This window comes from Mustela putorius, unplaced genomic scaffold, assembly GCF_011764305.1.
Source record: "Mustela putorius furo isolate JIRA1106 unplaced genomic scaffold, ASM1176430v1.1 tig00000174_pilon_pilon_pilon, whole genome shotgun sequence".
Lineage (NCBI taxonomy): Eukaryota > Metazoa > Chordata > Mammalia > Carnivora > Mustelidae > Mustela > Mustela putorius.
The window spans coordinates 17,734,300-17,876,373 of NW_025421304.1; the positions used below are offsets into that span (position 1 = coordinate 17,734,300).

Consider the following 142,074-nt stretch of genomic DNA (forward strand, 5'->3'; position numbering starts at 1 on the left):
ACAGAGTCGAGTCAGAACAGGCAGATATGTCCCAATGGCTGGCACTCAGAATTCCAGAAGCTGCTAGAAATAAGTCATCTCATCTACATACCTACAAGGGCTCCTGCTTTCTGGTCATGATGAAATAAGGTAAGGCCCATGTTTGTTTCTCTAAGGTTTAGGGTCTTAAATGGCATTGGATGGAGGGAGTAGGAGGAGAAGGAATAAGGAAAAACTCCACAATGAGTGCTGAGCGCTGAGTGACACCCCTGGCAGATGTAGTTTATAATCTTTACTTAGTCACACAACATTAAGAAACGGTCAGTTCCAAGGGGGCTTTCCTCCCTCCACCCCCCAAAATGCTCCACAGCGCAGTACAACCACACAGTGCGCTCAGCTAGAAGAGAAGGGTTAAATGATGTCTGTCCCATAACTGCCCTTGCTTCTCTGTGCCATCAGGAAGGGAAACAAAGAAAACAAGAAAGCAACAGGATCCATACACTTTGCACACCAGCGGGTGGCTGTCTTCCCAGGCATTTCTGAGGGAACCTCAGCAGAGCCGCGGCCCCCGTCCCACCACCGCGGCAAGGGAAGAGGCAGCAAGACAGGGCCGCGCACCTGCACTGGAGTAGAAAGAGAAACCAAACACAAGTTGGGCCACAGTGGATTCTGGCACATTTTTAGATGAGGTTTAAAATGTCACGGTGTGCACAGGAAGCGGGCAAAGGAGTTCTGAGGGAAGGGATGCCCGGAGGTGGAACAAACCGACCGGTCTACTCGGGCAGGAGCTTTGGGAGGGACAGAGGAGCTACGGGGCCTCTAGGAAGGTGTTGGTTCGGAAGATGGAGGAGACGATCTTGCCGGTGGCGTTGATTGTGCCTTCGCTGTCTGAGCTGGATTCGGAGTCGCTGCTCCCAGAGTAGGCGCCCAAGCCTGGGAGGATGCCGATGCAGACTGCAGCGGAGGGGCAGTGGATGGAAGGGGCGCTCAGGGACGTGCTGCCAAGAGACATGCAGGACGGGGCTTCTGCAAGACAGGAGGAAGGGCCGTGACTTCACCTGCTTTCCCAGAGCTGACCAAGAACTTGCCACTGTGCCCCAGGCTTTACCGTGAAGCCCCAACCACCCTATGCAGTCAGCACCACCGGCACCCGCGTCTGACAGCTGTTCCTTTTTCACCATTGACAAAACTGACACCATGCTCAGAGAATGTTTTAAGACCGTGCAGAATGTGACCAAATAGCTAGGGTTCTTCTTGCCCCGGGAAACCCAGAACCTTGGCAGTACCTGAGAGATGGAAAACCTCAATCTAGAAAACATGGGGACTTGAGGATGAGATGAAAACTTAAGGACTCTACTCCACCCCTGTCATTGCCTCTACATGTTTGCAGCTTTAGTGAGTCTCTACAACAACCTGATATATAGGGATCCCCCATTTTACTGATGAGGGGGGTCAAAGGACTAGGCCAAGGTTAAAGGCCACTGAGAGTAAAAAATGTTAAACCAAACCTGACTCAAAAAATTGGGATGCCTAGGTGGCTCAGCCGGTTCAGCATCCAATTCTTTGTTTTGGCTCAGGTCGTGAGATGGAGCCCCACATTAGGCTCCAAGCTGGGCATGGAGCCTGCTTAGGATCCTCTCTCTCCCTATGCCTCTCAACACCCAACCCCCACCAACTCACACATGCGTGCTCTCCTTCTCTTAAAAATAATATTAATAATAATGTACTAAAACAATACCAGAGCTCACCATGGAGTAAGGGTTGGAGTTCAAACCTTACTATCTCAGGCTGACAAGCATATACCTTTCTAGGCTTTTGCCTTAACAAGCCCCTAAGGAACACTTCATGTAAATGTGAAAAGGACACGTGGCTCCAAAGTACATGAAGTCAGGAGTAAGTCACAAAAATACCACTGAGAGGCAAAAAGAGATCTCCGGTGGCCAATACACGGAGTTCAGGAGCTCACTGTATTCACTTGTCTTACAGGAAGTTCTAATAGGGGAAAAGATGCTGCTGAAGAAAAGCAGCAGCGAAACACGGAGACACAGAAAAGTGAAATGACAGCTGACACCGCTTGTAGAGATGGTGGTAACGAGACGACAGGAAAGCAGAGGCAGAGTGGCAACAAATACATGAAAGCAGATTTCTTTGGGATACAAAGAATTCTTCCAAAACCAACCAACCAACCAACCAACCAATCAACCGCTGAATAGAAAAGGGGACAGGGGTGCCTGGGTGAACTGAGTGTCTAACTCGTGATTTTGGCTCAAGTCATGATCTTGGGATCATGGGATTGAGCCCTGCGCTGGGCCCCACACTCAGCAGTCCTCTGCTTGAGGCCTCTCCCTCTCCCTCGGGCCATCCCCACTTTGCTCACTTGTGCTCTAAAACAAACATAAATCTTTAAAAATAAGTGGAGAGAACTCATGAACAGTTCACAGGAAAAGAAAAAATGGCATTTAAACTTGGGAGAATGGGGGAACCTGGGTGGCTCAGTGGGTGAAGCATCTGCCTTCAGCTCAGGTCATGATCCCACAGTTCCAGGATCAAGCCCCACATCGGGCTCCCCGCTGAGCGGGGAGCCTGTTTCTCCACTGGACCTTCCCCACTCTTGTGCTTTCTCTCAAGATAAATAAATAAAATCTTTAAAAATTAAAAAAAATAAATAAAATGAACTTGGGAGAATAAACAATCTATAAGGAGGGAAGTTATGGGCAACAGGCATCTTCATGTGTTGCTCAGAAATGCAGGGCAGTGTCCTTCGAAATTAAACTATGTTCATATAAAACCATTCCCTCCAGCACTGTTAATAGCAGGAACCAAAAGATTCATTATGACCGGGGGTAGGGGGCACCTGGGTGGCTCAGTGGGTTAAGCCTCTGCCTTCGGCTCAGGTCATGATCTCAGGGTCCTGGGATCGAGCCCCACATTGGGCTCCCTGCTCAACAAGGAGCCTGCTTCCCCCTCTCTCTCTGCCTGCCTCTCTGCCTACTTGTGATCTCTCTGTCAAATAAATGAATAAAATCTTAAAAAAAAAAGACCAGTGTAAGGGACTATGATTCAGCCATAAAGAAGAGTAATGCCTCTGCGTACTGGTATGGAATGGTCTCCAAGACACCATGCTATATGAAAGAGGTAAGGCTATGTGTAAGCTACAGTCTGTGGGGAGAGGGAATGCCCACAGACACGCATGTTAACATCAGAAACAATACATGTAAGACTCTAACAGTGACTGCCCGGGGAGATCAGCTGAGTGGTTAGATAATAGGGGAGACTTAACTTTTACTCCACATACTTTTGCCCCTTTTGAATTTTCTATTATGTGTGTATACTACCTATATAGATAATTTTTTAGAAAAGCAAACGCAAAAGTTCAAAGAACATCATCATCTACTTAAATTAGGGAGGAAGAGTCCCACATTATCTGTCTAAGCCCAAGGGCAGCTCTGTATTACAGCCAGGCTGTAGAAGAAGGTAAAGTCTAATGATAAGAAGGCCTGCTGGTCTGTATTCTCTATCTGTAAGCCTGAAGGCAAGGGCTTTTTCTTTACCACTCTGTCCCTTGGGCACACAGCATGGGGCCTGGCACAGAGCAAGTCAGCATTTACAATGCATTGAAGACATTTTACAGAAGTTCACTGCAAATAGCTAAATTTGGGGGTGGTGGTGGTGAAAATTTGGGACACAACATCAAATTGCACACCATTCACTACTTGAACATCCATTATATTATTTTCATATACTCAGTGACACTTTCATTCTGTTAGAAATATTTGGTTAAGGGGCACCTGGGTGGCTCAGTCCTTAAGTCTCTGCCTTCAGCTCAGGTCATAATCCCAGGGGCCTGGGATCCAGGCCTGTGTCAAGGGGAAGCCTACTTCTCCATCTCCCACTATCCCTGCTTGTGTTCCCTCTCTCGCTGTGTCTCTGTCAAATAAATAAATACAATCTTAAATAAATAAAATAATTTTTTAAAAAAAGAAGAGAAAAAAAATATTTGGTTAAGGGGCACCTGGGTGGCTCAGTCAGTTTAGGGTCCACTGTCAGCTCAGATGACCCCAGGGTCCTAGGATCAAGCCCCAAGTCAGACTCCCAGGACAGTGGAAAGCCTGCCTGCCTCTTCCTCTCCTCTCCACTTGTGCTCACTCTCTGTCACTATCTCTCAAATAAATAAATAAATGAACAAATAAATAAAACCTTAAAAAAAAAAAACCCAAAAAACAAAACAAAACAAAACAAAAAAAAAACTATTTGGTCAAAATAAAACCAACTGAATCCACAACCTGGGTCACCTGGTTGGCTCAGCATTAAGCGTCTGCCTTAGACTCAGGTCATGATCTCAGGGTTTTGGGATCGAGCCCCGATCAGACTCTCTGCTCAGCAGGGAGCCTGCTTTTCCCTCTCATTATCCCTCTCTGCTCTCCTTCTCTAAGATTTTGAAAAAATCTTTTTTAAAAAAGCTGCTATCTTATAAAGTATGAATCAGTTACCCAGAAAAGTAATTTATGCGAAGCTGTTAAGTGAGATGTCATTTTATTAAGTATTTCAAGGGTGAATTGAATTTTAGTCTCTAGCTTAGATACAAAAGGAAGATTAAGTTCAGAGTATCTGTGCAAGTCTAGAGGTAGCCTAATGGAAGGATGAAAGTCAGCCACAGGAATGAAACCAAGGAGGGGTGCCTGGGTAGCTCAGTCAGTTAAGCATCTGACTCTTGGTTTCAGCTCAGGTCATGAGACCTGTCATAAGACTGCCTGAGAGTCTCTCTCTCCCTCTCCACCCCGCCCCCACCCTGCCAAATGAATAAAGAGAGAGAGAGAAAGAAGAGAGAAGAGAAAAAGAAAAACGAAACGAAACCCAAGGGATCTGGACCATGGTGGCATCAGCAGAGTTTCAGCAAAAAGACCAAATCCCTCGATTATCTAGGTTTCAAGAAAGAAAAGAGACTGCAATTCTGACAAATTTCATTCCAAAAATAGTTACACTGTCCAAAGAGAACAAAATGGTGCCCTCTGATCTCACCCATTTGGTGAAGTTTCCTGCCAACTTCTGCATTTGCAGGACCACGCTGTCATACCAAATTAACACCGAAAATTACTAACAGAGAATGTTTTTGGGATTCAAACAGATGCGTGACTTGACAGCCAATGGGGCCAATTGTGCATTCATTCACGGGCTCTGTTTGGAGCTGAAGCCCAGAGCCTCCAGTGGGGAAGCCTGAATCTCCATTAGTGTCACAGAGCTATCTTCTGGGAGAACCAAAGGAATAAAGCCTTCTGCCATGGACAAGACTCTCAAGCAAGCTTTCAGGGAATGTTCTTCCTGTGGGGCCTCGGTGTCTATCAGAAGAGGGTATTTCATGCCCAGCTGTAAGCATGCCGCTGTGAGAATGGAGTGGGGGAGGACAAAGGGATTAAGAAAGGTGGCTCTGAAACATGGTGTCTACCCAAGATAGTTTAAAAAAGCCACACAAGTTTTCCTTTTCTACTGACTGATGCGAATAGTTCCTATAAGGGAATAAGCACCAGATACAGGGCTACTAATTAACCAGTTGAAGTACGTTCAAGATTTCTGTAAAGTCTTATATACCTATGTGCATACAGACACAATATACACGTAATCCTATTTAAGCAGCCAATTTAGCAAGTTTCCTATATATTGAAAAGATACCAGTGAAATGGAGCTCCCATATGGCTGATGAGAATGTAAACTGACATAACTTCTTTGCAGGGCGGGTTGCAATATTTATCTGAATTACAAATGTATATCTTCTCCGTCCCAATAATTCTTTTAAGTACTTATGCTAATATATCATGAATGTGATGAATGATGCATGTACAAAGTTATTTAATGAAACCTCAAACCAGAGAAAAAATGGAAACAATCTAAATGTTCATCATAAAAAAAACAGGATAGGGGCTCCTGGGGGGCTCAGTCTGTTAAGCGTCTGATTCTTGATTTCGGCTCAGGTCATGATCTCAGGGTTGTGAGATCGATCCCTGCACTGGGTTCTGTGCTCAGTGGGGAGTCTGCTTGAATTCTCTCTCTCCCTCTGTCCCTTTCCCAACTTATGTACACAAGCTCTCGCTCTCTCTAAAATAAACAAATCTTTAAAAAAAAAATAAAAAGGATAAATACACTACGGTGCAGTCATATAATGGAATACTATACAGTCTTATAAAAAGAATGAAGCTCTTTGTGTAGAGATATGTAATGATCCCCAAGGTACAAGTGAATTAAGCAATGAACAGAAGAGTGTGTTAATTAAAATACTAACAATGATGACAGGAAGTACAAACCAACATATGAAGTATTCTGGCCAAAATACCAACTTGAATTAATTGAGCTCTAGATCTGGTTACCATTCTACAGGAAAAAGAGGAACAAAGGAACACTGTGGAGATGCGATCACCAAAATCTAGAGTATGGGAAACTGCACAGGACAAAGACCCAGTTTCTTCACAAAAACAAAGGAAACAAAAAAACAAAAAAGGAACAACTTCTTATAGGTCAAATGAGACTCAGAAGATGTAATAGCCTATTGTAAAATGCCACATGATGGCAATATTCTAATAGTGACCTAAAGACTTATAGATTTAAGCAATCCCTAACAAAATCCCAACTGCCTTTTTTATTGAAATGGACAAGTTGATCCCCAAATTCATGTGGAAATGCAAGAGACCTCAAATAACAAAAAACGATCTTGAAAGAGAACAAAGTTGGAGGACTCACACTTCCCAATTTCAGAACTTCCTAGAGGCTATAGTGATCAAGACTGTGTGGTAATGGCATAAAGAAGGACACATAGATCAATTGAAGAAAGGAGTCCAGAAATAAACCCATATATGTTAGTTAACTGATTTTCAGCAAAAATGCCATGACAATTCAGTCTGGTAAAAACAGCCTTTTCGGGCGCCTGGGTGGCTCAGTGGGTTAAGCCGCTGCCTTCGGCTCAGGTCATGATCTCAGGGTTCTGGGATCGAGTCTAGCATCGGGCTCTCTGCTCAGCAGGGAGCCTGCTTCCTCCTCTCTCTCTCTCTCTGCCTGCCTCTCTGCCTACTTGTGATGTCTCTCTGTCAAATAAAAAACAACACAACAACAAAAAAAAACCCAGCCTTTTCAACAAATGGTGCAGACCAACTGGATATACATACAGAATGAAAATGCATCCCTACTTCAAACCATAAACAAAAAAATAATGCAAAATGAATCAAAGACCAAAATGTAAGAGCTAAAACCGTAAAACTTTTATAAGAAAACACAGGTGTAAGTTTATAAGAAAACACAGGTGTAACTTTTCAAGACCATGGATTAGGCAATAGTTTCTTAGACAGGACACCTAAAGCATAAGCAAACTAAATGAAAAATAGCTAATTTATATGTCCTCAAAATCTAAAAATTATATGTTTCAAAGGACTCAATCAAGAAAACGAAAACACAAAAAAGAAAAGAAAAAAGGAAAAAAGAAAAAGAAAATGAAAATACAACCCACAGTAAGGAAGACAGTATTTGTAAATCACTTATCTGACAAATGTCTAGTATCCAGAATACATAAAGAATTCTTACAGCTCAACATTAAAAACCCAAGTAACCCAATTTATTTTTTTAATTTTTATTTTTTAAAGATTTTATTTATTTATTTGACAGACAGAGATCACAAGTAGGTGGAGAGGGAGGCAGAGAGAGAGTAAACAGCAGGTTCCCTGCCGAGCAAAGCGCCCGATGTAGGGCTCGATCCCAGGACCCTGAGATCATGACCGGAACCAAAGGCAGAGGCTTAACTCACTGAACCATCCACATGCCTGACAAGTAACCCAATTTAAAACAGGCTCAGGATTTGAGTAAATACTTCTCCAAAGAAGATATACAAATGACCAATAAGTACATAATGCCATCATCATTAGGGAAATGGAATATCGCGCTTCACACCCACAAAATTGAACAGAATAAAAAAAAGACAGTAACAGGTTGATAAGGATGTAAAGGGACGCCTGGATGGCTAAGGGTTTGGGGGTCTGCCTTTAGCTTGGGTCCTAATCTCAGGGTCCTGGGATCAAGCCCCACCCACATCAGGCTTCCTGCTCAGCAGGGAGTCTGCTTCTCCTCTCCCTCTGCCCCCAACCCCCACTGCGCTCTCCCTTTCTCTCTTGTGCTCGCTTTCAAATAAATCAGTTTTTTGTTTTTGTTTTTTAAAAAAGGATGTAAATTGGGGCGCCTGGGTGCCTCAGTGGGTTAAGCCACTGCCTTCGGCTCAGGTCCTGGGATGGAGTCCTGCATCGGGCTCTCTGCTCAGCAGGGAGCCTGCTTCCCTCTCTCTCTCTCTGCCTGCCTCTCCGTCTACTTGTGATTTCTCTCTGTCAAATAAATAAATAAAATCTTTAAAAAATAAAAATAAAAAAATAAAAAAGGATGTAAATAAAGAAACTGGAACCTTGGGTGCCTAGGTGGCTCAGTGGGTTAAAGCCTCTCCCTTTGGCTCAGGTCATGATCCTGGAGTCCTGGGATCTAGCCCCGCCATCGGGCTCTCTGCTCAGCAGGGAGCCTGCTTCCTCCTCTCTCTCTGCCTGCCTCTCTGCCTACTTGTGATCTCTGTCTATCAAATAAATAAATAAAATCTTTAAAAAAAAAAAAAAGAAAAGAAACTGGAACCTTTATATATTGCTGATAGAATGTAAAAATGGTACAGCTGCTTGAGAAAACAGTTTGGCAATTCCTCAGAAAGTCAACCATATAAACACGGAGTTACCATATGACCTAGAAATGCCATTTCTTGGTATACGCCCAAGAGAACTGAAAATAGTTGCTCACACAAAAATTTGTACATGAACGTTCATAGCAGCATCATTTAGAATAGCCAAAAAGTGTAAACAACCCAAATGCCCATGAACTGATGACTAGACAAACAAAATGCAGCATACCATACAACGGAAGATTATTCAGCTTCTATAAAAAGCACGGATACATGTTACAACATGGATGACCTTTGTACAGTGAAAGGAAGCTAAATTCCAAACACCATACACTACATCATTTCATTTACATGAAATGTCCAGAAAGGACAAATCCAGAGAAAAGTAGAAGAGTGGCTGACAGTGGCTGGGGAGAGGGAAGAATGGGAAGTAACTGTTAAAGGCATGGGGCTTCTTTTTGGGGTGATGAAAATGTTTTGGAATTAAATAGTGATGATGAATACACATTCTTGTGAACATACTAAAAACCACTGCATCCTTTAAAAGAATGAATTTTATGGTGTACCTCAATATTTTAAATTTTTAATTTTAAAAGAATATATTTATAATTGCTTGTATATACATAAAATAGCTCTGGATATATACATAAGAAATACTGTTTCCCTCTCAGAAAGAACTGCATGGAAAAGGATACAGAATGTTGAAGGGGGACTAAGCCACCCAGGTGCCCCTCAATGTCCTTTTTAAAAGCAAATTCTAGAGGTGCCTGGCTGGCTCAGTTAAGCCTCTGACTCTTGATTTCAGTTCAGGGAATGATCTCAGGGTTTGAGATCAAGCCCCAAGTTGGGCACCACACCCAGACTGTCTCTCTGCTCCCTGCTTAAGATTGTCTCTCTCCCTCTCCCTCTGCCTCTCCTATTCTCTCTCGCTCTTTAAAAAAAAAAAAAAAAAAAAAAAAGTAAATTCTAAGAGCAAAAAGTTATCAGCAACAGCTCACCATTACTAATGTCAGAAGATTTTTTTTTTTCTGCATTTTAAAAAGTTTTTACTTAAATTCCAGTTACAGGGCACCTGGGTGGCTCAGTGGGTTAAAGCCTCTGCCTTCAGCTCAGGTCAGGATCCCAGGGGCCTGGGATCGAGCCCCACATCAGACTCTCTGCTGAGCAGAGAGTCTGCCTCCTCCTCTCTCTGCCTGCCTCTCTACCTACTTGTGATCTTTGTCAAATAAATAAATAAATAAATAAATAAAATCTTTAAAAATAAATAAATTGCAGTTACTTGGCCAATACATTATTTTTAAATATCCATTATTTTTTCAGAGAGAAATAAATGTAAGCCCCATTTTAGACATGACCCACTGAATTTAGCATACCATCTCAATCCCACAGAGGGTCACAGAACTAAAAACACTCCTGAACTTCTCATCCCTGATCCAGCCTTCAGGAACACTCACCTTCACTTACAACTCTGTGCCACTTAATACAGTGCCAGATTTGATTGCATACAAGTAACCACCCATGAAAGTGTACTTCTGTGAGACTGTATTAGGCTATTAGCCTCAATCCAATCCAAGATGAGCAAAAGCCAGGCATTCTACCTCTCATTGGTAGCCAACCAGGTGAAATCAAGAAACCTGACATTTGGAGGAGACTGAGAGAAACCCTTTGTAAGCAGGAATGATATGACCAGGGCTTTGTCTGTGGAAGCACTTCTGGGGGATCACTATTGTCATTTATCAATTCCACTGGTTTCTAACATATTAATCAGCAAGACAGCTAACATACCCGTGGGTGTAAATCCTGCTTGGTAGAAAAAAGCTTGTTTAGATCCTTCACAGATACAATGCAGCCCAGCCCTGTACTATGGTTCACGTGTATTATGAATAAATAGTGAAATGGAAGCTGCCACCTACCTTGACTCTTGTCATCTGGGTCAGGGTCCGATTTCAGTCTTTTCACACTGTTGCCACTCTCTGAGCTGTAACAAAAAATATGGTAATTTGAGCTATGTCCAATCTTGGGGATTAAAACTTCAGGAATCAGGAGCTCCAACAACCATTTATATGGGTCTCAGGTAGCCTCAAAGGGGTGGTCTGAAATGAAAAGTCTTCATTTCAGGTTCTTAATCTCCTTCCAGTTACATTATTGTTATAAAAACAACTTAAACCCCTGGCCAATTCAAGGAGTGGAGCATTGTATCTTCAAGCATCACCTAAACTTCAGATTCTTTGTTGTCCTTATCATTCATCTTGGTTAGAACCACAGATGGACTGCGGGAGTATGTGGACACACTCACAAAAGACAAAAATTTAGTTAAGTTCCTAAAGATTAACGGAAATCTCTCCTTAGTGACATGCTAGAGAATCTGAAAGTCACTCAAAAGATCTTCACTGAATGTTGAAAGAATGTACTTCTCCTGCTGTGTAGCATAGAAAAGGCATAATCATACTTCCAGCTCCACCATTACGGCTAATATTGAGGGCAGTCAAAAAAAGAAAAAAAAGAATGCACTTCAACTAGGAAGAAATGATCTCAGAAAGAAGGCTGTAATCACAGAAGGAAGGGTTAGTGAACAAAGAAACCGGCAAATACAATCTAATTTGTGTGTTAAACATGACCATACTAAGTCCTGGGCAGCAGTAGTAGCATGTGAGAAAGACGTGATTATAGCTCCAAGTTCTAAGGTCCACGTATAATTTTGTAGGAAAGTAAGATAGCTATTTAACTTTAGGTTTTGCGAAGTATTCCTGGTAAGCTGCAAGTTTAGGCACCAAAAACAGAACACAAAACCTTGAAAGAAAACGAACAAAACGTTTTAAAATTTGTAATTTTTTATAAAAAACAGTAAGAGGAAAAAATATTTTTAAGGTAAAATGACAACATTAAGATAGCAGAAACTATAAAAGAAAATGCTAAAAAATCCAAGCCTACCTATTAAAAAAGATCAACATCCTCAATTTAAAACCAGCTATTTGTAAGACACACCAAAAAATTTAACAAAAATAAAACAAAAACTTGAGACCCAGAAAGACTGAAAACAAAAGAAGAGGAACAGAGTTACCAAAGCAAATACTAACCCAAAGAAGGCTGAGCTATCTATTATAATTTTAGGGAAAAAGAATTTAAGAGCAAAAACATTATAAGACATAAAGTAGGTCAGTTTATAATCAAACGTATTTTAATTCACTATGAAGAAATAACAATTCTGAACATGTATGCTCCTAATTAAAGAGCTTAAAATATATATTCAACAGAATTCTGAAGAAAAATCAAGAAAACATCACTATAATGAGAGATTTCAAAATACTCAAGAACTGAGAAAGCAAGCAGACAAAGATGTAAAAACACAGAAGATTTAAACAATACAATTAACAAGCTTCTTTGGTTTTACCTACATGAAAACTAGAACAATTGCAAAACACAGATTCTTCTCAAGCTCACTTAGAACATTTACAAAAATTAACCTCAGGAATGGGTCACAAAGGGAGTTTAAAGCAATTTAAAAATCAGTACATATAAATCACAATGCAAGTAAGGCAGAAATCAGCAACAAAAGACAAGTATTACGTATCACAGACTCTAAAACACCACTGCTATAAGGTGTTAAAATGTGGGGGTAGGGAGGGGGAGTGCCTGGGTGGCTCAGTGGGTTAAGCCTCTCTCTGGCTCATGATCTCAGGGTCCTGGGATCAAACACAGCATCAGGCTCTCTGCTCAGCAGGGAGCCTGCTTCTCCTCTCTCTCTGCCTGCCTCTCTGCCTACTTGTGATCTCTCTCTGTCAAATAAATAAATAAATAAATATTTAAAAAAATGTGTGTGGGGGGAAGGTTCATCTTAGAACCTATGAAATATAGTTAGGTTACCCCAATATGTTTGGAAACTTTAAAAAACTGTTTCTAATTTAGGAGTCAAAGAAGAAACCATAATGGATATTTAAAAATACTTAGCTGGAAATACAAAATTGTGTACAATAAAAGCTGAGGAATAATTAGTTTTAGGTGCCTATAATTGAAAAGACAAGCTGAAAATTAATTAGCTAGGTACCTGACACTCATTTGTAACAGAAATTATAAGAGAATAAACTTGAGGGAAGTAAAGAATATCCCAAAGAAGTTAGGAGAAATTAAGAAACTAGCCAAAATATGAATAAAATAATCCATCAATATCTGGGATGAAAAAGGGAACAATTATAAAGCTGCAATCAGAAAAAAAATACTAACTTTAGCGAATGCATGTGAAACAAGACAAAATGGACAAACTCCCAGAAAATATAACTAAATAAAACTGACTCAAAAAAACCATGAAGATGGTCCCAGGGTCCTGAGATCAAGCCCCGCATTGGGCTCTCTGCTCAGCAGGGAGCCTGCTTCCTCCTCTCTCTCTGCCTGCCTCTCTGCCTACTTGTGATCTCTGTCTGTCAAATAAATTAATAAATAATCTCTAAAAAACAAAAAAAACAAAAAACAAACATGAAGAAACCTAAATAGCCCTATAATCCCAAATCTTAAAAAGCAGGGACCAAATTGATTATATAGAGGAGTTCTACCAAATTTTCACAAAACAGAACATTACCATCTTACACAAACTCCTCCAGAGAACAGAAAAAGACAGAACACTCCCTAAATCCTTCTATGAAGCTACTTTTAATCTTCATATGAAAATCAGAAAAAGTAGAGGGGGGAGGGAAGAGACCAAGTCTCACTTATGAACACAGACGAAACAACCTATACAAAATATTAGCAAACCAAACCCAGTGGAGTTAAAAATAATTATAATACAGCACAACATAGATTATAGTTAATAAGACTGTAATAATGTTTGGTAACTACACTTATAGAGAACCCTGAGTAATGCACAGAATTGCTGAATCATTACGTTATACATCTGAAACTAATAATGCTGTATGTTAATCATAATTCATTTTAAAAAATTATTTTATTTTATTTTATTTTTTTAAAGATTGTATTTATTTGACAGATCACAAGTAGGCAGAGAGACAGGCAGGGAGAGAGAAAGGAGGAAGCAGGCTCCCCACGGAGAAGAGAGCCCAATGCAGGGCCCAATCCCAGGACCCCGGGATCACCACCCGAGCCGAAAGCAGAGGCGCCCGGCCCCCTGCCAAAAATTTCAAAATAACACATCATAGCCAAGCTAGTTTTTTGGGTTTTTTTGTTGTTTTTTTAAGATTTTATTTATTTATTTGACAGAGATCACAAGTAGGCAGAGAGGCAGGCCAGAGAGAGTAAAAGGGAAGCAGGCTCCCTGCTGAGCAGAGCACCCAATGTGGGCCTCAATCCCAGGACCCTGAGATCATGACCTGAGCCGAAGGCAGAGCCTTAACACACTGAGCCACCTAGGCACCACAGCCAAGCTAGTTTTATCACAGGAATACAAGATAGAAAAATCCTTAAATTTTTCACCATAACAGAGTAAAAAAAAAAAAAGCCACAAAATCAAAAGCAGAAAAAAATTGACAAAATGTAACAATTTGTGGCTACAAAAAACCTTATCAAACTAAGAACATAATTTCCTTAAACTACTAAAAGATATCTGATCAGCATCTGAAGTTCATTTTTCAACCTATGATATGACAATGTGTAATAAAGCCTTCATGAGCTAAATAAATAAATAAATAAAAATAAAAGAGATCTGAAAAAACAAAAACAATAACAACTATTCTTAATGGTAAGAAGTTATAAATGTTCTGTCTAAAACAAGAATGTGCACAGTAATTGTTTCTAACATTTTACTGGCGGTAATTGCTTGGTGCACTAAGATACGGGAAAAAAAAAAGAAAAGAAAAGAAAAGAAATCAGGGGTTCCTGGGTGGCTCAATCAGTTAAGCATCTGCCTTTGGCTCAGGTCATGATCCAGGGTCCTGGGCCCACATTAGGTTCCCCGCTCAGTGGGGAGTCTGCTGCTCCCTCTCCTACTTCCTCTGTGCTCTATCAAATAAATAAATAAATAAATTCTTTAAAAGAAAAAAAGGAAGTTAAAAGGTATAAGAGAATAAAGCTGTCATTATTCACAGATAGTGACTCTCTACATAGAAATTTCAAAGCAATCCACTGATAAAAGTTAGTAAGAGTTATTAGAGTGTTACTGCTCAGGTTAGTAAGAGCTATGTAGCTAGATGTAAATATTCCAAAATCAACTGCACTTTTATAAACCAGCAGAAAAATAAAATCTAAAACATCTAGGAATAAATCTAACAAAAGATATATACAACCTTTTGGAAAAAAATCTGTTAAGACTTGTATCAAGTGACATTAAAGAAACAAATAAATGTAGATATATGCCATGTGTAGAAAGACATCCATAAAGATCTGTTCTCTCCATAAATTCATCAACCCATTTAGTAAGATCCCAATAAACATAAGAGACCTTAATCTAAAATTTAATCTAAATCTAAAATTTTAACATATCAAAATCTAAAATGTATATGGAAGAACAAAGTGGTCAACAGTAGACAATACACCTCCAAGAAAAACGTAAGAGGACTTGTCCTACCAGATACCAAGATTTTTTTGTAATAAAAACTACAATAATTACAGAGTGGTACTGGTCCAACAGACCCAAGGGACAGAAAACAAGGAACACCCATACAAACCCAAGGATTTAAGATAGAGGTGACACTGAAGGTCACTGGGGAAAGGTAGAAATATTTAGTAAATGTTGCTAGAAAATTAGCTTCTGGGGCCCTGGGTGGCTCAGGTGGTTAAACATCTGACTCCTGATCTTAGCTCAGGTCTTGATCTCAGGGTCGTGAGTTTAAGACCCACGTTGGGCTCCATGCTGGCAGTGGAGCCTACTTAAAAAACAAAACAAAAACAAAAAACTGACCACCTTAAAATCAAATATATTGACAACCTTAAAATTAACTAATGAAAGTAAAAAGAAAAGATATAAATGGTGAGAAAAATACAAATAATCCAGTAGAAAAATGGCAAAATATATGAACAGACTTTCCACATAATAGGACATATGAATGGTAAATCAACATACAAAATATGTCAGCTACATTTGTTACCAGGAAATGCAAATTAGGACCACAAGGAGACAGTACTTTACAAAATCACTATATATTGCTGTATCTGTGCTGTCCAGTAGGGCAGCAATTAGCCACATACTAATTCCAATGGGTATTTAACACCTGAAATGTGACTAGTGTGGCAAAGAACCTGATTTTAAATTAGAACTAATTAAATTAGTTCTAATTAATTTGAATTTAGATAGCCACAGGTGGCCAAGGACTATCATACTGGACAGCAGAGCTCTGGAGAAACATTTCCACATACATAACAAAGCATGCCCTGGACCTTTCAACACCATCTGTCATGGTTCAAACATACATCCACAAGAGAAAAGACACATTTTGGTATCTCATATAAAGCACAATCATACAACAAGGAAAATGAATGAATTACAGCTATATATATGTGAACAAACACACAAAATTGTTTCAATCACAGAAACAACTGGAGTGAAAACCAAATTCATAGATCATATACAGAATGAAATCATTTTTATAAAGTTCAAAACCAAGCAAGCCATTATACTGTTTAGGGATATCTATATAGGTAGCTGAAACCAAACCAAACACCACCCCCCCACACACACACCCCAAAACTACTAAAAGTAAAGACATGCAGAACGACCAAGCAGATCTGGAAACATGGGGTGAGGAAGGCAGGGTAGGAAAAGGGAGCACAGAGGTTGGCTCAATCAGCTGATCATGTCCCAGGCACACACCGCCATCAGACTTTCTTTTACAAGCACCAGAATCATCCATGCGATTTGAAAGATTAGACTCCAAGAGCTCACTTCAAACTTAATGAACCAGAGTTAGTGAGAGGCCTAGAATTCACATTAACAAACTCCTGGGTGATTCTAATAAACCCAAGCCTGGGTAGATGAGGAAATGCTGCCCCAGGAGACTCATTTAGCATCTTGCCACACAAAACAACAATAAATGATGATCTAATAAAAGGTGAGCTAAGGACTAAGTAAGGGAGGCAGTCCTAATAGCAAGGTCTGCTAAGAGCAAGACACTGCTGAGAAGTATCTAAGTGCCCACTTTGGAGAAGTCCAGTAAAACGACCCAGGACCAAATGCCGAAATACACTGGACCAGGCATGAAAGCTTCTGTCAACTTAAAAGGAAGAGTGGCACCTGGGTGGCTCCGTCAGTTATGCATCTACCTTGATTTCGGCTTGGGTCATGGTCTCAGGGTTGAGAGATGGAGCCCTGCAATGGGCTCCCCGCAGGGTGTGGAGCCTGCTTAACGTTCTCTCCCTCCCTGCCTCTCCCTCTGCCTGCCCCTCCCATGAAAAACTTGAAAGGAATAAATCATGGCTCAGGTAACTGGCCCTTTTCAGATTATTGCTACTCCTCCCCTGCACTGCTAAACCATGACAACATTTTTATACAGAAGTAATGTTCCTAGGAACATCTGCAGCAGACGGATGGGGCGCCAAACCACAACAGTGCATCAACACACTTCCCTGAAAACATGTGGCTAGCTGCCATATTGATTTTCCTAATAGACTGCACTAACAAGTAACATTATTTCATCCATGGTATTGTAGGTCAAATTGAAACAACCAGATTTCATTACTTTGGAGCCATTTCAAGATTTAGCAGGGAGGAGCAAAACTAAAACAGAACTTACAAAACCTCTTAGGCCATGCCACCACCCCACATCAATCAGCAAGGAGCCCAGTCAGGTCTGTGCCACAGTCACAGCTTCCATGGTCTCACAGGCCACAGTGCCTTTGTAGCTGCTATTCCCACTGCCCAGGATGTTCTCCTCCTTGTCTGCCTGTCAAAGCCCTAGTCATCTACCTGGTCAACATCCCCCTCAAACACCCTCCCCAACTTGAGCTCACAGGCCCTCCCCAGGGAGCTGTGGGTTTCCTCCTCCCTGCTCCCATGACACCCTACCCAAATCCCTTCACACAACTCGCTATCTCATTTGCCTAGAAACAGATGCTCAAACATTGAAGTCCACCTCTCCTATTACTTTGTGACCTTGGACAAAGGTTTTTAACAGTTAAACCTATACTATGTAGACTTATGGAAAGAGTTAAGATCATTAACACAATGGAAAGCACTTAACACAATGCCTGCCACATGACAGGTGCCCAATGAAGAGTAGCTATTGCCCTGCTGAATGAACAATCAGAGAGACAAGGTTCCAAGAATACAGAACATACCAAATCTGGGGGGGAGAGAGCGGTAGGGCTACCAAAGAAAAGTCACCAAGACTGCCGCTTAGGTAACCGTTTGTTCCGGCTACCATTGTAAGTGGCATTTCAGAGTACACAGTCAGAGGGAGACTGAAGTGGTGTGAGTGCTGGCTGACCTCTTATGTTTCACAGCTCCTGCCAACAGCTTGGCCTGGGAGAACTTGTTCTTGGTTTCTATGGGTTTCACAGCCACTTTCTTCTCCACCTCCTTCTTGTTTTCTGGAGAAATTCCAACTTTGTTGAGATTACTGTGTTAGAGGTTAAGGGTCAAACTAAACAAAAAGAACTATAGCAGGACAATGGTAAGTCAAGGAGAGACACATAATCCACTAGCTCTTCCTGTCTGCCATGTAATGTTTACTCTGTTTATATCAAAACAATACTCTTTCCTCTTTATTCTGCCCATCATATCCAGCTGATTCGAAGAGAAATGAAGGTAATCATGGAGAAAGAAGGCAAATCAAGCCAAATCTATTACAGAAAAGCAACCTTTTCCCCGTTGATTCTCAGTGAAAATCTGAATTACAGTCAGAAAACCTCCCCCCAAACAGGGCCACAGTTTGCTGGGGTAAACAAAGATCTTAAGAAATACAAAAGCCACAGAAAAAAATGTGGCTTCCCTGAAAATTTTTAAGTATTTGCTTTTTTTGCTCAAGGGTAAAATAAAATCTTGCAGAATGTCCTATGACCATCAGTGGCGTTCAATCTTGGATACCACAAAGACAGATTGCTCTGATGGTACAAGATAACATTAGAAGCACCTTAAGGCTCATTAAAAAAGAGTCCCTCCCCTGTCCCAAATCTATTGAATGAGAACCTCCAGAGGCCCAGGAAATGATTTTAAACCTCTCTTCAAGGTGATCTTTTTATTTTTTTAAATTTAATTTATTTATTTGACAGACAGAGATCACAAGTAGGCAGAGAGGCAGGCAGAGAGAGAGAGAGAGACGGAAGCAGGCTCCCCACTGAGTGGAGAGCCCGATGCAGGGCTTGATCCCAGGACCCCGAGATCATGACCTGAGCTAAAAGCAAAGGCTTAACCCGCTGAGCCACCCAGGCACCCCTCTCTTCAAGGTGATCTTAATGAGAAACCCCAGTGCATATACAACACATGAACCAAAAAGTTTTTATAAGTTCAACGAGGGGAACCTGGGGGGCTTGGTCGGTTAAGGATCTGCCTTTGGCTCAGGTCATGATCCTGGGGTCCTGGGATCAAGCCCTACATCAAGTTGCCTCATCTTCTGACTACTCTTCCGTGAGCCTGCTTCTCCCTCTTCCCCTCCCCCTGTTCATGCTTTCTCTGGAGTTCACTTGCACCTTGAGAGTCTCTCTCCCTCTCCCTCTGCCCCTCCTGTATGCGGTCACATGTGCACTCTCTCTCCTTCTCTAAAATAAATGAACACATCTTTAAAAAAAAATAAAGTATAACCAGCTCACTTGTAACTTCACTGCTTACAGGCATGCGACCGATCTCTGTGTGTCAAGGTCTGTCACTTTCTTCTGTTCTCTCCACCAGCCCTTCCCCTCCTTCCATTTCATATTCTCACAATCCATTAGGCAAGAATTTTAAGTGTTAGATGTGGTGCAATTCTTTAAGAGGTAGCAGTGCCTTACTGGTACAATAGTGACATCTAGTGACCAAGAAATCTAAGAAGGAGGTATTATCAGTCCGAGCAGGTGGGCAGAGAGGTATACGGTCTTTGAACACTAAGAAAACTAGGTACCAGAAATCAGGAAATTCTCATTCTGATCACTCTTCAGGCACTAACTCTGCTCTTACAAGCACCAGTTACCTTAAATATTTGCAGTATTCATGGGGATTATGCAAAATGCTCAGTACTATTCTGTGTTTTTGAAACCAGGTTTCAAAGTCAACATGGAAGCTGGTAATATGTTAGCATTATACGTTTGGTTTTCTAGAATAAAAATGAAAGAATCACATTTCGTCCTTCTAATACCAATTGACAAAAAACACCAGCATGCAGATTTTTACCTGCAACTCCATCGGTAAGGGATAAACTCTTACAGAATTCTTAATATTGAAAAGTAAAACAAAAATGGAAAAAATTAACAACAAAACACATGCATTTTTATAATAGTAGGACACAAGCAGAAACCAGCACTTCACTTTTTATTCTTTTAAAGTGGGGGAAAAAAAGCCTCTAACTTTTCTTTTTGGGGGACATGGGGGGGTAAAATTATTACTTTTGATCCATAGCCAAAGCATAAGCCATTTTTAAGCTTAAAGTTCTTCTCCCCCTAAAATGCTTTAAAAACACAAACACCCCTCAAAAATATCAAAGAATTCATTAGATGAGGCACTTTTTAAAATTACATAGTTCTTAACATATATAATAATTGCTAAATGCTGGTTTAACCTAAAGCAAACAAGAGTTCTGTTGTTTTTACGGCACAAACCACAGCTTCTCTGCCTTTACAAGTATCACATCATAAAATGTGTCATATTATAACAATCGAACCAGCTCCTGATTTAGAGCTTCAAAAAACAAACGGCTAACCATTCAGTTCCATCTCCTCCAACTCGACATGTCTCTGGCTACCTGCAAGCTAGGATGCCTGCTTTATGTATCAGTGGGTTAGAATGCTGTTCAGTTCTAGACAGTCAGAACTTACCAAGTTTCCAAGAAAATCCAACACCTCTGGGGCCTCCCCAATGTTGTGCTGTAAAGTCAGCAGGGCAGGAAAGCTTCTCCCACCTTACTGCTGCCCTACTTACTCCTCCCTTTGAGCTGAAAACTAAGGGGCCCTGCACCTTCACACCAAACCAACACTGCTCCCCAGAACGCTGCTTTGGGAGATGCAGCTTATTTGCTAGGCTGCTGAATTAAGCACATAAAAGAAGACATTATTCTAGTGATTGGTATAATTAACGTATTTCCTGAGGGGGAAAAAGTCTGGTGCCTGACACAATTCAATCCATCTTTCTGCCCCCTCTACAAACATCGATGCACACTATTATTCTGGAGTCACCAGGGAGGATAGGAGGGGAGGGGAGCTCCAGAAGAGTCAGCCTCAATCCAGCAGCTGGGATTGAGGTGTGACTTCCCGATCTTCAGTGCCATGCCGAATTCCACTAGGAACTCTGGGACTGGAAGACATGTCTTTTGCTACCAGTTCACAGCAGGTTTTGGGGCACCCATGCTGCCCCCTTATCTCAGCCACTGTCAGTCACCTTGATTTAAACCAAATCCCTGAGAATCAGCCCACACCTTCTCCTACATAGCTCTTTTTCTTTTTTTTTAAGATTTTATTTATTTATTTGACAGACCGAGATCACAAGGAGGCAGAGGCAGAGAGAGAGAGAGAGGAGGAAACAGGCTCCCTGCTAAGCAGAGAGTCCGATGCAGGGCTCGATCCCAGGACCCTGGGATCACAACTTGAGCTGAATGCAGAGGCTTGACCCACTGAGCCACCCAGGAGCCCCTCCTACATAACTCTTTAATGGGACATACTACATGCTCCCTGAAAAAAAAAACAAAAAACAAAAAACAAAAAACAAAAACAAAAACAAAAAAAAAAAACAACTAGCACATACAAGCAGCTGTATCATTCATTTTAGAGGTAAAGCCTATTCAATCACACTAGTGAGGTTATTCAACATACAAGCTTGAAATAGTCAAATAATCCTTCTCATAGGAAAAAAGCTGTGGTGGCTTCACTAACCTCTCCTAAGAGTCATTCATTAATTTGTTCACATATACAATAAGAACCTACATGCCAGGCATTAAGGAAATCAGTGATGACCAGTCACTATTTTTATGCATCTTACATTTTAGTGGTAAAAAGGCAAACAAACCAGTAAGCAAATTGAGATTTTCAGATAGTGAAAATTACTATTAAAAGGTGACATCAGGGGTGCCTGGGTGGCTCAATGGGTTAAGCCTCTGCCTTCGGCTCAGGTCATAATCTCAGGGTCGGGGGATTGGGCCCCGCATCGGGCTCTCTGCTCAGTGGGGAGGGTGCCTGCTTCCCCCTCTCCCTCTACCTGCCTCTCTACTTGTGATCTCTCTCTCTCTGTGTCAAATAAATAAATAAGATCTTAAATAAATAAATAAATAAAAGGTGACATCATACACAGTGACATGGTTCAGTGAAATGTTATATGGGGTACCTAGGGAAGGTCTCTGGAAGGAAGGAGATGTGAGTTGACACTCAAGTGCTACAAAATGCCAGCCTTATAAAATCTGAAGGCAGAGCATTCCAGACCAAAAAACAAATACAAAGGCCCTGAAATGAAATCACAAAGCTCAGTGTGACAGAGACATAAAGAAGACCAAAAGGCTAGAGTCTAGTGACTATGAAAGAGTGAGTACAAAACACAACAGGAAGGAGGTCTGGCCTAAACTGTGCAAGGCCTGGTTAAGTCTAACTTAAGTCTAAATATCACAGGAAGCCACTAGTGTCTCAAACAGGAAAGTGACATAATTCCACATATGTTTTCAAATGTTCCTTTTGACTGCTGTCTGCAGAATGGATTGTTGCAGGCGAGAGCAGAAGCAGAGACTAATCTGGTGGTCACAGTGGTCCCAAGCAGCACGGAGGGAGCTGAACTGCACAGATCTGGAGTACATTTTGGAAGTAGTTTTTGGCCCAGGCACGTGGGGGCATAGGAGTGCTGTTACTGAGATCGGAAAGAGCAGAAAAAGAAGAGATGCGGGGGCAAGGGCAGTGTGATGAGTCAGGGGGTGTGGCACACAGAATTGAGAATTCAGACTCGGCCAAGTTCTAGATGGGATGCCTATTTAATGCAAGCGGAGGAGAAAAAGGCAATACTGAGCCAAACTGAAGTCATCTTTGTTGTTTTCTCTACCCTTCTGTGGGGACAGACCAGGCTACACTTCTAGGGAAGGTCCTAATATGGACACAGGAGAGTTGCTAAACATTTCCTTTTAAAACTCAGAAGCCAATTTTTCCCCTGGATGAGTTTTCTGCATTGCCCATCTGTTTCAGAGTCTAATCCCTCAAGGCAAAAATACCCGGGTACTGACTATTAGGATTTAGGCCTTTAGTTAATCCTAAAGGATCTAGACTTTTGAATACAACAGACTCTCACATGCAACATAACCCCATAAATCACTTCCGGTAATTCAATCAGAGGGACACCAGTGTTGAAAGGGAATGCAGGGGTCACTGGACAGAAAAACCTTATTTTCACTCAATTTGTGAAGAAACTCAAATCCAGGGGCACCTGAGTGGCTCAGTGGGTTAAAGCCTCTGCCTTCAGCTCAGGTCATGATCCCAGGGTCCTGGGATAGAGCCCTGCATCAGGCTCTCTGCTCGGCGGGGAGCCTGCTTCCTCCTCTCTCTCTCTGCCTGCCTCTCTGCCTACTTGTGATCTCTGTCAAATAAATAAATAATTTAAAAATTTTTAAAAAAGAAGAAACTCAAATCCATAGACGTTGATGAGAAGAAGGGACACCGTACAGATTTCTCAAAGCACAAAGGATATTCTGTATTCCTTTAGTTCTTTCAGTTCTTCTTCTCTCCGTTGCTTTTCCAGGAGCTCCTGCTGCCGGGAAACCTCATCAAGGAAGTTAGTCTCATCTTCATCTAAGCCTCTTACCATGTTTTCTGAGGAAATAACCAAATAAGGAACACTTAGCAAGCTAAGGGGAAAACAGTCAAATAAAAAAAAAAAAAAGGAGAAAGAAAAATCTTTTTTTTTTTTTTTAAATAAACAGCTGATCTTTTAGAGGATTAGAAGAAAGAATGTGTAAACACCTCGGCTTCTGGAGAGGTAACATGGCATAAAATCAAGGCATTTCTCCCATTACTAGACATTAGCACAGAATTAAAATGGGTATCTTGAGCTCTAAACAAAAATGCTCAATGTGGTCTAGAAGGCAGAAGGTTGTCGCTTTTCCACCAAATGAACGTCTAGAGACTAGACAATCAAGCCAGTTCCATGGCTAGTTGGAAAAAGTGTCGCATGAGGCAAAAGGCATCGAAGAGGCCCTGCAGAGTGTCGGACTGTTTTCAGAAGCTTACTGAATTTGAACTGCTCCTCATACTCCTGCTGCTTCCTGTCTTTCTGTTCCTGCAGCCTTTCATAGAGAGACCGAGGGTCATAAACCTCCTCTGGACATTCTGAAAGGAAGGGAGGGGGGAGAAGGGAGGGGGAAGAAAAAGCACATACTTTAGAATTTTTCACATTATTTTGGAATCACAAAGGATTTTAAAGATCAAGTCTCTGCACGATCTGAGGGCAAGGATAACACAAAAATAGTACAAAGCCCATGGCTTCCCTTGGGAGCTCGGAGAGGGGCCAGCAGTTCTAAGACAACTACCAATGTCAATAGGGCTCACCGCCTGAGACACATTAACTGGATGGGGGGGGCAGGCCCACCCTACAAACTAGCCACATTCTTAGTCACTCAGATCCTATATCCACTTGTATAGACAGAAGGGACTAGCAGAATCTTCTGGAAGGCAGCAAGTGGAGTGGACAGTGAGCACCCTGGTTCTGCTTGTGGCCACAGAGGCCTTATGTAGGTTCCTGCACGCCTCTGAGCCTCAGACCCCCTTACTCCAAAGTTAGGACATAAGTACCTACTCTGCAGGGCTATTAGGAAGATTAGAGATCTTTATGTTGAATGCTGGACTATAAGCCCATATACCTTCTGGATCTTCAGGTTTTCGAACTTTCTCCCATTCTTCTTGCCTCCTTTTCCGCCGTTCATCTAGTTCTGCCTCCGACACAAACCTCTTTTTGATAACAAGATTACCATCATCCCCTCCATCCATAATGGAGCAATAGGTCTACAAAAAACAAATGAAACACTTTAAGTGAGAACTGCAATTAAAATTCTAAAGAGAGGGGCGCCTGGGTGGCTCAGTGGGTTAAAGCCTCGGTCTTCGGCTCAGGTCATGATCCCAGGATCCTGGGATCGAGCCCCACATCAGGCTCTCTGTTCAGCAGGGAGCCTGCTTCCCCCTCTTTCTCTTTGCCTGCCTCTCTGTCTACTTGTGAACTCTCTCTGTCAAATAAATAAGTAAGATCTTTAAAAAGAAAAAATTCTAAAGAGAAACAAGGAGCTTTAACTCTGTCTCACCTTGCAACAGACTACCTCAAAATTCCCTTCAACTTTGAAGAAATCTTCTAGTCGTTTAATTTCTAGATCATTGGTGAAGCACATGATTACATTTTTCTTAATGTATCAGGCAGTTTTATTAACCTTTATGTTATTTATGAAGTCAGCAAGAGGACCTGGAATGATTCTTATCATGTGCTGTTCCATAGTAAGTCCAACACTGCAAATACTTCTTGGTCCCTCTCTAGAAAAATTGGCCTCCCAGGCATCCTATCTTTTTCTTAGATCTCACTTCCTTTATTTCTGTGACTTCTGACATTGTTCCTTCTTGAAATTCCTGTTTCAGGAACATTCCACTATCTCCATTTGCATGTTATTGTTTCCAAATGGATTCAGAATGGAAAAACTCAGGTATTCAAGGAGCCCTGGAGATGAAGTCTAGTCTGTATAGCAGGGAAGGGATATGCCTAAAGGCACACAAAACCCCAATTGGAGAGAGTGAAACTAGAGCCCAGACCTCCCAACTTCAGATTCAGTGTCCTCTGCACCAGCCTACACTGAGTCCTCCATCTCTTTCCTGACCTTCCTTTCTGTGAGCTACAAATCTATGCCATTAAATAGTCTATCTTCAGGGCGCCTGGGTGGCTCAGTGGGTTATGCCTCTGCCTTCAGCTTGGGTCATGGTCTCAGGGTCCTGGGATCGAGCCCCACATTGGGCTCTATGCTCAGCGGGGAGCCTGCTCCCCCCACCCCGTCCCTCTGCCTGCCTATCTACTTGTGATCTCTCTGTCAAATAAATAAAAAAACCTTTAAAAAAAAATCCAGTCTATCTCCAGTCCTTCTCTTTTCTCACTCCCACCATGACCTCAGCCACTTTATGCATATCTTGATGCACAAGATTCCCAAATCCCAAATCTAGATACTTCCACCTAAACCTCTCTTCAGAAAGAAGGGAGAAGGAAATAGTAATAGAGTGTGAATTACTCCTTTTGAGCCTTTCTGCTTTTCTTTGCTAATTTCTTTCCTTTTGAAGAAATGTGGAATTCACTCTCTACTCAGACATATTATTCATAGCATTACACCCTAACAAGGAAACAAGTACTCTGCACAGCTCAATGTCCATTCCAAGATGACCCCTAGTAACAAAAATAAGTCTCCACTGGGGCACTTTGGTGACTCAGTTGGTTAAGCTTCTGACTCTGATTTTGGCTCAGGTCATGATCTCAGGGTTGTGAGATCAAGCTCTGAGCTGGGCTCTGCACTTAGCACAGAGTCTGCTTAAGATTATCTCCCCTCCTCTCTCTCCCCTTCCCCTCACCAAAAAAAAAAAAAAAAAAAAAAAAAGTCTACTGACAGCACAAAAATAAAGTAGCTGCCATTTTACTGAGTCTCTTATCATGCACTAAACACATTTTTATGCATAGTATCTCATTATGCTCCCACTGATCTGTGAGAAATATTATCTCTTTACAGGTGAAGAAATGGGAGCCCAGAGAAGTTAAGTCACTCTTCTAAGGTAATAAAAGGTGGTAAATGGTAGAGCTGAGAACAAAATCCAGGTATGACATAAAAAAGTCATACTCTTATCCACTTCACTAGTCCCCTCCCCAGAAACCTGGGAACCTGGCTGAAAAGAAGGACATGTCAATTTCAGCTTTCTTCATATACCAAATTTCAGGCTGAAAATGTTCATGTAGACATTTTTTTTTTTAAGATTTTATTTTTTTAACAGAGAGATTACAAGTAGGCAGAGAGGGGAGGAAGAAGGCTCCTTGCCGAGCAGAGAGCCCAATGTGGGGCTCGATCCCAGGACCCTGAGATCATGACCTGAGCCGAAGGCAGAGGCTTAACCCACTGAGCCACCCAGGTGCCCCTCATGTAGACATTTTAATAAAGGTGAAAATGGAAGCTGAGAAAACAAACCCAAACGTTCTGAACAAGACAACAGTTTTAGCCTAAATCCCACTGCAGCTAAAGTTTAGTTCAATGTAACAACCCTGAGAGAGAATTTTGAAATTTACTACAAACAAAACCAAATTCATTGGCAGAAGCTATTGTTTCCACCTAAAGTCCACAACCTGGATACTCTGATTTAGCCTCATTCAATGTCTCCAGCCAGAGGCCTGTTACAGAAACAATTATTCTGTCTCTGCTAACCATGCCAAAAAAATCCCTCAATTTCTGTAGAATAACCTCTTATGAAACAAGAGCCAATGCATTCTCAAGTGTCTTAAATTGGGACTCTCATGAATGGGAGAGACACACTGGACTCTCGATGTCCCCCTTTCTTATTGTCTGTTGGCTATAGCTCTCCCCCCTCACCCTAAATTGACTATCTGTTTCTTCCCCCCACCCTTGTTTCCTGGTAATTCAGAGAGGGTCAGGTCCTTATGTTCCACCTAATATGATTTTCCATCCAACATATGAATCTACCACACATCCCCAGATTTTCATCCAACTCATATTCTAAAACTTCGGAACAGGGACCAATGCACTGGCTCCCAGCCAGCTAACACCCTAAGTAGATCAGACCAGTAGAACATTTCATCCTTAAATCAAATTGAAATGTGTCTCCCTATAAATTCCACACATAGGTTCTATCCACTGGGACTACAGAAAAGGAGCCAAATCCTTTCCTCAACCCAAAAATGCTTTAACTGTTTGAAGACAACTCCCACGTTCCTCCTAATCTGCCACTTTTCTAAGCCAAACATCCCTAGTTCTCTTAATCTTATGAAATAGAGAAAAAGAATAGTGTCTCAAAGCAGTGAACTTATCAGAGTGTACAGGATTTAAACCTGGGAAATAAATATTAGGAAATGACAATGCCCTGGCATTCCTATTAAATCATCTCTTCATTTTCATTGTACATTTTAATAAATGAAAAAATACATGTATGTTAATACTGAAAAAAGTGTTTTAGCAGGCCAAAATGAAGAAAACCTAGAATCTCATGTGCTTCCATCTATATAAGAATGCAGACTGATTTATTCTTATAACTCAAAATTAAGAAAATAAAATCATTAATTTTTACGGCCTGCTGAATTTTCTGGAAAATGAAGAACCTACCTCCACTTAACTTTAACAAAGATCCCTGAAACTCAAGGGACAAAGCCTTCAAGATACACATGCAGAGGGTTTGAATTTGAAATATAAACTCTAGAGAAATAACCATCTTCCCAACACTTATCAATTTTGGGAAAAGATAAACATATAGGATTCCAAGAAATTATTATTCTCTTTCTCACCAATCTTTTTCTCCTACATGTTAGAATTCAACTTCTACCCAAAGAATTGAGTCTGTGCTATTAACTATTAACCATCTTTCACACCACAGGGACAAAACCAGGAATCGGAGATGGTTACTGAAAATGTAAACATAGAAGCACACTGAAAAGAGGAAACTGAAAGACAGGGGCTCTAGAATTTGACAGAGAAACTACTGCTCTCAAAGGGAGGCCTTCCTGAAAACACAAAGTCAAAATAATGAACACTTAGGAAAGTCTGCTCTTTACAGCTAGTATTATAATCCTTATATTCCTTTGATCTCAAAATAAAACAAGCTAGAAGGCCAACCTAATTATAATGAATTTCTGTGAGTTTAAAAGGGGCAAGACTAGGGGCATCTGGGTGACTCAGTGGGTTAAGCCTCTGCCTTCAGCTCAGGTCATGATCTCAGGGTCCTGGGATGGAGCCCTGCACTGGGCTCTTGGCTCAGCAGGGAGCCCACTTCCCATTCTCTCTCTGCCTATTTGTGATCTCTCTCTCTGTCAAATAAATAAATAAAATCTTTAAATAAAAAAATAGATTAAAAATAAAAGGGGCAACGTTAGAATTCACACTGGTCAATCCTCTCTTTCTAGAATTTACACGTCTTCCACAGGTCCTCATTCCCTGGTGCTTCAACCATCATTCCTCCTTGCCTTCACTGTCACCAGTGGCACTCCTGGCTATCTGATCATCTTTCTGTGTTAGGAGAGGTCAGAGACCGGGACAGAAATGTTCATGAACAAGGGGTCACACTCCTGAGTATTCTCGCTAATGTCCAGGATATTCCTTCTCCAGAAATATTCAGATTTTCTCAGAAGTCAAAAGGTCACTGTCAAATACACACAGCCAAGAAGCACACTTCACTCCACACACCTTTCCCTACGACCTAATCCAGTCCCCCTAGTGTGTAACGAGTACGTTCTGGGATGGTCTCCTTACACAAGGCAGCACAGGTAGTGATAAATACTACACTCTGAAATCCGGAGGCCTGGGTCCTGCCAATTACAAGCTGTATACCCTGTATGCCCTGGCAAGTCACTTAGGTCCTTAGAGTCTTGGTTCTCTCATCCACAGGTTGCACTCCCCAGTGGGGATTAAAACAGTCCAGCACAACAGAGAGCTTTGGGGAGGATAAACAAGGTAATTCACGCAAAGCACTTAGCACAGTGTTTGACACATGCTTTCAAAAGGTTTTGAAAGGTTGGCCATTACTAGGAAATACTAAAGCTAAGCCCTGGACTGGTTACGGAGTGAGAGAAATACCAAGGAGTGGAGAGCAAATGCATCAGTGATATAAACACAGGGATTAGATACATAATACGTAAGCAAAGGGATCACACCAAACAGAGAAATTAGGAAAAATTTACATGTATATATAATTGGGTAATTCTGTATTTTCCCTTTAGCATGGTTCTCTATTTTACTGTTTTATTAATAGTTCAATTTAAATAAACTGGACATTGTGCTGAATGCTGAACTCTGTGTCCAGCACTGTGCCAGATCCTATGTGGTGCAGAGAGGAAATCAACTTCAAAAGAGTTAGTACTCTTGAACTAGTTACCACGAGATAACAGTACACATAATGAATTGCCAAAGTGAATGGTACAGGTACGGGGCAATGATGAAGGGTATAAATATGGATCAATCCCGTTTCCCAGGCTGAAAACCCAGACATGAACCTAGACTCCTCCTCCCTTCAATTCACTACATCTCCCCAGTCACCAAGTTCTGCTGTTTCCACCTCATAATGACCTCTTTTTAATCATCCTCTAAGAGAAGAATTCTTGCTAATCTCTTCTTTTCAGGGCCTCATCCAGCAAGGGCTACTACAACACCCTTCCATCAGCCTCCCTGTTTCTCCTTTCGCCCCTACTCAAGCAATCTGTTAACTTGCCACCCATTATGTTCTGTCATTTGTGACTGTTCCAGCGGCCCTTTGTATCCACAGTGCTTATTAGCACAGTGTCTGGCATATATTAGGCAGATAATAAATACTTATTGAATAAACCAACCATAAAGGGAATCTGAAGAATTCAAGCAGGGAAGAATGATCTCACGTGAGTATTCCGAGGTATCGTCCAATGTAAGTTATAGAAAATGGTAGACGTTACATAAGCATTTGCTCAAGCTTCTATGTCCCATAGGGAATTCTATTAAAACATGACAAAATTTTATAGCTGGAAAGACAGGACCAAAAATTAAATCGCTTTCCTGTATTATACAGTTGATGTCTTCTTCAAGAATAACTCACTACTTTCCTTTAATTTCTACTGACTAAAAAATGCTCTGTTACACTGACAAATATCTCCCACACAAAGCATTTTTGAGTTCAATTTTCATTGGTTGTTTATTCTGCAAGAGGGAGGTGATAACTACCTGTAGCTCATTTACCTCATTCTGGAAGGAGGCAAAAACTGGAAATGAAATTGTTTATTTCTAATTCCAAGTGCCTAGCTAAAATTTTCACAAGTCTCTTATTTTTCCCCTTCATTTGCTAGGACAATTAAAAACACAAAGCCCAGAGGTCTGGGATGAAGATTCATGTAGGAACAAAGAGGACTTACATTGGGAATATTCATTTTGTTCAGTGTGTTTAATTGTAAAAAGAATACATGTGCCTGGGTGGCTTAGTCAGTTAAGTGTCTGCATTTGGCTCAAGTCATGATCTCAGGGTCCTGGGATCGAGTCCCACATCGGGCTCCCTGCTCACTGAGGAAGCCTGTTTCTCCCTCTCCCTCTGCTGCTCCCCCTGCTTGTGCAGTCAAATAAGTATTTAAAAAAAAAAAAAGAATACATGTTGTCAACCTTCCTCTACTCATATAGCTTTTTTATTTCCAAGGTAATTCAAGTCTAATTACCAGACTAAACATTACATTATTTTTAAAAAGGATTATCTAACTTCTCCAAATAGAGAACTCATGGAAAACCAAAACCATACCAAAATCACTTTGTCCAAACTTAAAAGTTTCAAACCGACACAAATAAAGAACATAGTTTTCAAATTTGCTTGACATCCAAAAAAAAAAAAAAAAAAAAACCAAAGTTCTTATATTTCAAGCCAAAGTAACTGTTAAACACTGCAGTCTTGGGCACCTGGGTGGCTCAGTGGGTTGGGCCACTGCCTTCGGCTCAGGTCATGATCTCAGGGTCCTGGGATCGAGTCCCACATCGGGCTCTCTGCTCAGCGGGGAGCCTGCTTCCTCCTCTCTCTCTCTCTGCCTGCCTCTCTGCCTACTTGTGATCTCTGTCAAATAAATAAATAAATAAAAATCTTAAAAAAAAAAAAAAAAAAAACACTGCAGTCTTGTGTTTGTACTGGAGACTGTGGTATTTAATTTCCAGATTGGTGGGACAAAACGGGCTCAGTGTCTTACACAGCATGCTATACAAGACAGAAAGCTTACATTGCTACCCCCAAAGTAACGGTTATTGCTGACTTGAAAAATTATTCCTTTTACCTAGTGCCATTATACAAGTTAATGAGATCTGGCTTCCTACGGAACTGAATTCTGTGATGATAGACTACTTAAGTGTTTACATCACTGGCCACTACCCCCTCCAAATTCTAACATTAGACAGACAGTAGTATAAAAATACACCAGAGGGGATCGGATTTCTGTGTTATGGTGTTGTAAGGCATCTCTCTGGGTAGCAAAACAATAGGCCAATCTACTTTCCTTTTATCAGCAAATATACTTAAGTATTGCCCTTCCAACATTTTTACCATGATGTTTAAGTCACATGGGACTTCAAAATGCAGGACAGCAAGAGGAATTTGCCATCTGGCAAACTCAACTCTATTCCAAATAGATAGCTTTCTGCTGGAAGTCACTTCTACCAGGCCAAAGTAATTCAGATCAAGAGGGCTTTCTCTATACATTTTAAAACTTCAGAGCGTGACAACTACTAACAGGGAACACTACTAGCATTTATTACTTGACAAAGGAATCCTCAGTCTAACACTAAGGCTTATTTAACATACTCCAGCAGCAAAGGAGACTAAAAGAATCTAAACATCTGCGTAGAGCATATGCGATTTCAGTCATATTTAAAAATGTTTATTATAAAGAGCAATCTGTAGTAATCTTCTGGTTGTCCAGGCATCTAAAAAAACACACACAATAAAAAAATTTTTTTTAAATAAATTTATATATACAATGAGCTTTCCATAGCACAAGAACAGTCTCACCATACATGCAATTACCCTGAATTTATCTATATGCACTGGAAGAAAAAGAGAACATAAAATACCAATCCCCTTAGCTGATCCTCAGTTCTCCAGTCCACGTAACCCTCTTAGTTAGTGTATAAGCACTTCCTTCATTATGTACAATTCTATTAGTTTTTTGTTTTGTTTTGTTTACACACTATGACTCCTAAACGCAAACCAGCTACTTCACCTGAGACTTAAAGAAAAACAGCATCTGTTTCAAAGTTGGAGGAAAAACCTGGCCATGCTGGAATTTTGCTGTGCGGGTATACCTATATCCAATATGATGCCTCCCAAAAAAATTTTCGAAAGTAGCTCTGATTATACACTATTTTACTGGCTAGGCTGGCTTTGGAACATAAACCACACTAAATTACTCCCCCCACACCTCCAACTGCCACTAGCTTTTGTCTAACTCCTAAGACCAAATATAAGGGGAAAAAGGCTTTTCATTACAAAAGCCATACAAGGCCAACTAACTCATTCAATTGTATTGTTGAGGTCAATCTTGACAGGTGACCTATCACATACAAGAAGCACAGAGTGCGAGGTACTCAGCTGGTACTCTACTTTTTAGCAAATGAGGAACTTACATTCAGAAAAAGAGATAAGGTTGGCATGTAAGCAATTTGGGGAAAAGAATGAGGTTAAATGCTATAAGAGAATAGACAGAAGCTAAGCACTGAGGAGTTCACAGAAGGAAGACTAAAAAAAAGAACCAGGGAAGCTTAACGTTGACAGTAGCTCGGACACTGCATAGGGAACAGTGGTAAAAATTTTAGGTATACAGAGAAAAATGATCTTTAACTCAAGATTCCCTGAAATCACAAATTTCAGATTCCAAAAATCAAAATGAAATGGGGCTGGGGCATGTGGGCAGCTCAGTCAGTTAAGCGTGGGACTCCTGATTTAGACTCAGGTGGTGATCTCAGGGTTCTGGGATCTAGCCCTGCAGGCTCTGCACTGGGCCTGGGGCCTACTTAAGATTCTCTCTCTCTGGGGTGCCTGGGTGGCTCAGTGGGTTAAAGCCTCTGCCTTCGGCTCAGGTCATGATCTCAGGGTCCTGGGACTGAGCCCCACATTGGGCTCTTTGCTCAACATGGAGCCTGCTTCCCCCTCTCTCTCTGCCTGCCACTCTGCCTACTTGTGATCTCTCTTTCTGTCAAATAAACAAAATATCTTAAAAAGGTGGGGGACTTTCATTTCCAGAAACAGCGGGCTAGGTAGTTGAGACCAATCCTCTACCTCTATGATAAAAGCAAAATCTGGAAGAAATTTTTAAATAATTCTTAAACACAGAGATTAACCAGATAGTAAAAAATATGGCCAAAACCCAAGAAAAGGTGATACCAGAAATTAAGCCCAATATTCAAACTGGTTTTCATACTAAGGATTTCTCTGACAATGACTTTGAAAACTGCTGTTTTGAGGCCCTTATGAAGCAACAGAAACAAAAGTCAAAGCCAGGAGTTCACAAAAGGTGCAGAGTCTGCACCCTTCTCCATCTTACCCAATACCCCAAAGAACTAAACCATAAAAGTAAAGGTGAAATGGGAAGAAAAAAAGCAGGAATAATGAGCAAAAGAAATAAACCCAAAGGGAATTCACACAGTGGAACTGGCACACATAGATTATAAAACAACGCTTACTGTGTTTAAAGAATAAAAACCAGGCCTCAAAATTAACAGCAGTGAAATAAGAAACTGTAAAATAGTGGCATGGCACATTTGAAAAAGGACCAAATAGAACCTCAGAAACCAAAAAACGCACTAACTGAAGTTAAGATTTCAGTGTAATAACAGATTAGAAATAAACTGAGATTTAATGAAGAAGAAGTTATCCAGGATGTAAGTATGGAAAAATTAAAAGGGAGTAAGAAACACAGACATTAGGGGGGCCTCGGTGGCTCAGTGGGTTAAAGCCTCTGTCTTTGGCTCATGATCCCAGAGTCCTAGGATGGAGTCCCACATCTGGCTCTCTGCTCAGCAGGGAGCCAGCTTCACCCCCTTCCCTCTCTGCCTGCCTCTCTGCCTACTTGTGATCTCTTTTAGATAAATAAAATCTTAAAAAAAAAAAAAAAAGAAACACAGACATTAGAGTGAAAGGCTCTGTGTTAAATCAGCAAAGGCGATATATAATGAGGCATAAGCAATATATGAATATAAACTCGCCAAGAATTTTACAGGACTAATGAAAAGACACTAATTCGCTCATTCAAGGTCTGATAAACGCCAAATCCAACAAAAACACATCCACAGTTGCATCATGAAAATGCAGAAAACCAAAAACCAAAAACACATTCTACAAATAACGAGTGAAACTGACCATATTTAAGAACTGAAGACAAAGCATTTTCAGAAAGTGATCAATAGTGAGCAGACTAAGTTTTTTAATTCTGCTGCCCCAGAGGCATAATTACAATATGGTGGAGCCTATGGCGGAACCACACACTACAGCTATGTGGTTTTCAATATCTGAGGCAACAGCTTAACTCTACCAAACATCAAGATTCTTAGAAGGAGAAAGGAAGACTGCTAGCCAGGTGAATGGTCTTGACACAGCTCCTCCTGGTTGTAAGGAATTAAGGCAACACCACTTCAGCTGAGAAAAATAATTGGCCGGCCTTTGCTTGCAGACCCCTAAAAACTGTCAACAGCTCCTCTTGTGCTCTATTTAAAAGACTGTAAAAGCTGTCTTTATTTCAGTTCAATTCCTTGTATCAAAAAGGAGTATAAACCCTGATTCGAGGATTTCAGAAGCAGTGCCCTCCAAATCATTTTATGGGGTTCCTGTCAGCACATCAACAAGCCAAAGAGCTGAAGAATAAACAAACCTTACCTCTCAGCTGGTACACAAGAGGTCATTGGGAATTCTGACCACCAGGCCCGCACTTGGCTTCCCCCGGCCCAACTCCAGACCTACTCAGTCAGACTGTCTGGGGGCAGGGTCGGAGAATCTGCATTTAAACGGGCCGCTGAAAATCTTGTTTTCTACTAGATTAAGAACCACTGCTCTGAACGAGTCGGTCTCCACATTTACACCTGTGTGCACAGACATTCACGTGGGCAAACAACTCTCAAACAAGATCCCTCAACCCTCGGTCTTAGTTTCCTAAGTTTTCTTTTGCAAAACGAGTATGCTGGCTTGTTATCTATTAGAAGAAAATGCACTGAGCACAGCAAATGGTACACCGTACATAGTAAGTGTGTTTCCCATCCTACACTTGAGTTCTGTGATTCAAAGATTTCCAGTCACTCCCACATCGCCTGAGTCGCCTGGAGCCCTCCCAAGACCCCTGCGAGAGAGCCCGCTCCTCCCTTGGAGCCTGGGTGTTCCCAGCTAGCAGAAACGGTGGAGGAGAGCCGACAAGAGGCCCGAAGTCCCCAGACCGCTAGAAAGGGTCGGGATGCTTCCCCACACGACTGGGGACGCCCTCCCGCGGGCTCCCTCGGCTCCACTTAGGCGGACCCCAGCAAGCCCCTGGCCCCAGTGACTCAGAGCACTTAGGCGAGTGCGCAGACTGAGAACCGGCTTCACCCTAAACCTCACATTAAACGTAGCCCCCCTCTCCTCAGCGAAGAAGCTGGAGCCCAGGTCTCTCTGCCAAGCTAGGTAGGGCCCAGGCCACACTCACCTACCAGCGTGCGGGAGGCGAGACCCCCTCACCTCGGCGACGCCCACCCCTAAGCCACTGCTAAGACCGCTCGCTCTTTAGGACAAAAAAAGAGAGAGAGAGAAAGAAAAGAAGAAAAGAAAGAAAATAGCCTTTGCTTTTGTATTCCTTTTGACCCTTCAGGGCTTCCTCTTCCTCACCGCCACAACAAAATTCCGCCCCGCTTCCGGCGGCGTAACCCAATCCGCATCCCTCTTCCTCCCCGGGAGACAGATGGAAATCCGGTGTCCCGAAAGCTAGCCCGAGAGACTTGATTGGGCCATTCGCACCTCAGCAAGGGGATTGGCCGGCTCACGCTTGAGGGGCGGGTCGCCCCGTGTGGTCACGTGGTATCCTCCCTGAAAGATGACTGGCTGTCAGCGAGAGGGCTTGCCACCGAGGAAGGGGCGTTTCCTAGGGGACTGAGGGAGGGCAGGGGCGGTGCGAAGCGGGGGTGGGCCCCAGCGCGTAATGGCAGCGCCGTGGCCTCGCGTCCATCTTTACCGCTCTCTCGGACCTGTCACAAAGGAGTCGCGCGCCGCGGCCGCCCCCTCCCTCGGGTGGGCCCTGGAGCTGGATAAGTCATTGCCGTAGCCCGGCCGCGCTGCTCTTGGGAAACCACTGAGGACACGGAACCGGGGGGAGTCGGAGACCTGGGAACGTCCGTGAGGGAGGGGAACAGACACCCTGGTCTGCGGCGGGGAGACCCGACTGGTGCCGGAGGAGACTCCAGGAAGGGGCCCGGGAGGGAGCGGCGTTGGGCAGAGCCCAGGAAGCAGCCCGGAGGTTCTCTGCTGAGGCCCGTTGCTGAAGGCGCTTGAAGAGGTACCTGGAAGAGGGTGTTCCCCCCCTTTAGGGGGTGCGTGATCGGCGGAGGTTTTTGGGGGTCGCCCTTCCGAGGAGGCCGCGGCTAAAGGGGCCCAGGTGAGAGGCAGGTAGCTCTCGGGAGGTTCCTGATATTTAGGGGTTTTCCTCGGGAGTGTCCTGGACGGAAGGGGTAACTGGAGGAGGCGTTGGGAGGGTTTTCTTTTGTGGAGTTTAAGGTTTAGGTGGCTCGGGTTGGAGTCGGACCTTCCCCTGGGAGACAGAAATGCCTTGGGGTCGAGAGATCCCTTAGAGAAAAGGACTAGGAGTTGGGAGCCAGAGCTAGCGGATTCTTTTACTCCGGAGGCCCGATGTGAAAAATGGGTAAGGGCCCTAGGGAGAGGTTGCTGAGCGGTTCTGGAAAGCAGAGACCACCATCTGTAGGAAAGCCCGGGTGTGGAGTAGAGAGGGAAGCGGTAACGGCAAGGGTTTTCCTCTCTGGAGACCGACCTGTGTCTCAAACACAGGATTAAGCTGTTTCTGGGTGTAGTGCAGGTGGGTGGGTGGGGGAGTCTATCCCAGCATCAGTTCTTGCGTGACTCTAGAGGAGGCTTTTGTTCTACCTGGTGCCTCGGTTTCCCTGTCTCTGGGGAGGGAGAGGGGGGCAGAGATGGTACACTGAGACTGTCCAGTTCTATCCTATAGAGCTGTCTGAATGAAGCTGCTCCCTCTGGAGTGTTGTACTTTGAACTTTAAAAGGTTGGAAGTGTCTGTGACTGAATAGAGTCCCGCAGTTGTCCAGGCCCCTCACCTACCACGTATACGTTCATAGACGAGTATCTTAATCTCTTGGGTCTCTTCTGTAAAATAATAGCGCAGTGTGTGAAGATACTTTCCAAACTACAAGCTGTGCGAAAGTAAAGTACTGTGATTCTACCACCAGAAGGATTGAGGAATAAAAGTGAAAGCACTGTCTAAAGTGTAAAGCAGTATGTAGATGTAAGGGATTAGCATTAATACAATTGTTGATCACCTAGGGTGCTGGGAGCCATATTGTACTGAAAAACCTCAAGGTTCCAGGCTTTCTAGGTCATATTATGGTCTAAACCCCTGGTTTCAGCCCCTGCTTAGATGGGAGTGGAGGGATTTCCGGTTTTTACTTCCAGAGTTTTAATTTACTTTGAACTTCCGATGGTGCTGGCAAGAGGTAGCACTATAATGTAATCTTTTCCTCCAGAAAGTTTTTCTCTGACGGCTGAAATTTGATCTCAATATTATAAACTACTTCCCCTTTTTCCGTGTATGTATGTGTGTGTGTGTGTGTGTGTAGCTTTTGGGTGTCTACATGTAGTGAGTATTATGACCTTTGGCTGTTAAATGTAGTGAATATCATGCTTCCTCTCTCAGTTGTGATTTTGTAGATGAGACCTTTTTTGAATATTATGCCTTTCTGTGCTCTGTGCTGGCTTCAAAATATGGGTTATGAGCATGTTAGATAATTGCTTTTAAAACTCTCCTACATGGCGGTTCGCTATTTCTCACCATATATAGAATTTGCATTTCCTGGAATGACATCTTTCTTTGTAGCTCCCCCTATGAGGTTATAAGATAATTGTGGCCAAGTATGACATTTTCCTAATGTTTGGTTAGTGGCATTTGTTAGAGCTGGTTTTCCAAATGTTGGGTAATTGGTGATTTTTGAAGTTTGGTTTCTTTGCTTTTCTTTTTTTAACAAAAAGCTGGCTTGCATGTCCTGTTTTTCTAATTTTATATTCCATGGGTCTTTAAAAAAAAAAAAAAGTGCACTCTGGTGATTTTATGAGCTTTCTGATTTCTCAGGATATATGCGTAATACCTGCGTCCTGCTTTTACTGTTTTTTAGAACCCTTCATTATTTCTGTACTCTATGATTATTTTTAAGTTATTGATTAGGAAGTGTTCCAGCATACTCTCTGTGGACTTTTTTCTGATTTGTCAACAAGATGACTTTTCCCTTAGTAAGTTGGCCAAAAATCAAGGAGAAATAAGAGCTTAGCATTGTGTGTAAAACTTTGTTATTCAGTAGTGAATTGGGAAAAACAACAGCTCTGAAGTATGTTTTGGCAAGAGAATAACAAATTGTTGTGTGTTCCTGAAGTGCATTTCCAATACTCTGTTTCTACTCATGAGCCTAAGTCAGCCTATCAAGAATTAGAAAAATAGAGGCGCCTGGGTGGCTCAGTGGGTCAGAGCCTCTGTCTTCAGCTTGGGTCATGATCTCAGGGTCCTCGGATGGAGCCACATCGGGCTCCCCACCCCCTCACCCTCCCCACCCCCTCACCCTCTCCACCCCCCCACCCCCCCCCCGCCTGTCTCTCTGCCTACTTGTGATCTCTCTGTCAAATAAATAAATAAAATCTTAAAAAAAAAAAAGAATTAGAAAAATAGGGGCGCCTGGGTGACTCAGTTGATAAGCATCTGCATTCAGCTCAGGTCATGATCCCTGGGTCCTGGGATGGAGACCCACATTGGGTTCCCTGCTCAGCGGGAAGCCTGCTTCTCCCTCTCCCACTCCCCTTCTTATATTCATTCTTTCTCTCTTCTCTCTCTCTCTCTCTCTCTCTCTCGCTGTGTCTCTCTCTGCCAAATGCATAAATAAAATTTTTAAAAAAAGAATTAGAAAAATAATGGGAAGTAATTTTTTTTAATTAAGTGAGAAGTCACTTTGCATCCTTTAAAATACAACTCACCTTGATACTCTATCTATACTTTGAGGAATTATTAGGAATTCTTATGGATGGTAATGACTATTGCTACTTTAAATAGGAAGTTTTCTGCTTTGTTGTGGTCAGAGCCTTGTAAAGTAGATATGAGAGTCACAGGGCTGAAAATGTAAATGGCAAATCATTAGGCACCACAGATGGGAACCACAATGGAACCAGCAATCTATTTCAAAGAGTTACTTGAGGGTAGTAAACTATCAGTTGAGCTTCTCTTCAAATATTTGGCATTTTTGCATTTACCATTGAGTTTGGATAGCTTTTTCCTTGTGTACAATTTAGAAAACTGAAAAACAAGAGGAAGTCAGGAAGTAGTGCTAAAACTTGGGCCCCAATTATTAGAAGAAGACTTGTACAATTTTAGGAGTGCAGAAAGAATGAATATTTTCCCTTTGGTTTATCTATTCAATAAGTCATCTTTTCAAAAGCTTTTGAAGGGCGCCTGGGTGGCTCAGTGGGTTAAGCCTCTGCCTTTGGCTCAGGTTGTGATCTCAGGGTCCTGGGATCAAGCCCTGCATTGGGCTCTCTGCTCAGTAGGGAACCTTCTCCCCCACCCCCTGCCCCCCACCTGCCTCTCTGCCTCCTTGTGACTCACTCTCTATCAAGTAAATAGATAGAATCTTAAAAAAAAAAAAAAAAAAAAAAAAAAAAAAACTTTTGAAATAAGATTAGGAAAAAGGTTACATATTGTGAAATTTTTCTTTGTCCATTTTTTTTTGCTAGTTAAATATGTAAAAGCATATTTTTTTTTAAAGATTTTATTTATTTATTTGACAGAGAGAAATCACAAGTAGATAGAGAGGCAGGCAGAGAGAGAGAGAGAGGGAAGCAGGCTCCCTGCTGAGCAGAGAGCCCGATGCGGGACTCGATCCCAGGACCTTGAGATCATGACCTGAGCCGAAGGCAGCGGCTTAACCCACTGAGCCACCCAGGCGCCCTGTAAAAGCATATTTAACTGTAGATAACTGTATATAACTGTGTGATATATATAAGGCTAAAGGAAGCAATCATTTTATAAATGGTGGTTGGCTGTTAGAGAATATTCTCCTTTCTCCCTTACTGAGCTTTTGAAAATGGAGAATGCATTTGAAAAAGCAAAGAACAGATGCACTCCTTAAGTTTGTTAATGAATGAACGTTGCATGGAACTTTCTTGTTGCTTGAAATGATAGTTTCCAGGCATAATTTCATGTGTCTTACATCAAATAGAAGGTTTGAAACACCTTACTTGGCATGTTTAGTATTACCTCAGTTTAATGTTTCAATGTTAGTTTTTTCTTACCCCTTCCACCTCCTGAAGAGTTAAGTTTCCTCTCCTGGGCTCCTTCATGCAGTCACTCTCCAAGTATGGCTGCTTCCACTCCACCCTTCTTTGTGAGAAGTACCGCTCCTTTCTTCAGTTCTTCTTGCTTCATAGTTATTCATACTTATGTATGCCTAAGGGCTACTTATTAATAACCTACCAAGTGAATTATTAAGAATTACTAAAACATGGTATTCATAAACTAAAACTAGTAGAACATTAGAGCTTACTGTTGTCTCCCAGAGTCTATCCCGGGAAACTTGACATCAGAGCAGAGCTGCTTACATGTCCCGTGCAGAATGGGGGTTCCTGCCATATTCAGGAAGGGTGCTTATTTGGGAATCATCCTCAGTATTGTCTCAAATGAATCTTGGTTTTCCACTGTGCTTCCTTCCCCCCCCACCCCCTTGAGAGTACTATGAGCTTCATTTTTATCAATTTACGGGCTTTTGGTTAACCTTTTACTGTGTGGTTGAGAATATTCACACCAACAATGTTTTGCCTTGTAATTTAATGTATACCTAAATGTGTAGCAACACAAGTATAAATCTTCCATTCCCCTTTTGCTAATGCTGGTATATACAGTCACCTAAAAACTTGCTTATGAGAGATACTTGAAAGTCACTAAGTTCCTTTTCCACAGGAAAAAATGGTGGAGGGAGAGGTCTCCACCTCACGGACCTGACTCTTTATCCATAGGCTTCCATGGCAGGTACTGTAGTATGGATCAGGCGCTCAGTGTTGCTGTGTTGCTGTCCTTCGTTCTTTTGCCAAGAGCATGAGGGACTTCCTTTCATCTTTGCGTGGTGCCTGCATATAAGTATTGGATTTATATTTATTGTATGACGTCTGAGTTTTTCAAAGTGATAACTCCTTTGGAAACCCTCGGTTTTTACAGATTTTAGAATAAATTCACTTAAAATACTTATTGACTACTGTTAGTTTCTACTAAATATCCAGTTGAGTGTGCGATTGAATGACTTCAGATACTGTTTTAAATAGATCTCTTTAAGGAAAGTGTTGCTATCCATGCTGTCATCACATTTTGTTTTAACAGCAAAGAGTTCTCTGTAATAGTAAAGTCCTCTGATTTGCGTATCATGAATGTGTTTGAATTAACAGATCTTTATGATTTCCTGTTATCTGGCCTCCTGTGGGGGGAGGAGGATGTCAAATAGTATGGAGTACTGCATTTGTTTTTCTCCTCTGTACTGATCACTGGGACTTACCTCATTTGTTCCATAATATTACCTTTCTGGGTTCAAGGCAAATTTTTTTCTTTTTTTTTAAGATTTTTACTTATTTATTTGATAGAGAGAGCTCACAAGTAGACAGAGAGGGAGGAAGAGAGAAAGGGGGAAAAGCAGGCTCCCCAATGAGCAGAGAGCCCGATGTGGGGCTCAATCCCAGGACCCTGGGATCATAATCTGAGCCTAAGGCAGAGGCTTAACCCACTGAGCCACCCAGGTGCCCCTCAAGGCAAATTTTTCAGTCTTTCAGATCAGGCAAGTATCATTTAGTTTTCCTTTTTTGCTTTTATTTGCTTCTGCGAATTCCTTACTTTATCCCAGCCCTAAATTTTATTTCTTGTTACATTTTTCAAATGCTAAAAGGATTTGTCTTTTCTCCTTTGTGCTGTTTCAGGTCAGGGCTGTATTCTATAATTTGTTCTGCGAAAAAATCTCACTTGACCACAGATACTAGTGCTACCAAGTTAAAAAGCTCTTAACATTTTAGGAGAAGCTTTTTCAAGATAATCCTTCTGTACCAGATCAGCCATAAAAGTTAACTACTTCCCCCCTTCAAAGATGTACTTTCTCTTCTTTTAAGATTTATTTATTTGAGAGAAAGAGCAAGAGGCAGCACAAGTTATGGAGGTAGACAGAGGGAGAAGCAGGCTTCCTGCTGGGCAGGGAGCCCGATCCCAGAACCCTGGGATCAGGACCTAAGCTGAAGGCAGATGTGTAACCAACCAATCGAGCTACCCAGGTGCCCCCAAAGACATACTTTTTCTTTTCTTTTTTTTTTTTTTTAAAGATTTTATTTACTTATTTGACAGAGATCACAAGTAGGCAGAGAGGCAGGCAGAGAGAGAGGGGGCAGGGAGCCTGATTCGGGTCTCGATCCCAGGACCCTGAGATCATGACCTGAGCTGAAAGCAGAGGCTTTAACCCACTGAGCCACCCAGGCGCCCCAAGACATACTTTCTTAAACTAACCTCTGTGTATAGCAGAAGGATCAGAATCACCCAGTCCTTGTGAAAGTTAGTTAAAATCCCAGGGATAACAGGACCCTGTCTGGCTTAAACCTCAAGTGGCAGTGCCACTGCAGACAGTTTTTGCACACCTAGGTGACATGTAAAAATATCTTATTATCAGAATTGCTTTTCTTTTTGGAGGAAAAGTGAAGTTACAACCAAATATTTCACAATCTTCCCCTCTCACCACCGCCCCCCCCCACCCAGCCAGAGCAGATCAGATGCCTTAGAGTCTAGAGACAAAAACACCCTTGTTAAAGTGTCTTCAGGTGGTTTCTGTTTCAACTTGCAAGTATACTCTTGACATATAAGACACTTTTCTTATCCACTTATTGTACCACCAAATAATCTTGATCTCCTAGGTTTTCCCCATTTATTTTTATTTTTATTTTTTAAATATTTTATTTACTTATTTGACAGAGAGAGAACGATCACAAGTAGGCAGAGAGGCAGGCAAAGAGAGAGGGGGAAGCAGGCTCCTGCTGAGCAGAGAGCCCGATGCAGGGCTTGATCCCAGGCCCTGAGATCATGACCTGAGTCAAAGGCAGAGGCTTAACCCACTGAGCCACCCAAGTGCCCCTGTTTTTATTTTTTTAAGATTTTATTTATTTATTTGACAGACAGAGAGTGCACAAGCAGGAGAAGCAAGATCCCCGAAGACCAGGAGGAGCCTGATGTGGGACTCAATCCCAGGACCTTGGGATTATGACCTGAACTGAAGGCAGTCACTTAACCAACTAAGCCACCCAGGCGCCCAGTTTTCCCCCCATTTAAACACAATCTTCAGTAAAAAAAAAAAATTATGGTGCTTGGGATGTCCTGTAGAATATTTTAAAAGCAAATATATTTATGGGTATATTTACCTTGATAGGGTTTGAATTACATAGGTGTATGCTTTGGACAAAATTTGGCACATATGGGGCGCCTGGGTGGCTCAGTGGGTTAAAGCCTCTGCCTTCTGCTCAGGTCATGGTCTCAGGGTCCTGGGATCGAGTCCCGCATCGGGCTCTCTGCTCAGCAGGGGGCCTGCTTCCTCCTCTCTCTCTGCCTGCCTCTCTGTGATCTCTCTCTCTGTCAAATAAATAAATAAAATCTTAAAAAAAAGAAATTGGTACATATATGCTTAAGACTTGTATATTTCATTATGTGTACATTTTAACTTCTAAAAACATATTGAAGTCCAGTTGGTGATATGCATGCTGAATGATTTAGGGGGTAGTATACTGATGCCTATAATTTGTTTCAAAATGCATCAAAACCAATTAGCTGGACTGATGACAGATAGAGATGGGTAGGTATGTAATAAAGCAACTGTAATAAAATATTGTTAGAATGTAGATGGTGGGTATATAGATGTTCACTGTGAAATCCAGCTTTCTCTATATTGGAAATTGTTCATAATAAAATGTTGAGGGGGCACTAAATATGACACTGGAAGCTATCACTTGTAATACATTCACTGCCTTAGGATAAAATCCAAAACATTTTCTAAGGAAAGAAAACCATTAAAATTTCCAGTATATTACATGTTGTTACTGTTCATCCTGAAGGATTTAGTCTTTGGGAATTGGGGAGTGGACTGGAAAAAATTATGGCATCCTGTAACACTGTTTTGGAATGATGAGGCAAAGATGACAGCAGTAGTAATTTCATGCCCAAAGTTTGGTTTTTCTTCTTATGGCCGTTCATTTAACCAGCTTCTCCTTTCTTGGCAGCATAATCCTGAAGTCTTATTTTCAGAGAAAAGAAAGTTTTCTTAATGCCACTGAGCTGTATTATGATTGAATGCAAGCAAATATTTGAAGAGGTGAATCACTGGTTCCTGGACCATTGTGAGACAGGGTTAGAACAGTTGGCCAGATGTCTCTGTGGTGAGCTGTTTACGATGGTAGAGGTCTATGTGTTGACTACCAGACCTCACCACTTCAACACTAAACTTACTGAGCAGCTCACTTTGATTTTTTTTCCTTTCAAAGCAGCTTTAAAGTAGATAAAATGTAAAAACTGAACAAATCATAAGTGATATAGAAGTGGAAAAAATAGCCTTCGCTTTCTTTTGTAAAAGGAAATGCTTGATTATAATTACGCTCTTGCAGCAAAATGGCTATGAACAGTATAATGATTTACAAAGCATTATCATTTAGATGGGAAAAAGTGTCTAAGCTGTGGCTTCCAGCAGTATCATTATAATCAGTTGATGATTGCTACAGCCACAGATCTAATCGTCATGTCTATTTAAATTATGTGACTAGCTTTTTTTCCCCCCCTCAAAATTGAGACTCGACCAGTCTAATGCTAAGTAGTCTTAAAGTTATGGGGAAGTATACAGGTATTTGAGATGTTTTGCCTTTACATAAGCTCTGTTCTTACTCATTTTCCATTCTGCCTGTCAGCAGTTGAATGACATTACCCATAAGCAGAATACCCATAAGCAAGTTATGATACTTCATAGGGTGGATCTGGTGGGAAACATAGGGAGCTGTCTTACTCACCATGTTGATACATACTGTATATAATCTTTAATGGATGTAACTGTATTCTGATGGTTTCTTTGGCTGCCCTCTCCAAAAGGCTATGTGCGAAGATAGGCTTAGTCCATTTTTCTGGAAAGGGAGATTAACTTCTTTGACCCCAGATGAATCACTCTGTAGTGTTTCAGTTTGTCCCTTCATTCCATCCGTATGTCCTGCCTGTTGTGACAGGTTCTGTGTTAGATACTGTAACACAATGATTTCCAGACCTGGCCACCGTCAGAATCAATTGGAGAATTTTAAGAGAACACGTTTGGCCACATCCTAGAAATTTTGATTCTGGTGATTTGGAGTGGACCCAGGAATTTGCATTTTAAGAAGTACCTTAGCGGGCTCCTGGGTGGCTCAGTGGGTTAAGCCGCTGCCTTCGGCTCAGGTCATGATCTCGGGGTCCTGGGATCGAGTCCCGCATCGGGCTCTCTGCTCGGCAGGGAGCCTGCTTCCCTCTCTCTCTCTCTCTCTGCCTGTCTCTCCATCTACTTGTGATTTCTCTCTGTCAAATAAATAAATAAAAATAAAATCTTTAAAAAAAAAAAAAAAAAAAGAAGTACCTTAGCAATTCTAATGCCCACCGCCTTTGGGATGATTAAGTTACAATGCCTCCCAAGTTTCTTTGTCTACAAGTATAGATACGTAAAAATTATTTTAGTATAGAGTAGATGAGAACTATAAAAGATAATTTCTTTAATTATCTTAGTGTTCTTAAATCAGGTCTTATTTTGGAGTCCCCACATCCCAGATTATTTAGTTACTCATTTTATAATGACATCTTGCATTTTTGGATCCACTGCATTAGGCTCTGTGCCACATGTATGACATGCTCTATTACATTTAATCCTCACTATAGTACTATGTAAGAACTATTATTATCTCCGTGTTTTAAAGTATGTCAATAGCCAGGGTAATTAGACTACATAGCTGTATTACAGGGCTGGGACCTGAGCCCAGTCTGTCTGACTGCAAAGACCATGCCCTGTGCTGGAGCTGGCCTCTGGCGTCCTATAGAAGATCTGTAGGCTCATACTGTCTTCAAACAATGGCCCTTGGGAAGAGGACCACATAATGCTTTTTGGAAGGAGATAAAACAAAGCTGTGTGAAGTATAATTGTTTAGTTTCATTACCCAGTCTTTTGCCTAAAGTATTCACAGTTTGTTCCCTGAGAAAAATACCACAAGTGACAAAGATTTCCAGATGAAAAGCTATACATTCTTGAACGCTGAATAAATCTAAAGGATCATATGCTTTGTTCACTAATGTCCCTAGCCTTTAGCTGTAATCCTTAAAATTCTCTGTATGTGGGGCGCCTGGGTGGCTCAGTCAATTAAATGTCTACCTTTGGCTTAGGTCATGATCCCAGGGTACTGGGATGGAGCCCCACATGGGGCTCTCTGCTCAAATGGGGAGCCTGCTTCTCCCTCTGCCTTTGCCTGCTTCTCTGTCTGCTTGTGCTCTCTATTTCTCTCTCTCTCTGTTAAAAAATAAATAAATAAATAAAATCTAAAAACAAAAAAACTAAGAATTCAATGGTAAAGAATCCTGATTTATATATAAATTATCAGAATAATAAAAAAGTGTTTTAATATTTTCTGTATGTTCATTTCAGGAGATTTTTTAAAGATGCCAGCTCTCATTTTTTTCTTGCATGTTTCATAGACTTTCCTTTGAAGTGCCTCACAGCTCCTCCCACCTAATTAACCTCTTCCTTACACCTGGTCTTTACAGTTAGTCCTTAAAAGAGAAAGTCTTTGGTTTTAAAATATTTGAAAACTTAATTTTTTTTTTACTTCATTTCCTCTAATGGCAAATTTTGTAATTGGCATCATCTTCTGGTTCATTTAGGGAAAATGACTCTTGGAAGAAACTGACCTGAACTACACTTGAATTCAATATGAAAATAGAAAAAAAAAAAAACCTGAATTCTTGTCATCTTCCTCCAAATTTAGTCAGATTTTTTATTTATTTATTTATTTATTTTTTTTAAAGATTTTATTTTATTAATTTGACAGAGAGAAATCACAAGTAGATGGAGAGGCAGCCAGAGAGAGAGAGAGGGAAGCAGGCTCTCTGCTGAGCAGAGAGCCCGATGCGGGACTCGATCCCAGGACTCCGAGATCATGACCTGAGCCGAAGGCAGCAGCTTAACCCACTGAGCCACCCAGGTGCCCCAGTCAGATTTTTAAAAATAGCTGTAGGTATTGATATTTTCCATGTACTTTGGAACTGTATTAAAAGGAAATCTGCATAGATTATTCTTTATCCAGTTAGCAAAAAAATTTTGGATGAAATGATGTTTAAGACTGAGATTCAACAAACTTTTTAACCCATTGCTTTTCTCACAGGCATTCCCCAGATTTCTTGTTAATCTAAATAGCTTCACAAGCATTGGTATTAAGCTGTAAGGATCCTCTGTTTTCTTTGCTCTAACACTTTGTTTTCTGGGACTTAATCTCACCTTGACATTCTCAAATCATTATCAATTTTTTCTAATACCTGATTGGTCTCCCTTCCTTAGTGTGTCCCCATTTAATGTGTCTGGCTGGACTGACACTGCTATTTGCTTGTCATGCCTGTCCCAGCTTCCATACTGAGCATGTGGAAAGGCTCAGAAGCTTTAGAGAAGCCAGTGAAATTTCCTCTGCTCTAGTAACCTTGACACCATGGAGCAGTTTAGGGTTAGAAAGCACTTGGCCAGGAGACGAAGCATCCCCAGAGTTCCTTTGTATTGAATCCTGGACCACTCCCAAAGTACTAGTTGGTTTAGACACAGATTTTTATGGCATAGTAAGAAACTCTTGGCCAGGAGACGAAGCATCCCCAGAGTTCCTTTGTATTGAATCCTGGACCACTCCCAAAGTACTAGTTGGTTTAGACACAGATTTTTATGGCATAGTAAGAAACTATGACAATCCAGCATGGATTTTGATACAGTCTTAATTGGAATGAGGAGTAGTTTTAAAAATTCTCGTGTAGAAAGAGGTGTTGGTAAGGAGAAAAAAGCAAACCACAGAACAATGGTCATGGCATTGTCCTAGTTAAGTTTTAAAAAAAGTTTTGTGAGTATATAATAATAGGTATGAAAACAGACACATGAAGCTTTTAGCAGGGGTTACCTCTGGGAAAGAGAATGGCCTATGAAGAAAGCCTTTCTTCTCAGCAGCTTTCACTTTTCTATAGACTGTATGCAGCATTTGGGTCTTAAAAATAAGCGTGCATCCATTTTTTGTTTTAAAAAGTTAACAGATAAAGTTTTAGTAAATACTTGGGCATTTCAAGGAAGTGCACTAGGGGCATATCAGCTGGGCAGACCTGCGAGAAAACCTTGGATTCTTTACCCCCTGTCCTCTGAATTGTTTGAACAGTATCCTCTGAAAATTGTGTGAGAAGGACGTTAGGTTTTGGTCTTTTTCAGAAAGAAGCATAATGTATAAGATCAACTGAAATTTATACCAGGGACCCTGTCCTTTAAGCACTGAAATCTCTTGGTTATCTGCCATCTGGGGGAATTGTCTCCCATGGTCCCTGCAGTAATGGGACTGCTTTCCGGTTTAGAATGTGGACACATACTCCAGTAAACATACTCCAGTTACATCCTCTTAAGTATAATCTCCAAATTTTAAAGACAGCCTGACTGTTTGGGGGGAAAAGAACACCAATGGTATTATATGGTTAGGCCGTTGCTGTCTTGGTAATCTGGAGGGAGATAATGTCTGTTGCCTCTCTTCTCACTTCCCATCCCCCTCGCGCCCTTCCTTTTCTTGTCCCTCCCCTCTCTATACAAATTAGATTATTATATGTATGTGTAAAGACGTTCTATCACCATCTGTCTCCTTTGCTTCGGTTTTCCTCCATGAGCAGTAATTAAACTGCACAGATATTTAGAAGAATTTGCTACAAATCTGTCCCCATAATGGAAGTAACTTCTCTGGCCTCCAATTCCATTGAATTACACATTTTACTTATATCTGCCCCTGAGTGGGTACTCAATATATGCAATTTTAATTATAAATAACCAAATGTAGAGAGTCTGGTCTCCAATAATCTAGTCTCTATTCCTCATGTGTCCATTTGTGCCCTTATGGGCCCTGTCTCCAGGTCTTGGTGTGATTACTTTCTGTTACCAAGCCCACCCTGTCCATTTTCTTCTTCCAGATTCTCCTTTCTAAACCTAACCAGATTTTCTCGGTTTAATGAAGAGCAGCTTCTATCATTAGGTTTTCTGTTGATGAACATACTGTATGGGATGAGACTGGCCATCCATTAATTCCTGGAAGACAGGGGCTGTGCCTTGTCCTTTGTTCTCCCAGTGCCTCCATGGTGGGGGCACAAGGTGCTTAGTCAGTATTTTTAAACAAAGAGAACTGGTGCATCCTTCTTTGTAACTTTGTATCAGACATGTCCTACAACAGACTGATCATTGTGAAAATGTAACCTCTCCCCAGTCTTGCTAATATAACAGAAAAACTTTGTAACTGCTTGTGTAAATTCTGTAAATTCTCAAGAGTCCCTCCAAATGGGAAATCTGTGCAGTTTGGTGACTGCATTCAAGAGAAACACTCTGCCTTTTATTCTTCTGGATATTGAGAGGGTGCTATATCATTTGTATCATAAGTTTGTAAGCAACAAACATCTGTAATTTGATAGTCTGCTTGAAACATCTAACTTTTCTCCTACATTTAAATTTAAAAAGTTCATTTTTCAGAATCCACAGAAGGAGCCCTTGAAACTCATTCTTCTAATGTATTTCTGTATGGGTAGAACCAAACACACGGTTTTTTTGTTTTGTTTTGTTTTTAAGATTTTATTTATTCGTTTGAGATCACAAGTAGGCATGCAGAGAGAGGGGAAGTAGCAGGCTCCCTGCTGAGCAGAGAGCCCTCTTCGGGGCTCGATCGAGATCATGATCATGATCTAAGCCGAAGACAGAGGCTTAACACACTGAGCCACCCAGGTGCTCCTCACACATACGGGTTTTTAAAAAAAAATGGTAACTCCTGTTTACATGGGAATGGTTTAGCAATCAACTTTATAATGATAAAAAGGAATTTTTAATTGTTGATTTTCTTATGCAAAGGTACCTCTTTGTGTTGGAAACCTATAATAACCAAAGATGGTTTGTCATTGTAATCCTAATGCCTACAAAATCAAACTAAGAAAGTTTTGAGTAATCAAATGAACTTGGATTCATTTTTCCTTCCCTTTCTTTTAGAACTGCCACTGGATGACCCAGATTCCCTGTAACTGATAATGCTGAAGATCAGTTCTGCAACTTTCTTCCACATTGAGTTGTTAAAAACAAATAGAATGCAAGTTCCTCGACTCCAGATTATGAAAACAGTACTTGGAAAACTGAAAACTATCTAAATGATTGTCTTTGGTTGGGCCGTGTTCTTAGTGAGCAGAAGCCTTGGCCAGGGTCTGCTGTTGACTCTTGAGGAGCACATAGCCCACTTCCTGGGGACTAGAGGTGCCACTGCTACCATGGGTAATTCCTGTATCTGCCGAGATGACAGCGGAGCAGAAGACAGTGTAGACACCCAGCAGCAGCAGGCCGAGAACAGTGCAGTACCCACTGCTGACACGAGGAGCCAACCCCGGGATCCTGTTCGGCCACCAAGGAGGGGCCGAGGACCCCATGAGCCAAGGAGAAAGAAACAAAATGTAGATGGGCTAGTGCTGGACACACTAGCAGTCATACGGACTCTTGTAGATAAGTAAGTATCTGACTCCCTAGTCACCCCTCTGCAATGAAAAATGTTCTACAGGAACCATAACTTTGGGGTTCTTCCTTTCATTAGAATATATTCACCAAGCCATGAGCTTACAAGGCAAGGGAGAATATTTTATTTCTCCTCCAGTGGCAGAGTAAATTATAAGGCTTGATGTTTTTACTTGCTACATCTACTACTATCTGGAAATGTCTAAACATTTCAATAGCAGAGAACACTAATTAAAGCTACGATCTTCATTAGGGCATGTAGTAAACACGGAGTGAGTTTGTGTTGCAAGCTGCAGTAGGAACTCGTTTCACGGAGACCAACTCTTACCTTGCTTGCCTGTCTACACCACTGACCACAGAGTCAAGATGAGTTATTTTTCCAAGAGCATAGCTGCATGCACTTTCTGTTGGCAATGTAAGGACGGGGTCAAGGAGAGTATCCTCCTCCCTTTTTGTATCCCTCATTTGGCCATCTTAGATCCATTTGGGAGGCTTGTAAATTGAAACTGCAGGGCGCACCTGTACCTTTTTTATTTCTCCCCTGCTTTGTCTAACTCTACTTGTGAAATCCCAGATTGAATAACAGTGAAATGGGAGAACATGGTTCAAGTTGAAAAAATATTTTGACTTAACCATAGTTCAGTAGTTAGGAGCAAAAGTTTTAGAACCACAATGGACCAAGTTTCAGGTTTTGGCTGAGCTCTTGAACTAGCTACATGACACTGGGAGAGTTACTTCTCTAAGCCTCAGATTCCTCATCTATAAGACATAAGAAAATCTTTCTTACAGAGATTATCACGAGATAATATATATAAAGAATCTAGCGTGGTGCCTTGTACATTCTAGTTGCTTAATAGATGATCATTTGTGGGTTTTCTTTTCTTTTCTTTTTTTTTTAAATTTTTTTCCTTTTTTAAAGATTTTATTCATTTATTTGACAGACAGAAATCACAAGTAGGCAGAGAGAGAGGAGGAAGCAGGCTCCCCACTGAGCAGAGAGCCCGATGCGGGGCTTGATCCCAGAACCCTGGGATCATGACCTGAGCCGAAGGCAGAGGCTTTAACCCACTGAGCCACCCAGGCGCCCCAATGTGGGTTTTCCTTTTAAGTTAGATGTGGGTTCTTTTTGCTTTAGCCTCTCTTAATTTAACTATCTAACTATTTGATCATCACATTTATCAAAATCCAGTTTTAATTCCTCAAAATTAGAGCATTAAGCAAGGTATACCTGTGCATATTTTTCTGAGGTGCTTTTTTTCCCTCATAGAAATAAATTTGTTTTGCGTATTTTTCTATCTGCTGTAGAACATGCTAGGGAAAGGTGGCTCTTACAAATATTCTCCATAACCAGTTCAGAAAGGCCTCCCTAAGTTTATTAAACCAGCCTTTGCAGTACTTCTGGTATCCCAACTAATTTAATGTTCATATTTTTGTAGAAAATATTTATTGAATATAAATCTATGCCATTTTTCACCCCTCAACCCCAGGCAAGGGGCTAGAAGCTGTTATTTAAAGTTTCTTCATGGTGACATTTAAAACATACCATAAAATTATAATGAGAAGTTGCCCTTCCCGAATAAGGAAGTAAACCATGAGCAGTGTTCTTTAAGCTCATTAAAAAAACAGGTACAGAATACTTTGCCATATTTTTTAAAAGAGTGATTAAGAGTGTGTGGGAGCAAGGTAGGAGCTCTGTCTCCAAGATCTTAGAAAATATTATAGATTATAAGTGGAACTTGTTGATGAAGTACATGAAGTGAGCAGTATACATAATTTGAGGAATAGGGTCACTTTTCTCTTAAACCTGCATGTACCGAATTATCACTATGACTCTTCTGAGAATGGACAAATAGGGCAGATGAGCAGCAAGTGTGACGGGACCTGTTAGAGACTCTAATGGCAAAACAGGCTTCAGACAGTTACAAACCTAGTCACCGTAGCTTCCTTTTGAGAAGCTACTGAAGGAGACGAATTTCATAACCTATAAAGTTGATAAGGCTGTTAAAGCTAACCGTGAACGATAGGATAGATGGACTTAGTACAAGTTTACATAAAACGATGTATGTAGATGTCGCAGTTAGAGAGCGATGGGCCTTCATCATTCTCCTCTTTCTGCTTATTACTTAGGAAGGGGTGACGTTGCTCCGAGAGGAGAGCAGTTTCTAAAGCTGTAATGAGACAGTTGCTGTAGGAAACACACTTTAAATACATTCATTTTAAAATCATTTTGAAGTTCTATTATTTGCACTTTTTTGGTAGAGACTTCATATTGAGGTCATATGACCTCAGATTGTCATATGGTTTGGAACTATACAGAGTCCTGATGGAATTTTTTTCTCAGTGTGTGTGTGTGTGTGTGTGTGCACATGTGTGTGCACGCGCGCGTGCTGCCTCCCTCTCCGTCACACTGTCTTTCTGCCTATCTTCTCTTCCCATCACTTTCATTGTCATCCCCATCCACCTTCAGGCTATGACTGAACCTAAAATTGGTGGTTCCGAGTTCCCACGTCACTGTGAGAAGCCCACGCCTTCCTTGGGCTGCATGGCTTTCTTTGCCTTATCTGTCACTGGAGACTCGGGGCTTGTTATCAGTTGTAGCTCATATGATCATTCATAACTTATGCAACTTTGTTCACTGAGTGGGGAACCCTGTCCAAGCTTCACAGGTGGGGTTTTGGTCCCCATTGCCTACCATGCAGGCTTGTGGCTCCTGGTCACCTCTGTCTAGTTTCAAGACAGTGAGCCACAGTGTCCTACGACTTTAGCTCCGCCCTCCCACCAGGAATTTCTGCTCCAGTTCTGTTCCAAGAAGAACTTTATCTTTTTTTTTTTTAATGTAAGGTTGTGGGTGTCCTTTAAGTGCATCTGTGTAGAATTGAGGTCCTTATAGTCTTTATTGGTCACTGACTCTGTCATAATTTTATTATTTTTTCCTTTTCCCCTAACCCTATTGTCTCCTTTGCCCCCCACTATCCAAATATCAGTGGGAAACCATTCTCGTGAATTTAAGGTATGTTCTTCCAATTTGCCTGCCATATATTTATGTCTGTACAGGAAGTTTATATTAGTGTCTTGTGTGTGATTTTAAAAACTTACCTAAGTGAGGTACCTGAGTGGCTCAGTTGGTTTAGTGTCTGCCTTTGGCTCAGGTCATGATCCCAGGGTCCTGGGATAGAGCCCCGCACGATCCCTGCTCAGCGGAGAGCCTGCTTCTCCCTCTCCCTCTGCCACTCCCCCTGCTTGTGCTCTCTCTCTCTCTCTTTCTGTGTCAAATAAATATGTTAAAGAACAACAACAACAAAAAAAGCCCATAAGTGATACAGTTGTATAAATCTTGTTTTTAACTTCTCTTAACATTATGTTTGAGACCTGTGTTACTGTGTGTAAAGCTACAGCTGCTTCTGACTCCTGCAGAGTATTCCTTTGTATGCTTGAAAGTACTATTTTGTTATCCTGTAATCTGGTGATGGTCACTTTGACTAATTACAAATTTTTGTTCCTACAAATGTGGCACTGCTGCAAATAACCTCATATGCATCTATAACCTGTGTAAGAGTTTGTCTAGTATTGTTGGGTACATTTAATTTCATTATTGCCAGATTGCTCTCCAGAAATACTTGTAAGCAGTCAGTTATACCATTTAAGACAAATCTTTTAAATGCGAATTTTCCCTTAGTTATGGAAAGGTACAGGATATGTCAAATAAGCAGTACCTAATGAATACCTGAAATGAACTTAATAATTCCCATATCACAAGATTTTTCTGAGGATTAAATGATTGAAGACAATAGTTTTTGCAGTTTTCTTCGTAGTAAAACAGAGAGCCACGGTATGTAAGTAAATGTGAATGTATTCCCTGAGTAATTAGATTTACCATTATTTGATGGAAAGTATTTTGTTCATTATTGAAGCTCCCCTAATGCACCTCCTTAAGATTCCTGGGATCACAGATTGAAACCCCACTGAATTAAGGTATATAATGCCATTTTAGAGCAATGTCTAGAATTTTTTTTAAAGACTTAATTACGGGAAACCTGGGTGGCTCAGTCAGTTAAGCACATCTGCCTTCAGCTCAGGTCATGATCCCAGGGTCCTGGGATCAAGTCCTGCATCTGGCTCCTTGCTCAGCCAGGAGCCTGCTTCTTCCTCTGCATGCATTTCCCCCTGCTTGTGCACTTTGCACATGCACCCTATCTCTTTTTTAAATCTTTTTTTAAAAAAATAAGGAATTTTTTACTTGAGAGAGAGAGCATGGGACAAGCCTGAGCGGGGCAAGGTACAGAGGAGAGGGAGAAGCAGACTCCCTGCTCAACCAAGAGCCCCAGCGTGGGGCTGGATCCCAGGACCATGAGATCATGAACTGAGCCGAAGGCAGATGCTTAACCAACTAAGCCACCCAGGTGCCTCCAGTGTCTAGAATATTAAATAGCTCCTTGCTTAAGTTTGGTTTCTTTTTCTTCTAACACCCATTTTATGAAGTTCAAACAAATAGTGATATTTCCCAGAAGAACACTTAAACATGAAGATGTTTATGTAGGTCCTTGCTTCCATAAATCCTCTGTTGAGATTATAATCTCCCTTCCTGGTGTTTTTTTGAGGTAAGTTGGAGGGAGATGATGTTGACCTCATTGGCACTGAGCCTCTAAAGGAAAGCTGAAAGCAAGTATCTGGCCTCCAGTTTTAGTCCTGTGCTTTTACTTCAGGCCAGTGGTGGTCCTTTCCTAAGCCCTCCCACTCATTTGAATTGTGGGCCATCACAGAGGGTCGTTAGAAATGAGCTCATGTTATGCGTGTTGTATAAAGAGTGGAGCTGAAGCAGTCTCTTCTGTCCCTCCCCATATGCATTTCTTCTTTCTCTCTCCACTCCCACACTTTCAGTTGGAATTTTTATTTGGAATTGTTATTTCTTAGTTCTTCACTTTTGATATCTTGACTATTTGTTTTTCAGTGATCAGGAACCTCCCTATTCAATGATCACATTGCACGAAATGGCAGAAACAGGTATTCTTTTCTTAAAGTTTTCTTAAAATACTTTCTAATGAGTTAATGACTATGAAAAAATGTGGCCACTTTTTTTTTTTTTTTAAATAAGACTCCAAAAGTACTTAACACACATGATCATGAAAAAAAGCCATTAGTGTATGGAAATTTTCCTGTACAGGGGTAATAATTAATAGCCACTGTATACTGCATCCTGAATATATAACTATACTTCTCAGTATTGGTTTTATTTCACCAAAATTATTAAAAGAAAAATTTGGGGGGATCTGATAGATCTTTGACCATAGCCCTTCCAGAATGGGGAGAACATTTTTTGTCTCTCAATTTCCTAAGTGTCATCTGAAATTAGAGCCAACTGCTTCGGATACTTAATCTCCTCAGTAAATGCCTATGTTATAAATAAGGTGCTGAAACTATTTTAGTTATAATTTGAGAACCCAGGACCATACCTTTAGTTTTGTCCAAACGAAGATTCCTCCAAATCACCAGGCTCCTATAAGTTAAGAATCTATGACTCTACCATGATGACTACAATTAATGACGATGTCCATGCCAGTGTTAGCTGCTTAAAAGCCAGAATTGTTTCTGTTTTGTTGTGAAGTCACTTTGTGTTATAAGTTCTGTATTTTCACGTTTTTAAAATAGTCGCTCCATTCATAGAATCTTCTTGATTTGCTCTTAGATGAAGGATGGTTGGATGTTGTCCAGTCTTTAATCAGAGTTATTCCATTGGAAGATCCACTGGGACCAGCTGTTATAACATTGTTACTAGATGAATGTCCATTGCCCACTAAAGTGAGTCAATACTTGGCTTTTATGAAACTGTCACCTATGCTTAAACACAGGATGAACATCCACAAAGACTTTTGACATAATGTGTTTCCTCTTTATACATTTGGGGTCTATTTCATTCAGTATCAACTTTATTATGTAAACTTGCCTTTTATTACTAATGAAGTGCTACATCCTCTTTCTGTCAATAATTTACTATAAAGCTTTAGTTTAAAATATTAAAAATGAAAGCATTTATATCTGAAATGGCAATCTGTATTTGAAATTAAAAGAGAACGTTCATAAAAGAGAACGTTGCTGAGCTGATTATTTTCTTACCCCCTGCTAAACAGTTTTCTCATTACAAAAGGTTTTCTTTAATGTTTCCTATTAAGAGAAAAAAAACTGTTACACTGAAAGTACTTGTGAGTCTTAAACATATTAAAGACTGGCATAACCTTGATTTTCCCTTATATAGAACAAAAGTATCAAACTTTCATTATCTTAGTCCATATGTTCTATGGACTCCGTTTTTTCAAATTTTGGATGCTGGTATCTTTCATTTGTTTAAGCCTCAGACATTTAGGCACAGCATGGAAAACATTACAGACAGAAGAGAAAAGCCTTTGGCCTAGTCCCTAAGCTTATAATGGGTTTCTTTTATAATTTGCATCAAAAACTCTGGTGAGATTTGCTCTTGCTTGATTTAAAAAAAAAAAAAAATTGTACGTCACTTTTTACTTCAACATTACTAAGGCCCAGTTGTTATCAGTCATTTTGGCATTTGGGTGAATTTAGTCTGTTTAATGATTCAAGAGTATATAATGTATTTTTGATACAACTGGTACATTTTGAATGAAGGGAAATCTTAACAATTCATGTAAGAAAACTTCCAGGTTGATCAAATAACATTTCCCATCAATAATGACATCATTGGGTGGATTATATCATTTCTTTATGTTCCTTCTGAGTTAATTCAATAGCTGGCAAGGTAGCTTTCATCTCAAATTATTCCCTTGGGGGAAAAAAGCCTAAGTAATCTATTTATGACATCCACTTGTACATTTTTGTTTTTAGGATGCACTCCAGAAATTGACTGAAATTCTCAATTTAAATGGAGAAGTAGCTTGCCAGGACTCGGGTCATCCTGCCAAACACAGGAACACATCTGCAGTCCTAGGCTGCTTGGCTGAGAAACTAGCAGGTAACTCTGGGAACCTCTACCAGGAAAGATCTTCACTTGTTTGACATAAAGGAGAAGACTGCACTGCAGGTGTTTAAGCAAACCTGTTGTACCAGAAAGGAAGGTCTTTGTCCCAACCACCACCACCAAAAAATACATAAGTAAATAAAAATTTAGGGACAGAACTTACTGGGAAAAAATTACTCAAAGGCCAAAGAGATGAGTGCAATATAATTTAGCTTTGAGGATTTTCAGAGGGACACTTAAAAGAACAAGTTTTATTTATGTGCTTTAAAATTAGGAATAAAAGGCTAAATTCAGTAAAATAAAGATTATGTAGTTATATATTTATGCATATAATAGATAAGATACATGTATTTACTTTATAAAGTTCAGCCAGATAGTGGAGACATACTAAGTTGGGGAAGAGGAATAAGAACATTAAATTGGAGCAGTTCCTGAGAAGAGAAGCAGATACTTAACTTGCTTATGGACGTGACCCACTTTAGGCAAGTTAATATCCAAATACAGGTGAATACCTCAGCTAGTTCATCACGTATCGTGAAAGAAACAACGGATTCAGGGTGTTTGGGTGGCTCAGTTGTTAAGTGTCTGCGTTCAATTCAGGTCATGATCCCAGGGTCCTGGGATCAAGCCCCACATCAGGCTCCCTGCTCAATGGGAAACCTGCTTCTCCCTCTCCCACTCACCCTCCTTGTGTCCCCTCTCTCACTGTCTCTCTCTGTCAAATAAATAAGTAAAATCTTTAAAAGAAAAAAAAAAAAGGAAAGAAAGAAACAACGAATTCAAAATCAGGACATCTGGATGCTGGCTCTGGTTCTTCCACGTGTACCCCAAGTGCACTGGAATGAGTCACTTCACCGTGGGTTCAGTTGCTTAGCTGTGAAATGGGAACACTGCTATTCCCTGCCTCAGAGCAGGAGGCTTAAATAAGACCATGTGCATGACAGTAGCTGTCAAACAGTTCACAAATCAATTTTATTGTTATAATTACTGATAAAAAAGAATATGGCCCATTTCATTATATCTCATGTTTGTTGTGTTGTCTAGGTCCTGCAAGTATAGGCTTACTTAGCCCGGGAATACTGGAATATTTGCTACAGTGTCTGGTAAGTAAGGTATCAAAGCCAGTTTTTCTCAGTCATCTACAACTGTGCATTTTTCTAAAATTGGCAGTTTAACCACTGGCACAGAGAATGGAGTTGGTTATAAATTTTATTTGCAGGTGTTTCTTGAGTGTTTATCTATTCCCTCCTATTAAAAAGGAAAAAAGAAAAAAGAAAAGAAAAAATGAGGGTGGGATAGGAATTCATTACAAGCAAAAGCAGCCAAACTGGTCTGGTTTTAAATTTAGTCATAAGATAGCTACTATGACTGGCTTTTGTGTGTGTCCTTAGAGTTTGCCAAATGGTAGTAGGGACCTCCACAGTGGAAACAAAATTACATGGCATTCCCAGCCAGGAAACTGTCAGGTCAGATTGCCAGTGTCTATAAATCTCTACTCCTTCCCTCCCTCCCTGGCTACCGCTCTTCTAACTGTTGCCATAGAGTATTTGATCTATTGTCTGTGAAGCTCGTGGTTTGCTGAGGTGGTGCTGTCAGATCGCTCACACGGGCCGACTGCAGACTTGACTGGTCTGTATTTGTAAAAATTACTTTTGTAGGCCTAGTGAGCACTGGCCTTCTTCAACATCTGAAAGACCTTATTTCTCAGTACCTGTATGATATGTACTTAAAACACACACCATTATGCTAAGCAAGCACTGTGGGGATACAAAATTAGTATAACAGTCCTCTGCTCTCAAGAATCTTCCTGATTGACTGAGGGAACAAAACTGCCCTACCCAGACAAACCACTTAGCCTCCATTTTATGACAGGATGTGGTTAAGGGCAAAATCGTGTCCTTCAGACTAAGTACCATAAGAGTTCTGAGAGGGTGACGGAGAGGGGCGGAAGATAGGGATGGTGAGAGCTGAGAGAGCTGTGAGAAACAGGCTTCCTCATGAACTTGGGCCATCAGCGGGATCACATCATAGGTCAGGATTAGTCCCTGCACCCCAGAGGGGAAAATGGGTTTCTTGACTAAAGGCATCAACAGCAGAAGCCCAGAGATAGGAATGGCCCTGCTCCTGGCATATTACATAGAATTGTTTGATCAGGAGACAGTGTTCAGAGACAGGAGGATGGGCCTGGACAGCTTCGTGGGGAGGACTTGGGGCCTGCAAAACCAGACAGAGGGATTGAAAAGTGGGTATGGCAAGAAGCAGAGTGCTGAACAGGCTTTACTGTGGGGCAGACTGGTGGTTATATGAGCTTTGCAGAACCTTTGAGCCCCAGGGAAGTGAGTAGGAATCATCGCATGTTCTGAGTTCCTTTGCTCCTAACGGAGCTGTGGGAAAGGATGGCTGCAAGAAGGTGTGATGTTAAGCAGGAAGACCTTTCTTTAAAGGGGAACACCTGTGATGGGAAGTTAACTGTAACTGGAAGAGCGCTCTCCCACCCACCATCAGCATTTGTGCAGTTCCTTTCAGAGAACAGACTGAAAACTAAGCCATTAGTTGTTCCTTTCATTTATCATTTTGGAGCTTGGGGTAACCCTTGAAGGGCTCTGAATAAAAGTCATTCTTAGCTACAATTCTCGGTTTCTGTTTGCTTGCTTAAATGAATGTAAGAATGAACATAGTCTTATTTCGCAAAGCCCTAATACAAGTGTTACTAAGTAGAATAACATAGTACTTTTAACAAAATACTTTTGAAATCTGCATATCTATCAATGGACCCAGTGATTTCCAAAAAATAATAGGAGATTTTATGAGACTCCATCTTGGTTTCTCATTACTAACAGTATTAGCAAACAGACAACTGAAGACATAGAAGAGTAAAAGTTTTCTGACTGCTCCCAACAAATCTAGCACATACTGGGTACAAAGGAAATTGCTAACTTGCCACCTCTGCAGGGGAATGATGTTTTTGCTTTTTGTTTTTTATCTTTTATTGTCTTTCAGAAGTTACAGTCCCACCCCACAGTCATGCTTTTTGCACTTATCGCACTGGAAAAGTTTGCACAGACAAGTAGGTATAGTGACTTATTGCACTAATGATCTTCTGTATCGGTTGTTAAAAATCTTATTTTTCTTACTTACTGGATGAGCATATACGCTCTGAGCCTCATCAGACATGTACCTGTTCTGTTTTTATGTGGATAGATGCCTCACGGCCAGTAAAATGGAACAGGGACAGAAGCCAAGAGTCTTCTCACCCAAGAATCAACACTTGTGACCATGGTTACTCACTTTTTATAGCTAAAAAGTTAGTGATGAGATTGCTACTTCCCAGAAAATAGTTGAGGCTCTTGGACTATGTCATTATTCTAGTTTCCACGTTTTCTGATGGCCTTTCCTCACTCCTTCCTACCCCTTACCTGCCCCGCAAATCCTCCTATTCTTTCAGGGTTGATTCAAGTTGTCTTGTCTTCCCCAACAGGTGAAAATAAATTGACTATCTCTGAATCCAGTATTAGTGACCGACTCGTCACCTTGGAGTCCTGGGCTGATGATCCTGATTATCTGAAGCGTCAAGTCGGTTTCTGTGCCCAGTGGAGCTTAGACAATCTCTGTAAGTAGGCGTTGTCCTTTGTTAAAATTCCTGCTTCCATGTCCAAACCCATTCTTTATACAGGATCACTGTTCTTCATTTTGTAACAGTGAGTGTGACACTTTCCTTGAAAAGGCTGATATTGTCGGTTGGCCATATTGTAGCAGGAAAGTATTCTAGGGACCCTCCAGATGAAAATTATATGGCATAGTTCTAATTTCAGCGCTCTCCTGTTCAGAAACTTTTACTGGTACCGCACTTCCTGGTGTATCCGGGCCGTTAATCAGATGGCAGTGTCCAGTCAGCTCTTCCCTTTACAGACTGTCTCCTCACTCTCTTGCAAGTAGGCCCCAGTCATCCTGACCTCGCTAGGCCTTTCCCTCACTTGGAGTTCCCTCTCTTTACTCTTCTCCCTGTCCTGATACGGCTCTTCAAAACTCAAGACACATCTTTCCTACACCAAGAGGGCTGCTCCTGGCTTTTCTTTATCTCCTCAAGGGCTGCTAGAACTAAAACTATCCTGCTACTAAATCCTCACCACCCACCCCCCAGCGCAGTTAGCACATGTGCTAAGGCATGGCCGGATGTGTGTACCCTTCCTCCTGCCACAATGTTGTGGAGAGTTGCTTTGTGCTCAGCCTGTATGGTTCCCATGACAGAATCATTCCAGAAAAGTAGAAAGTACATTTTGTTACATGCACAATAACAAATACAGGGAATAGAAGCAGAAACCTGGCAGTGCCGTCGTAGCTTGTCCCAGCTTTTGCTTGATTGATCCTCATACGGTCGTACAGCAGAAAGGCAAGGTTTGAAGTCTCCCTACCTGTCCTGCCATTTCTGGGCACCTCCACTTCATAGCTGGAATGGCAGCCCACGATGACACTAGGTTTTTCCCACAAGAGCCTGCCTTAGAAACATGACCACTTTTTCTTTTGCAGTTTTAAAAGACAGTAGGCAGCTGACCTATGAGAAAGTGGACTTGAATAGCATTAGGGCCATGCTGAACAGCAACGATGTCAGCGAGTACCTGAAGATCTCGCCTCACGGCTTGGAGGTAAAGCTTTCATGGATGGAACATGCAGGGGAAAGAGCTTGTTCTCATTTTCACACCCTGCTTCTGAACAAAGAGCCATTTCTTGCAGAATAGATGGAAGTTTTATGTCATATTCCAAGAGTGGGTAGAGGTGGAAGTGGCAGGGAGAGGGTGTCTGAGGTGTTATTTAACTCCTTAATATCCCACTTGGTGCCATACACATAGTAAGCACTATTAATATTTGACAATTTGAATTTTTTTTGTAGTTTCAAGTTTTTACTTAAATTCTAGTCCACATACAGTACAATATTAATTTCAGGTATAGAATTTAGTGATTCATCACTAACACACAACACTGGTGCTCATCACAACCCATTTAATACAGTCTCTCCCCACCCCCCACCTCCCCTCTGGCAACCCTCAGTGTGTTCCCTATAGACAATTTGATTTAAGTATGTCTGTTTTCAATCTCTGCCTCTTTATTCAGCTAAAGGTGCAGAGACTAGTGTTTCTAAAAGAGGCCCTTCCTTTTTGAATACCTGCATTACCAGTTATATTCTGGCTAGCGCTTCCCTTCCTCCTGTATGTTGGAAATGCTGCCGTTTTGGTGGTGCAGGTTGATGAAAGCTGCTTATGTACAGGAAGGTGGCACCATCAGGCACAAGACGCGTCAAGATTAAAGAGCCGTTTGAAGAGTGGCTGCAGACAGCTCTTTGATCTTAAGTTATTGCCAAATGCCTGCCGTAGTTTTCTGCTTTCAGTTATTTTTAGGTACCCCATCTTATACCCTTCAGTGTCTTCCCCTCTCTGCATCCTAACAAGTGCAGGCTTAGGCCATGTTGATGCAATCATAAAAGATTCTATCGGAAGGGTACTTCAAAAAGTAGCCCTCGTTAATGCTTACTACAGCCATCTTTGAGGCCTTCCAGCCCTGTTAGAACTCCCTAGATGTAAAGCTACAAAAGAGATATGTGTGCTTCATTCTGTTTTGCACTTTGTGTCACTGAGGATGCACAGAGAAAGAAACGAGTGTCCACCAGAAGCTTTAATAAGGAAAAGACATTCCACCTCTGGGTGTTCACCTAACTTCCACAGTCTCGGGCACTGATGGTGGGCTGTCGCACACTTTGGTTTTGCCAGGCTCGCTGCGATGCCTCCTCTTTTGAAAGCGTGCGTTGCACCTTTTGCGTGGATGCGGGGGTATGGTACTACGAAGTCACCGTGATCACTTCTGGTGTCATGCAGATCGGCTGGGCCACACGAGACAGCAAATTTCTCAATCATGTGAGTACCCTAGAGAACAGTGTAAACAGGGCAACAGCAGCTTTTTGGAGAGTGGGTGGAGGACACCATTTCTCAGGCTGAACCAAATGCTGCCAGACACCTCACAGGGGTTTGCTAACCTGGTTCTGAAATAGGAAGACACAAGGGAAATTGTCCCTTGGATTTTTTCCCCTACCTTGAGTTTTAAATTTGCACCTAGAGGTTGGGTGTTGGGTGTGTCCTTTGTCTTTGTAGGCTCTCCTCCAGCCCAGCCAGATCTCTGGCTCAGTTGGTGTTTTGTTTTTTTTAAAGATTTTATTTATTTATTTGACAGACAGAAATCACAAGTAGGCGGAGAGGCAGGCAGAGAGAGAGAGGAGGAAGCAGGCTCCCCGCTGAGCAGAGAGCCTTCCTGCTCGATGTGGGGCTCGATCCCAGAACCCTGGGATCATGACCTGAACTGAAGGCAGAGGCTTTAACCCACTGAGCCACCCAGGCGCCCTTCTCTGGCTCTGTTTTTATACTGGAACCCGTGAAGCCTTTTGCCTCACGTGTAAGCTCTAAGAACTTTGTAGGAATTCTCTTCCTTTCATAAAATACTAAATGTTGGCTTGACTTCTTTTACTTGATTTTTACTTTGTAACTAGTGGGCACATTTGTTTCCAATATTTAGCATTTATCTTCTGTTGTAGAAAGCTGTCATGTAAAGAGGGAAGATGAAACCCGCTAGAGGAAGCAGGATTTGGCTCCCGCTACTTGCGTGTCCGAGGCTGGGGTTCCTCCCTTTCCTACAGATGTTGATTTCTTGCCAATTTATACCCTTCAGATGCCCAGCCTGAACAGCTTTCTTGAGTTATTCCAATTTTAAGCTGTTTGGAATTAATCCAGTTTTGATCTAGAATCTTTTATGGACATAGGATTTTTGCCCTTTGAACTGGGAAAACCCCTTGGATTATTTTGTTCATCTAAACACCACTCTCCCATATGGATGGGTTTTAGAAGTGAACCAAACTGATCTTGCCTGCCAGAAGTGTAGTTTGAAAGGGCCCCTTTCAGTGAGGCTATATAATGTCTTAGAATTGTGCATGGTGTTTTGCTAAACTCCTTGCTGGAGAGACAATTGGAGGAAGAGGGCCAGTAGAGAGGTCAGATTCTTGTCCAGGACAGAAAACTAGACTCCATCTACAATTGCTTTCTTTGGGAACTTTCCCTGATGAAGGGCCTCCTCATTGACTGGACCTTCAGTAAAACCTGGAAGTGTGGGGCTCAATTGTGGCAACATGAAGTCAGAAGTACATGGGTCTGGAGAACAATGCCAGTTAGTCTCTTAGTTCTCACCTTGGGCCCTGATTTAAAGCAGGTGGTATCAGTTGCCCTGACAGCCCTGAAGACAGTTTTTTTAGGACTTGGGGGGAAAAAGTCTTTATTTCCAGAACATTGTCATTTTAGAGCCAATCATCTGATTCCCACCACAGTGTTTACGGTCATAATTTCCATTTCCCGAATGAGAAAACTGAGCCTAAAAGAGGGACCTAAAGAATCTCAGACTAGAATTCAGGCTCCTTTCTGTTCTACAGTAGTTTTGTTCACATTTGAATATGGAAAAAATCTCAGAGAATTAGAGAGCCGCCTCCTTTGGATGTAAAAAATTGCTCCAGAACTAGAAGAAAGATGGATTCCTTTAGGGGGGAAGCTTTGATACAGCATTTGTTTCTCTTCATTTGCTAGCAAACACACCACAGATCTAGGTGTAGTATATCTGATTCTGAATATCAAAAACATTTTATTTTAATACCTGGTGAAGCTGGATCATTTTTTCTGGTGGATTAAACTGACTTCTCCCAATAGTTGCAAAAACTTCAGCTCCTCAAATTAAGAGGCTTAAAATCTGTTTTCCTGTCCTCTGAATTGTTTAGTAGACTTTTAATTTCTTTCTTTAAGTAACGAATAACATTTTTTTCCCTGATCCAAGTACTGGTTGATTCCCTGTTAGAAATCAGTGAAGTCTGAGATCTCCTTTCCCAAATGTAGGATTGTAATCATGTTGCCAAACTTAAAACTTTGCTTCAAATGGACATTGTTCTGGCAATTCTGAATCTTTTTGCTTGTACAGACAGGGTGTGGTTTTATGGAATAAGTCATCCGTAGATACACCCAGTTTCTTGAAGACTTGAAGTCCATCCACACTGCCTCTTGTTTTAATTCTTACTGCTTAGGCTTTGGTTTTGAAAGGATGATCAAAGTGTTGGGCTCAGAGATCAAGCATTAAAATGAGAAGCTTAGGGGTGCCTGGGTGGCTTAGATGGTTAAGTGTTTGCCTTTGGCTCAGGTCATGATCCCAGGGTCCTGAGATGGAGTCCTGCATCGGGCTCCTGCTCAGCAAGGAGTCTGCTTCTTTCTCTGCCTCTCCCCTGCTTGTGCTCCCTTTCTATCTCTCTCCCCCCAACCCCTGCTTGTGCTCCTGTCTCTCTCTCTCTCCAGTGAATAAATTTTAAGAATCTTAAGGAAAAAAAAAAGAATTTAAAGTAAGAAGCTTAAGGATAGCCTTTGTTCAGGTCACCTTAAAGACTATTTTGTCTTACTGGGCTGTATATTTTCTGGAGGTTTCGGTGGAGCAAATCTTTAAGGTACATTTTGAGTTATCTAAAATATCTTTTGCCTTTTCATAAGCATCTACCATGTGACAGGTCTTTCACATACTGTCTCTAATCTTCTCAAGACTTTGGGAAGGTATTATTCTCCCATTTAAAGATGAGGAGAGTAAGGTTCTGACAAATTAATTTACAGACTTGCCCATTGTCACCTAGTCCCCAAGTGCTGGAGAAGAATCCAAGCCCTGGTCCAAATAACCCATGCTCCTTCCCCTGTTGTAGCCCCTTGCCTTGGAGAAAATGACTCTGCTATCTTAAACAGAAAGGGGGAATAACTTGAAAGCCTGTTAAAAACTCCCAGAGTCTTGAGGGGTTTGGAAGCAAACGGGCACCAAGGCAACATCCAAGAGTCAAGAGACAAGAAATACAATAGCCAGTGTTTTAGGGGCCAGGATGCCAACACCTCTCCCACAAGTCCCTCAAAATCACTCCATATGGGGTCACTCAGACCACCCTGGGTGTCTGCTGGAAGGGTCCAGTTGGCCAAGCCTACATCCTGCCCCTCCACCTCTAGAGCAGGAAGCAGGACACTGTATCTTCATTACACTCCCTAAAACCAGAGGGGGTTAGAATGCTGGACAGTAGAAAAAAGGATGGTGTTCACCACATGAGAAATGATTCAGAATATTTCCTAAGTGACAAGTTATGGATAAAACTTTCTTTGTTTTGGGCACCTGGGTGGCTCAGTTGGTTTAGGCGACTGCCTTCAGATCAGCTCATGATCCCGAAGTCCTGGGATCAAGGCCTGCATCGGGATCCCAGCTCTACGGGGAGTCTGCTTCTCCCTCTGACCTTCTTGCCTCTCATGCTCTCTTTCTTTCTCTCAAATAAATAAATAAAATCTTTAAAAATTTTTTTTAAAACTTTGTTTTTAGTAATGTTTTCATTACTAAAATATACATGACCATAAACAAGTAGATCAAAATGATCACTCCAAGTGCTAAGCTAGCTACCCTGTTGTCTCATTTACCTGTCTCAATCAATGAAAACCATACTTAATCCTGCTAGAAATGTTTTCAGGTTGACAGAGGGTACATCTAGATTGCTCTCTGAGATGTCATCTTAAAGGGATCTTTAAAGTGCATCTCTGCTTGGCAGAAGGACCTACATCTTAGTCTGTAGAGTTGATCTGTGGTTGAAATTATTAGAGTTCCATGTTTGTCCCACAATGTTGCTGTATCATGAAATTCATCCCGGGATGGAAGACATTGTGTGGTAAAGTCTGCTCTTAACCAACTCTTGTCGCTAGGAATCTTCTAGGAATTTCTTTCCATTGTTCCATCGAGGACTTTGCAGGACATTAGAAAGTGAAGGTAGAAAAGAATTGCTTGCCTTTGCCCAACACCCATAAAATAAAAAACAAGTTTTTTACAATAGGTTTTGAAAGGAGGCAATAGCAAGGTGTTGTTTCTAGTAGATTGATGAATTTCTTCTCTGCCTGAAGACAAGTAGATGCAAGTTTATTTAAGTCTTGAATAGTCTGAGTAGTGCATTCAGAACAGCTAGTTCAGAAGCATCACTTTGGAGAACACTCACAGAATTCATTATATTGTAGTCTTAAGTAGTCAAGGAATGCGTTTGAGTCTTTTCTCCATTTGATCTCCCCACTGGGGCACCTGGCTGGATCAGTTGATAGAGCATGCGATTCTTAATCTCAGGGTCATAAATTCAAGCCCCACATTAGGCACAGACCCTACTTTTAAAAAAAAAAAAAAACAGGTGGATTCAATCTCCACTGCATTATTTATCCCCATAAAACAAGCAGACCATCACCAAAACCTGAGATCTTACTTGGATTTAGCCCATATTTTCAAACCTTTTTTCCACTAAAAATCTTTCACTATTGACCTTTAAAGATAACAGCTATCTGATCTACATGGTTCTTCTATTTTTTCACAAGCACTTAAAATAGGCGCCCCTGGTGGCTTAGTCAGTTAAGCATATGCCTTTGACTTAGGTCATGATCCCAGGGTCCTGAGATCAAGCCCCATGTCAGGCTCCCTGCTCAGTGGGGAGGCTGCTTCTCTCTCTCTCTGCCTCTCCCCTGGCTTGTGCTCTCTCTCACTCATTCTCCTTTAAGGAAAAAAAAACACTTAAAATAATTTCTTAAGATCCCATCCATGTTTTAACTGTAAAACAACTGAAATAGTTAAAAGGCAGTAAGTAATAAAAGGAGCTGCCAAGGACCTAAATGATGCTCCAGTTGAGCTCACCTCAGAACAGCTATTAGTTGATCGTCCACTATAACCTTTCTCTTGTCTCCAGGGTTGAAATTTCTGAGCATGTCGTTGTTATTCAGTCTGCTACATGCAAGAAAGACATTTGCCCAGCTGCAATGAAGTGGAAAGCACCAGTCTTGGAATCAGAAGATTCCAGCATCCAGACTTGACTTTCTGAGTAATGATTTGCCACTGGGCAACATGGTTGACCTCTCGGACCTTTGAATCCTCTATTTTTTCTTAAAATGTAGTATCATGCCACCAGTCTCAAAGTGGTTAGTGAGGATTCAGTGAACTAACACATGTGAAACCCGGGAGATATTTGTTGGTGAAGTCATTATCTAGTCACAGAGAACCAGGCCTTGAGGTCAGAATTTTGGTATCTTCGAAGAACCATAGACTCCCTTCATCCAGAAAGCTTCAGATTCCAGCCACCAGGTTGATGGTTACAAAAGACACACCATCTTTTCCCAGAAAACAGCAGGCAGAGCTTGCTAATCTTCTGGGCCTTGTCTCCCTCCAGGAAGGCTACGGCATTGGGGACGACGAATACTCCTGTGCTTACGATGGCTGCCGGCAGCTGATTTGGTATAATGCCAGAAGTAAGCCTCACCTACACCCATGCTGGAAAGAAGGTATTCATTCCTCTCTGTCATGAATTTATCAACCAGGTGAAGACATCTGATTATGATGAGGCATCTGTGATGTTAGGCCTTAAAATATTTTAATGGACAAAGATGTGATGTGTAAGGGATATGAGCCTTTGTATTCCCTGTCGTGGATGTGAGCATTATTCTTCCTGATAAGTTCACTTCTGCTGGGGCCCTTCCTTTAACAAAATCATTCCCTGCTAGACAGGGAGTCTGCTTCTCCCTCTTCCCCTGCCCGCCACCCCCCGCCACCGCTTGTGTGCTCTCGCTCTCTCATGCACTCTCTCAAATAAATAAAATCTTAAAAAAAAAAAAAAAAGATAAATATGAATTCTAGCTTCCTCAAACTCACAATGCCAGGATCAAATGTAGCACATTCCACGGACTGAGCCAGCCAGGTGCCCCTTGGGAACATGCTTTGAATCAGCATCCAGGGAGGTACTGAAGATGCTGACATTGTAATGCCAGTAAAATGAGGAGTTTTCAGAGCAAGATAGGAGCAGGCACTCTTTAGTGGCCACATTCTGGTCCCCTCTAGAGCAGCTTTTAAGGACCACTTGAGCACTTTCAGCCTCAAATATACCTGCCCAGCTTCCATTCTCCAGACATCAGGCTTGGAATGCTGAAGGGGTCATGTGCTGTCAGGACTCTCATCATGGCTCTAGGATTTGGCAGGAGTATATCTTATCAATTTACCTTGTGATCTCTTTTGCCCCAGTCAGTGTTCATTCCGTCCAAGACCTTAGACCCATGAAAACATTTATTAAGAAAAGATTCAAGCAGCAAAGTTAGAGCCATGCAGTTTGTTAAAGGGTTTAAATTAATGAGTCTTTTTACCCCCAACTAAATACAATGAAAACCTCCCTGCTATGGCACCATTGCCCCGAAGGATGGTATTCTTGGGGGGCCTTCTAGTGGCCCTACTTTGTTTGAGGATGTAGAGCCATGTAATAGGGGATGGAGCCCCTGGAAAGATTTTACTCCCAGCTTTGAACAATACAGGGGAGAGAACTGAGCTCCTTCTCCAAGCATCTCTTGGTTTCCTGCCCTGATTAGCATTATAGATGTCAACTGAATTTTCAGACATGCTAAAAGAACAGGAATCTGGTCACTGCTGTGAGGGGATGGCTCCATTTAATTAACTCAGTTGACAGTGTGGGAAAAGAGAAAACTGGAAAAGCCAAAATAAGCCCTCCTTTTAACAGCTGGCAGGTTCTTAAGGGAACATAAAACCTCTCCCTTTAGCAGACCATAAGATAGAGGCACTGTCAGCAAAGATTGCCTCATTTGTGTTTTTAATAATTTTCAAAAGGATTACTGAAATAATGTTTAGCATAAAACTTTGGGAAATGGGGGAGAAAAGCAAAATGAAAATCCTTTGTAATCTTTTTTAAACATTTAAAATTTGGCATCTGTATTTTTTGCTGTCGTTATATGCCTTGAACAGCTTTCCAGGTCATTAAATAACATTTTTTTTAAAAGATTTTATTCATTTATTTGAGAGAGAGAAAAGAGCATAAGCAGGGGAAGTGGTAGAGGGAGAGTGAGAAGCAGGCTCTCTGCTGAGCCGGGAGCCTGATGCAGGGCTCGATCCCAGGACCCTGAGATCATGGCCAGAGCCGAAGGCAGATACTTAACTGACTGAGCTACCTAGGCACCCCAAAATAACATTATTTTTAATGGCTTTTTCAATAACCCGTTATATCATTGAACTATACCAGCCAGTGCCCCGAGAGGTTCGAGAGTTATATTTTTTATTTTTATTTTTTTTAAACTATGATGAAATAATATAATAAGCCATTCTGGTTTCCCAGGATAAACCCCTGAAAGGGAAACTCTTCTGCCTAGGAGATACAGGACTTCATGGCTTTTGCCATCTATTGGCAAGTTCTCCTCTACCAGCTTTGAGTATCCATATACCTTATCATAATTTCATGTGCTTACCTTTGACAGTTGAAAAAGCAAAAACTGGGGCACCTGGGTGGCTCAGTCATTAAGTGTCTTTGGCTCAGGTCATGATCCCAGGATCCTGGAATCAAGCCCCCACATCGGGCTCCTTGCTTAGCTGGAGAGCATGCTTCTCACTCTCCCACTCCCCTAGCTTGTGTTCCCTCTCTCGCTGTCTCTCTCTTCAAATAAATAAATAAAATCTTAAAAAAAAAAAATTAAATAACCTCTTAAAAAGAAAAAGAAAAAGAAAGTAAAAGCAAAAAACTTTGAGTAAAGATGAATGGTTTTTTATATGTATGTATGTGTGTATGTTTGTATGTATGTATGTATGTATGTGACCTGCTTTTGGACAGTTTTTACCTCTAGGAGTTAAAACTCACTAGAGAGGCAAGGAAGCACAATATTTTGACCTTGCCATATTTCACTGATCCCAAAATGCACATTTTCCCACATTTTAACATCCTCAAATTTGGGATACAGCTTACAGTTGATTAATTAGCAGCATTTTCTTCTTCATGGTACATTAAAATATTAGATCAGCTGCAGAAAAAGCAAGGAGGACGAATGTGTTAATACATAGCTACAGATGCAGATTTAATACAGTGACATAATTAACCCTGAGACACTAAGGAGAACCCTGGCCGGGGTGCACACCCTCACCCTAACAATGTTCCACTTTATCCACTAGGAGACACAGTGGGATTTCTGTTAGACTTGAATGAAAAGCAAATGATCTTCTTTTTAAATGGCAACCAGCTGCCTCCTGAGAAGCAAGTTTTTTCATCTACTGTGTAAGTAGCTTTCCTCAGTCAAAATTTGGTAGATTCATGGAATTCACTTTTCTCCAGAAGAAGACTTTTTCTATTTATGTGGTCAGTTGTGATGAGAAATCATTTTATTTCGAGTCATTGAGGGCCCATTTGATCATACCTGCATCTGTCTTGAAGTTTGATATAGGAAGATGAGGGCAGGATATTGTCAGGGTCACAGTGCTGTCTAGGTTAGTAAACAGAATCTGTTACCCTTCTTTTCTGCTAGGGTACATCTCAAAGCCACTTTGTGTATGAACTTTATTCTGTTTTCATGAATTCTCTTGACCTCTGTCCTTGTTTTTATTTGTAGGTCTGGATTTTTTGCTGCAGCTAGTTTCATGTCATATCAACAATGTGAGTTCAATTTTGGAGCAAAACCATTCAAATATCCACCATCTATGAAATTTAGCACTTTTAATGACTACGCCTTCCTCACAGCTGAAGAGAAAATCATTTTGCCAAGGTAAGGAAACTGCTTAGGCTGTCTCCAGACTTTCACGTGCCTCTCATGGGAAGCTGAAACAGCAGTTCCTTGAGAGACTTTTTTCAGCTTTTTATAAATAATTTTGAAAACTTGAGTAAAGTGGATGACCTCCTAGGAAATAAAAGTTACTCAAAGTAATCTTGGAAGAATTATAAACAAACCAGTTATTATTATAAAATTAATTGAAACAAAGTAAGGGGTAAGTCCCCAAAAATACCAGATCCGGCTGGTTTCATAGGAGATTTTCACCAAATTTTTAAGTAACAGATAAATTACTATTTAAAAGGTTACAGAACCCTCCGGGCACCTGCATGGCCTAGTTGATTAAGCGGCTTCCTTTGCCTCAAGTCATGATCCCATGGTCCTGGGATTGAGCCCCATAACAGGCTCCCTGATCAGTGGGGAATAATGCTTCCCTCTCTCACTCTCCCTCTGTGGTAGGTCTCTCTCTAGTAAATGAATTTTTTAGAAAATGTTGCACAATCATTTGCTCCTCACAATTCAGTTGCTCCTCACAATCTCAGGCGAGCAGTTCCTCCTGCCCCCCTGCTTTAATAAATTCACCTTTTTGCACCAGAAAAAAGAAAAAAAGTTACAGAACCCAGAAAGAAAGAGCACTTCCAAATAATTTTTATGAGCTAAATAACATCGGTATAAAAACCAGACAATATAACACATGCACATACACAAAAAAGCCTCTCCAACTAACTTTATCTGAATGTCAGTAAAAAATCCTAAATATCAGGAAATCAAGTACATCCTTTAATGTGCTTTTAACTTTGTGATTTAATGAAACATATTTCTTTTTGGGTTTAGCCACATGGCAAAGATGCTGACACTGTTTTATAGTCCTTAGGACAGTGAATTTTACCCGTCATGGGTAAAATTTCATAGCCCTTCTTTGCCAGAAACTGTGATTGGCATTAATTATCTCCATGGATGAATACCTGCTTTTCTCCCTTAGGAGATGACATGATCTTTTCCTTAAGCTGGGAAAGACTCCAGCAGCTTGCTGGCAGTGACCTCAACTTGAAGCTTGTTTCACGATATGAGCCAAAGGTTATCATTTTTTAACAGAGCTGCTTTCTGGGCCTGTGTGAGGAAGAGAGTTCCTGCTACTAATGCCACACATGTTATATCATTGACAGAGATTGCTTCAGCACTCACAGAGATCACAAAGGCCATGGTGTAGCCAGGGTTGGGCCGCCATGCCCCTGAAGGTATCTTTAACATACTGTTATAATCCTCACTCCTGTTTTGTCTGAAAAAGCAGGTCTGTAAACAGCCCTTCTGGGCTGTGCTTCACCTTGGACTCAGTGTCTCAAGGCTGAAAAGCAGGTCAGCAGTTTCCAGATGAACCAGAAAATGTCACATGGTGACCCAGCAGCATTGCCTGTGATAGTGGAACCTCTATAATATTGAAGGAACAGAAGGGCTACTTACATACCAGCTCAGGGACCAGAGGGTCATTCCTGGAACTCCCCTTCAACTTGTGTTGGTCCTGACAGAGATTCTGAACTTTAAACTCTTCTTGGTGATGGTCTAAATACCTCACTTGTTTGTCATACCTTGTTTTTTTTTTTTTTTTTTGCTTAGCCTGTCTGCTTGGATGTAGCCCAGCAATTGGCCTGCCTTGTGACGTACACCCTGAGAGGGGAGGGCAGGCCCCAGCAGTTCCGCTGGAGGCTGGCCTCAGTTCACACTGCTCCAGCATTTAGGGAACCGCCCCTGTAGAATTAAACTTTGCAAAGATCAGATGGCAATAGGCGTCACCCATTAAAAAGTCTCCTAATTTTATGGGCAGTTTCTCCGTAGTATCGTAGTTCTCTGTCAGCTTGGCCCCAGGTGCAGCCTGCCCCGAGCGAGAGGCAAGCTGCAGTTGAGGGCGAGCTTACTTCGCCCTGCTCTGACAGTGACACCAACATGGGAGTCAGGGGAGACTGAATGAGGGGTCTCCTCCAGGCCGCAGGAGCCGCCTGCTGCTACCTTACACCCTTTTAACGTTCCAGTTGCCCCACATTACGTGTTGTGACATTAGATGTGGATGTGCCTGAGACCATTTGCTGTGCCATTAATATCTTCAGCCTATGCTCCAGAAGCTTCTCTTCAGCTTGTATTCGTTTACTCATTGGAATATATTCCTTTCTGGTTTCCTGGCAGATCAAGGCCCTGTGACTATCTGGAATCTTGTAAATTGTTCTATATTGTATGTACTCTCTTTCTCTCATGCTTTTCCTTCATTTATTCTTTTTCCCCGCTTCTTAACCTTTTTGTTATATGAAACTTCAAATACCCACAAAAGAAAACAAGAAGAGCACAGTGAAGCACCATACCCCCACTTTTCAGCAACAATAGTCATCCACTCACACCAGGATGTAGGAGACCTGCAAGCTTCCTTCATCTGTTACTAACTCCATTGCCATTCCAGGTTCCCTGCCGGAATCCCAAAGTGTCTTTGACACCTTACTTTCTGCTATTCCTACGTCCTGTCCTGGGAGCTGTGCCTTCAGAATACATCACAAATCCAACTGCTGCTTATCACCTTCACTGCTGCCACTATAGTCCAAGCTGCCATCCTTTCCCACCTGGATTATTTTTTCCCTGCCCTTTAGCTGGTTTCCTTTTCCTGCCTGGGCCCCCTTCAATCTATTCAACACAGCCTCCAGAAGGATTTTGTTACAGCTAAGATCAGATCATGCTCTTCCCTGCTCAGAAGACTCGAGTGACTTCTCATTTCACTTAAGATGAAAGCTTAAATCCTTACAGTGATCTAGGAGGCTGTATGCAATTTGTCCTGTCCTCTCTCTTATTACTTCTCTGATTTTATCTCCTACCCTCTCCCATTTGTTCATGCTCCTTATTCAGCCACCCAGGCCTCCTTGCTGTTCCTGAAACATACCAGATCTATTATAGCCTCAGGGCCTTTGGCACTTGTTCTTCTTGCTTCTAGAATAGGCCAGTGTTTGTTGTCCAACACCAGCAAGCAATTAGCTCTATTCTGACACCCTCTACCTGGAGATAGTGTCATATCCCACTGGTTAAGTGCTCAGTCCTACAAGGCTGCCCTCTGCAGATTTTACAGATTTTACAGTTCAGATTTTACAGTGCTTCTGACTATGTCTAAATTGGAGGTTCCCATGATTCCCTCATTAGGTTTGATTAATTTGCTAGAGTGGCTCACAGAACTTGGGAAAACAGTTTACTTACTAGTTTACAATAAAAGACTATAATAAAGAACAGATGGAAGCATGCAGAGGCAAGGCATGTGGGAAGGGGCAAGGAGCTTCCATGTTCTTTGAATGGACCATTCTCCCGAAAGCTCCACATGTTCACCAATCCTGAAGATTTTCAAACCCTCCCCTTTTGGTTTTTTATGGTGGCTTCATTATGAAGATGAGATTGTTGAGAACATTGGTTATTAGTGATTGAACTCAATCTCCAACCCCTCTGCCCTCCTGGGAGGTGGGGGGAGGAGTGAAATTAGGAATGAACCAACCCACTAATTACAAGGCTGGTTCCCTTGACAACCAGCCCAAAACCTAGGTTAACTAGGGGCTTTTTAAAGGTGGCTGATTAACATAACAAAAGAACTGTGTTGCTCTTGTCTGGGGAAATTTCCAGGGTTTTAGGACCTCTGTGCCAGGAACCCAGATGAAGACCAAATATATATTTATTGTAAGTCACAATATCACAAATGGTGTCTCTCCAGATATCCACAGGTTTCATTCCCTCACACCCTTCCTGTCTTAAATGTCACCTTCCGTGGCATTTTAAATACGTGGCCGTATTTAAAATGGTATCTCCCTGCTCCTCCTGTACAAACTACCTTATCCTTCTCCCTGCTTTTTGTTCATACTGCTCATCAGCACTTAAAATTCTGTGTTTTACCCTTTCACCTAGTTTCTTTTCTTTTTTTTTTTTAAAGATTTTATTTATTTATTTATTTGACAGAGAGAGATTACAAGTAGGCAGAGAGAGAGAGGAGGAAGCAGGCTCCCTGCTGAGCAGAGAGCCCGATGCGGGACTCGATCCCAGGACCCTGAGATCATGACCTGAGCCAAAGGCAGCGGCTTAACCCACTGAGCCACCCAGGCGCCCCATCACCTAGTTTCTTTCTAGTCTTCCTTCACTGGAGTGTAAGCTCTCTGAAGGCAGGGATATGTTCTTAGTCCTCTCTTCACTGCTGCATCTCCAGGCTTTGTCCCAAGGTGAACAGAGTGAATGTTTCATGTTTCTTTCACCCAGGCCTCAGGGTTGTACCTTCAGCAAAGCAGTTCTGCTTTTCCACATCAAATGGAGTCAAAGTGTGATGCAAGGATTCTAACCGTCTAGTCAGAAGAGTCTGCGCTAGACTAGCAATAAACACCTTGAAATTGTTTTGTTTTTAAAGATTTTATTTATTTGTCAGAGAGAAAGCATGAGAGCACAAGCAGGGGGATGGCAGGCAGAAGGACAAGCAGATTCCCTGCTGATGTGGGATCCCAGGAGCCTGAGATCACTACATGAGCCAAAGGCAGATGCTTACCCGCTTAACCAACAGAGCCACCCAGGCATCTCAACACCTTGAAATTGTATAAGAACTTGTGTATGTGTATTTTCTTGGAAAAGTCTCCACTGCTTTTCATCAAACTCTTAGAGCTGTAGGACTTAAAAGTGAAAATTTGCTGGTAAAATAAAACTGTACTAGCCTGAGAATCAAAAGATTTGAATTTGAGTCCTGAATCTTTTTCCCATGTGTGTGACCTTATGCAAATCATTTCCATGAACTATGCCTTTGTCTGTAAAATGGGAATGACCCTGCCTCTGTTGTTCTGTACTGTAGAAAATTACTGTAAGGTTGAAATGAGATGCGTGTATGAGAAACTTACTGGACAAAGCTTAAGGAATACGTAGTATACTTCACATGAACAGAGTATTTTCAAAGCATTTAATATGCATCACTGCTAACAGGTCCATGTATTTGTTGACCAGATAAGTTTCAAACTATATTCTCTACTCAGGCACAGGCGTCTTGCTTTGTTGAAGCAAGTCAGTATCCGGGAAAACTGCTGCTCTCTGTGTTGTGATGAAGTAGCAGACACACAACTGAAGCCATGTGGACACAGGTGAGAGGGTTTGGTCATTTCTTTTGTGTATTACATTAGGCAAAATTTCATCTTATTCTAGAAATGCTTTTATAGTTGTTGGGGAAGAAGGAATTTGGTGCTGTCCAGGGTTCCTCAAATTGGAGTCAGAATTAAATTTATATGATACAGATTAACAGGAGAAAATAAAATTTAGTTTTGTATGTATGGGGAATCCACACAGACACAAACCTCAGAGACAAGCAAAATGAGGTATATATGTCTTCATAAACTAAGGGAAGGGTAGTGGTTTGGGAGTAAAAAGGGGAGGAAAGCCATTAGCAGGAAGGTGAGAGGGGATGTTTGGAAAACAAAGGTTGCCCAGTTATGCAGGTAAGTTTCTTAGTGTGCTAATAACTGGTAACAGGTCCTCTGTTTAAATTATTTTTAGGCAGTTGCAGGGAGGTCAGAGTCTCTCGGACCTTGACTGTTTTCAGCTCAAAGTAATCTGCATGTCTTTGTGGCCCATCCTGGGGCTGTCTGCCCTTGGACCCTGCACAGTGTTTCTAGTTCCTTAGCTGTTCATTAAAGTTGATTATATACAAAGTGGGCTGAATCAGAAGTTAGTTTGCCAGGTAGTGAATGGCTGTCTTCTAGAAAGTACCTGAAGCTGCTTGATGAAAGGCCTCTGTTATTATTTTGTTTACTCAGTACTGTTTTTTAATACAGTTTTCACCTCACAAAATGTAAATGCTTTAATACTATTTATGAGCCTCTTGGGAAATCCCTTTTAGTTTTATTTTTATAGCCGCCTTATGTACAATTTACCCTCCTAACCATTAAGAAGGCAGTGCCTCCCTCCCATCTAACCAAGTTTCAGCTATATGAGAGGAACCAGAGGGCAACCTGGATCCTACAGAAGAGTGTCCAAACACCAGCAAGAGCAACAAGTACAGTGGCCCCCAAGAAGGCCTCCTGGCTGAAGCTGGAAATGGGAAGAGGAGCTCGGCAGTGTGCTGGCCCTGACTTGGTCCATGTGGGCTGACTGGATGAGCCGTACTCAGGCTGATGTTCTGGACCAACTCCCTATAACTCCTCATATCCCTTATTCTACCCTGCTCTCCCCCGCAACCTTTTACATTTGATAGAGCTTTAACCACTGGGTCTCCTGGGGGTCCAGAGCCTGCAGGGATGGACCCCAGTTTGTCACCTCAAGATGTGGCTCAACCTGGGCCTTTGACTCTGCCCTGCTGATTTTTGCCATGCACGGTTAGCTAATTGGCTGTTAAGGGAAGTGCAGGCAGTGTATCTCATGTCCCCCTTCGCTGTACCAGTTTCGCTTCTGAAAAAAAGGCACAGTGACTCCAGCTGTGGCTGTTCCTTGGCAGCAACTCTATAGCCCAGAATTCTCAGTTAAGCACCTTTGAAGGTTTCAGTCATTAGAGCGACAGGCAGATGCAAAGTTTAAAGAATGGTATCTCAGCACCCTTTTTGATCTTTGTTTCTGGGAGGTTGTTAAGGTCCCAAAGAGCAGTATCTGGTCTTACTCATCTTTGAGCTTTCTGGCCCTTCTCAGTGGTTTTGCACACAATAAATGCTCAGGAATGGGGGCCAAAATCTAAAAAATTAGAACCAGGTATTTTAAGTATGAGCAGTCTCCATAACAGATAAATAGAAGAGGAAACTTAAAGAGTTGTAAGAGAATTTAGCTCAACTTTCAGCAGCAACAACAATTTTTTTTTTTAAAGATTTTATTTATTTGACAGAGAGAAACCACAAGTAGATGGAGAGGCAGGCAGAGAGAGAGAGAGAGAGGGAAGCAGGCTCCCCGCTGAGCAGAGAGCCTGATGCGGGACTCGATCCCAGGACCCTGAGATCATGACCTGAGCCAAAGGCAGCGGCTTAACCCACTGAGCCACCCAGGCGCCCCTAGCAACAACAATTTTAATTAAAGTGGGGGAGGAGGCAAAAGGAAATCTGGATAAATTGAATGACTCAAGCTGACCCTGAGAAGAGATGGACAATCTAAGTATTCCTGTTGCCATAGAAAAAATTGAGATGATTATCAAAGCTACATTTGCACTTGCACTGTTTGCTCTCCGCGCCCCCCCACCATCCCCAGCAAAAACACTAAGACCAGATGGTTTCAGATGAATTCTTTCAGACTTTCTGGGAATAGATAGATTCTATATAAACTTCTCCAGACCAGGGCCGCCTGGCTGGCTCAGTTGGTGGAGCATGTAACTTTTGATCTTGGGGTTGTATAGAGATTACTTAAGTGAGTAAATAAAAACTTTAGGGGGGAAAAAAAAGGCTAAGAATACATACCAAGAGATATGTGGTGCCTACAAGAAGAAAACTTGTAAGCTACTAAAGAATGCAATATGAGGCTTGAATAAATGGGTCTGTTCTTAGAAGACCCTCTCAGTGCTGTAAAGGTGATAATTTTCCCTAAACCAACTTAATTTGGCTCAGCCTTTTTTTCCCCTAGAAATAGAAATGCTAATTTAAAAGTTTATGTGATAGGGGCGCCTGGGTGGCTCAGTGGGTTAAAGCCTCTGCCTTCAGCTCAGGTCATGGTCTCAGGGTCCTGGGATCTAGCCCCACATCGGACTCTCTGCTCAGCAGGGAACCTGCTTCCTCCTCTCTGCCTACTTGTAATCTCTATCAAATAAATAAATAAAAATCTTAAAAAATAATAAAAGTTTATGTGATTTAAGGCAAGAAAATTCTGAAAGAGTAGAGTTATGGAGGGAAACGCACCCTGCCTACCACATCTTAAGATATATTAAAATAAAGGCTTATAGTTTACTCTCAGTATATGAAAAGAATGACAGAACATTGGAACAGAATAGAAACCCAGAAATGGAACTAACTACATACAAATGAAAATTTAACATATAAAGGCCTTGTGTCAGTTCTGCAGTGCAAAACGGACTGTTTAATATTGGGATAAATGGCTAGCTGTCTGGGAAACTAAGTTGTGTCTCTACCCATATATACACATCTGTAAGTTTTTGCTGTGTATGTACAAACTTTCTGGAAGAATGTACTTGAATTTTTTACTTATTCCTCAGAAGAGGAAGATGGGGACTCAGAAATGGGAGGGAGACTCATTGTTGGTTTATATATTTAGTTCCTTTTTTAACCATGTGTAATGATTACCCTTTAACTGAACGAACTTGTTAATATTTCAGATTGAGTAGGCACATTGTCGGTTTGCCTTTTGGAAGCACTAACCTAACCAGCACTTGTGTCTTTCTCCTCAGTGACCTGTGTATGGATTGTGCCTTGCAACTGGAGACCTGCCCGTTGTGTCGTAAGGAAATAGTGTCTAGAGTCAGACAGATTTCTCATATTTCATGACACACGTGAAGAGGCATCATGGACTTATTTCTACTCAATTCCAGCCAATGTTGAAGAGAAAAACAAAAAAAAAACTCTAATCAGTTGTGCGCACATTGAAACTTATAGCCATGGCCAGATTTTATGCTAAAAATGGTAGTTTGTCAAAGACAAAATTCTCTTAGAATCTAACCCAACTTGCCAACCCTGAGAAATTCCTGTTAAAGCCAAGGAAAGCTGAGTGCTAACAGCTAGGCCTGTGGTCCTTCCATCAAAAACCATAGGAGACCGTGCCCTCCCAAGTGCTGAAACCACACTGGAATTCTCCATGTTGGGTGCATTTGATTGTTTAACAGAATGTTTTGTCTCATTCTAAAGTTTTTATTTGGGGCAGAAGTCATTATGGAGAAGTAAATGACAGCATTTCTGGGTTAAGCATAACTCCCGGTTGGTCAGAGAGACAGTGGTATGTTAATGGTGGATATTGCACTGCAAGACTTGAATCTATAAACTAGAACCACACAGGTCAATTCTACAAGCAACATGGAGGGCCTGAAAGAAGGTGCACAGACTGTGGAAAAAAACCCCAATTTTTGATATTTCTGTGATTCCAAAGAACATTGTAGTTTTTTTTTTTTAACTGCAGAAAACTGGTGGTATTTTCACATTCATGGTGTTTCTATCCAGTTTCAGTACCCGCATTTTCTGAGGAAAAAAATGTTTTAACAATACAGGAGGAATTCTTAAATTAATTGCAATGTTAGACTGGAGCAAATTTGGTATTTAGGGTATTTGTAAGGTACCATCAAATCAGGTTTTTTGTTTTTTGTTAAAAATTTTTTTTAATCAGTATTGTTTTTGGAAGTAATATACTTTGAAACTCTTGAACTAACAGTCTCAAAAACTCTTAGAGGACAGTCTGAGAGCGTGTATTTCTATTGTTTTAAATAAATACATGTTTTTGAATAGTAAATTCAATCATGGATTGCTGACTATGTCTTCATCAAAAGTGTTAATCCCTCTCAGGGTCTCTGGTGAAGACCTTCAAGAGTTTGGTTTTTTCTCCCAGAAAATTGGAAGGTAGAATTGTAAATTCATAGAACTTATTTTATAATGGTGTACCTCAGCAGCTGCCTTTCAATTTATGCCAAGTCCTTACTGAGTTTATACTTGAATAGTAAATATGTCTTCTGAGTTTCACAGTGTCTTAAACTCAATGCACATTTTTATTTTCTTCCTTTCCCACCCTTTCTTGTTTGTAATTCATTAAACTGTCCTATTATAGAGCTGATTTCCTTCCTGGCCGTACTTGTTGGGGTGCTGGATTTTTTTCCATGTCTTTAGTCTTCCGTAAATTCCCTTCTTTAGCTTGTAGTGAATACAGTAATTTGCATTGAAGAAATAAAACATTTGTTGCCTTTTTTGACTAAGATTTCACAACTTTCATTGATGCCTACTGCTAAGGTTTCAAGACCTCATCCTCTGAGTTTTAAGGGCTCCTTTCCAGGGTAGGAGAGGGTCAAGTAAAAAGAATTAAGAAGCAAAGGTAATCATTTACTCATCCTGCAGATCTTTACTGAGCACCTAATATTTTCTGGGCACTGGACCTATGTGGTATACAAAACAGATCTGTTCATGGAGCTTATGTCTGATAGTGGGGGGAAAACAATGTATTTGTTTAACAGTGCCTTAAAAGAAAAGATTAGGGTACTATGAGAGAGAATGGGGGCACTTCATCTAGATGGGTGGAAAGAGGCAGAAGGAACCTCACTGAGTAAGTTAACTATCAGTAAAAACTCCAAGGAAAAAGTAGGACATAGCCAGGTAGAGACACTGAGGACAAGCTTCAAGGACTATATAGCTGTGGGAACACATCATTCTAGGTGAAGGCCTAACAAGAAGGAAAGCTCAGTGAGCTTCGGGATTTGATGGGAGGCCCCATAGCTAGTAAGGTAGGAACTGAGATGGTACAACAGTGTGCTCCCCTGTTGGAGAAGTCAGGGGACCAGTCATGAAGCCATGCTAAAGATTTTGTATTTTATCCTAAGTGCAGTAGAAAACAGAGTTTAAGTATGGAAGTGCTTTGATAAATAACTTCAAAAGATACTCTGGCATCTATACGGAGAATGGAGAAGGCGTGGGGGCAGGCTGCGGCGGGGTATGCAGGACAGAGGACAAGCAAAACATGGAAATTTGAAGTCCAGCAGGGAGACTTTGAAGTGAAGTGAAGTGAAGGTGGTCTATAAGTTCAGTGGAGAAAAGTAGAATTAATAGGTAATCTGTCACAAATCAAAGGAATACGGGAGCCTATTAGCTTTCTAGAAATCTACCCTTGAATTTTGTTCATAAGTTTTAATCTTGGAACTGCTTCAAAGGGAAAAACCACATAAAAGAGAAAAAAATTAGGGAATAACAATGTGGAAGAGAATAAACAGATCAATATTCTGCATTGCATGTTAAGCAAAATTGAAAGCTAGGCTTTTACTGATGATACATTGTACCACATAGAAAAACAAAAAAATTAAGTTACGGCATTTCTCCAATGATTTATTGGGGAAATGCTCCCAGAGTTCTAGTCCAAAAAAAAAAAAAAGGTTTTAATGACTTACTATCTTTTTGGAATGATATTAGTAAAGCAAGGTAAAGTTATGGTGCCATTTGCATGCCAGGAAACAAGGATTCAATCAAAGAAAAATTTCATCTGCAGGAAATGACTTGCATGAATTTCCAACATCCTGAGTATGTATCTAGGAAACAAACTGTTCAACGAAGTTCAGCTCTTTCCAAGATTGTCCATTTTTATTCACTTAAAACAATTGTTTTTAAGATTTTGAGTCAGAGCACGAGCTGGGTGGGAGGTAGGAACAGAGAGAGAGGGACAAGCAGACTTAGCACTGAGTATGGAGCCCAACAAGGGGCTCCATCTCACAATTCTGAGATGGCAACCTGAGCCAAAGTCAAGAGGTGGATGCCTGACCAACTGTGCCACCCAGGAGCCCCCATTAAACAATTTTTAATATAGGAACACCTGGGTGGCTTTGTAGGTTGAGTGTCTGCCTCTTGGTTTTGGCTCAGGTCATGCTCTCATTGGTTGTGGGATCAAGCCCACAACCTGGCCTCTCACTCAGCAGGGATTCTCCTCCTCTGCCCCTCCCCCCTTCAAATCTTAAAAAAAATTTTTTAATGCTTACCCACAATCAAAGGATTTTTAAATGATTATTGATGAAAAACATATATTCAAGTAAGTGTTAAATATTTTCTTTAAAGGCCACCATTCTATTTTTAGCAGAAAAACATCATGTTCTGATTTCTAGGAGTATTGTATGAAAACTCAGGAATTGGAGCAATATATAAGCATGACTGGTTAAACATGCCCTTGGGAGTAAGCCTGGACCCAGTCCCAGCTCCATGATTCCACTTACCTTACCTCCCATATGTAAGTACTTCTGCGTTTCTCAATCTTTTTTTTCTCGTAGAGTTTCAAGTATTTCAAAAAAAGACAATGTATTTATAAGTGTTTAGCACAGTAACTGGCATATGCCTGAGTAAATGGGTCCTATTATTAACTTTACGCCCATTTGTTCTTAAAGGCGGACATGGTGGGGGAGCCCCAGTGGCTTAGTTGGTTAAGCGTCTGACTTCAGCTTAGAACATGATCTTAGGGTCCTGCGATCCAGCCCCATGCTGGGCTCTCCACTCAGCGGGGAGTTTCCTTTTCCCTATCCATCTCCCCCTACTTGTGCTCTCTCTCAAAAAAAAAGTCTTAAAAAAAAAAAAAAAAAAAGGCCAGACATGGTGAAGTGGATTATAAATAGCCACAAGTTGTTTGACATCCCTCCCATCTATAAATGACGTTTATGTCCCCTCCCCTAAAACCTGGATAGGCTCTGTGTTTGTTTGACCAATAGAATTCAGTGGAAGTGAGACTGTGCCGGTTTCCAATATCTAAATGGCAACTTCTTGAAATATTTGCTCTTAGGCCCAGCCACCATAGTATGAGAAAACGCAAGCATCCCTGGGAAGACGTACAGGGAAAGAGAATAAGGAACCCCCTTCCTACCAGCCACCAGTCCTCTAATAAACATTCACAGCTGAGCTCCCAGCCAAGAGCCAACAATAATTTGCCAGTCATGTGAGTGAGCGTGTTGGAAGAAGCTCCTCCATCTAGCCCCATTCCAGCTGCCCCAACTGATGCCAAGTATAACAGAGACTAGCTGTCACTACCAAGTCCTGCCCAAACTGCAGATTAGTAAGCACATTAATTGCTGTTTTAAGACACTAAATTTTGGGGTGTCTTGTAACAGCAACAGAAAACCAAGAACAGATGAAATCATCAAGTTTCCTACTCCACTCTGATCCCATACATGATTTAGAAAAAGGGTAGGCAAGTTCATTTAGTCCAGAAGAAATAAGTGGTTTATAGAGAAAAACAGGTCATGAGGAAATGCTGAGTTTGCTCTGAGCTGCAAAACCGCTTAACTTAAATATAACTCAGTCTAGTTAATCAGCAAACCTTTATAGATACCTGTCCTCTACCTGGAGCTAAGTAGAGTATCTCTGAGAATTGATCTCATTCACCCTGGATGCAACTGTCTTGGTAACCAGGTTTAGTTCCAGATCCCAATGTTATTATTTATTTATTTGTTTATTTGAGAGAGACATTACGGATGCGTGAGTAGGGGAGGGGCAGGGGGGAGGAAGAGGGACAAGCAGATTCCCTGCTGAGGGAGGAGCCCTATGGCGGGTTGAAGGGGGGGGACGCAGGGGTGAGGGGAGGTGCTCCATCCCTTGACCATGACTAGGAGATCACTACCTGAGTCGAAAACAGAGGATCGCCCAACCAACCCAGTGAGCCTCCCGTAGGCACCCCTCACTTTTATCTATTTTATATACATTCAGAATATCAACCCATTCAGGCTGGCCATCTGACCCTCAGATCAAACCTAAACCTAATGCAACCAGACACATAAGGCCTAGTAGTCCAATCAAAAGAAATCAGCTCTAGGGAATCCTTTTGCAAAATTTGGCAGTTTGGGAGAGGAGTTTTCCTGGAAGTTATTCAATTTCTGATTAAGTTGGTTCAATGATTGTCAACTTTTATCTCGCCTTATTAGCCAAGAAACTAATAAATGCCAAATAATATTTATGATGTGTGTGACTATTATCTTTATGATGTAAATTACGTCTACTGTTTGTGGTGGCTTTCCTTCCACTAAAGAGAGTCACTGGGGCACCTTTGGCGGCTGCCTTTGGCTCTGCTCATGATCCCAAGGTTATAGTTTGGAACCCCGCATCACGCTCTCTGTGGAGAGCCTGCTTCTCCCTCTGCCTGCTGCTCCCCCAGCTTGTGCTCTCTCTGTCAAATGAAGACAATCTTTCATTAAAAAGATTTTATTTATTTTAGAGAGAGATAACGGGGATTTGGGCAGAGGGAGATGGGAGAGAATCTCAAAGCTGACTCCGCTATGAGTGCGGAGTCCCACGCAGCGCTGGATTTCAGGATCCTGAGATCATGTCCTGAGCGGAAGAGTTCCACCCTCAAGGGCTGAGCCACCCAAGCGGTCCCCATTTAATTTTAAATCCTATAATTTATTCCCGAATTGCAAGTGAAGAAATTGAGGCTCTTCGCTTCTATTCCTTCTTCCGTAAGATAGGGGCAACGTGAGATTTAACCGCCACAACGCCAGAGAACACTCCAATAACCCCAAACGTCCCATTGAGTCCCATAGGGTTACCCTAATGCCTCTCTACCCCTACCCCTCACTTCCCTTCCCCATCTTTGCCCCGCCCACGGCGTCAAATAGCGCGCGCGGGGGATTGGCTCTCGGGAAGCGCGAGGCGGCGGAAGGGGTTTTGGTGGCCATGGTGACGGGAGGAGGGGCGCGGCGCGGGGCTGTGGTAACTGACGCCCGGACCCCGCAGCGGCCGCGACGCACCCTGAGAGACCTGGTTGGTTGTGAGGGCCCCGCAGGCGCGTGGCCGCTCCAGGGGAGCCTGAGGCCCGGGCCTCGCACGTAGGGCCTACCTCGGCTGCGCCGTGAGCGGGCTAGGCCTCCCAGATGCGGGTTGCGGCTCTACAGAGCCGAGCCGAGGCTGGGCCCGGGCCGCGGACGGGATAGGAGGCCGGCGGGCCCGCTCGCCCTGCGGGTGGATGCGGCGGCGGCGGCGGCGATGGACGCCCTAGAGGAAGAGAGCTTCGCGCTGTCCTTGTGAGTGATGCGGCCTGGCGCTGCCGGCGCCTGCCTGGGCCTCCGCCCTGAGAAGTGGGTGTCCTGGAGGGGTGGGATGGGGGCGAGGGACCGCCATGGCTCCGCCCAAGTTCCTGCTGCCGAAGGCGCGGCCGCAGCGACGCCGGGTTCAAGCCGGGAGTGCGGGCGAGTATCATGCTTTGAGCAACGCCTCCATCACAATCCCTACACCTGCGACCCCTAGTCGTCAGCAAAACCTGGCAGCTTTGAGCTGCCGAGGCAGACCACAGGTCAGAGGACCCTCCACCACCACCACCTCCTCCATCATCACTTCTGGGGACTCCTGATCCGATTGCCCCCCCTGGCCAGTATCTCGCTGGTGCCAGGTTTACGCTTACAAGACGATAGGTGTGGGGTGATAGCGAAGATGCGGTGAGTAAACCCAAAGGACAAACATGAGGAGCCTTAAGATGTGCCCTGAGAGCCGCTGCTCCCCTTTATTTGTCCCTTTTGTCGTTCCTTGTGTCCTAACGGGTTTTCTGAAAATGGAGCCATTCAACTTCAATATCACGAACATGTCAAACATGTTTCCTGTTTGGAATTGCTGCTTTAGCCAATAATCATTCTTAATGGCTGAAGCTGGGTGATGGGAAGTTCCTTTTGCTGTTTTTAGACACGTTTGAAAATGTCCCTCATGCACTTTTTAAAGCGAATTCTTTGAAACAGCACCTAATCCAGGTATATTTTTCAGCTCTTCCGCCTCTGATGCAGAATTTGATGCTGTAGTTGGATATTTAGAGGACATTATCATGGGTAAGCTGCCTCGAGCCTCGAGCCTCCGTCTAACCTGTGCTCTTCAGTTCTTAGACCCTTGTGGTTTGGAGAGTTAATTTGGAGAGAAAACAGCAAGCTGCATATACATCTTAAATGTAGCAAAGAGTAGTATTAAGTAAGCCATACTGTGATTATAGAGGCAAACATCCCCCCTTGTTTTAACAACTAATAACCATGGATTCAGGTAATGGGCCCTAGAAGTTAGGAGGCACTTGGCAAAACTGACCTACATTATTTCAGAGAGTAAGAGGAATCCCATTTTCAGTTTTGAGCATTAATGTTTTTGTCACATAAACCACCAGCATAATACCATAGCCATAGCACATGTTTCCATGAAGAAAATAAAATGCCATACTTGAGCTGGTTCTGTATTTTCCTAGGTTCTGAGTTCCTTTTTGTGCATTCGTTTTGGTGCATACAGACCTAAATATAATAAGCAGTAACAGGCACCCAAGGTTTAAGACAAATACATGGGAGTGGAAAACTTTGAGTTTTCTTAAAATTAGACAAAAAAGGACTACATTATTTTAGTGGTATTTCACAGTCTCTAGTTTAGTCTGAAAATTACTGACCCAAGCTTTTGTATCTTCAGAAGAGGTCGCAAAAATGTTGACACCCTTAACACATAAATACAGAGGTTTCACCAGTAAGCTCTTGTCCTGTGTGAATCTGAGGGTTTCTGGGGAATCTTCAGGAATACTTTCGAGTTCTTCTGTCCTTTTGGGCACCCCGTGTGCCATGGAAAAAGGAACCATCTTTAAGTTCAGGTATTTCCTTTTATTTTCAGGAGTAACATTCTCTTGTTAAAATTCCCTATTCTCTCACATTTAGGTGTTTTCTATAAGCTAATAATGAATCCATCCAAAAGCCACCTGGCAGTCCTTTATGATAGGTACTCTGATCATCCTCATTTTCCAGTTGACAAAAGTAGGGCTTAGAGATACTAGAAAATGTGCCCAAGGTCACAGTTTAAGCGCCTGAGCTAGGATCAGAGCCCATATGCTTAATCACTACACTGTTTCTACTATAGCTAATGAAATCCTATTAGAAGAGAACCATTCCATTCCCTTGTGGAAAAGGAATGTGAAGAAGTTCCCAAGCCATCCTATATGGGTATGTTTAAAATGGACCAAAGGACAGTTGTAATGGTTGCACAACAATGGGGATGTACTTAACGCCACCAAACCATACTCAGAAACAGTTAAAACCATGAATTTTATGTGAGGTATATGTTATCACAATTTTTAAAAATATTGGTATTTTTTACTAATTAATAATAATTGAACACTGGTGTCGTAATGCACACTTGGTTAGAACATCTGTAGCTTTCCCTCTCCTTGAGACCGGCCACTGAGAAAGCAGTTGTGCTGGTACAGAATTCCTGCTTGCTTACGAGTTAGAAAAGTTTTTAGTCTCCACCAAAAAGCCTAACATTTTCCTGTTGTGGTTCAGATGATGAGTTCCAGTTATTACAAAGAAATTTCATGGACAAGTACTATCAGGAGTTTGAAGACACAGAAGAGAATAAACTCACCTACACACCTATTTTTAATGAATACGTAAGTGGCTTTGTTTCTCTCCTCAGAGATTGGGAGTTCTTTAAAATGTGAATTTAGAACCAAAAGATAATGACATTCGCTGCACTTTTAGAAGCTGCCACCAATACCTGCCAGGAATTGTTTAGAATTCAGTCTAGTTCTCACCTCCCATTGCTTTCCTCTGCAGTGTTTGATGATTGCTGTCCAACTTCTGTTTTTAAAAAATGGCTTGATCATAATCCTGTTTTCAGTTATTATATATGGGTTCGCCATACTCTGCCTTTATATGCTTTGACCTTTGGACTTGCACACACTACAGTTGACCCTTAACTAGGGGTCCTGACGCCTGTAGAGTGGAAAAAACTTTTGACCCCTCAAAAACTACTAACAGCCTGTTGTTGACTGGAAGCTTAACCAATAACAGAAATAATTGATTAACACATATTTTGTATAGGTATCCTATACTGTGTTCTTATAATAAAGGAAGCTAGGGAAAAGAAAATATTAAAGTCATAAAGAAAATGCAGTTAAAGTCCTATATTGTATTTATTTAAAAAAAAGTCCACGTATATGTGCAGTCACACAGTTCAAACCCTAATCGTTCAAGGGGCAACTGTATTTTTTTCTACTAAACATCTAGTCAGGTACTACCTGACTGTTAGGCAGAAGTGAAGACCAAGACCATTAACTAGTTGGTGTGGAGACCAAGACTAGAACCCAGAAGTCTCAAGTCTAGGCCCTCGGGTCTTTCCATTGTGTTGAGGCCTCAAATAACCTCTTGGAATGATCTCATCTGTCTGAGCAAAGGTTTGATCCTCCAGACTTTCTTAACCTTGGAAACATGGCGAACTCGATGGTTTTCTCCACACAAGCCTCGGCTTATAAGGAGCCTGTGATTACCTCCAACAATATACCTCTCTTTACGTTCTTTTTGCACATATTCCATCTACCCGAGAAAAAAAGGTCCCACTTACTTCATTCTTCACTTCCCGCCACGGGGGTTGTTGCGAGCCCTGCCGTCCCCTGCCTCCACCTACGTCAGCGTGTTCCGTCCGTGTTCCTCCTGTCAGTGTAAATCCCTGCGCAGGCGCTCTCCGGCGTGGGCCAGGGCGCATGCTCAGTGAGGACGGGCGCTGTGGTTCGTTTTATTGGTATCCTCCGCGCTGAGGATGTAGCCTGGCGCATGGAATAGGCTCTTGCGAAATGTTTGCAAAGGGCTAGCGGCCGGGCTTTCTGAAAAGCAGCCTTGTTTTCCTAAAACCAAAATCCTTTCCACCGTGACAGATTTCTCTGGTAGAAAAGTATATTGAAGAACAGCTGCTGGAGCGGATTCCTGGATTTAACATGGCGGCTTTCACCACGACTTTACAGTGAGTTGAGCTAGACTCTGCATTTTTATCTCTTCCCCCCTTCCTCCTCCTCCACTCTGAAAAAGACCCTTTTTTTTTCTTCATTGCGTGAACCTAAAGGCTGAGAGCTCTGGGTGGTCAGGTTCTGGGATGGAAAGCCCTCAAAACCGTCTAGTGGAATCTTGAAGAGAAAGAATCTGTTTCTGTCGTTCATGAAACGGCCATCCTTTTCTTTTGCAGGCACCATAAAGATGAAGTGGCTGGTGACATATTTGACATGCTGCTCACGTTTACAGATTTTCTGGCTTTTAAAGAAATGTTTCTGGACTACAGAGCAGTAAGTCACTCTTGCTCACTTTGTCAGCCACTTTGAACCAGAGAAATTCCAAGTAGGCCTGTCAAGCACAGACCAACTGCCAGATTTCTCCCCACAACTGGCCAGTGTCAGTTTGGCAGCTAGTAAGGTACTAGGAGCGTGAGCTGCGGTGCTCCCGACAGGGATCCCACACCCTTACTGAGGAACTGCATGCTCATGTGTTGTCGCAACAGGTCCCAGTACCTCTTATAGACCCTCACTAATTAAAAGAACAAAATCAAAGAGGTCTAATTGCCTTGCCTTTCTTATAAGGCAGGCTTTTAATAGGAAAAAAATATTTCAGCTAAGGGAGAAACACTTTTTAGAGTGATGGGGCCAATGCCGAACAAGAATGCCAAATAACCTCCTTCCCTCTCTAGTCTGCTCCCTCCTGGGGCCTACCCTCCCCGTGAGTACCTCCTTTCCTATGCCTGAGGCAGGGTACTGGGCTAGAAAGGACTCTCCCACCCCCATTCCTTGCTTCTTAAGATTGTTTTCTCACGCAGGAAAAAGAAGGCCGGGGACTGGACTTAAGCAGTGGTTTAGTGGTGACTTCATTGTGCAAATCCTCTTCTGTGCCAGCTTCCCAGAATGACCTGCGACCCTAGGTCCCACCACCAAGCAATGGGATCTTTCTGGATGTTGCCAGCCCAGTAGACTGGACGAGGCTCTGGCTAATGTGACAGAATACATGTTAGAAAGACCGACTGCTCTACAACTTCTTATTAATGTTAAGTATTGATCTGGGTCAAGACAATGGTCTGACCCTCCTGAGACCCTGAAGCACCTTCTCGTGTTCAGTAATCCTAGCACTCCTCCCCAAGCAGACCCCTCTCAGGCCTCTGCATTAGGCTCCGGCTCTGGAGCTTGGCATTGCCCTGGGGTCACTTCCCCTGCATATGTGTTGGTAGGTCATCTCCAGGCCTCTTTGGCTCAACAGGCTCTGCATGTCCTCCAGGTTTTTTGTGTTGCCACAGCCCTCTGTATTGATCACTCTCAGACCTGCAGCCTCAGTGGGCTTTTTGCCTGTGGGAGAACGTATCTCTAGGCTCTTAGTCAAGCCAGCTGCCTGCCCAGCTGAGCTCTCTGCAGCTCTTCCCATTCTAGCTCGTTTGGGCTGTAGGAATCAACTGAGAGGTGTCCCTTTCCTGAAGCTACATGTGGAAATCATTTCCTTGTCTTACACTTGGCAGTCCTTGCATCACTGTTTTCTGCGGTCCTCATGTGGTCTGTTTCTAGAATTCTCTTAAGCATTTTTAGAAAAATATTTTTATAGAAAAATACTCAGGCTAACCTAGTGGATATAATCTTGGAGCTTCCAGATTACCCACTTAAAGATCAAAGTATTATATGCTGTGTGCTTTTTAGCTGTTAGTGCTATGAAAGCAAAAATGCTTTCTGCGTTGGCCTTCCTGATCTACTGGGCACCAACGAGCATGTGCTTAATGCTGTGGAAGTAGGCTCAAAGGTCTCCCCTTCTTATAGCATGTTAAGTGTCTGTACAGGTTTGCTAAAACCCTTTCTATATAAATAAGTTTATTAGGTTTTCTGTTGGGGTAGGGTCTCTAGTTCCTTCCTCCTGTCAAAATCTCCCTACCAAGATGGTGTTCCACTGAGCGAGCTCAGCTCAAGTAGGAGAGAGCAGACAGCTTTACTGGTCACATGTATGCTTTGATTTAGCACAACGTTTCATAGAAAGTACTGACCAGGAAACACAGGTGTCACATCTCTAGAGAGAAAGTACGTAGTATTTCAATTCCCAGTGTGTACCTTCTGTGTTTTTTGTAAGTAAAATTAAGACTATACTGATCTCAGTCACCCATTCTGGTTTTCAAGTATGAGCTATATAGACTATGTGTTTTTCTGTACTGATGTGTGACGCTTATTAAATACTTTTGTACCATGAGTAAACTTGGAGGTATGTTGCAAGAACCGTGATTCTTAAGGGTCTTCTTTACTGTCGCCGCTGTTGTTGGGTCACTGCTATGGTGATCTTTCAAGCCAAAGGCACTCTCAGAGCCAACTTTTTCAAATGCTCCGCCTCCTGGCCTTGCTTTCCCTTCTTGCCCTTTTCAGAGAGGACTACGTACTATAGGCCTGGCCTGGCCTGGTCAAAGTACTGGATGAAAACCTGTTGGTCTGTCTGCCGGTGGAAAAAAAGCCATGGATGTTGACAGGTCCAAAGAATCGCTTATGAAAAATGAGAACAGAGGCAAACCGTTTTTTTCCGCTTAGAGGTAAAAAAAGCAGGCAAGCCTGCTGTAGCAAAGTATGAGCAGGTAGGCTTTCTGATTTCTTATAAAACAAACTAGCAGGGCACTTGGGGGGCTCAGTTGGTTATGTGTCTGCCTTCGGCTCAGGTCGTAATCCCAGGGTCCTGGGATTGAGCTCTCTGCTCAGCAGGGAGCCTGCTTCTCCCTTGCTCCCTGCTCATGCTTATGCACATGGGCTCTCTTTGAAATGAATAAAATCTGAAAAAATGAAAACAAAAAAGAAAAATCCACCAACTAGAAACCTGTCTTTGTCCACATAGGAACTTCCATCCTCGTGTGTCACCTATGATGGGGCTCAGGGCTTATCCTGGCCAGCCTCAGAGACAGCGATACAACTTACTACTTGTGGCCTCCTCACCCGTAAGAAGCAATATTCACTTGAACTGCAGGGTCGAAGGATCAGGGGTGGGGTTGGGGGGCTCAGGCTTAAACCAGAAGCAAGCAGTCCAGTTGAGCATACTGACATCTGCAAGGCAATAGGCTGTTGTAGCAGGGTCAGAAACCTTGAAGACTTCCTTAGGATTTTTATTTCCTCTTTAGCCTCAAAAGAAAATGGGTTGATCCTTAACGCGGAACTTTCTTCTCTGGTTGAGTCCTGGAATGACTAGCAATTGCTCAAATTCTGAGGCACTTAAGAGTAAAAGGGGATGCTGTTTGTGTTTGTTAACAGGCACGAACTGGGCATGTCCCAGGGTGAGTGGGACATGGGTGTCTGGCTACATCCCCAACCCCCAGAGCTAGAGTCGTTGCCACAACCGCGTGCCTCTACAGCGGCCCCCACACCGCCATCAGCAGGAGCTCTGTCCCAAGACCCCTGCCCCCCCATACCTGAGATCATGGATAGCACCAAACTCTATACAGTGTCTTTCCCTCTACATCCTCCCCCCACCGTGATAAAAGTTCAATTTCTAAAGACATGGTAAGAGATGAACAACAATAAAATAAAACCTTTCTAAACATACACTGTTAACGAAAGTTACTTGAGTGTGGTCTCTCTCAAGATCTCTTACTGTCCTGTATTCCTCTGATGATGGGAGCTGACCCAGCACATACAGGAGAGGTGAAGGGAGGTGAAGGGCACACGTGCTGGCGTGCAGTGTGACCTTGCTGGGAGCCTTCTCAGCAGGAGGACCATCTGTTTCCAGACTGTCTGGCCACTAGTCAAACCACCGAAGGCGAGAATGTGGATCAGGGGAGACCACTGTATTTACATTCTGATTGTCCCCGGGGTTGTCCAAAAAGGACCAAGGGGTGCCCAGAAATGCCTTCAGCTGATCATTCAAAGCATGTTACTCTGGCAGCAAAAGTATGAGCTCAGTTGGGAGGACTGCCCCTCGCTGTGGTCTGTGCCAGCCTCCTGAAATCAAGCGTGGTCATCGGCTTTGATGACATGCTCCCTGAACTGCATAAAGCCTGGAAGGGAGCTAACAGGAGGGCAGTGTTCAGTCCAGCAAGATGACCTAAGAAGCCTAAAGCTAGAGTCATGATTCAGTGTTCAACTGAGACCCTCAGTAAAAGGTGTGTTCAACCTGTCGGGACACATGGCCAGGCAGGTAGGAAGTGGGTCAGGCCGCCTCTGGTAAAGGAGGTCACTAGTGCTGCTGAGTGACTCCAGAACTGGATTTACCCACTCCAGGTACTTGGAACCTCTCACTGCAACCCTTCCCTGCACCTTCCCAGAATTTATAAGCATCTACAACCAGGATTACCCAACACCTTTTCCAAATAAATTCTTCCATCTTTATTTTTATAAAAAAAAAAAAAAACAACAACAAAAAACCCAAAGAACAAAGTCACCACCAAGCACAGGACAACTTACCAGGCAAGGTCTTGATTCCCTCCCTCCTTCATGTCCCCCGTGCCTCATCAACAGTGTCAGGGAAGCAGTCGGCATGGTTAGCTTTTCCCCAAGGGAGTGTTACAAACAAGGGAGGGAGGGAGGGAAGGCTGGCTGGGTATTTCATCACTGAGAAGTTGCTTCCAACAGATTGTTTGAAATCACGCTTACGTTTGAAATGCAGGAAAGGAAGACCATGCCATCAGAAATCATACCCCTCTTTCTGCCAAGGTTTTCGAAGCAGCCTTTCATTTGCGGGGAGGGTCAGAATTGTGTTTTATGGGCCGGGGCGGGGCGGGGGGGCACTTGGGTGGCTCACTCAGTTAAATGGCCATCTCTTGATCTTAGCTCAGGTCTCAATCTCAGGGTTGTGAGTTCAAGACTTACTTACAAAAAAAACCCAAAAACAGCAACAAAAAACCCCCTGTGTTTTAAGGACCCAGACCAGTTTCAAAAACTTGCTCTGTAGTCCCAGAACAAAGACTAAGATAAATACACATGGTTTGTTAGGCTTATTCTACAGAAGGTCAGGGGCTGCAGGTCTGGAGTCCTTGTTAGTGTACTTAGTGTTGGTGAGAAGCCTGGGCCCCAGCCTGGGACACTGAAGTCTTCTAAAGACAAAGCAGAGACACTGAGAGGCCCGTATCCCCCGTCGCCTTCCACTACATACGGAGGATGGGCAGGCGGTCCCAGCCACTGGCCTCCTTCCAGCCCCTGTGCGTGCTGACTTGGGCCAAACCAGAGGAACGATCCTGATTCCTTAGGAGTCTGACGAGCAGAGCAGAGCAAGCGTAGTCCCTTCTAGGCCGACTCCACAGAGGGCTCAGGCCTCAGGCTTGCGGGCCGCCCCACGCTGGGACCTGGCTGCAGCCAACGGCCCCAAGGGGGCCATGGCACGCGTGGTCTAGGCGTAGCCCCCAGCCATCTGACTGGTGGCTGCATTGCTGCCCACTCCCCGCCAGGCCTGGAAGCTGAAGAAAGCGCTCACTCCGTAGGCAATCATCACTAAACACGAAAAGAACTGGAAGAGGAAGAAGACACCAAAGCTGAGTTGGTGTGCACTGTGGCAATGGGGGGAGGGGGTCAGGGGGGACAGATAGGACCACCAGACAGCCTCAGAAGGGCATATACAGTAAAACCTGGAGTAGTGCTCCCCACTTAACTAGAACAAGCTGCACTGGCAGCCACCCCAACTCCAATTAGCCACATACTCACTTCCCAAGTGTTTGTAGGGATGCCAACATTACATTCTTGTGGGGGAAACCATGGCTAACCACGCAGCAAGGTAGGTCAGACTGTGACACGGGCAACTGGACAGTGTGCTGAGAGTGACCGAAGGGTAGGAACTCCTTCAGACACACATCAGGAATTTAGTTTTAAAAAGACAATGTTCAGGGCACCTGGGTGGCTCAGTGGGTTAAAACCTCTGTCTTCAGCTCAGGTCATGATCCCAGGGTCCTAGATAGAGCCCCATATGGGGCTTGCTGCTTCCCACCCATTCCCCTGCCTGCCTGCCTGTCTACTTGTGATCTCAGTCAACTAAATAAATAAAATATTAAAAAAAAAAAAAAAAGACAATGTTCAAGTAGTACAAGTGGCTCAGTGGGTTAAGCCTCTGTCTTCAGCTTGGGTCACAATCCCAGAGACCTGGGATTGAGCCCTGCATCGGGCTCCCTGCTCAGCAGAGAGCCTGCTTCTCCCATTCCATCTGCCTGCTGCTCCCCCTGCCTTTCTCTGTCAAATAAATAAGTAAAATCTAAAAAAATAAATAAATAAATAAAAAGGTATCCAAGGAATTCTCTGGAATTAGTTTATAGGTGGACTACACTGGCCCCTGCAGCCGCATTCTGAAGCTGAGGAAACCCATGTCCTGGTCTTGCTCCTGCCCAACCTTGGACTGTACCTTGGCGTGTTCACCTCACTGAGCCTCAGTTTCTTTGTCTGTCCAGAGGAACTGGTAGTCCCTCAGTGTGGAAGTCAAGGGGTCCTGTGAGGTAATGTCTGCACAGGGCCCCATGGACTGAAGCGTGACAGGTGTGGGCAGGGTCGCTGGTATGCCACTCGCTGCTTGATATGAAGCCCAAGTCGGGGCTTCCTGAGAGAGCTGTAAATCCCCCCAAATGGTTTAAACCAAAAGGTACTGTGTGCGCCTTTTAAGACAGGTGGGCAGTTTTCAACAGATTCTCCAAGGGGGCACACAGACTATAAATCGGTACGAAGCACCTGTGTGCCAGAAAAGTTCAACAGTGAACCCAAAACTCCCATTTACCATTGAGAGTATTTTCAAGTGTTGCAGTTCCTTGAGGTTTACTGCTAACTGTGGAAGACAAACCTGCACGTCCCTAAGCCCCTCCTGAGAAGGAGGTCCCTTGGTGATGGCAGATGCTGGCCTCAGACCAGGGGGTGGTGGAAGCCCAGAGGCACAGACTTGGTTTGACCCGCCCCTCCCCCATCACTGCCAAGGGCGCCCCCAGGGACCCATACTCACAGAGGCGGCCGCACGCTGGTTATACGGCCGGGTGCCCTTCAGGGACGTCAGCTCCACGGCAGCAGAGCAGGTGATGAAGGCCGTGATGTAGAGAACAGTTGCACCCACGTTGAATATCATTAACTAGGGAGTGGGGGGAGGGGAGAACAGGCTAAAGATGGCAGACTCTTTCAGTTGCCCCCAGCACACCCCTTTAATATCTAGAACAGAGGCTGGGACTCAAGGATGGGGATGGATACATGGGTCTTTCCCACTATACTCCTCAGGGTGGCAGTCCACATGGGGTCAACCCATAGGCCATCCAAGCGGGGAGCATAAACACACATAAGGCTGAGAGGGAAGGGGAAATGATGCGAAGGCCTAAAGTGATCTGGTCAGGGGAGGGGCAGTGACAGCCCCACAAGGCAAAACTCCATTCCCAATGGCAGGAGACCAAACAAAGGCCATCTCTGAGAGCACCAGCTGAAGAATTCCAGGGCCACATTATTCCATGCAAGCCTGGCCCCCACGCATGGCACTGTGGGCCTTGGTCCTGAGGCTGGCCCTGGGAAGACTTCCCATCTCTCTCTGCCCCACCATGGGGGAATCTCTGCCTGCCTTTTGGCCACATCCTAGACTCAAGGCCACCATGTCAAATGCCAGGGTGAGGACCCAGCTGGATTCTGGGGCTGACTGGCAGAAGGGACGCTTGGATGACAGTCAGGCCCAAGTCCCATTTCCCTAACACTTGGCCCCTGGAGCCCATAAACAGTCTTAGCAGAGATTGCAAACTGGTGGCCCTCAGGCACATTTGGTTCAACCTACAGATTTAAAAAAAAAAAAAATTATCAATATTCTAAAATGAGACTTTTTTTAAAGCTTTTTTTTTTTTTTTTAAAGATTTCATTTATCTGAGAGAGAGAGAGAAAGAGATAGTGAGAGAGCACATGAGCAGGGAAGAGAGGGAGAAGCAGGGAGCCCGACGTGGGGCTCGATCCCAGAACCCCAAGATCATGACCTGAGCTGAAGGGAGATGCTTAGCCGACTGAGCCACCCAGGTGCCCCAAAAATGAGATTTCATATGAAAACCCAAAGAGCTCATATAAAACTTTCAATCTTAAAATATCAAGATTTGGTACCAAGGGGCCTGCATGCCCACTGACAGCAGGAGCTGGCTCCCTACAGACGGATGGGTACAGGCGCTCCAGAACCCCTCCCTCAACCTACATCACTCACTCACCTTGCCCAGGTCCGGTAGGGAGCTTGTAGTCCCCATTCCAGAAAATGCCAATTTGACAATCCCAATCCAGTCGTCTCCAGATGCAGCCAAGCCTTATCTGCCAATAGGCCCAGCAGCCAAAGAGACACTGCCCTGCTATCTTGGCCCAGGAAAGGAGCCTCTTTCCAACAAGAGCTGTGGCCGGAGCCCCAGGTCTGTGCTCAGAGACACTGAGGTCCCCGCCATCTTGGGAGATTTCTTTCTTCAAGGCTCCTAGGACATGGCCATGACCGGGACTGGACCCTCGCCAGGAAGTCCGGCCGTCCCCTCCTCAGCCTAGGATCTTCCCTGCAAGCCTAGCGGCCACCACAAACACGGCCTGGCTCCTGCCAGTGATGTCAAGATCTAACAAACCCGTTCTGTCTTGAGGATGACTCACGTTTCCTCAGTTTAAACAGTCATTGAATTCCACACAATGCCGCCTAGTCCCAGCCTTGCTTGTCTTACAATCATGTGCCTCTCTTGCCTCGCCGCTCACTGAAAGCCTCAGACCCCAGCTGCAGGGGTTTTCCAGGTCAGAGAAAAAAGCCCAGCGCGAGCTTTCTGTGTCTGGCCGGGGAACTTCCTATGGCCGCTCTCCCCTCTGTGTCCCGAGAAGACTGACCTGGACAAAGCGGGGAGGCCACCCTCTCCCAAGCTGTCGGGGACTTATTCTGGGTAATTCCTGATAGTCTGGCTGAGGGCTGGGAGAGTCTTGACAGACCTCCTGAAACACAGGTTCAAATCCCAACTGCCCCCACAAAACAGAAAAACACTTTCAAGATTCCAAATGCAGGGGGCTCTCCATTCGAGAGCCCTCACAGGGACACCTGGATGGCTCAGTGGTTAAGCGTCTGCCTTTGGCTCCGATCATGATCAAGCCCCATGTCCAGCTGCCTGCTCAGTGGGGAGTCTGCTTCACCCTGTCCCTCTCCCTCTGCCTGCTGCTCCTCCAGCTTGTGCTCTCTCTCTCTCAAATAAATAAGTAATATCTTTAAAAAAAAAAAAGAGAGAGAGAGAGAGCATGCCTCACTTCTCCCTTCTCTGAAGAAAGCCAAGTCTATGTCCTCCTATATTTGTGGCCATGGATCCTCCCTCCCCAACTCAGCTCTACAGCTGGCTGAGGGCCAACTCCCACCAGCCACATCTCAGGCAGGGAAGGTGCCTCTGTCACAGCTGCGCACAGAGGCAGATGGGTCAGCCTTGAGGCACACCCCCCCAACGCCGTGCTCCCACCCAGACTCACCACCAGCGGCCAGGGCACCATGTACATTTTCATGTGCAGCTGAAACAGGTAGAGGATGAAGAAGACGATTGTCACCAGCCAGAGGAAGACAGCCACGAACATGACCCAGCCGTAGGCCGGGTACAGGTGGTATGGGGTGTCGGCAATCAGGGCCCACACCAGCAGCCCCAGCACCTGGAGGGACGAGACAGGGCCAAGAGTCCCCCAGAGCCCCCAACACTCTGGCCGGAGGCCACGGGGCTCACTCTGCAGGACACATTTCTCATTTAGTCAAAGAAACATTTATTTGGCTCCTACTGCATACCACGTAAGGGAGTTACCCTTGCCTGGTAACTCCTCCTTTCAGATCTCAGTTGAAATGTTGCACACCATGGGACACTTTCCCCCTGGTCCTCCAGTCTGGCTTCTAGAACACTTCTTTTGTGCCCTCCTGGCCCCCCAGGCACCCACCACCCAGGACCAGATTCTGTTTCCTTCCCCTGACTTTTGAGTTCCTTGAGGGCAGGACAATGACTGTCTCACAGCTGCATCCAGACACTCAGCACACCTCCCAGGGAGCCATCCTGGCCTCCTCCATGGCTTTCACCCCCTTCCTTGCTGCCTGAGATCCCCGAGGCTGAGGCACCCTCTCTTCTCCACAAGGGCATGCTCTGCAATCTCTGGAGCTAGGCATGTTTCAGCGCTAGCGCTGAGGCAGGGAGGGTCTAATGGGGGGCTCTGGAGAAAGACTCCCTTGCTGACAAAGAAGCACCAAGACAACTGTCCCTCTTCTTTCTTGGATGGCATCCAGGCATTGTGGCAGCAAGGCTCACGGGGACTCTGCCACAGCTGGAGAATGACCTAACCATCAGACGGATCAGAGAGAAATGGCTCAAGAGCCAAATCCATCTCTGGCTGCTGGTTCTGGAAACAAAAAGGCCTCTTGGCCAAAAGCTCCTATACCAGCCCCCGGAGAGCTGGTGCTCACCAGCGAGCACAGCCAGCACTGGGAACCTGCTGCATGCTCCCACCCCAGCGCCCCGCCAAGGACTGAAGGCATGTTGCGTACCCATTCCCCTACATGTGAAGGGTCAGGACAGGAATGACCTTAGCCGAGTCCAGAAATCTGTAGGACAATGCTCCTTTCTCCTCATCCTGCCCCTCCTGCCCAAGAGGCCGGGGAGGGCTATGGTTGACTTTTCCTCCCAGTGGGAGGTGGAGCCCTGGAGCCTGAGAGCCAACAGCTGAGCTTTAATCCTTCTCACACTGTTGGACCCTGGGCAAGCTCCTTTCCCTCTCTGTGCAGCTCCCGTGGGACAACTCCAGTCTCCCCACCAGAATGCAGCTCCCCGAGGAGTCCAAGTTTGGTCACTGCTGTATCTCCAGGGCCCAGAGGTACCTGGTCAGCAGATGTGTGTGCAGAACTAACGAGCCTCGGTTTCCTTATCCATGAAATGGGGGTCAGAAACCTGCCCAGCACAGGAAGCAGAGGTGAATCGGTGATGTACTCCTGGCCTGCCCCCCTCCACCCACCAGAGATGGGCTGGTAGCGGCCTGGGTGGCCCAATTTAGGGGTGAGGAAGGCGGCAGGGCTGTTACCAGCAAGGACCCAAAGCTGGGGTGTCTCAGCACAGCACCGCCAGCTTTTACCACCCATCCTCCGGCACCCTGCCTGAGAAGGACATTATGAGGGCGGCCAAGAGCCCCCAGAGCTGGGTGAGGCCACTGCTCTGAAAGAGAACCACCCCCCCCAACACAGCTTGTTGCAGGACCCTCCCAGGTAAGAACCAGACTCATCAGGTACAATCATCCTTCCACTTCAAGCGGGGTCCTGATGGGCCCCCAGGCCAATGTGCTGCCTGCTCCAACCACCAAAAAAGGAAGTCAGAAAATGCACTGAACTGAAAATAAAGAGAAGACCAATTTGGCTTCACCCTAACATGTACCTACCACTTACTGGTACGATTACTCCTTGATTTGGCTGCAGAGACCACTGAACGCCCTCCGGATCCATGCCAGGCCTCAGGTAAGCCACTCCTTGTTTGGTTCATGGTTTCCCCATGACCCCCTCATTGGTGTGTACTATGTATTTCCCCCATTTTTCAAACAGAAACTCAGAGGGAAATATCTGCAGCTGCCCATGGTTCCCCCCAGGGTTGGGGGTAGGGCAGGATTTGAACCCAGCTCTGACCTCTGGAACCCAGGCTATTGAGAGTTACTTAGTAACACGTGAAAGATGAGGACACCCGAGCTGTCCCCTGGCTCTGCCCTGCCCTCCAGCCCAGCCCTGGTTTCCAGATCAGCAAGCGCAGCCTCTGAGAGATAAAGCCACCAGATAAGCAGCGGGAATTTCTGGGGTTCCTCCTGGCTTTGCCAACCTGGCCCTGTGCCCTGGGAGCCGCCTCGGTTTCTGCCCTCAAACAAGGAAAGGTCCACTCTTCCCTTGGAACCAGAGAGACTGGTTTTTCCTGTCCACTCTCCCCCGGCCCCAGGAATCTGAATGGCGCACTCCAACCCAGGGCCCAGGGAAACCCTACTCAGGACAGGGAGGCCCCACATTTGCCAACCCCTCTGCTAGCCTGACGGCCTCATCCCCACTCTGGCCAAAGACCCCTCCTGTAGCTGGAAGAAGGGGCCGGAGGACCTGTCCTGTGGTCTACTGGACAAGAGTAAACCCCACTTTTCAGAGGAAAGGGGACAGGAGTAGGTAGCCGAGGGTAAAGAGCAAAGGAGGGCCACCTGTCTCCAGAATGTGATCCAGGCCCCTCTGTCCAGGATAGTCGCCTTGCAGCTCGGGTGCCCCTCTCTGGGACCATTCATTCAACAAGTATCTATCCAACACCTACTACGGTGTGAGCCAAACAGACAAAACACCTGCTCTCCCAGAACTCCCACTCTATGGAGGGGACCCAGATAAAAGCCCAGTGCATCGATGAATGTGGGAAAGCAGGCCACAGGGCAAGGGGTAAGTGCTACGGAAAAAACTGCAGCTGAGAAGGAACGGGCAGTGCGGTCATTTGCAATTTCAGATAAGAGGCCAAGAAAGATCTCACTGGGAAGGTGACTTGTGAGCAGCGGGAACAGCAAGGATTGGCCAGGAGAGAGGCACGGACCAGATTCTCTTTCAGAGCCTCCAGAAGGAACCAACTATGCAATATCTCGATTTTGAAATTCTAGCCTCCAGGACGGTGAGACAACAGATTTCTATGGTCTGAAGCCGCCCAGTTTATGGTATGTTTGTGATGGCAGCCCCAGGAAACCAGTACATCTTTCTTAGCTACTCTTGGACAGCCGATGGATGTCACAATCTGACCTGTGATACTGACATCAGTTCTGATGGAGGGCTGGCCTACTACTCCCTGGGTTCAGGCTCTGGCCCTGCCAACTTACCAGCTATGACCCAGGGCAAGTTGCTGGACCTCTCTGTGCCTTAGTGTCCTCATCCTCCAAACGTACCTACCTCAGGGGGTAGTTCTGAGATTAAAGAAAGTAATACATGTAAGGGACTTAGATCAACACGTTCCACTGTCATTATCAACCTGAGAGGCTGGACTGTGGGTTTTCCAATCCATTCTCTGCCCATATTCCTGAGGTAGAAGTAATTGTGTGTGTAGTTCCCAGGGGTGTGAGGCCTCACTGAGATAAAGGACGTATCTAAACTTAAACACGAGGCATGGTGCCTGGCAGCTCAGGGCCCCATGCCAGTGTGGGCCCCACCCGTCTTTCAGATAAGGCAGCCGGCTTATCTGAAGGGCAGGCCCCAGAAGGGGAGCCCTGCCCAGCCCTAGAATGCCTGTGGAAGCACACTCCTTCTGTTCCTCACAGGCTGAGGGGTTCTGGGGAGAATCCTTCATCCTCAGACCTCAGTATGCCCCTCAGGACAATGGGAGCAAGCAGGTTCCACTTAGTGCTCTCAAAGGCTCCCTTCAGCCTAGGCCTGACACTCCTCCAACTACACACCTCCCGCAGCGGGGCCCAAAGCCCTCTCCCCCTGGTGGCGGAGGGACCCCTCCATCGCCAGCACTAAGCTAAGTCTTTTCCCACCCAAAGACGGTCACTCTTCTAATCCCTCTCCACTTCTTGGGCTGGGTCAGACCCTTGTGGATTTGCTGTACAACCTTGGGAAAGTTACCCAAACTTTCTGATGTTTCTTTATCTGACATGTGAGAGGACTGGGCAGGTACACCCATCCTGGTCACCTCACAGGGGTGTCATTGCAGGTAAAATGCTGTGAAGGAAAAGGTCAACGGCTGTAGTGGTCGGGTGTGGTATGAGGGCCGTTGGCATCTCCGGGAAGGAGTGGAGAGGGGCTTACCTCCCGGAGTGGGGTGCCTCAAAGAGTGGCAGCACCTCAGAGCCCAGATGCTGACACTGGGGACTCAAACTCAGCCAAGGCAGGCAGGTCACAGAAATGGCCAAGGCCGTCTAGGCGGGAACTGCGGAACGGAGAGCAGCCTACTGGTGTCAGAGGAATGCAGCGCGACAGCCAAGACTTCTAATTTTCCAAGAGACACTAGAAATCTGAATTCCTATGTGAAATCTTCAGCTTTTTAAATGCTGGCAATGAACCCAAAGGTTTTGGAGATAATGTGAGGATGTGGCCCCACCCAAAAGCTGCCAGAACTCCCTTCTCTCCACTACACTCTCCAGGAAACTGGGACCCGGGGGCAACATGAGCCCTTCTGGGGTTCCCCCTCACAGGGACACATCTGGGCAGCTGAGGACACTCTGAACTTGGCCTGGCCAGGCCCAGCCTCCACCCCTGCCCTGACCCTTCTTCCCACAGTGAAAGGGACTTTATGGGGACAAAAGCCACCCATTGTGTCACGAGAGACAAAGGCGCAGGGGACAGAGGCTCCGGGGCGCCTGGACTGGCCACAACACACCCACACACTGGCCCCTCCCTGTGCAGAGGTGGCGGACTGGGGTGGGGGGGCAAGGACACAGCTCCCTGGAATCCCTGTACTGTACACCCCAGCACTCGGGAGTCCTGGGGGCCGCTTCCCAGCTCCACCACCGGGGGTCACAGATTTCACTCTTCTCGGCCTTCCTTTCACTCCAAAGCTCTCATTTGGCCTCTCCCACCTGGGCAAGCGGACAGGCCAACCCAGACCAACAGCAAAGGGCCTGTTAATATCCAGGGCCAGGCTCACTGGGCTGCCAAGAAAACCAGCTCACCCCTGTCTGCCCACTAAGCAGGTTCCCAGTGGCCCTGGGGACCAGGGCAGCGCCCCTGCGGCTCCCTGAGACCATTAATGAGCAGGAAATCGGGGCCTGGTCCTCACTGAGTTCCAGCATCAACCAATCACCAGCTGTCAAGGAGCGACCAACACCTGACCCCTGCCACATGTACGAAATAGCCTCCATCCACCATCCGTGGATAGCTTGGCAGCCTCATTTTTTTTTTTTTAATATTTTATTTACTTATTTGACAGAGATCACAAGCAGGCAGAGAGAGAGAGAGGAGGAAGCAGGCTCCCTGCTGAGGAGAGAGCCCGATACGGGGCTTGATCCAAGGACCCTGGGATCATGACCTGAGGCTTTAACCCACTGAGCCACCCAGGCACTCCGCATGTTGTTGTTTTCTTTTTAGTTTCTCATCATTTTATTTATTTATTTTATTTTTAAATAAAATTTTTATTTTTAAATAAATAAAATAAATAAATAAAATGAGAGAGGCACAGGCTTGACGGGAGAGTCCCACCTCTTTCCATGTACACCTGGTTAAACAACCATTCGAGGGCACCCAGCCCGTAACACTGAATTCAAGGCTATGCTTGCTGCTGTGTGTTCATGGGAGAGTGTCTTCCCCAGTCAGGGCCTGAGGGGCCCTCAAGGGCCACCTTCACAGTTCTGTCACAAGCACAAACTACCTGTACTATATTTTTACACTGTATTTTCATGTATTTGGAAGATTTTTAAAGAAGGTATTTCATCGGGGCGCCTGGGTGGCTCAGTGGGTTAAGCCGCTGCCTTTGGCTCAGGTCATGATCTCAGGGTCCTGGGATCGAGTCCCACATCGGGCTCTTTGTTCAGCAGGAAGCCTGCTTCCTCCTCTCTCTCTCTCTCTCTGCCTGCCTTTCTGCCTACTTGTGATCTCTCTCTGTCAAATAAATAAATAAAATCTTTTAAAAAATTAAAAAAAAAAAAAGAAGGTATTTCATTTATTTTTGAAATACGTAGTCTGTATGACATTGCATGTAACAAAATGGTATTTTTAGCACGTCTCCCTCCTACCCTGATACTCAGTTTCTTCCCCAGGGGCAAACAAAAGGGGCCTCTTAGGTATCTCTCCAGGAACTGTGCATGCACGCACGGCCGCCCGCACACCCTCTTTAAACAGGTGCATCTCTATATATTCTCTCTTCCTCCCATACACACAATAGTATTCTACACACAGTTTTGCACCTTGCCTTTTCCACTTAGCTATACAGCCTGGAGAATGTCTGTCATTACAGACAGCTGCCCTCCTATTTTCTCCGAGGGCTAAGACGTTATCTTTTCACAAACTGCAAGATATGCCACTGTACACGTGTGTCATAATTTACTATAACAGTATGTATCAACTATGTTTCTATTAAAAAATAAATAAGGGGCACCAGGGTGGCTCAGTCGGTTAAGAATCTGCTTGGGCTCAGGTCATGACCCTAGGGTCCTAGGATCAAGTCCAGCATCGGCCTCTCTGCTCAGCAGGGAGCCGGCTTCTCCCTCTGTGCTCTCTCTCTCTGACAAAATAAATTTTTAAAAATCTTTAAAAATAAATAAATAAAATGCTGATGAGAAACTAAAAAGAAAACAACAACAGTGGCACCTGGGTGGCTCAGTGGGTTAAGCCTCTGTCTTCGGCTTGGGTCATGATCCCAGGGTCCTGGGATTGAGCCCCACATCGACCTCTCTGCTTAGTGGGGAGCTTGCTTCCCCCTCTCTGCCTGCTTCTCTGCCTATTTGTGACCTCTCTCTCTGTCAAATAAATGAATAAAATCTTTTTTAAAAAATAATAAACAGGGACACCTGGATGGCTCAGTTGGTTAAGCGGCTGCCTTTGTCTCAGGTCATGATCCCAGCGTCCTGGGATCGAGTCCCGCATCGGGTTCCTTGCTCAGCAGGGAGCCTGCTTCTCCCTCTGCCTCTGCCTGCCACTCTGTCTGCCTGTGCTCACTCTCTCTGACAAATAAATAAATAAAATCTTTTTTAAAAAATAAATAAAAATTAATAAAAGAAAGAAACAGAAGTGCATGCAGCATAAAAAAACACCATGAGCAAAGTCAAAAACAACACTAGGAAAAAAACATTTGCAAATCATCTGGAGGTCCTAATAACTGGTAAGACAGACTTAAGACTCCACAGGATGGAGAAAGAGGACAAACAGACGACAAATACAAACAGCTCACCAACATGTTTTTCCAAGGCCAACCTCACTCATAAGAGAACTAGAAAACGCTACTACCCTGAGTGATGGCGGGGGTTGGGGGGGTCCTGATTCACCAGGCTGGTGACCCCTCCAGAGGGAGTTTAGCAAGCTCCATCAAAATCACGAACACTCAGACCCATGGCCAGCAGTCCCGCTTCTGGAAATGTACTGGACAGATGCACTCAGTAGCTTGTGTGTGCTCATTCACTGCAACAGGGTACAAAACAGCAGGAGTGGGAACCCCAGGTGTCTGTCCACAAAGGAATGGGCCCCATGAGTCCCAAGGCAGCAGGTAATAGACCGCTGCAAAGCCCTAAGCCAGCCATCGTACTCCATGCACAGAGAGCAGACCACAAGACATTTCTGTATGAAAAAGGAGCAGGCACAGAAGGATGTGCATAGAAAGACTGTACTCCTTGGGTCAAGTGAGGAGAGGTGGGACTCTCCCGTCAAGCCTGGGCCTCTCTCAAGAGTCTGAAATGGAACTTGGGAAACCAGGGCGGGCATGGGCGGGGTGACTCTAACTGGAAAGGACAAAGATTTTTCAGCCTGCTCTTTCCCAGCCCGTTTTATTCTGTACCGTAGTAAATATATTACCTATTAAAGAAATTCAGAACAGGAAGGATTAGAGAAAGAAAACACCCAGCACACTATGTGCTGTCAAGGGGGAAAAGCACCGCGGGGCACACGCACAGAGTGTTCCCATCTGTGGTTTTTAAAGTAAGGACAGGGGTCACGTGCACGTGCAGAAAAATGCATAGACTCAGCGTGGAACGCTGCCTTCCTGCAGGTGGTTACCTCGGGGGACTGGTCCAGGACTGATCCAGGAGGAGAGAGATGACATTCGAATTAATTACTCTTTGTATTGTTGGACTGTTCTGCTGTGTGCCTGTGTGATTTTCTCAAGGAATACAATTTTTTTAAATGCGCCCATTAGTAGAGAAAGGGCTACATGAACACTGACTGACACCAGGACATGCCCTGAATCGGTTAACAGGGAGGGACAGTAACAGAAGAGATCTCAGGTGGTCTGGGTGTAAGAAATGCAACTTACCAAACAAAGGAGAGGGCATAAAACCATCCCCGTTTTTCACAATGCACAGGAAAAAGAACTGGCAACTCCCTACAGAGGTCCCCTTGGGAAGAGGGGCAAGCAATCCAAGAATAACTTTGGCCTTATCTGTAAAAGGTTTTCATTTTGTAAGGAGAATGTGTTCACATATTTATTCCAAACACTCAACTCCCTCCAGGCCACTACCAGTGGGGTATATGGGTGGAGATAACAAGACCAAGCACTGGTTTCCTCTGGGCACAGGAGGTGGACCAGCAAGCTTGCAGGGCCTGGCATGATGTACCCAGGAGACTGAATCCACATAGCTCAGGGCGAAAGAACACCCTGGGAGGCTCCAGCAATGCACTTCCAACAAGACCGAGCTCTGCTCACACCTCAGAAACCCCCACAATCTCCTCCGGGCAGCCTCTTGTCGGAGGACAGAAGGGACCTGCAGGCCTTGCCCTGACCCCCACTGGGAGAGGAAGGTGAAGTACCTGCCGGGACTGGGGACAGAGCCAGGATTACAGCAAGGAAGAACCTTCTAATACTCCCAAATGCACAAGGATGGTGCTGGCAGCCTTGAGAGTGACTGAGCTCCCCGTCGCTGGAAGCATGTAAGCTCGCGGGACCTCTGGGAGCAAGCATGAAGAACCCTATGATTCTACGGCTCTGTGAATCCTAACTGCCCTTCATTCCAACACACATGGCACTAAGCCCTGTACAGCACCATATTCCACATTCCTCACTATTCCATAGTCACTATTTTACCAACAAGGAAACAGAAGCTCTAGGGTATTAGGGAAGGTGCAAGATCACACAGCCAGGAAGGGGCAGCCAGGATCTGAACCCAAGGGTCTCTGCTTTCAGGCCAGTGCTCCCACCAATACTCTCCATCACCCACGGGTCACTGTGATCTAGTGGTGGGTGAAGCTTCTGATAATTTGTTCAAAAACGAAAATGGTGTGGCCACCTCCAATTTCAAGAGGTCCAGCAAAAAAGGACAAAAGGTGCAAACACTGATTGGCCCATTTATATGGGCTTTTATATGCCCAAGGCCTCAGGGATGCCTTCTGACTGCAAGGCTTTTGGGCAAGCTATTCTAAGGTTCATCTGTTTGGAACCACCTTCTTACTACTCCCTTCCTTATAACTAAACCCTTCAGAGCCCACTTCTGTCAGGAAGCCTTCCTTAGTGGCCCTGGCCCTGGATAAATCTCCCTTCCTGAAGGTCGTCTCCCTGCCTTCCCCTCCAAAGCATCCCAGGAATCTGTAACCTCTACCAAAAAAATAAAAAAATAAAAACAAAACAGGAACATAGCTAGAGCCTCGCTTTGGATGTGAGTGCAAATTCTGACTGCCACTCTACCCTGTGTGACTTTATATTCAAGTTCCTCACTCTTTGCTCATCAGTAAGCCCAGGTTAAGATAATCCTTATCCCCGGAGCTGTAAGGATCAGTTAACCACACCTTCCACAAGATTCCTTCCACCCCCTAGCCACACCCCTGCAACATCAAAACCTCCAAATTTTTTTCCTATTTTTTTTTAAGATTTTATTATTTATTTGACAGAGAGAGAGATCACAAGTAGGCAGAGAGGCAGGCAGAGAGAGAAGGGGAAGCAGGCTCTTGGGGCTCCCAGGATGCTGGGACCATGACCTGAGCCTAAGACAGAGGCTTTAACCCACTGAGCCACCCAGGCACCCCAAAACCACCAGATTTTTATGACCAAATGAGTTGTCTCTAGCTCAAACTTGCCTGCTTGTTTTTTAGATGCTTATCTGCATAAATCCATCATGTTTCCCTTTTTGCCTAGGCTGCTAGGAAACTCGACAAAGAATCAACAGCCTCAAACGTGCCATAGATTCCTGGTACAATGACCTCTTTTGGGTCTCAAGTCAATACTTTCCCCCCCTACACACACAACATGAACTTTTAGAAATATATGACTTTAACGCCTATTGTAAGAAGCTGAGTATCACATTCTGCCCCATGTTCTTTCTGGAAGCAGATGGTGTGTGTGTGGGGGGTGATAAATCAGTTAACACTGAAGTTGGTTCTTCAGGACCCACTTCAATACCAGACAAAGAGCACATTTCCTCTCTGCCCACCCCACCTCCCTCTTCCCACCACATCCTTTGAGAAACAAAGGAGAATTAGCTTTCATCTTCCCATTTACTGCCTCCTCCATGCAGCCTGATCCCTTTGAGAAAAGCTCATCCTCTGGGCACCTCCCTCAGACCAAGAGTAAGCAGGTGGTGGGCCTTTGGGGGTTGGGAGGGATGACCACTCCATCATACCCTCAAAAGCATCACACCCTGTACCCTGTGGGAGCACAGCTGAGTGTGGTGATTAAGAGCATGGGCCAGAAAAGTCAGCCCACACAGGGCTTAGATACCAGTTCTATCACTCTTAGACCTTGGGCAAAGAACTGACCTCTGAGTCTCGGTTTCCTCACCTATAAAATGGGGGGAGAACGGAATATATAAAGCCCTTGCCAGGGAACCCAGAGCCTAGTTCACACCTGACTGGTGGAAGCTTTTTGCTTCTCAGCAGATGGTGGTGCCTGTTGGAGTAAAGCCCCCTAGGAAACCAGGAAGCTGTCCACTGGAATTGTCTGTGGCCAGAGAAACAGCTCAGGAAGCAGCTTCTCTCACACGTAGGTTGGTTAAGGCACTAAAAGGTGCAGGTCTTCACAAGTCTAATAGGAGACCCTCATCCCCCCACCCCAGCTCCAAAAGCACTGCAGGGGAAGGGAGCAAAGGAAGGCCACCTCACTCACACCCAGTCCCTCAGTGTCTGGACACCTAAGCAAGGCCTCCCAGCAAGTCGCACGCCCTGTGTAGACCCAGGGTTGATTTCTGTGCAATGGGACAGGAATATTCAGGACTGCGCTGCTGAGCCCACAGGGACTGACAAATCCGAAACAGCAGCCTCTTCCCAAGGGATCTACCCAGGTCCTAGCAGACACAGCAGGGCCCTCTTACTCTCAACTCCAGTTCTCACTGTTCAAATGCGAAAGCAGCCCATGCTCAGGTCCCATCAAGCAGGAGCTAAGCCTAGGGCTCCATGAAACCGCCCCCCACCCCCAGACCCCAGCAGAGCTTTCTCCCTATCTCTCCCCATGGCACTCAAGGCCCTCAGCTTCTTACCACCTCAGAAACAAGGGCTTCAACTCTAGCTGTACCAACCCAATCCCCCCCAACTTCCTTTCCAGTAGTCCATCCCCAAACTCTGGCTCCCACATGACTGGTGGAAGCTCTGAACACCCTCTCCCTTCCTCTGCCAGAGTTCAGTGAAATCAAAAGTTCCCTCTCCTTCAGGAACCTCCCAGGACTCCAAATTCATCTGCCTCTCCTCTGCCCCTTCAGTCCAGCCCTGAGGCTCCCTTCCTGCTCCCTGCCACCTTCTCAATGGTCCTGGAGTGCAGCATGCAAACCTGCAAATTTAAATCAGGCCCCATGGGAGGTCTTACCCACCCTGGGAATCTCCAAAGCAACTCTGGGAGAAGATTACAAATGTAGATTTCAGGGCTGCACTTCCTGAAATTCCAATTCCACATTTTTTCCAAGGGGGTGGGGATTAAGACTCTACATTTTAAACCTTTCCAAGAGAGTCTGAGGCTGGTGTGGGGGCTGAGGGGCCAGCGACAGATCTGTGAAACTCTGAAACAGAGCTAGCACTGACCTAGGTGGAGACAGGGGCTGGGGAGGGGAAGGGGCACGATGTGTCAGACTACCGAGCCTCTCAGCCTTCCAACCAAACCAGGATCAGGCAGGATGGGGACGACCGACATGCCCTAAAAGAAAATGGATCCTGGCCCACCTCCAGTTCCACCTTAGTCCTCTGGACCCTCAGTTGCTGGGGAAGTCTCCCACAGGGGCAGCCACCCGGCTTCCTGACCCACCAGAGGGTACCGTGGTAAGAAAGAGAAAACCGCCAGGCCTGAAACCAGTGTGTGGGGAGAGGGATGTTCCCATCAGTCCGACTCTGCTGGGATCCGCACAGGGTCTGGGAGGCATCGGAACCTTGCAAATGCCTCTGGTTTCCCACAAATCCCTCCCGCCGGCGCTGGGCGCGGTATCGCGGCCCCATGGGGCCGGCCAAACCGGCTGGAACCCGGTGGGGCAACCAGTGGAAGCCAGAAAAGCCCGGTCCCCGCGCGAGAGGCCTGGGGCCGCGCCTAAAGGTACGCGCCGGAACCGAGGTGCACTCTCGCTTGGAAAAGGAGCGTCTGGGGCTCGGCCACGCGGAGCCCTTCGGAGTGGACTTTGCTTCACTCAGGCCGCGTGTCCTGGAGGGCTGGGAGCACTGCCGTGGCAGAGAGAGACAGAGAGACAAGAGACAGAGAGGCTGGGGGACAGAAAGGCTGGGAGACAGAGCGAATTGGGCGCAGTGACTGTGCGTCTGTGAGCGCTCCTTTGGCTGGCCTCCAGTGACCACCTCGCGGGACGATGGGGCGCGCGCCGAGTGGGCACTCTGAACACGGGTGCTCGCGGCGACGGCAACGGGGATGTGTCGAGTTGAGAGGGCTGAGGGTGGTCTCGGGGGCGTGCGTCCTGGAGGCGCCTGGGGACAGGGGCGTCGCGGCGCGTGGGAGCCTAAGGTGAGGGAGTACTGGGAGCAAAGGAGGCAGCCCCGAGCCCTCCCGGCCCGGCCGTCCCCCAGCTGGACCCCGCGGCCCCGCGCGCGCTCACCAGCTGCAGCAGCATGAGCGCACCGAGGCTGGAGCGCACGAAGCCCAGGTCCGGGCGCAGCGCGGAGACCGAGGCGCCGGCGCCCTGCGCGGGGCTGCTGGTCCGCGTGCTCACTTTCGACGGGAACTCGGCCATGGCGGTTCCGCTCGCTTCCCGACGTCTCTCCGGCCGCCGCCGTCGCCGCCCCTCCCCGCGGTGGGTGCCGGCTGCCGAGCCGCTCCTCCCCGGGGGCTCCGGCTCCCGCTCCCGAAGCGGCTCCCGGCGCGACGCGCGGCGTCGGGGCGGGAGGCGGCCAGCAGCCAGGTGCGGCCGAGCTCCGGCCCCGCCCCCACCGCGGGACCCGCCCCTTTAACCCTCCGCCTGCCGCCGGCCGGCTCCGCCTCGAGCCGCTCGTGGCCGCGTCCACTTTCCAGATGGGGCAACTGAGGCCGCGGTCAGTGAGACGGATCCGCCACAGCCAGCCTGGAGAGCCGCACTTTTCTCTCCCAAGGAAAGCCACCTCCTGGGAATCTCCCTCAGCGTCGGTGCGGCTTTCACCGATGCTCCGGCCCCTGCCAGCCGGTCACTTCCAAGCCGGAGGTAAGCGGGGCTGGGGAAGCGCAGTAATCTCAGGCCTCTCCTGGATGCCTCTAGGGGCCTCTCTGAAGTTTCTCCTTACAGCGTGATCCGCATCTCTGCAGGAGTTCTGGGAGATGGGACCTGGCACCCAGGAGTTGAGGGTCTGAGTTGACTGAGACTGCTCGTGACTCAATTTACGTGGTTTCCACTTCTGAACATACTAAGCAGTAACTTAGAAGATCATTGAGCCTCGGCTTCCTCGTCTGTAATATAGGGATATGAAAGGACCTCACTTCACAGAAGCTCCTGGCACAACGTGACAAGGGCATGCGTGAGGGGCATTCATAAGGTGGGAGATTATGTTGGAGTTATGGTCTCATTACTCCACCTGCACCCTGAAATGCGTGGGCGCGTGCACACACACACACGCACACACAAACCCCCTTCAAGCCATAAAGGCTTGCACACATAATTTATCAACCAGTGTTTGCAGAACCTCTACTATATGTCAGGCCCTATCCTAGTCCCTGGGGATACAGCAGGTACAAGCCAGGCAAGGCTTCTCCGATTCCACTTTCTACTGGGTATGACAAGTGATAGACTGGGAAGAAAAAACGTCAGTGACATAAAATAGATGTGACAGAGATGGCCAGGAGGCAATTTTTAGATAAACTGGCCAGAGAAGACCTCTCAGAGAGGTGACATTTAGGCAGAGAGCTGAATTATCAGTAGGGCCGGCCTTGGAAAGAACTTAGTAAGTGCAAAGGCCCTGGAGCTAGAGGAAGCCAGACAGTTTGAGGATCATTGGTGGGGTGGGGGTAACATGAGCAAGGGGGGAGGCTCAGCAGGAAGGCAGGGACCAGTTCCCAGAGGGCTATTTAGATGATGGTCCTATTAGTGTCCTATGGCTGCCACCTGACTGTGGTATCTTTAAACAAAAACAAAAACAAACAACAACAACAAAACCAACCCAGAAATGTATTCCCATATAGTTCTAGAGGTCTGAAATCTGCAATCAGTTTCAGTTAGCCAAAATCAAGATGTCAAAATCAAGGGCTGCTCTTCTTCTGAAGGCTCTAGAGGAGAATCTGTTTCTTGCTTTTCCAGTTCCTGGTGGTTGCTTCTGGCACTCCTTGACCTGTGACCTCATCTCCTGAATCTCTGCCTCAAGGATCACATTGATAACTTCTCTTCTGTATGGATCAAATCTCTTTTGGTCGCCCTTGTAAAGACAGCTGTGATTGGGTTAAGGTCCACCCAGGTAATCTAGGATGACCTCCCACCTCAAGAACCTTAATTTAATCTGCAAGGACCCTTTTTTCTTTATACAGTAAAATGCACAGATTCCAGAGATAGGGTCTGAGACATTTGGGTAGTTATTTTTCTGCCTATTCAGTAATGGAGGAGAGAGGTTAGCATTTTATTTTAAGGCCTGGTGGGTTTCTAACAGGAGAGTGACAAGATCTGATGGCCAATATCTGATGAAAATGTCACTGGTGGATGATGACTGAGCCCTTCACCTACCCTGGATGTCCTACCCCTTCGCCACAAGACCCCTGAGACCCTCCTCCCCACCCCACAGGCAGTGGGCACTTGAAATGAACGGTGCTTCTTGGTAGCTGCAAACCCAGAGACCAGCCTCCCTGTACACTGCACAAGGCCAAGTGCAGAAGAACAAAGCTCTTGGGTAAACCTTTAATTTTATTATGACACAGAAAACAGTAAGATGATTGTTTCCAAGGCAGAGTCTAAAACAGTAGAGTGTTTTTGTTTTGGTTTTGGTTTAGATTTTGTTTTTTTGGTTAATCCCACTTTCATTCCTTTCAAATGGCAGCAAGCAAGAGTCAATTACTGCATTGTTTTTTACTTTGACATTTTCTTCCAGACCAGCTTCACTCTCGCCCTAAGTCAGAAAAAGTGGGAAGGAACCTGTCCCCAGGCTGGAACCTGCCACCCACCCAGAGTCTCCACTGGCGCCTTAGAAGTTCTGGGATGGGGTGGGGGAAAAAGAGAGCTGGGAATGAAGCCAGGAATGCCTGTCCTTTCCCAGGCTTGACCCCCTCTCTGGGGTCTGAGCCAGCCATCTCCACACAGAACACATGGCTTTGTCTCAGTTCTCCTCCATTTTATAAAGACTTCCTAGTCTGGCCAAGCCCCTACTGTGCGCTGGACCTCCCTCCCTTGGGGTAGGGTGGGAGCATGCTGGAGAGGCAGTGGCGATTCAGGCACTGAGCAGATGTTTAACCTGTACCTTGGGTGTTCTGGGCCCTGAGGATAGAGCTGTGAGCCTGCAGATAAATTGATAACTATCAATTGTGATAACATTATTTCAGGAAAAGAGCAGGGCCCCATGGGAAAGAATAGTTGAGGTTTGGGGGTTGTCAGGGAAAGTATAAACATTTAAACAGAGACCTGAAGGATGAATAGGAATCAGGCAGAGAAAGCCACCATATGTGCAAAGGCCCTGAGGTGGGAAGACTGGGGTCTTTGAGGGAGGACAGAAGGTTATGAGCTGAAGGATTGGGGAGAGATGAGGTTCAGGTAGGAGCCAGGACCCAGATCACCTGGTTCTTAAACCCTTGGTAAAAAACAAACAAACAAACAAACAAACAAAAAACCCTTGGTAATGGGGTGGATTATTTAAAAAAAAAAAAAAAGACCCTTGAAGGGCAATTTTATCTTTTGAGTTACAATTTTTAAAAATTCATAAAGGTTTGTTTCCCTGGGGCTCAGTCAATAACCAGCTTCCAGAAGCCAGCTCTGGGCAATATTGATTATAAGCAGCAACTATCGATTAAACACTTTTCCAACTGGCCCTATGCTCAGTGCAATGGGGTTAGTTCAATTTCTTTAATTGCATAATTAATTCATTAATGGATTTCATTGCACATCACACACACACATCTTCAAAACTGCACCTTTGGTGTAGTTTTGGAATATTGATGAGGTCAGGATGCAACAGCCAAGAAAGAATTCTTGAAATGTCTTTGGTGCAAAAAGGTGATTTTATGAAACCACAGGGACAGGACCTGAAGGCAGAAAGAGCTGCTCCCCTGGGGTTGTGAGGGGTGACTGATTATCTACTTGAGAATTGGGGGAGGTGAGGAAAAGGGGAGGTGTCCAAAAGGACTTTCATAGGGGCACCTGGGTGGCTCAGTTGGTTGACCAGCTACCTCCAGCTTGGGTCATGATCCTAGGATCCTGGGATTAAGCCCCACATCAGGCTCCCTCTTCATGGGGAAGCCTTCACCCTCTCCCTCTCCCTCTCCCTCTCCCTGCCACTCCCCCTGCTTGTGCCCTCCTCTCTCTCTCTCTCAATCTGTGCCAAATAAGTTAAATATTTTTTTAAAAAAGACTTTCGAGGTGCCTGGGTGACTCAGTGGGTTAAGCCTCTGCCTTTGGCTCGGGTCATGATCTCAGGGTCCTGGGATGCAGGCTCTCTGCTCAGTGGGGAGCCTGCTTTCCCACCTACTTGTGATCTCTCTGACAAATAAATAAATAAAATCTTTAAAAATAAAAAAATAAAAATAGATTTTCATATGCTAAAGAAGACCCTTACGATACTGGAGGCCTTGCTATTATCAAGTTAAGGTTGTTTTTCACTGTAGCATAGCATTAACATTAAGAGAGTTGGAAGTTTCCTGGGGGACTGTCACACATACCCCCCACCCCTGGAGGGGGGGATCGGTGGGGGAGGGGGCTTTGTTCTCAGCTTCCCTTCTGCTCTTTCCTCACCTTTACTTCCAGCTAATCACTGAGAAGAATTTGAGTAGCCTAGCTTTTCTTTCTTTCTTTCTTTCTTTTATTTCCTTTTTTTTTTTTTAAAGTAACCTTTACACTCAATGTGGGGCTCAAACTTAAAAGCTTGAGATTGAGAAGAGTATCTCTTCCAACCTAGCCAACCAGGCACCCCTCCTGGCGTATCTTTTCTTTTCTTGCATCACTACCACATGACATGGAGAAATGTAGAGACTTGCTTTGTAAGTATTTAAAAAAAAACTTTTTTTTTTTTTAAAGGTTTTATTTATTTATTTGACAGACAGAGATCACAAGCAGGTAGAGAGGCAGGCAGGCAGAGAGAGAGAGAGAAGAGGAAGCAGGCTCCCCGCTGAGCAGAGAGCCCGATATGGGACTCGATCCGAGGACCCTGAGATCATGACCTGAGCCGAAGGCAGAGGCTTAACCCTCTGAGCCACCCAGGCGCCCCCCCAAAAAACTTTTTTTAACCAAAAAATAAGATTATACTATATATACTGAAACTTGACTTGTACTTAACAGCTTGGAAATTTCAATTTCACACGAAGGGTGGCCTCATCCTTCTTCCATGTTGTGTAGTACTTGATCGAGTGGCTTCTACCTAATCTTCTATCCCTTCCTCTCAGCTGGTAGACGGGTGAGTTCCAATAGTTCCTCATTACTAGTAATATTATATAAGCCTTCTTATTTACATATGGTAGCTCACATGTGAGATTATCTGTGGATCCAGTGTTCAAAGCAGAACCACTGGACTGAACAATATTTGCATGTTTTTTTTTATACATACTGCCAAGTTTTTATAGATACTCCAAAAGATGCCCACTTTTGGAAGTGGGAGGAAGAGGAAGCTTAATTATTTGCCCCACCTATGATATGTGTGATGAGCATTGAAAAAAAGGTCTCATTGTAACATTGGCATTTCCTTTGGCATTAGCTAGTGGGGCTGAGTTTCTTCTTAAGCTTATTGGCCATTTGTATTTCTTTTTCCTCAAATTTAAGGTTTGAACGCTTTGCCCTGGTGTAGTAAGCAATTTATATTTGCCCAAAGAGAGGTCTGGCCTTTGCCCTCAGCTTCTGGGAGGTCATCTCTAAAGCTTTGGAAAGTTCTGCCCCATAGAAGTCTTCGTTCAGGGCGGGGTCTGGTCACACCTAACAGTGTGGTTTGGGGAACTTGATACCAGCTCGTTTCACTCCACCTGGAAAAGTTGGAAACAGATCAGCTCTGTGGGCAGTCGGTCACCTGTGGCCACAGGAGGAAGGTCCTGTAAAGATTGTGGACACCAAAGTGGCAAGTTTACCTGGTCAGTTTTGCTCCACAGTCACACATCAGTGCTGAGGAAATAATGCATGGAATCCATGATTCCCCGGGGAGGGGACAACCATTTGGAATCTAAAAGTCACCGTTTTAAAAATTACACAAGTCCTCAGTTTCAGTATGTTCACTGTAATGAACCATCATCACTATTTAATTCTGGAACATTTCCATCAGTCCCCTGTGCCCTTCCATTGGCTGATTCTTATCTATCTCCTTTAGTAGTGAACAACTGTCACTGTGAGTGTGACAGTCGTCAAGGCTTTTGGTGAGTCCTTCTAACTAATGGATGTTTGCACCTGAGGGTAGTCGGGGGGACGCCCTGAACTCTGCCATCCTTGGAAGTGGCAGTGGTCTTGTGCTTTACTGGGCTCCCTCCCTGTTTGTGGTTTTCAAATGGTATAAGCTCGTTTTCTATTTTGCATACTCTGTTGCCTTCATATGTTGCCCTTGTTTTCTCCTACTTTGTCTCTCCCTCTCTGTAGAATTTTGACAAATTTGTACAGGCATGTGAACACCACCAAGATTAAAGATCACCCCAAGAGTGCCTTTGTAACCTCCACCTTGGCCCCAAACAACTACTGATTTGTTTTCTGTCATTGTTATTTTGCCTCCATTAGAATGTCTAGCAAAAAGAGATTCTGCAGGTGTTTTTCAGGATCTTGAGATGAGATTATCCTAGAATATCTGGGTGGATGGTAAATCTAATCACTGTGTCCTTATAAGAAGCAGGTAGGGGCGATGGCTGGCTTAGTCAGTGGAGCATGTGATTCTTGATCTCCAGGTCCTGAGTTCAAGCCCCACCTTGTGTGTAGAGATTACTTTAGGAAAAAAAAAAAAAAAAAAGGAGGAGGCAGAGAGAGATGGGAGATTTGGATAGACGAGAAGGCAATGTGAATATGGAAAGAGAGATCAATATCTAGGAGCACCCAGGAGCCAAGCAAGGAAAGCCTGTAGACTTTAAGAATGGAAGAGGCAAGGAGTGGGTTCTCCCTGCAGCCTCCAGAAGCTTCCAGCCCCACTGACACTGTGATTTAGACACTTATGACTCATTTTGGACTCCAGAATTACAATAGAATAATTTTTTTAAAGATTTTATTTATTTATTTGACAAAGAGAGATCACAAGTAGGCAGAGAGGCAGGCAGAGAGGGGGGGGAAGCAGGCTCCCTGCTGAGCAGAGAGTCCGATATGAGACTTGATCCCAGGACCCTGGGATCATGACCTGAACCCAAGGCAGAGGCTTTAACCCACTGAGCCACCCAGGTGCCTCTAGAATAAATTTTTAAAAACAAAGAATAAAAGAATAAAAACAGAGAATAAATTTGTGTTTTTTAAAGCCACTGTTCCTGATAATTCGTTACAGCAGCAAGAAGAAACTGATACAGTAGGCCTTTGTGAAAAGCTCCTTCATGTAACATAAAGCTCTTGAAATTCATCTGTGCTATTGAGCATAGTTTGATTGTTTCTTTTTAATGCTGAATGTATTCTATTGTATTGATAGAGCACAATATCTTTATCCATTCACTGGTTGATGGGCATTTGGGTTCTTTCCAGTTTGGGTGGCTATGAAAATCCCAGGGTCCTGGGATTGAGCCCTGCTTCAGGCTCCCTGATCAGCAGGGGAGCCTGCGTCTCCCTCTGCCTGTGCTCCCCCTGTCTGTGCTCTCTCTCTCTGGTAAATGAATAAATAAAATATTCTTTTTAATTAAAAAAACCTGCTATGAATATTTGCATGCAAGTTTTTTTTGTCAATATGTTTTCATCTCTCTTGCTTAAATACCTAGGAGTACAATTGTTGGAGTGTATGACTATGTGTATCATTAACTTTATAAGACATGGCAAAACTTTTCCAAAGTGACCTCACCATTTTTCCAAAGTGGCTGCTCATCATTTGTTTTACAGATGAGCAAACAAGCTGGAGAAAGGGCAGAAACTTGCCCACGGTCACCAACTGAATTAGACATCAGCAGAACTAGAATCAAGGTCTACAGCTTCTCATCCCCAGCAGGGATCCTGAATGAGAGGCAGGCCTGCGGGCACATCTCCCCATCTCTAGCTGGCTGGCTGCTTCTGCCCCTTCCTACCTCTTCTCCCCTCATCCAGCGCCCCAGGACCTGGAAACCAGAGCATCTTTCAGTTCACTGCCGTCCCCATCCCAGGAGGTATGAACTACTGATGGGAGAGGCTTGGGGAATGGGCGTCACTAATAAGAACCCCCCCCTTTAGAATCTGAGGACACCTCCCTCTAGCAGTGACCTTTGTGCAGAATGTGAGGTAATTTTTGATGGTCTAGGGGCAGCGATCAAGTACTTCCAGGGCTTCATTACAAGCACTTTGTTTTTAACTTTGCTTCCAATCTAATTATGTCAATGAGAAAGCCTCCTTTGGTACTGATTTTTTTTTTTTAAGTTTTTTTTTTTTTTTAATAGTAGGAAACTTTTTTAAAAAAGATTTTATTTATTGGGGCGCCTGGGTGGCTCAGTGGGTTAAGCCACTGCCTTCGGCTCAGGTCGATCTCAGGGTGCTGGGATCGAGTCCCGCATCGGGCTCTCTGCTCAGCAGGGAGCCTGCTTCCTCCTCTCTCTCTCTGCCTGCCTCTCTGCCTACTTGTGATCTCTCTCTGTCAAATAAATAAATACAATCTTTAAAAAAAAACAAAAAAAAACAAAAACAAAAAGATTTTATTTATTTATTTATTTGAGAGAGGGAGAGAGAGAGGATGAGAAAGAGAGAAAGAGAGCATGAGAGGAGAGAGGTCAGGGGAAGCAGCAGACTCCGAGCCCGATGAGGGACTTGATTCTGGGACTTCAGGATCATGACCTGAGCTGGAGGCAGTTGCTTAACCAACAGAGCCCCAAGATTTTTTTTAAAAATATTTTATTTATTTATTTGACAGACAGCAAGAGAGGGAATACAAGCAGGGGGAGTGGGAGAGGGAGAGAAGCAGGCTCCCTGCAGAGCAGGGAGCCCAATGCAGGGTTCCATCGGGATTGTGACCTGAGCTGAAGGCATATGGTTAACAACTGAGCCACCCAGGCACTCTGGTATGTCTTTACAACTAATTCTGTTCATCTCTTTTTAGTGAACAAAGATTCTGGTTAGAATTTAATGGCAGGGATTTGTTCCCATTAAGCTTATTTTTATTGTGACTTTCTATTTAAGAGGAAGCATGCAAGTTTCCTATTATAACCATATTATTATAACAGTCTTCTCAAAATACATTTATTACAGTTTTAAAAATGAGGCCATTCCAAGAAAATATTTAGTTTTTTAAAAGTGCACACAACTCTTGCATATATGGTCAAATATTCTACCAGGGGTGTCAAAACCATTTGGTAGGAAAGAGGCAGGCTTTCAACATACAGCTGGGGAAATGGGAGGTCCACATGCAAAAAAAAAAAAAAAAAAAAAAAAAAAGAAAAAGAAAAGAAAGGAAAAAAAGATGAAACTGGACTTAACGTGAAAATGATCTAGAAGCCTGGCTGGCTCAGTTAGTGTGACCCTTTCTTGGGGTCCTGAGTTCAAGCCCCACATTGGGTGTAGAAATTACCTAAAAAAAAAAAAAATTTTTTTTTAAAGCAACAACACAAAGACCTAAACATTAAGTCTAAAACTGTAAAATTCTTAGAAGAAAACATGCAGGGAAAATCTTCATGACTTTGGATTTGGCAATGATTTCTAGGGTATGATGCCAAAGGCACAGGCAACAGAAGTAAACATAAATTGAACAATATAAAAATTAAATTTTCTGTGCATCAAAGGATACAATATATGAAGTGGTGGGTTATGGATTGCGGGAAAATATTCGCCAATCATATATCAGACTCGAGGGGCTACTTTATGGAATACGCAAAGAACACCCTACAACTCAATCACAAAATCAAAGTGAAAAAAATGGGCAAAAGATTTGACTAGATATTTCTCTAAATAAGATATACACGTGGCCAACAAGCACATGAAAAATACTCAACAACATTAATCATTAAGGAAATGCAAATCAAAACCACAATGAGATATCCCCTCACATTCAGCGTGGAGCCCCACGAATACAGGGACTCTCCAATCCCCTCACTGGCTTTTCCTCCAAGATGCTTCTCAAGCCTTGTCTTCAGTGCCTCCAGCGGCCCCGACCTCACTCCCAGTGGCAGGCACCCTGTTTCCTTTCCAACAAGCTCTCTTTTCTTTTCCTTCTTTCCTCCTTCCTTCCTTCCCTTTCTTTTTTAGATTTTATGTATCTATTTGACACAGAGTGAGAGAGCACAAGCAGGAGGAGCAGGTAGAGGCAGAAGGAGAAGCCGGCTCCCCGCTGAACAAGGAACCCCAGTCGGGGCTCACTCCCAGAACCCTGGGATCGTGACCCCAGCTGAAGGCAAAGTTTTAACCGACTGAGCCACCCAGGCGCCCCCAAGCTTTTTTTTTTTCCTATGGAAAACTTCCTCTGTAACGATCCACCCATTGCATGTCCACCTCAAACCCCAGTTCCTGGAACAAAAAAGGACAGACGGACACAATCCCAACCCCTTGTACAAACTAGGCTTTTGTCGACACATAAATGGTCTCCTCTCCAAATTAAACAGCCTCCAGCTTTTCCCCTGCTCAGTGTATCAAAAAGGTGTAAAAGCCATCTTTCTCTGCATGCGGCTCCAGGTCAACACGTTGTGGAATGCGAGCCCACGGCTTCCAGTCCCGAGGAGTTCATGGCAAAGTCCATCTCAAAGCACCTCCTTTCCAAAAAGAATTGCCTAAGCCACCGCCCCCCTCACCCCCTCACCCCGCTATTTAGTCCCGACCTTTGCCACCGATAATGGCAGTCGTTAAAAATAATAGCACATCAGCTTCCGAACTTTGGCGAGTGGCCAGAATTTAACTATAGTTTTGTTTCCATTTTGTTTATTTTTAGGATTATTTTTTGATCGATGGCCAGGGAAACTGATTTTTCGTTTTCTGCTAAGGCTTCAGTTTCCATTTAATTTCATACGTAGAAAAAAGTCCGACTCATTTAAAGAATAAGTTAAGTCTCGGTAACACGGGTCGTTTTTATCCGTGGACGCCTAAGATCGTCCGTGCAGACCCGGAGTGGCCAGCTTACCTCATAGGCCTTGGCTGGTTTCCAAGCCACGTGGCACGGAAATAGCAACTACATCTAGTCCTTCCAAACGTTTTTTCGGAAGTCAGGATGGCCGAGCGGTCTAAGGCGCTGCGTTCAGGTCGCAGTCTCCCCTGGAGGCGTGGGTTCGAATCCCACTTCTGACAATTCCAAGCTTTTTCTCTTTTTTTCGTTGCAACCTTAGAGGAGATTGCGTATGTTTGACAACTCTAAGAATGGACCTGCGATATAGATCCGGGCTTTCTTTTTACAGTCTCAGGTAAAATAAATGTCATTACGAAGAAAGTGCCCGTCAAAAAGGAAATACTTGTTTTGTAAAGCGATTAAAATAGAACTCTCCGAAGGTAAAGTATCACCTAGTAGATCTGTAACTGTTGGTGAAAAGCAAAACAGCTTTGTCAGGAGTGGGATTCGAACCCACGCCTCCAGGGGAGACTGCGACCTGAACGCAGCGCCTTAGACCGCTCGGCCATCCTGACTGTTGCAATCCAGCTTTGCAAGCAAACCTCTTCGGAATAGCTCTAGTGTGCGCATGCGTAGCGAAGAGCCGCGTTGTGGGGAGGGCGGGGGCGGGCTTTGTTTCGCGCGGAGTGTTGGGAAGAACTAGAAAGACGCGCCCGCTCGAAGGGGCGGGGCGAAATGGGACTGGGACCGACCCAGCGAGGTGACTGACGGCAGAGGGCGCGCGCGGGGCGCTGGAGAATCGGGGACTCTGACTCGCAGGCTTGCGTGCCTTCGACGGGCACAGTTTATGCAGGCGTGCATTCATTTACAATTCAAGTCGGCTTCGAGACTGGCGTATCTGCCACACTTCCTGTGTATTTCCTGCACGAAGCCGTCAAACCCGCCTTCCTTCCCGCGCCGGCTGGGAGATCTCTGCTTTCGCCCGCACCAGTTGAAATCCGGATTTCCCAAGGTCTGATAGCACGCATCTCGCGTTCTCCCTGCGCACGTTTGCCGAAACGGCACCTTCCCATTGTGTGTTACAGCCATTTATTCAGGTTCGCGGTCACACCGCGTCCCGCAGCGACACAGCGGGATACGCGCTGTGTTCCTGACCGTGTCCCTAGGGCCCGAACCGGGTTTGGCTCGAAGTAGGCGCGCAGGGAATGTCTGTGGATTAATCCTTCCCTCGCCTCCCCCTTCCTGGATTCTGTCATGCGGTGATTCACGTTTCCTCCCCGGCCACCGCCCCTCGTCCCCACGCCCCCGCGCGGTGGGAAGCAGGTCCCGACCCCCGCAGCACCTTCCGCCGGGCGCCTCCATAACCCCAGACTTGGGCATGTCCTCGGTTCCGTCTAGGGACCAAAAGACTTATGCGCCCCGAGGGCTCCTTTCTCCGGGGGATTTCCGAGAGGGAAAAGGGCACTTCCACCCTCCCAGGATGTCATACGCCCCCGTGGACCCGCTCCCCCTCCCCCCAGTCCCTAGGCCCTGAAGACGAAGTTCCTAAAGGCGGGCAGGAAGTGGGGGAAGTAGGGGGGACAGGAGACAGAGGTTCTGTCGAGGCGGGGCCCCTGACTCGCTGTGTACCTTGGGTCTGAAAGGTGACTGAGGGTGACTTCTGTGAGCTGACCCTGGACCCTCGACCCTGGAGTCAGAGACAGGGGACAGACTCAGAGACTATGAGTAGTGGAGTCACGCTTGTCCCGCAGTGCCCTCTGACTCACCAGAGACAGTGTCACAGAGCAGCCTCAGGCAGGGAACATTCCCTACCAACCCGAGCTCAGGACCCTTTCCAGGCCCTTAGGGCTTAGGATGCCAAGGGGTGGTCCGACTTCTCGGGTATGCAGAGGTCCTGATTCTTTAACGGCTGAGGAACCTCCCCATCCCCTTTCCTTTTCACAAATGCCCCCTCCTCACTGGGTGTCAGAATTTATTTCTTCGGGTTCAGCAAGGACCTCTTTTTTTTTTTTTTTTAAGGTTTTATTTATTTATTTGACAGAGAGAGATCACAAGTAGGCAGAGGGGCAGGCAGAGAGAGAGAGAGAGAGGAGGAAGCAGGCTCTCTGCTGAGAGAGCCCGATGCAGGTCTCGATCCCAGGACCCTGGGATCATGACCTGAGCTGAAGGCGGAGGCTTTAACCCACTGAGCCACTCAGGCGCCCCCAGCAAGGGCCTCTTTTGCGTCTTCTCCTGAAATACAAATTGCCCTGGACACTGGAAAGGGCATCCACAAACATTTAGGGAACACTTGCTATGTGCCACACACTCTTCTAGATGCTGTTAAGAAACAGAATTTCTGTCCTCATGATACATTCAAGCATGGGGTGAAGGGAAAGAGAGAAGACAGAGGTGAATGGCAAAATGTCAAAGAAGGTCAGGTGCTGATACTTGCAAGACAGAGGATGTGTTAGGAAACTTGCAACCAGGTATCCTATAAGGTAGCCAGCAATCCTGCTGGGGCACCATTTCTGGCCATCTGATTTGATAGGGCTTTTCATGACTTCTACATACAAATGAATCTTGTCCATAGCGATGTAAGTGGATTTTGTTGCGGTGGAATGCAATTAATGAGTGCCTCCTGGATACTGACTATTTTCCCCATCTACTTATAAATTCATTTCATCCTTCCTGATTGCCAATATGCATGTGTCTTTAAAGATTTATTTATTAGAGTGAGGAGAAGGGATAGAGGGTGACAGAGATAATCCTAACCAGACATCCCTCCAGCTCAGAGTTCTAGGCAGGGCTTGATCCCAGGATCCTGATATTATGACCTGATTTGAAATACAAAGTTGGAGGCTCAACTGACTGAGCCACCTGAGCACCCGATACATGTATCTTTGATTTCTCCTTAGAACAACTTGTAATGGGGCACCTGGGTGGCTCAGTGGGTTAAAGCCTCTGCTTGGGTCATGATCCTGGGGTCTTGAGATGGAGCCCCGTGTTGGGCTCTCTGCTCTGCTTCCCCCTCTCTCTCTGTGCCTGCCTCTCTGCCTACTTGTGATCTCTGTCTGTCAAATAAATAAATAAAATTAAAAACAACAACAACAACAACAAGTTGTAACATCTTACTGGTTTCCTCAAAATTAATGAATTGCAAGAAATCTTTGACTTGTATTCATTGTATACTTTTATGAGAATCGTGATTTTACCCTAAAAAACAATCTCCTTTAACCATGATCAAGAAAGACTAGAAGCTCTCATAGGAAGCGTGGTAAGGGAGGGCCTCTCTGAGGAGGTGATGCTGAATTTGAAAGGGAGAGACTAGATCAAAGCTGGTGGCATTCTTCATGGAAGGCATAGCCAATGCAAAGGTCCTGAGGCAGGGAGGAGTGTGGTCTGTTGGAGGGACAGCAAGCTGGTGGGACAAGGGTAAGGATGGAAGAGGCTGAAGTTTATGTCTCTCAGGGCTGGGTTGCCAGGGAGGGGAATTTGGATTTTCTACTCTGTGTGATGGTGTTACTGGAGTGCTTTCAGCAGGGCAGTGATCCTAACTGGATCCTTTGAAAACGATCCCTTTGGCTGCTGTGTGAAGGGGGGGATGTGATAAGCCAAGAGAAAAATCAGAGCCCCGGGAAAGGCCATGAGAGATGAGGTGGCTAGACCAGGGTAGTGAAGACTGCAAAAGGTGGCTGAATTCAAGATTCAGGGTGTGTTCTGGTGGTAAAAAGAACTAGTCTTGCTGGCTGGCTGGTATGCTTGTTGGGGTGCAGATGTGGAGAGACGGGACACAGGATGGGACAGAAAGTCACTAAGGCCATGGCGGGATCAGGTTACCAGATACAACTTTTCTTTAAGGCAAGTGCATCAGTCAGGCGCTGCTAGCTCCCCACTCCTGCCCCATTGCAGGAAGCTCAGACTCAGACAGTCTGAATGACTTGCCAGGGTCCTCTGGAAGCTCCAGAAGCCTCTGGAACAACCCCCACCCTGCCACGCCTTATACCACGAACCTTTCTGACTGTGTATCATTTTGGAGATGGAGTCCAAGTCAGCCCCTTTCTGCCTGCTGCCCTCAGGCCTGGCTGGGAGAAAGTGCTCACTGGAGGGGGATCAGTGCTGGAGCTCTGCTCAGCCCTGTCTTCCAGGTTTGAGTGGATGGTCAGCTGTCCTCCCTCCACACTTTTTTTTTTTTTGTAAAGATTTTATTTATTTATTTGACAGAGAGAGAGATCACAAGTAGGCAAAGAGGGGGAAGCAGGCTCCCTGCAGAGCAGGGAGCAGACTCTGAGACCATGACCTGAGCCAAAGGCAGAGGCTTTAACCCATGGAGCCACCCAGGCACCCCCCTCCACACTTTTAAGGTTCCAGACTCCTGGCCTGGAGGAAGGCTTTTAGGATCCTATTCCAGCCTCAGGCCCCCAAGACCAAAAAATGGGAAAGGAGGAATCCTGTTTATCTCATTTTCCCTGCTTATCAGCAGCCTAGATATCAACAGTGGACAGTAGAGGGACAGGCCTCACCCAGTCCCCACTGTAGGCCTTTGTCCAACCTGAAAGAGGAAAGTCCCCTGAGCTCAGCCTGGGAAGTCCACCAGCATCTGGGGATGCCCCAGCCTGGCTCTTCCTGTGCTCGGCCCCAGTTAGTGTGGATGGAATTAGCGGCCAGTTGGCAAGCCCGTGCTCAGCCAGCCGAGGGGGATCCTAGCATCCCTGTGACCTTGGCACACATCACCACCTCTGCCTGGGATAAGAGTGGCAGGAAACCGAGTTTTATGAATGCTTTTTTTACACCCATTCACTTGCTGTTCCTAACAGTACCACAACATAGGTTGTCACAGCTCCTCTTTCACAGAGAAGGACAATGAGGCTCAAAGAGGCCAAGTAACGTACCCAGATTTGCCCAGCAGATAACTAGAGCCTGATTTGTCTGGCTCAGTACCCCTTCTGGACTACTACTGGGGGCCTAGAACTGTGATAGGTGCTTTTCTTTACATTGTCTTCTTTAACAACAACAAAACCCAAATACCCTAATGAAGGTTGCCAAATGGCCAGTGAGACTTTGTGATGTTATTTTTACTCCTGTTTTTATTCTTGGAGGAGACTTAAAAGAAAGGGTAGGTTTTTCCCAGCAAACCAGGCCAAGCAGAATGACCAAGTATTTGTGTTGAGGCTCTGGTTTCCTTGGCAAAGGTTGGGGGACAGAAATCATCAGGCGCCACCAGCAAAGCCCTGCCAAGGCCCTGGTTTGGGCAGAGTGGGGAGCCCAGGGGTGAAGGGGATGATGCAGGCATGGATCACTGATGGGATGGGAACGGCTCAGTCCACCCAAGTCCAGCCTTGGCAGAGACAGAGGTAGATGGCCCAGTTTCCTGATTTTGAATGGGTCAGGTGGACAGTGGTGACCAGAATGGACCAAAGGCCAGGAGCTTACTTCCAAGTCCTCTGGATCACTTATCATGCCTCTAGAGCCTCTGGGCGCCCTACAAAGAGAACCCTAGGAATGGGGCAGACCCTGTAGCTCACCACTCTGATAAGCAAGGGGGCACAGAGCCTGTTTTAATCCGAGTGCATCAGCATGTGGCTTCTGAAACCACTCTGCTGTTTGCTAGCTGTGTGACCATAGAGGAATTCCTTAGCTTCTCTGCTCCTTGCTTCCTCAGTTCCCTAGCTGTAAAATGGATTTAGGAATAGTGTCTGCCTCAAAGAGTTGTTGTAAAGATGAAAGAGTTAATGCACGCCGAGTAGGTAGAGTGCTGGCAGAGAATTATGCCTTAGCCTAGAAAAAATAAAGCCCTATGCCGTCTCTGGCCCATGGTGGATACTGTGGGGCAAGTTTTCAGCTATCAAACTGACTTTGCAGAAAGAGTGTCCATAGTGCCATCCCCTCGATCCCACAACCACAGCAGACCCCAACCAACTGCCCCATTAGAGCTAGCCTGGCTCACATCTCTAACCTCGCCTCCAATATCCTGCCCTCTACCCCCATCTGTTTCTCCAGTGCAAAAAGCCTGTTCCTTCCTGGGGCCATGGCACTGGTATTCCCTCTGTGGAGCCATTCCCCCCCACCCGCAGCTTATGTAGGACTGGTTCCTTTTATCGCTCCCCTGTAGGCTCGGACGTCTCCGCTAAGTTGGCCCCTCGTCTTATCTCCCGTTCGCTCTGGCTGGCTTCCTCCTTGCAGGTGTGAAACCCCTGGGCTCATTGCTGGCTTCTTTGCTCATCGTGCCTCTCTCCTACTAGGCTCTGTGCTTGGTAAAGGCAGGAGTCTTGGCCATTTTGCTCACCAGTTCCTCCCAGCAGGTAGCTCAGTGCCTTTCACACAGCAGGAGCTGCCGTCTTGCAGGAGTGGATGAACAGACGGATGGTTGGGTGGATGGACGGATGGCCGAGTAAATCCCCTGGGTTTTTTGTCCTTCAAGGGTGGAATTCAGGAAGCCTCTCCAGGTGTGGCCCCCATGACCCCTTGTGTTCCCCTCTTTGTCTCTGACCCCCATGCTCAGCCCTTTGCATGGGTACATCAGCTCCTTGTGCCTGTCTGGTGCTCAGGCACCTCCAGGTCCCCTCACAGGCCCGATCTGCTCTGCTTCTTTCAGCTAAAAGGCTTTTGATTTCTGCTTGAGGCCTGTTTAGCCCAGGGCTTCCTCTCCAGCAGGCTGACTGCTTAGCGCAAGGGGACAGGGTGAGGCGCTGGCTGAGGGTTAGAACCCTGGCTGGTCTCCTGGCATACTCCCTCTGCCCACATCCGTGTGATGGAGTAGGCTTCTGCCCTACTAGTTGGTTAGCAGACTGCGCTGCATGCCTACCACCACCGTGGCCCCCTCCTCACTCCTGACTCCCCAGAGTCCCCCAACGCCTGGCCTGCTGCCGCGCAAATACTGTTGTCAGTCCTCATTGGCAGGTGCCACACTAGTCGTTAAATATTTTGAACGTATCCACAGGACTACATTATGGCTTTCCTGTTCTGCCTGATACCCCAGTACTCTTTGGGAGCCCCCTTTGGATTCAGTTCAGTGCTGACTCTGGCTGCCTCCCCCTCCCATTGCTCATCCCTCCACCTCTCCACTCCAGTCTTCTGGTACCAACCTGGATCTAGCTGTGCCTGAAGCCATCCATCCCTGGTCTTTTCACATAAGACAATGTAATGTAAACTTCCACCACATGTAACCCAAATAAATACAACCTAGATCTCTTCTGCCAACATGGAAGTCACAAGGAGGCTATTAAGGATTTGAAATGTGGCTGCAGTGAATTGAAATGGGTCAGAAACGTAATATACAAACAGGATTTCAAACAAAGTAGGACAATAAATGGAAACTACTTTATTATTAATTTATAATGCCAATGACATGTCAAAGAGGTCATATTTTGGCTAGATCATATTTTGGCTATGTTGCGTCAAATAAAAAATATTATTAGGATTGATTTCAGCTGTTTCTATTTCCTTTTTCAGCGTTGCTCCTAGGAAAATCTACTTATGTTTGTGGCTTGTGTTATCTTTCTATCAGACAGTGCTGGGCTCCTGGCTGATCAACAAAACACCGGGAAGCAGGAGATCAGAGCCTATCCAATGAAACTAGGCAGCACCCTGGGAAAAACTCCAACAATGCCAGAGAAGGAAGGCAAAAAAGGACAGTTCTGATCTACAGGGATGGAGAGGAAGGGCATCGCAGGTAGGGGGCACCTCGTGAGCAAAGGCCTGGGAGTGGGACTCAGACAAGATGGGTCTGAGAACCAAAGGTGGCATAGAGGAGACTCGAGGGTTAAGATGGGCCACTGATTCCTCCAGGGAAGCTGGGGGAAGGAGGAGTTCTTGGGGATGGTGTGGGACAAAGGGACAAGTATTTTACTTGCCATTCAGCCTCCATACATTTTCTGTATGTATCACGAGGACCCAGGGCTGGGGTAACCATCTCCCTAGCTGTGTAGAATCGGTTCGGGTCCCCAAAATGCTGGAACCCAGAATTGCAGGCTATGTCCGATGCCCACGCCCATCAAAATGGGGCTTCTGAGGCGGGAAAGAAGAGCCCCAATTCTGGGCACAGACAGGAATCAGCAGCTACAGGCCTTTCCCACCAGTGTGGAGCCAGTCAGAGCTCTCACGTTTCCTCCAGAAATTCTTTCATCTTCAAATAGCTGTGGATTTTCCTCTGAACTTTTGTTATGCCTACCAGTTTCTGTTTTATCTAGGAAACAGAACACTGTTTTTTTTGTTTCTGTTTCCTGCAGTGCCTTTTTATGGCCACTGGGATCCAGATTCTAGGAGAAATACTCATGTCCTAGGGACCTCAACAGAGGGTAAGGATATGCCAGCAGGGGCCTGGGAGGTGACAGTGGACTCTTGGAGTCCCAGGAGTCCTTGCTGAGTCATACAAAATCAGGGTGCCCATGCCCCAGCCAGAGCCTCTCCGGGGTAGCAATGCTCCCCAAATTTACTACTTTTGCAGTGCAAAAGAAAGAAACCTTGAGGGGATACCTGAGTGGCTCTGCCTTTGGCTCGGGTCATGATCCCGGGGTCTCTGCTCAGTGGGGAGCCTGCATCCTCCTCTCTCTCTCTGCCTGCCTCTCTACCTACTTGCAATCTCTGTCAAATAATTAAATAAAATCTTAAAAAAAAAAGAAAGAAAGAAACCATGAAAATGACTTTTCACTCTAAAAAAAAAGACCATTACTGACTCCTCTTATGTTCTCCAAAGGCTTCAGCAGATACAGGAGTGAGTGTCTTGGTTTATCAAGCTCCCCATAAAAATGAGGCAGAATCTGATGCACTAGTTTTCTAGGTCACACAGCCTGAAAAAGATCCAGCTTCATTGCCTTCTCCTGGCCCTCAGCTCCCCACTGGCTGCCCCCTCCCCCAGGGAAGCTGCTCCCAGCCAAGTCAGGTTCCCCATCTGCACTAGAAGTGCAGCAGCCCCCCAGGATGGTGTGTGGTTCCCTGTAAGAGTGTGTGTGTGTGTGTGTGTGTGTGCGCACGCGCGCCTGAACCTCAGACCACATATGCCCCCACCAGACCTCACACTCCCTGTGGGCAGGGCCTGCCTGGGCCCTTCATCCCCCACTGATCCCCAGCACCTGGCATCTTCTAGGCACCCTGGAAATATTTATTTATTTAAAAGATCTTATTTATTTAATTGAGAGAGAGAGATAGCGAGAGAGAGCATAAGCAGGGAGGAGAGGGAGAAGCAGGCTTCCCGCTGAGCAAGGAACCCCATGTGGGACATGATCCGAGGACCCCAGGATCATGACCCAAGCTGAAGGCAGACGCATAAGTGACTGAGCCACCGAGGTGCCCCTAGAAATAGTAATTGAGCAAATGAATGGGTAAATCCTACATTCAGAGTCTTTCCCGCCAGATATTCACCACACCCCCATTAAGGACCTCAGTCCCTATGTTCCAATCCCCGAGATGACATTTTAGAGGAGTTGATTCTTTCCTAAGGTCTGGCTGTGGGAGAGAAGACATTTCCTTTCTCTACCTAGTCAGTGCCCAGATCGAGTGGCCACTCTGTGCCAGCCCTAAGGGCCCCAGATAGGTGTGGGGGCAAGAGTGTGTGCTTCCATGAAGTCTCCCCAACGTGCCTGCTGTGTTAAGGAGGTACATTTATAGGGAGCCTCAAATTAGACCGAGCATGCAGCTCTCTATCCTCTGACAACTCTTGGGGGAAACTGAGGCAAGGGATTTGGAAACAGCAGCCGCTGGAGAAGACAAAGGTCACTGGGGTTGGGCTTCTACCTCCGGGCTCAGATTTGTCTTTCAGCCAGGGTCCCATTCAAGATATCTGTGCCCATAACCCATAGGAGGTGGGAGCCACGAACCATGTGGTTCTTCACCACAACTGCATGAGGCACCAAGGCTGTGGGGTGAGAACAGGAGCCACAGAATCTTGGCCAGAATGGGAAGGTCATAGAGGGATGGGTGCCCAGCTCTGGCTGCAGACAGGTGGCACCCACTGATGCAAGAGCTGACTTAGGAAACAAGTGGAATTCGATTGGGCAGAAGAAGGCAGGACCCCTGCAGACAGCTCGGTCAAGAGGGGATGTGGCCGCTCTAGGATGGGCTTGAAGACGGGGATGGGCCAGCATCTTAGTCTGTGGGTGTGTGCAAGTATGTGTCTCTGGGAGTGAGAGTGTGTGTGTGAGTGTGTTTAAGCACATCGCACACAGCTGATTAAGTGTGTGTGAGTATGCATGCTGGTTTAGAGATGGATGTGTGTCTTTGAGGGTGAGGGCACCCTGCTGGCCAGTGTGGGTATGGGGGGGCATTTTCGGTGGCTGGCTTAGTGGCTGTGTGTGTGTGTTGTATGCAGGCATGAGGATTTGCCTGTCTGTGTGGGACAGGGATGGAGCAACAAAGCACTCTGAACTTGGGATGGAGCCATTCAGGGCTTATACCTCTGACAGACTCTTGGGAGTTTGTAGACTTGAGGGCAGGAGAGTCAAGTTCAAGTCCCAACTTGGCCACTTCTCAGCTGTGTGGCATTAATAGTTTCTTTTTTTCAAAATTCCATGTTCTCATCTATAGGATGGGATGGATCATTACCCTTACTGCCTCCTGGGGCTAACTGACAGACAGCTTTGGGAGGATGCCAAGAAACCGGGCCCCTCAGTTCACTCTGGGGAGAAAGGATGAGAAAGGAGTTCCCATTCTCGGTGGTGTTGGAATTTCTAACCATGAGCATGTATTCCTTTTATCATAAAAAAGATGTTAGAAAAAGGCATTTGTGCTCTGGAAACCCTCACTGCCTTTCTCTGTGTAACGGGGGAGATGCTTGTGGTTTTGAGGACAGATGACCCAGGTGGCCAAGCAGGGCATAAAGTTCTTTTTTTTTTTTTACCGGGGGACAGGCCCTGAGGGTGGGCAGGCTCTTCTGGGTGGCTTCCCTCTCCCCAGGAGTCAGCTGGGGATGTCAGCCTCTAACTTAGGGTAGACAGGGAAGCTGCTTCCAGGAGGCCCTCTGGCTTGCCTTCCTGGCCAAGGAGAATTGGGACCAACCCCAGTCACCCGCTAGAACAAGTCCTACAGAGATGCAAGGGGTTACATGAAATGGAAACTGTTCACATGCTTATTTTTCCTTTCTTTTCCTTCCTTTTATTGTTGTTTTTGTTTTTAGTCATCTGGCACCCTCCCCAACACACCAATGAATCACAAAAAAGCTATTATCAGAGATTAACTCTGGTCAGGGAGAGAGCTTTCACTTTCCTTTTTGTGCCTTTCTTAATAAGGATTGAATTTTCCAAGTGTGTATGTTTTTTCTTTCTGTCTCTGACTCCTCTTCCTGCAAACACCAGGAAGTCTCTGGCCAGAGATTCCTGCCCTTTGAGGGTTTTCTTCTTTGAATCCCAGTGTGTTAAAAGGAAATTAAAACCTTAGTCACTCTTATATCATTTAAAAAATACAAAAATGCTGAATTTCAATACTTTACACATTTTTACATTATATAGATATTTAAAAATTTTAGCAGGCGCTACACATACGTAATGTAAGAATTTGAAAAACTCCAACATCCTTTCCTGATTAAAAAGAAAAAAAACAAAACAACTCAACAAACTAAGAATAGAAGGGAACTTCCTCAACTTGATAAAGGGCATCTTGAAAAACCCACAGCCAACACCATACTTAATAGCAAAACACTAGATGCCTTCCCCCTCTGATCAGAAATGAGACAAGGATTTCTGCTCTGCTCTCCTTTAGTCAACATTTTGTTGGAGGTTATAGCCAGGAAATAAGTAAAAAAGAGAAGTAAAAGGCATCCAGACTGGAAAGGAAGAAGTAAATTGTCCCTACTTGTAGATGACATGATTTTATTTTAATTTTTTATTGAGGACATGGTTTTATACACAGAATAGTTTCAGGGAATTAGCAACAAACAAACAAACAACCCTCACTAGAAACCCCACTAGAAACAAACGTAGTGCTATAAGGTTGAGGAAAGGTCGATATATAACGACCAACTATATTCCCGTATACCACTCACGAGCAAGCCAATAATAAAAATGAGGAAAACAATTCCTTTTAGAACAGTATCCAAAAGAATAAGATACTTTGTAATAAATTTAACAAATGCAGTGAGAAAAAGTTTTGCACAGTGACAATTTTAAGTTGTTGCCAAGAGAAATTAAAGAGATCTAAATAAACAGACAGACATTCCATGTCTCTGGATTGGAAGATTCATTTTCTTCTTTTCCTCCATTCTTCTTTTCTTGTGGGGGGAGGAACAGAGGGGGAAAGACTCCATACCCAGCAGGGTGCCCAGCTCCGCTCCATCTCACAAACCTGAGATCGTGACCTGAGCCAAAAACGAGTCAGAAGCTTACCTATCTGAGCCACCCAAATACCCCTGGGAGACTCATTTTCTTTTTTCTTTTCTTTCCTCTGCCCCCCCCCCGACCTTGAACTTTTAGGAGAAAATCTCTGTGACCTTGGGTTAGGTAAAGGTTTCTTAGATATGACAGCAAAGAACAATCCATAAAATTAAAAAATTAACAAAGTGATTTCATCAAAATTTACAACTTTATGTGTCTCACCGTTAAGGAAATCTAATCACTAGGGGTGCCTGGGTGGCTCAGTTATTAAGCGTCTGCCTTCTGCTCCTGTCATGATCCCAGGGTCCTGGAATCAAGCCCCGCATGGGGCTCTCTGCTCAGGGGGAAGCCTGCTTCTCCTTCTCCCACTCCCCCTACCTGTGTTCCCTCTCTTGCGATGCCTCTTTTGGTCAAATAAATAAGTAAAATCTTGAAAAAATTAAAAAAGAAAATCTAATCACTAAAAGTGAATATTCCTAAATTATGCATGTGATTAAAGACACAGAGAACACTTTGTAAAACGCTCACTACTCAGAAAGAAGACAAATAATCCAATTCAAAAATAGGCAAAATTGGGGTGTCTGGCTGGCTGAGTTGGTGGAGCATGCAGCTCTTGATCTTGGAGTTGTGGGCTTGAGTCCCATGCTGGGTGTAGAGATTACTTAAAAGTAAACTCTATGGGGGAAAATAAGCGAATAGATATTGCCCTAAGAAGCTGTATAAACATCCAGGAAGCATATGATAAGGTGTTCAACATCTTTAGTCATTAGTGAGATATAAACCACAATGAAATACTAATTCATACCACAAGAATTACTACAATAAAAAAGGATAATACTAAGTATTAACAAGGATGAACCTAGAATCCTCATAAACTGATGATGGAAATGCAAAATGGTACATCCTATTTGGAGAAGTTTGGCAAGTTTCCTAAGAAGTCAAATATAAGTTTTCTATATAACCCTAGGAATATTTATCAAAGAGAAATAAAAACATAGGTCTACACAGAGACTTACATATAAATGTTTAGAGCGGCATTATTCATGATAGCCAAAGAGTGGATTCATAATAGCCAAACGTCCGTGGATGGATGAATGAATAAACAAAATGTAGGACATACATACAAACGGAATACTGTAATTCAGCCACAAAAAAGGCAAGAAGTATGGATGCATGCTCAAACCTGGACGAATGTCAAAAACACTACACTGACTGAAAATCGACAAAAACAAAGGGCCACATATTGGATGATTCCATGTCTATGAATTTTCCAAAAAAAGGACAAAACCGTAGAGACAGTAATTAGTTTAGTAGTTGTCTGGGGTTGAAGAAAGAGAAAGGGATGTGATGGCAAATCAGCGTGAGGGCTCTTTCTTTTTTTTTTTTTTAAGATTTTATTTATTTATTTGTTTGTTTGTTTGTTTTTTAAAGATTTTATTTATTTATTTGTCAGAGAGAGAGCGAGTGAGAGCGAGCACAGGCAGACAGAGTGGAAGGCAGAGTCAGAGGGAGAAGCAGGCTCCCCGCGGAGCAAGGAGCCCGATGTGGGACTCGATCCCAGGACGCTGGGATCATGACCTGAGCCGAAGGCAGCTGCTTAACCAACTGAGCCACCCAGGTGTCCCGTGAGGGCTCTTTCTAATGGAATGTTCTAAAATGTAATTGTGGTCATGGTTGCACAACTCCTCACATTTACTAAAAACCATTGCATTGTACACTTCGGAGAACAAAACAACAATGATAACAAAAGAATGTACAATTTATTTATCCATTGTACTGTTGATAAACATTTGGGTAGTTTCCAGTTTGGAACAATTATAATTCTGCGAATGTGGACATTCTTGTATATGTCACTTGGTAGACATATGTACACATTTCTCTTGGGCATGTATCTAACAGTAGAATTCTGGATCACAGGGTATGACTACACTCACCTTTAGTAACTACTGCTGAGGAATTCTCCCTAGTTTTCTCCAAGTTGCTCTCCATCAGCAGTGGATGAACTTACTCATTACTCTACATCCTTGCTGACAACTAGGATTGTCTGTCATTTTCTTGTCGGTCATTTTGATGGGTTTGTAGTGGGTACCTCATTCTGGTTTTAATCTGCATATCCCTGGTGACTAATAAAATTGAAAGTCATTTCAAATTTTCTTTGATTGTGTTTCTGACCACTTGGAAATCCTCCTTGGGAAATTCTGGTTCAAGCATTACTGCCCTTTCCCCCCTCCTTAAGTAGTCTGTCATTTTCTTATTGGTTTTCAGAGGAGTTCTTTATATATTCTAGATAAAAACTTTAAATCCCACTTTTTGACTTTTCACCATTTTAACAGCGTTTTCTGGTGAACACAAATTTTAGTTTTAGTGTAGTCTAACTAATCAGGTTTTTTCCCTTTATGGTTTGTACTTTTTAAAAAAAATATTTATTTATTTATTTAAGATTTATTTCAGGTAGAGCAAGAGAGAGAGAGAGAATGAGACCTCAGGCACAAGCAGGGGAAGCAGTAGGCAGAGGGAGAAGCAGGCTCTCCATTGAGCAGGCAGCCTGATGTAGGGCTTCATCCCAGGACCCTGGCATCATGACCTGAGCTGAAGGCAGACTGAGCCACTCAGCTGCCCCTATGGTTAATACTTTTTAATATCCCCAGTCAAGAGGTTGTCTCCTAGTTCAAGACCATGGAGATATTACCTGTTTTCTTCTAAAATACTTACAGTTTTCTCACATTTAGATCAACAATCAATCTGAAATTGACTTTACATATGGTTTGAGGCAGGGGATCCATATTTTTTTTCCCCCATTTGGATCATTGATTGATACAATACTTTTTTTTTTTTTTTAAGCACAACAGTTTTGTTTGTTTGTTTTTTATTTGGCAGACAGAGATCACAAGTAGGCAGAGAGAGAGGGGGAAGCAGACTCCCTGCTGAGGAGAGAGACTTGATCCCAGGCCCCTGGGATCACAACCTGAGCCAAAGGCAGAGGCTTTAACCCACTGAGCCACCCAGGTGCTCCAAAGCTTAACAGTTTTAAAATAAGTCTTGACTCTGATGGGTAAGTCCTCCAGGTTGGTTTTTCTTCCTCAAATTGCTTTGGTCATTTTAGGTCTTCTGCCTCTCCATATAAATTTTAGAGTCTTTTTTTAAAAATTTAATTTATTTATTTGATAAACAGAGATTACAAGTAGTCAGAGAGGCAGGCAGATAGAGAGGAGGAAGCAGGTTCCCTGCTGAGCAGAGAGCCCGATGCAGGGCTCGATCCTAGAACCCTGACACCATGACCTGAGGCAGAGGCTTTAACCCACTGAGCCACCCAGGTGCCCCAAATTTTAGAGTCTTAATGTGGTAAAAACCATCTTGTGATTTTTGACTGGAATTACATTAAATCTATAGACCAATGTGAAGAAGTCAGAAGTAGACTTTACAATTTTGAACTTCCAGTCTGTGATCATGGTATATTTCTCCATTCATTTAGCTTTTCTTTAATTTTATTTTCAAAAACATTCAGTGTGGGGCGACTGGGTGGCTCAGTCTTGTTGGGCTTCTGACTTTTGATTTTGGCTCAGGTCATGACCTCAGGGTTGTGAGATTGGGCCTTGTGTTGGGTTCTGCTCTCAGCAGGAGAATGCTAGAAATTCTCTCTCCTTCTGTGCCCCCTCCTCCAGTAAATAAATAAATAAATAAATCATAAAAGAAAACAAAACGTTTGGTGGTTTTCAGCATTGAGGTCTTGCATAACTTTGATTAGATTTATTTCTAAGTTTTGGGAGAGGGTATGTGTTATGGTGAGTGCTGTGAATTGTGTAAGACTGATGAATCACAGACCTGTATCCATGAACCAAATAATACGTTATATGTTCATTTAAAACTTTTTATTTCTAGGGGCGCCTGGGTGGCTCAGTGGGATAAGCCTCTGCCTTCGGCTCAGGTCATGATCCCAGGGTCCTTGGATCGAGCCCCGTGTCGGGCTCTCTGCTCAGCAGGGAGCCTGCTTCCTCCCTCTCTCTCTGCCTGCTTCTGATCTGTCTGTCAAAATAATAAATAAAATCCTTTTTTTAAAAAAAAACTTTTTATTTCTAAGTTTTTAAAAAGACAGATGTAGGGAAAGCTCTTCTCTGGAAGGAGGTGTGTTGAGGTGTTAGCTCTGTCCCCAAACCCCACTGTGCTTCTGACATGAAGAGAGTGGCACGGAAACCAAGGCCTCCTGAGGGAAGGCTGGGAGTAGGGCCCATGCGCCATGAGGGATGTGAGGTGGTGAGAGCCACGGCTGACCTAGGGAGACTGCAGTAGCTCCAGAGAAAGATCCAGACCCAGGGAGAAGCTAAGTCACCAAGATGGCAGAGCATCTGGCGTAGGAAGCTGAAGGTCGCGTTCCTGAGGGCAGGGGACCCCCCCCCCAACAATGGGATCGTTGGGGCAGTCCCTTTCCTCTCCTTAAGTACTGTTTCCTGTGTGTCCTTAAGGCATGTCCCCGTCCCAGAAGTCATGAGCACATCCTATTCCTCAAAGCCGCCACGGGGTCTGATGGAGATCTTCCAATGACCCTTGAGTCAACTGGAGAAGGGGGCTGCCTCTTTCGGCTCCAAACCGCCACGCTGGTCAAGGTGGGGTGGTGACTGGAGACCCTCTGCTGTCCCCAGACCAGGGGAGGGGACTGAACTGCTCAAGGGTGCCCTGGTGCCCCTCTGCTCTTGCCCATTCTTTCCCACCCCAGCTGTTTGTGGGAATTCTATGTCTCTGCCTGGGAGGTCCAGGCAAATTCTTTCTGTGTTACAGATGGTCGTAAGTCTGTGACTTCCTCCAACTGACCTGTCCTGCAAGCATCTTCCGGAGCCCTTAGGCAAGAGAGCCACTGCATGCCTTGGGGTGGTGGCGTCTCTCTGCTCCATCCATTCCTACATCCCCACCTTCCTTAGAGAATCTCTTCTGTCTTGTCCTTAACCCCTGAGGTGGGACCCCAATCCTGCAGCCGGGGTTTTCCAGAAGCTCCACTAGCCCTATTCCCAGCATCTCCCCCTCTCCACGGCCCCCTTCAGGGTTCTTGAACAATGGGCGAGAGTTGGGGAAGGTCTCATGGAGCCCCAAAGGAGCAAGATAGAGGCGAGCTCAGAGGAAAGAGCACTGGACTTCACGGATATCATCCCTGTGAAAGTAGCAGGTGATAAC

General features: G+C 44.3%; 4 protein-coding genes, 1 long non-coding RNA gene and 2 other non-coding genes across 12 annotated transcripts in view; 4 read left to right on the plus strand and 3 right to left on the minus strand.

Moving 5' to 3' along the window:
* Window positions 1–256: 256 nt before the first annotated feature.
* Window positions 257–36,543, minus strand: PSME3IP1 (proteasome activator subunit 3 interacting protein 1). 4 transcript variants are annotated; one of them, XM_004744239.3, is made up of 8 exons: window positions 36,081–36,302; window positions 35,285–35,487; window positions 24,553–24,694; window positions 23,924–24,022; window positions 23,385–23,506; window positions 18,031–18,164; window positions 10,579–10,643; window positions 257–1,005 (listed from the first exon to the last, which is right to left on the minus strand). In XM_004744239.3, the coding sequence occupies exons 3-8, from the start codon at window positions 24,677–24,679 to the stop codon at window positions 788–790; spliced, it is 765 nt and encodes a 254-aa protein (XP_004744296.1). In that variant the 5' UTR covers window positions 24,680–24,694; window positions 35,285–35,487; window positions 36,081–36,302; the 3' UTR covers window positions 257–787. The 4 variants fall into 4 exon arrangements, with proteins under 4 accessions (XP_004744296.1, XP_004744298.1, XP_004744297.1 ...); XM_004744241.3 differs by lacking the exons at window positions 35,285–35,487; window positions 36,081–36,302 and adding an exon at window positions 36,389–36,543; XM_004744240.3 differs by lacking the exon at window positions 35,285–35,487 and having other exon boundaries at window positions 36,260–36,359.
* Window positions 36,520–82,939, plus strand: RSPRY1 (ring finger and SPRY domain containing 1). Of its 2 annotated transcripts, none has more exons than XM_004744236.3 (15): window positions 36,520–37,022; window positions 50,959–51,463; window positions 56,417–56,469; window positions 57,152–57,264; window positions 58,318–58,444; window positions 59,495–59,553; window positions 61,451–61,517; window positions 61,929–62,060; window positions 62,978–63,093; window positions 64,213–64,356; window positions 69,729–69,840; window positions 72,494–72,596; window positions 72,928–73,080; window positions 78,102–78,206; window positions 81,434–82,939. In XM_004744236.3, the coding sequence occupies exons 2-15, from the start codon at window positions 51,114–51,116 to the stop codon at window positions 81,528–81,530; spliced, it is 1,731 nt and encodes a 576-aa protein (XP_004744293.1). In that variant the 5' UTR covers window positions 36,520–37,022; window positions 50,959–51,113; the 3' UTR covers window positions 81,531–82,939. The 2 variants fall into 2 exon arrangements, with proteins under 2 accessions (XP_004744293.1, XP_004744294.1); XM_004744237.3 differs by having other exon boundaries at window positions 36,520–36,923.
* A 4,414-nt stretch (window positions 82,940–87,353) lies between these two features.
* On the plus strand, window positions 87,354–93,705 carry LOC101685257 (ADP ribosylation factor like GTPase 2 binding protein). Of its 2 annotated transcripts, none has more exons than XM_004744234.3 (6): window positions 87,354–87,718; window positions 88,449–88,510; window positions 89,984–90,090; window positions 91,354–91,439; window positions 91,659–91,755; window positions 92,280–93,705. In XM_004744234.3, exons 1-6 carry the CDS (start codon window positions 87,681–87,683, stop codon window positions 92,379–92,381), a joined length of 492 nt encoding a protein of 163 aa, XP_004744291.1. In that variant the 5' UTR covers window positions 87,354–87,680; the 3' UTR covers window positions 92,382–93,705. The 2 variants fall into 2 exon arrangements, with proteins under 2 accessions (XP_004744291.1, XP_004744292.1); XM_004744235.3 differs by lacking the exon at window positions 87,354–87,718 and adding an exon at window positions 87,792–88,129.
* Window positions 93,706–95,763: 2,058 nt separating this feature from the next.
* On the minus strand, window positions 95,764–114,288 carry LOC101684959 (plasmolipin). The gene is made up of 4 exons (XM_004744233.3): window positions 113,992–114,288; window positions 100,855–101,028; window positions 98,372–98,494; window positions 95,764–96,904 (listed from the first exon to the last, which is right to left on the minus strand). Exons 1-4 carry the CDS (start codon window positions 114,124–114,126, stop codon window positions 96,788–96,790), a joined length of 549 nt encoding a protein of 182 aa, XP_004744290.1. The 5' UTR covers window positions 114,127–114,288; the 3' UTR covers window positions 95,764–96,787.
* Window positions 114,289–124,789: 10,501 nt separating this feature from the next.
* On the plus strand, window positions 124,790–124,872 carry TRNAL-CAG. The gene has a single exon. It is a non-coding gene; the product is annotated as a tRNA-Leu (tRNA).
* Window positions 124,873–125,122: 250 nt separating this feature from the next.
* TRNAL-CAG lies at window positions 125,123–125,205 on the minus strand. The gene has a single exon. It is a non-coding gene; the product is annotated as a tRNA-Leu (tRNA).
* A 243-nt stretch (window positions 125,206–125,448) lies between these two features.
* Window positions 125,449–142,074, plus strand: part of LOC123391047 — a 22,762-nt gene continuing 6,136 nt past the window's right edge. Inside the window, exons 1-2 of the long non-coding RNA XR_006605686.1 lie at window positions 125,449–125,642; window positions 132,117–132,281. This is a non-coding gene — a long non-coding RNA (uncharacterized LOC123391047). The remainder of the gene's footprint in view (window positions 125,643–132,116; window positions 132,282–142,074) is intronic.

Coding starts and splice junctions, on each gene's coding strand:
- LOC101684959 (XM_004744233.3), bottom strand. CDS start 114,126: ATGGCCGAGTTCCCGTCGAAAGTGAGCACGCGGACCAGCAGCCCCGCG. Junction 101,029..113,991: donor CGCTCATGCTGCTGCAGCTG/GTGAGCGCGCGC, acceptor TCGTCCCTCCAG/GTGCTGGGGCTGCTGGTGTG. Junction 98,495..100,854: donor TGGTGCCCTGGCCGCTGGTG/GTGAGTCTGGGT, acceptor CCCACTCCCTAG/TTAATGATATTCAACGTGGG.
- LOC101685257 (XM_004744234.3), top strand. CDS start 87,681: ATGGACGCCCTAGAGGAAGAGAGCTTCGCGCTGTCCTT. Junction 88,511..89,983: donor TTTAGAGGACATTATCATGG/GTAAGCTGCCTC, acceptor GTTGTGGTTCAG/ATGATGAGTTCCAGTTATTA. Junction 91,440..91,658: donor GCTTTCACCACGACTTTACA/GTGAGTTGAGCT, acceptor TTTCTTTTGCAG/GCACCATAAAGATGAAGTGG.
- PSME3IP1 (XM_004744241.3), bottom strand. CDS start 24,679: ATGGATGGAGGGGATGATGGTAATCTTGTTATCAAAAAGAGGTTTGTG. Junction 10,644..18,030: donor GGAGCTGTGAAACATAAGAG/GTCAGCCAGCAC, acceptor TTTTTGTTACAG/CTCAGAGAGTGGCAACAGTG. Junction 1,006..10,578: donor CCCAGATGACAAGAGTCAAG/GTAGGTGGCAGC, acceptor CCTGTCTTGCAG/AAGCCCCGTCCTGCATGTCT.
- RSPRY1 (XM_004744236.3), top strand. CDS start 51,114: ATGATTGTCTTTGGTTGGGCCGTGTTCTTAGTGAGCAGAAGCCTTGGC. Junction 61,518..61,928: donor GGAAAAGTTTGCACAGACAA/GTAGGTATAGTG, acceptor CTTCCCCAACAG/GTGAAAATAAATTGACTATC. Junction 78,207..81,433: donor CTGAAGCCATGTGGACACAG/GTGAGAGGGTTT, acceptor CTTTCTCCTCAG/TGACCTGTGTATGGATTGTG.